At 50.9% G+C, this 138,202-nt stretch overlaps 8 protein-coding genes across 15 annotated transcripts in view; 4 read left to right on the top strand and 4 right to left on the bottom strand.

Moving 5' to 3' along the window:
- DBN1 (drebrin 1) overlaps positions 1-5,789 on the top strand; it is a 14,637-nt gene extending 8,848 nt beyond the window's left edge. Inside the window, exons 9-15 of one of the 2 annotated variants that reach the window (XM_063084967.1) lie at positions 1,620-1,679; positions 1,753-1,876; positions 2,626-2,763; positions 3,101-3,274; positions 3,717-4,411; positions 4,712-4,814; positions 4,983-5,789. In XM_063084967.1, the coding sequence (XP_062941037.1) occupies positions 1,620-1,679; positions 1,753-1,876; positions 2,626-2,763; positions 3,101-3,274; positions 3,717-4,411; positions 4,712-4,814; positions 4,983-5,053 (1,365 nt within the window). In that variant the 3' untranslated portion in view covers positions 5,054-5,789. The remainder of the gene's footprint in view (positions 1-1,619; positions 1,680-1,752; positions 1,877-2,625; positions 2,764-3,100; positions 3,275-3,716; positions 4,412-4,711; positions 4,815-4,982) is intronic. The other variant, XM_063084972.1, reaches the window with a different exon arrangement.
- A 523-nt stretch (positions 5,790-6,312) lies between these two features.
- On the bottom strand, positions 6,313-7,471 carry PRR7 (proline rich 7, synaptic). Its single transcript, XM_063087981.1, has 2 exons — positions 7,002-7,471; positions 6,313-6,777 (listed from the first exon to the last, which is right to left on the bottom strand). The coding sequence occupies exons 1-2, from the start codon at positions 7,411-7,413 to the stop codon at positions 6,380-6,382; spliced, it is 810 nt and encodes a 269-aa protein (XP_062944051.1). The 5' UTR covers positions 7,414-7,471; the 3' UTR covers positions 6,313-6,379.
- Positions 7,472-19,009: 11,538 nt separating this feature from the next.
- On the bottom strand, positions 19,010-34,252 carry GRK6 (G protein-coupled receptor kinase 6). 4 transcript variants are annotated; one of them, XR_010022409.1, is made up of 17 exons: positions 34,170-34,252; positions 30,361-30,456; positions 29,301-29,413; positions 29,101-29,178; positions 28,641-28,741; positions 28,210-28,302; positions 28,041-28,104; positions 27,772-27,912; positions 27,266-27,456; positions 26,417-26,454; positions 26,240-26,329; positions 24,554-24,762; positions 24,319-24,456; positions 21,085-21,222; positions 20,869-21,003; positions 19,944-20,233; positions 19,010-19,841 (listed from the first exon to the last, which is right to left on the bottom strand). XR_010022409.1 is itself a non-coding variant. In XM_063084160.1 (17 exons), the coding sequence occupies exons 1-17, from the start codon at positions 34,219-34,221 to the stop codon at positions 20,107-20,109; spliced, it is 1,806 nt and encodes a 601-aa protein (XP_062940230.1). In that variant the 5' UTR covers positions 34,222-34,252; the 3' UTR covers positions 19,010-20,106. The 4 variants fall into 4 exon arrangements, 3 of the variants coding, with proteins under 3 accessions (XP_062940230.1, XP_062940213.1, XP_062940222.1); XM_063084160.1 differs by adding an exon at positions 20,753-20,754 and having other exon boundaries at positions 19,010-20,233; XM_063084143.1 differs by having other exon boundaries at positions 19,010-20,233.
- Positions 34,253-51,986: 17,734 nt separating this feature from the next.
- Positions 51,987-58,700, top strand: F12 (coagulation factor XII). The gene is made up of 14 exons (XM_063087946.1): positions 51,987-52,043; positions 52,406-52,463; positions 54,937-55,036; positions 55,194-55,264; positions 55,570-55,680; positions 55,820-55,951; positions 56,100-56,204; positions 56,345-56,510; positions 56,605-56,819; positions 56,905-57,136; positions 57,378-57,514; positions 57,609-57,758; positions 58,293-58,441; positions 58,533-58,700. The coding sequence occupies exons 1-14, from the start codon at positions 51,987-51,989 to the stop codon at positions 58,698-58,700; spliced, it is 1,851 nt and encodes a 616-aa protein (XP_062944016.1).
- Positions 58,701-59,842: 1,142 nt separating this feature from the next.
- Positions 59,843-60,256, top strand: PFN3 (profilin 3). The gene has a single exon (XM_063083700.1). The coding sequence runs from the start codon at positions 59,843-59,845 to the stop codon at positions 60,254-60,256; it is 414 nt and encodes a 137-aa protein (XP_062939770.1).
- Positions 60,257-62,220: 1,964 nt separating this feature from the next.
- Positions 62,221-71,109, bottom strand: SLC34A1 (solute carrier family 34 member 1). 2 transcript variants are annotated; one of them, XM_063087209.1, is made up of 12 exons: positions 71,004-71,109; positions 70,712-70,861; positions 70,498-70,626; positions 70,281-70,424; positions 69,182-69,293; positions 68,861-69,056; positions 68,679-68,774; positions 65,397-65,466; positions 64,960-65,127; positions 63,630-63,746; positions 63,402-63,526; positions 62,221-62,724 (listed from the first exon to the last, which is right to left on the bottom strand). In XM_063087209.1, exons 1-12 carry the CDS (start codon positions 71,107-71,109, stop codon positions 62,221-62,223), a joined length of 1,917 nt encoding a protein of 638 aa, XP_062943279.1. The 2 variants fall into 2 exon arrangements, with proteins under 2 accessions (XP_062943279.1, XP_062943280.1); XM_063087210.1 differs by lacking the exons at positions 62,221-62,724; positions 63,402-63,526; positions 63,630-63,746; positions 64,960-65,127; positions 65,397-65,466 and adding an exon at positions 67,421-67,453.
- A 10,733-nt stretch (positions 71,110-81,842) lies between these two features.
- Positions 81,843-95,251, bottom strand: RGS14 (regulator of G protein signaling 14). Of its 3 annotated transcripts, none has more exons than XM_063086277.1 (15): positions 95,207-95,251; positions 88,371-88,392; positions 88,042-88,220; positions 87,585-87,677; positions 87,356-87,499; positions 86,870-87,013; positions 86,609-86,720; positions 86,157-86,269; positions 85,502-85,705; positions 83,715-83,791; positions 83,346-83,472; positions 83,179-83,260; positions 83,033-83,079; positions 82,840-82,951; positions 81,843-82,565 (listed from the first exon to the last, which is right to left on the bottom strand). In XM_063086277.1, exons 1-15 carry the CDS (start codon positions 95,249-95,251, stop codon positions 82,363-82,365), a joined length of 1,704 nt encoding a protein of 567 aa, XP_062942347.1. In that variant the 3' UTR covers positions 81,843-82,362. The 3 variants fall into 3 exon arrangements, with proteins under 3 accessions (XP_062942347.1, XP_062942349.1, XP_062942350.1); XM_063086279.1 differs by having other exon boundaries at positions 83,715-83,788; XM_063086280.1 differs by lacking the exon at positions 82,840-82,951 and having other exon boundaries at positions 82,453-82,565.
- Positions 95,252-99,934: 4,683 nt separating this feature from the next.
- Positions 99,935-117,902, top strand: LMAN2 (lectin, mannose binding 2). The gene is made up of 8 exons (XM_063086588.1): positions 99,935-100,289; positions 100,461-100,579; positions 110,544-110,661; positions 111,390-111,469; positions 111,650-111,811; positions 111,921-112,035; positions 114,947-115,066; positions 117,218-117,902. The coding sequence occupies exons 1-8, from the start codon at positions 100,094-100,096 to the stop codon at positions 117,376-117,378; spliced, it is 1,071 nt and encodes a 356-aa protein (XP_062942658.1). The 5' UTR covers positions 99,935-100,093; the 3' UTR covers positions 117,379-117,902.
- The last annotated feature ends 20,300 nt before the right edge of the window (positions 117,903-138,202 follow it).

The following is a 138,202-nucleotide window of genomic DNA, read 5'->3' as shown; positions in this document are numbered from 1 at the left end:
ACTACACTAGGCAGGGGGCAGAGAACCAGCAAAGGCTGGCAGGATGTATGTTTATGGGAAGGCAAGGAGTCTGGCCTGACTGGAGCCCCGTGGCTGAGGAGCAGGAGAAATTTGATTGGGAAGAGAGCAAGGTTAAAGGAGTTGAGACTTCATTCTGGAAGACATTATCATTGAAGTGACAGTGCTCTTGAGGGGGAATACTATGAAAGGCCGTTCTCCTAATGCACCCTGATAGATAAGTTTAAGTTCTAGATTCTGCTGAAAAACAAAGAAACCCTGTTACTTCACCACCTTACCTGTAGCTTTTTCTCCTCCCCCAACTACATGATTTGCCACTTGAGCAGCAGGGGACGCCAAATAAGAGGCTTTTGTTGTAGTGAGTTCAGTTGAGCCAACATGTACCAACCTTGTGCTAGCCACTGACACACAGACCTGAGTCCTCATCCTGTGTCACTCACGGGGTGAGGGAGTGACACCAGAAACAGGAGATTATGATATAGTGTAATCTATGGTGAATGCCAAGAACAGCGGGGGAGGACTCAGAGAAGGAAATGACCTGAACGGACTAGGGACCTCTTCCCCAGAAGGCAGTGCCCAAGCTGAGGCTGGAAATAGGAGGGGTTGGACCTGGGTGTGGTCAGGCATTTGGGAGAGAGAAGTTGATCTCCATGGAGGCGGGAAAGGTATGCGTGTTCTAGAAACTGTGACTCCTTCGTGCTGAGGACTTTCTGTCTGCATCTCACAGAGTACATGGGCAAGTTGGGGTGGAGACGGGGGTGGTGTTGAGGTGACAGGGGCTGGGGAAGGGTAACGTGGGCTAGGCAGGGGCCCTGCCTACTTGTACTCCTGTGCTGCAACCTTAAAACGTGGAGCCAGGAGGGCAGGTGAAGCGTGGATGGGCACGGCAGGGCTGCGGGGAGCGCACGCCAGAGCGAGGGCAGCTGCAGGGCAGCTCTGGCCAGGGTTGCTTCTCAGGGCGTGCGGGTTAGTGTGGCCAGGGCTTCTGGCATCTCAAGAGGAACTGGGATCCTCATTTCAGTATGAGAATTTCCTGGTTTTTAAGTGGTGGCAACCGATTCCCGTGTTTTAGAAACGTCATACCGGTAAAACAACAGCCGTCTATAGGCCATATTCAGCCAGTGCGTGCTGAAGCCCCTGAGGGAAAAAATCATGGCCTGATCTGAATTTTGGAAAGGTCCTTTCAGGGCCTTTAGAGAGCAAATTAGGGGAGGAGAGTAGGGAGGCAGGGGACTAGCAAGGAAGGCTTGGCTGTGATGCCTAGGTCCAGGCGGCAACAATGGGAGCATGGTGACCTGGGTACTGGGGTGGGAGGTCCGAGAAAAGTTAGCTACAAAACAAGGAGTGCTCCTGGAGGCCCTGAGTGCCTGGTTAGATATGGGGTGAGTGAGCTGGGTGCCCAGGGGCCTGGCCAGGCTGGAGATGAGATGACTGAGGGCCAGGGATGGAGAGAATGGGCAGTGTGAGTGGGTGGTGAGGGTGGCAGAAGTGCCACCTCTGAGACCCTTTTTCCCAGATTGTGGAAGAGACACGAAGGCTGTAAGAAGGCCAAGAGCCTCTGTGGGAGTGGGTGCCCAGGACACTGTCCCTTTGGTTTGCAGGGTGACCAGCAGGATGCAGAGGAAGAGACCCAGATGAAGAAGTCAGAATCGGAGGTAGAGGTGAGAGCTGGGCACAGGGTAGGTGAGGCAGGCAGGCACTAGCCTGGCCCTGACCATTTTCTTGTGCCCTCAGGAGGCAGCGGCCATCATTGCCCAGCGGCCTGACAACCCACGGGAGTTTTTCAAGCAGCAGGAACGAGTTGCATCAGCCTCTGTAGGCAGCTGTGATGTGCCCTCACCCTTCAACCACCGACCAGGTAGTCCCAGGCCCGACCCCCCTCCAACCCTCACTCCTCAAGTTATGGCCCTGCGCCTCCTTGGGACTCTTTCTTGGAAAGGAAGCCTTACCCAAGGACCCCTTGGAGAAAGTGAGACCCTCCATGCAGTATGCTTCCGCCCACCACTTGACAGGTGGCAGGACCCTGAGAAGGGCCAGGAGTGGTGTCGGTGTTGGGTCTTGGCTGAGCAGTGGGTCATGCTAAAGACCAGTTGGGCAGCTCTGGCATGGGCTAAAGCATGCCACTGGCCGCAAGGAGCAGCCCTGCCGGGTTGAACCAGGGCCAGCCTGAAGGGCCGTGGATGCATGTGGGTAGGGCTCCTGTGCTGGCCCTGAGTTTGAGCGGTCTGGAGCTGCACCCGGGGTTCCCTATTTGGCTTCTCCCCATGCAGCTTCTACCTCCTCTGAAGCGTTCTTCCACTCCCTGTGTTCTGGTCTGAATGTGTTTGCACTGGCTGTGTGCTTGGCCCAGGGCTGGGGTCCCTGGTTATGCTGCTGCTCAGAGCAGCTGGCTGTGTGTAGCAGGCTCCTTGCTGTGCGTGTCTGTGCTGGTGGGAGGTGTTCAATGGCTTGAGGCTGTGGCCCAGCTTGGCTGAGTGTGCACCCTGGCTGAAGTCAGTTTGGACATCCAGGGCCAGCCCTGGGGGCGGGTGAGGCCTTGTGGAGGGGGTGGGGGAGACTGACCCTCTCTTGTCCTCTGTCTCTTTCTCTGTCTGTCTCTCTCGGCAGGTCGTCCGTACTGCCCTTTCATTAAGGCATCGGACAGTGGGCCTTCCTCCTCCTCCTCTTCCTCCTCCTCCCCTCCACGGACTCCCTTTCCCTATATCACCTGTCACCGCACCCCAAACCTCTCTTCCTCCCTCCCATGTAGGTAGCAGCCATAGGCCTCGGCGGGGGGGTAAGGAGGGCCCCGCTTCCCAGCAGCCCCCCTGCCCTCACTCCCCCAGCCTAACCACTGATCTCTGGTGTTTGTCCCCAGAGCAGGTACTGCCTGCCTCTTGCCCTTGGCCCTGCAGGGGCACTGGCCCCCAGAGGTCTGGCTTACAGGGTCTGGAGCTGTGGTCTGACCCCTGGGGGACCTGGGGAGCTCCCAGCCCCCACCCAGACTCCAGAGAGGAAGTGCTGGCTAGGCCCCATGGTGGACAATCCTGGTCCCACCTGGCTCCCCCGCCCTCACTAACCAAACTGGGGGTTTGTTTCATAGGCAGCCACCTGGACAGCCACCGGAGAATGGCGCCCACTCCCATCCCTGCCCGGAGCCCATCTGACTACTCCAGCACAGCCTCCACCCCTGTCTCTGAGCAGATCGAGCGGGCCCTGGATGAGGTCACGTCCTCGCAGCCTCCACCACTGCCACCGCCACCCCCACCAGCCCAAGGTGAGAGGGGCCCTGCCTGCACTGGGCCTCCCATAAATGCTTTGGCTGGGAACCCTAGGTTGCCCTGGTAACAACTCCCCAGGGATCTGGGCCATCCACTACCAAGACTGCAGTGCCCTGGAAGTGGCTGTGGCCCGGAGGAGCCCTGGTGTTGCAGTCAGACCTGCCCTCTCTGAACCTCAGTGTCTGTCTCTGATGTGGGAATGGGGTCTTCCTCCTTGGGCTGCTGAGTGGTTTAAAGACACTAGGTAAAGAGATAGTGGGGTGCAGTTAGTGCTGAAAACCCTGCATGGAAGTCTTAGTGGAGGTGTTCTTTCCTGGAAGTGTCCAACTGCCTCACTCCTCAGTGGGTGGGCAGGGTATCAGAGGGTGGCTGCCCAGGGTCTCCATCCTTCCCCGAGGGAGCTGATTGCATCTGTCTCCTCCATCCGTGCTGTGACAGAGACCCAGGAGCCTAGCCCCAGCCTGGACAGTGAAGAGATCGTCAAGGAGGCCAGAGCAGCAACCCCTCAGGCCTGGGCCAGCCCCTTGGAGGAGACCCCTCAGGCTCGGGAGCCCACCCAAGGGCAAGCCAGCCCCACAGAGGACTTGATGTTCATGGAGTCTCCAGAGCAGGCTGTCCTGGCTGCCCCTGTGGAGTCTGCCACAGCTGACACCACTGCAGCCGACACCTCAGTAGCTGATGCTGATGCAGCTGACACCACTGAAACCACCGCTGCCACTGCTGACACCACCATTGCCAACAACATCACCCCTGCTGCTGCCAGCCTTATTGACCTATGGCCTGGCAATGGGGAAGGGGTCTCTGCACCCCAGGCTGAGCCCAGGGCCCCCCCCTCACCCTCAGGTGCTGAAGTCACTCTGGCGGAAGTGCCCCTGCTGGATGAGGTGGCTCAGGAGCCACTGCTGCCAGCGGGCGAAGGCTGTGCCAACCTTCTCAATTTTGATGAGCTGCCTGAGCCTCCAGCCACCTTCTGTGACCCAGAGGAGGAAGTAGTAGGGGAGCCCCTGGCTGTCCCCCAGGCCCCAGTTCTGCCTTCAGCTCTAGAGAACCTGGAGCAGGAGCAGGAGCCAGAACCAGAGCCAGAGCCTCACCTGCTGACCAATGGTGAAACCATCCAGAAGGAGGGGACACAGGTGGGGCAGGGGCAGCCTGGTGGGAGGGGTGGTAGTCAGGGCTTAAGCAGGGAGCTGACCTTGTATTCTTCAGGCTTGCAGTAGTACCCCCCTTTCTCTGTGACCCACATTATTGGGGGGAAGCTCCATTCCACTCCCCTTCCCTAGGCCAGCTCTGCTTTTGTTCCCAAGGCAGGCATCTATGTTTCCCTGGCAACCACTGCTGGAATCACTCGTTGTTATGGCAACAGGCTCACGCCTGATAGGTCAGCCCTAGTCCTGCTGGGTGGAGCCCAGTAACCTGGTACTTTCCCCCTGCAGGCCAGTGAGGGGTACTTCAGTCAATCACAGGAGGAGGAGTTTGCGCAATCGGAAGAGCTGTGTGCAAAGGCTCCACCTCCTGTGTTCTACAACAAGCCTCCAGGTAGTACTGGGATGGATGCTGGGGAGGAGTTCGGGTGGGGGTGCTGGGTTTGAATGTGAGCAGGCAACCCCCCCCCCGACACACAGCTGGCACAGCTCCCAGAGGTTGGGGGACACAATCATGGATCTGCTGGGCCATCTCCTTAACTCTACTCTCCCAACACCACAGAAATCGACATCACCTGCTGGGATGCAGACCCAGCACCAGAAGAGGAGGAGGGCTTTGAGGGTGGCGATTAGTGGTGGTGCCCACCCTCAGGCTGCCCTCGCCAAGGGTGCCCACCCTTGCCAGCCTTTGGTCAGACGGCTCGCGGCCCGCCGCGCCTGCATTTGCAGCAGCTCCGCCTGGCACCCACTTGGATTCGGGCCCTGGCCAGGGACTTGGCCGCTTCCTTACCCACAGGGCCTGACTTTTACAGCTTTTCTCTCTCTTTTTTTTTAAAGTTGATAGGAGACTTGTACAGTTGACTGGTTTTCCTCCCGTTGGTAGTTGAGACGCTGTTGCAAATTCCACTCCCTCCCCACCAGTCCAGATTGTAGCTCTTAGTCCTCTCTGCTCAGCTGGCCGGGGTGGAGGCCTCACCCTGCTTGGGGCCTGGCGTGGGGGGAGCTCTGGTGGGAAAATGTCCCCCACCTTTTTTCCTAGTTTTATGTTTTCTTGGAAAAATATCACTTTGTATTCTCTGTCCAGGGCTTCAGATATTTTGCACGAATTTTAAAACATGGCAATAAATGGCTCGTGGGCTCTGGCTCCCTGGGACCCCCTCCCCGCCCTTCTCTTGGCCCCTCCCTGCCTGGCCCAAAGGAAGTAGCAGGCCCAGCTGGGGCCCCTCGGCTTCCCCGCCCTCTCCTGCCGGGCAGGTCCCAGGCTGGAGGCCCTAGGCGTGATTCAGGTCAGGGCTATGGATGGGGCCCAGGAGCTTGGGTGGCCCTTCCCCAACTCCTTTCTCTTTGCTTGGGTTCCTTTTTCACATTCAGTAACTGGTTTTTTGGAAAGCACAAACTTCTGTAACGGGTCGTGCTCATGTCTGTTAATAAAGAAATCCAGATCCCTTCAGGCCTGCTGTCCTGGGCCTCCAGGGGCTGATCTAGTGTGGGCGGCCTGCCTTGACCCCCCATTCCCAACTCTTCCCACTCAAAGGCTGCAGAGGGAGAGGCACCTTTCTGCTGCCAGGGGGTGCCCTAACCATGATCTCAAAGGCTGGCTAGGTGGCCTGACATGGCGGTGTGTGGGGGGTCGTTATCTAGTTTCTAGTGGCAGAAGAAGGCCGAGCTCAGCTTTAGTTCTGCATCCTCAGGCCAGCTTATAGCAGAAACGTGCATTCAGGTTCCTTCCTGCCAAGGCTTCAGTAGACCTGGTCACCAAAACCTTAGGTGCAAGCAGCAGGTCCCCCCTCCGCTTTTACCAAACCAGATCACACACCTTTATTATCCTCAAAATGTAACAAACGGGGTAAGAAATCCCTCCCTCCCCCCACCCCTCCCCGCAGTCCAAGAGAAGCATTTAAAAAGCCCCGCAGTCAGGCCAGGAGTCCGCCGGTGGGGCCCGGGACGCCGGGCGCCCCTCTATACGGCTGTAGTCCTCCCGAACAAGGGGATGGAGACCGGCAGGCGCCAAGCTCCGTGCTCCAGGGGCTCACGGCTGCTGAGCTCTGAGTCGGTCCAGCTCGGGAAGACTCGGCGGCCGCGGTCGGCCTGCAGACAGAGAGCAGGGCAAGGCGGCGCGGGCCGTGGGGCGCTGGGCAGGTGCAGCGCCGAGGTGTACCCCCGGTCCAGGAAAAGCGGCTTGTAGCTGGGTGGCGGCTGCTCCTGTTTCTCCGCGCTATCGCGGCGGCTCAGAAAGGGCGTCACGATCTTGCGGTAGAGGCCGCGAGTGTCCGTGAGCACCTCGCTGTAGGGCGGTGGCGGCTCGGCCATCAGCACCGCCTCTTCGTAACACGGTGGCTTGGACATGTCCGATTCCGCTGCGGAGTGGGAAGCGGTCCGAGGGGGTGAAGCCACCGTCCCCAGCCTCCCGCAAAAGCCCTGGCCAGCCGCCAACCCCGGCTCCAGCCCGCTCCCTCCTCCTAGGTTCTCGGGAAGGCTGCAGGTGAAAGCCTCGCTCTTAAGCAGTGAGCCCGCCCAATGGTGGGGCGCTGCCCCAGCCCTAGTGGTCCCCGATCGCCTCCTAGCAGAGGCTGGTACTTACCTTGGCGCGGGTAGCTCCAGGGCCGTGGCGGCACCGCGAGGTGAGGCGGCGGGGGGTGCGGAAGCGCGTGGTGGTGCGGGTGTGGGTGCGTGTGCGGCGGCGCGGACCCGTGGTGCAGGAGCGGGTGCACGTGCACGTGCGGATGCGAGTGCGCCGGCGCCTCCAGGCGGCCGCGGTGCGGTGGCGGCGGCGGCGCCAGACCCGGGGGGCTCCCGGCCACGCTACCCTCAAGCTCCAGTGGCTCCAGCTCTAGGGCGCGCAGATTCTGCTCGCGCAGTCGCTCCTCCTGGCGCCGTTTGAGACGGCGGCGCAGGAAGCTGCAGAAGCAGCAGAGCAGGACGATGAGCCCCCAGATGAGCCAGAAGCCGGCGAAGCACGTGAGGAACGTGTAGGTGCCCTGGGACATCACCATGGCGGCGGCGCGGGAGGAGGGTCCTCGGATGCTTCACTGGACACTGCACTCCTCTGCGTAGCCTCGGGCCCGCGCCACGCTCCCAAGTGCCGCCAGTGTCACTAGGTGACCCGCGGCCGGGGGCTGCCCGCGGCGGGGTTGAAGTCGTGCGCGCGCCGGCGGGGGGCAGCAGCGGCGCCCGCTCCTTCCCATGGCGTCGGCGGGCGCGCCTCACCCGGAGCCGCGCGGGACCTGTGGGGCAGACACAGGGCGCAGTGACTGCGCAGTCCCGGGGAAGCCGCCTCTGTGGGAACCCCCGCACTCCCCGGGGGCCCGGTGACGTCACCGAGTATGATGACGTCACGACCCGAGGTTCCCCCGGTAGGGTTTCCCCGGATCTGAGATCCGGCCGCTGCCGCGAAGCCGGGGTACTGAGAGGAGCCAAGCCGAGCCAGCAGAGGGCGCACGAAGTCCGGAGTCGGGCTCTGAGCCCGCTCGGGAGATTCGTCACCCGCAACCTTCCGGCACAAGGTAGTCCGAGTAGGAAAGGGTTTCAGAGGCCTGTGGACACCAGGGTGCTGAAGAGGAGTCTCGACGCGGTTGCTTTGCGGCGGGGAAAGGGTCGTCCAAAGCACCGCAAGAAACCCACCCGGCGCCCAGCTTCAGCCAGCCCAAAGTATGAAACATCCGGCCCTGCATCGCGGCTTCCTGTTCTTAGCCGCTTTTCTAGTGGGGCTCGGTCGGGTGGCACCGGCTGCTACTGAATGCCACCGGCTCTGCCTTATTGTCCGCCTAGCGCGCAGCACCGGGCGTAGGCCAGTCCTCTTTCTTTCCTCCTGGCGCCTCCAACTGCTGGATTTCAGCTCCAATCCTGCTTCCCCCGCTTCCTACCCTTGCACATCCCCACTTGGCTCTGCCACTCTAGCTCCAGGCCGCCGTCTCCCTTCCCTCAATTCCTTTTCCTCTCTGCAGAGGGGAGGAAACTAAATGAGGATGTGCATCAGAAGCTTGTCTTTCGTACCCCCTGGTCCTGCCCTCACTCCAAATGGGCACCTCTAGTTCCACCTCCTCCTCTCCACAGCCAGGGCTAAAGAAGGGGAACTTTGCATCCAAGAGGGATGTAGGAGGAGCCCTGGCTGAGGAGTGAAGGGGGACAGGCGACTGTTCGCCACCCCCACAGAACAGAAACGAGCCCTTCTTGAGTGCCTTATACCCAGGGACATTAAAGTACAATCCTTTGGTGGGTATCTGGAATTATTCCTAGTTTACAGATGAGGAATGGGGGAGCAATTAGCTGTGTAAACAGCAGGTGGCAGAGCCATAATTTGAACCCAGGCCTGGTCACAAAGCCCTAGCCTGAGTGTAATGGGAGAGTGCTACTGCAGCCTGAGCCACTCTGTGGGCCTTTTCTAGGAGCCCCATGGATCCTCCTTTCCTCAGCATACCCAAGGTGCTCACACACTCAGCTTTGGGGTCCACAGTGAGTCTGAGCCCCAAGCTGGGGGGAAGCCAAGCAATGGGCTGGCCCCCACTTCTCCCCAAATGGCTTTCAGCCATGTGCCACTTGGTGCCCATGCCAGTCCTTTTCTCCTGAGCCTGCGTTCCAGAACAGACAATGGCAGAAACAATAGCTCTGCCCACCCCTTCGACAACCCCACCATGAAGCTGCCATGGTGACGCAGCTGATAAAAACACGATGCTGCCAGTCACTGGGAGTTAATTAAACCTGTTGTTCTTTTCCCCAGCCCTCAGGAATGCTCTGAGGAAACTGGCACTAACTAGAGGTCCCCTTGGCCCATGGGGCAGGAATAGCTGTGGGTCAGAAAAGGCACTTCTGGGGCTGGAGGTGATGGGGTTCAGCTGATTAGGAATATCCGCCAAGGCCCATCAGGCCTTGTTCTAGTCCCTTTCCATGCAGAATCTTATTATCAACGCCACCTTGTCTCTGGTGGTTGTGCCCATTTGATAGATGAGGAGACAGGCTCAGAGAGGGGAATAACTTGTCCCAGATAACACATCTCATAAGGGGAGGAGCTAGGATTTAGCCTGACTCTGAATCCAAACTCTGTGTCAAAATACTTTTCCCCTATGTGATGAATTGGATGTAAATGAAAAGCCTGATGCTGGTGAGCACTGGGTACATGAGGACTTGGCAGCCCTGGGGACACTGGGCAGATTGGCCATCTAGTAGACCAAATGTATGTTCCTGTTCCTCCCCACCCAGACCCTGGCATGCCTGACCACTAGCCCTTGGCTGCCGTGGAATAGCTCAAGGGTGGGAAAGGGCTCCAGGATGAAGGAGATGGAATGGCAGCTCCAGGTTAACAGGAAACAAAGGATAGAACCATGCCCTGAGTGTGCCCAGCTTAACAGGCTGGGCATTGGGCCAGACTGGAGCAGGCCACACCCAAGATCTGCTGTGTGCCACTGCCATCCCCCCAGCCACAGGCAGGAATCATTGCTGCATTTTACAGACAAGGCAACTGTGGGTCAGAAAGAAGTCTCTTGCTTAAGGTCTCACAGCTGAGCTGGCCCTCTGACCCTAATCAGGCTCCAATGCCCAGTGTGAGTGGGCGGGGATTTGATGCTAAACACTCCTCCGTAGTGCTACAGCAGGCCCAGAGGGCTGGAATCCTGCCTGAAGCCTCTCTCCTAGGTGCTCAGTTTATTCTCATCTAATCCACAGTAGATACCTAATACATAAACATCAAGACATTCACTCAGACCTTTCAAAATGTTCTACCTGACCAGGCCAAGCTTCTCAAAGCCTCCCCAAAAAGCCATGTCCCTTTCCTGCTCCATGCCTCTGTGCATACTTTTGCCCTTGTCTGGGGAGCCCTTCAGGCACAGACCCTGCCTCCAGCCCCCTGCTCTCAGCCACTCTCACCTTTCCCACACCCCTCCAGACTGTTAAAAGCAAATACCTGCCATGTGTCCATCTCTGCTCCTGTGCTAGGAGCTGTGCCCTGCAGATTCACCCTTTTGACTGCCGTTTTATTACTTGTTTTCTGTTTGTTTCCTCTGTTTCTCTATTCTTTCTTTCTTGCAGGTTATTTGAACATTTTTTAGGAGTCCATCTTGATTTATTTATAGTTTTTTAGTATGGTTTGTATAGTTTGTACAGTCGCTTTGTATGGTTTTCTTATGCCACACACTCATTGAGAGCATAGCAGGGGGACAAAAGTGAGACCCTGGGTGAGTTTCTTAACCTCCATGTTGCCTCAATGTCCTCATCGGTGACCACGGTGAAGATTGAGTTAATCTGTGCAAAGGACTTGGAGATGCCCAACAAATGTTAGTTCTGATGATGGCAGCTTCTGAGCTGGGGATGCAGTGATGTGTATGTCCCCAAGGCACTCCTTGCCTGCTGGCCAGACACCACAGAGAGGTCTCATAATCATCCTATGAAGCAGGTTGGCATTCTTCCCATTTAACAGAGGAGAAAACACTTGGCTCAAAGAGATTAAATGACACCCAAGGGCACACAGCTCTCTTATTCTCAAGCCTGGCTGCATTGCTGCGGGCAGCTACCACATTGCCCCTCTGCACGAATAACCCAGGACCTCACACTTAGGCCCCAAAGATTTGCTACTGGGTCCTTTATTCAGCAAAGGGCCACCATTCACTCCATCCATGAAATCCTGTTGTTTCCACCCTCAGTGCACTGTTCCATCTGCCCACTTCCTTCATTCCTCCTGCCACTACCTTGGCCAAGCTACCGTCGTCTCTCACCTAGGCCCCTGTTACCATGCTTGCCACCACGCTGGGCTCCAGCCCAGCTACCCTCTCTCTATATTGCCCATTTTCTCCAGGCCCTCTCCTGCCTGAACCCTCCAGCACCTCCCCACTGCCTCAGGAACAATCCAGCCCTTTAACGTGGTTTAGGTTGGTGCCTCTCAACTTGAGCATCAGAACCATGTAGAGGGCTTGTTAAAATACATAGTGCTGAGCTCCCCTCTCAGTGTTTGATTCAGTAGGCCTGGGTGGGGCCTAGGACTGCATTTCTAACAAATTCCTGGCAGATGCTGGTGTTGCTGGTCCCGGGAGCATGCTTTGAGAACCAGTGACCTAGACATTGGCCTTCAAGATGAGCTCCTGCCAAAGCCTCTTAGCCCCAACTGTTATGTCCCTGGACAAGTCATCTCTGAGCCACTTCACCTCCCAGGGCTGGATAAGAAGCCCAGTGATGTCAGTATGTTCTGGAGTGACCTGTGTCCAACACTGGAGGCTGCGTCTGTCTTGATCAGCTGGCATCCAGTAGCTCAAGAACCACTTGTTGAGGGAGTGACTGGAGATGTCCAGTTTCCTGTTTGGTCTTTTAGTCATAGGACAGGGAAAACCTCAAGAGCTGGGTCTGTATCCAATTCATTCCTGGGAAATGTTGGCCATTCACCCAAATGGCAGAGAGAAAGGCTATCCTCCAGCTTTGGGCCCTGGCAGGGTGGTTTATAAGCAAGCTGAGAACCCATACATCTATGTGAATGAAAGTAAAAGACTCCATGGAGGCATACACCAGTGGTTCTAGAGTGGAGAGAGGAAATCCCGGGCAGCAGGGGCCCTGAGTCAGGAGGTAAAGCCCTGAGAGTCAGGCTGGAGCTGCTGGTCCTCGAGAGAAAGGACAGGGACTCAGAGCAGGAGACAGAGGGAAGGAGGAGAGTGTGGTGTGTCGAATGAGGGTGGGATGGAGGACGAGGATGACTTTCAACTGGTCCTGCATGCCTTGCACATACCAGGCCCACTGCTGGCCTCTGCATTTGTTAGTAACACCCAGGAGATGGCCGTTTTCATCCCATTCTACAGACAAGGATGTAGGTTCAACAAGGACTGGGTCTAGCTCAGGCCCAAACAGCCAGGTGGTTGTGAAGCCCAGGTGACTGCAAAGCCCACTGCCCTAGCAGGAAGGGCATTTCAGGGAGGCACTGGTGACATCTCTCACCCTGCCCATACCGAGACTGATGAATTGAGGCCAGAGAGAGATGATGGGACTTGTCCCAGGTCCCACATTCAGTCAGGATTGGAGCTGGCCAGAACCTCATTTCTAGTTGGGCCAGGGTACTGGCTTGGCACCCTTGCTTGCAGGTAGCATCTCTGTACCCAAACCTGACACTGGGCCAGGAACCCAGGCCTTGGGAAACTGCAAACAGTACAACAGAGACTGGGGTGCCAGTGGGCTAGCAGGCTGAGCCCCTTACTTAGGTCAGTGTCTATTGTACTCAGTTCTGGCCCTTTTTCGGGGTTTGAGGGGTGCTGACTGGTACAGGGATCTGAACCCTTGACCATGGTGTTACAACAATGCATTCTAACCGACTAAGCTAACTGGCTGCCCAAGCTCTGGCTCTCTTGAGGGGGGCCGTGGGGAAGGAGATTCAGAGACCAGACTCCCCCACTGAAACCTCAGACCTGAGGCTCTCTGTGCCTCCATCACCTCATCCAGCATGGGGATAATTATCTACCCCTCCCTGTCCAAGGGAGACAGCCACATGGGGGAAGATGAAGATACCCTCTTGTGTGGGGCAGCCTGGTGTAATACACAGAGCATCGTGGGGCAGTCCTGGGTTCGAATCCTGCTAGTGCCCTAATTGAACATGTGATTCCCACCCTGGCTATTCCCATACCTGAGCTGAAGTTTCTTCACCTGTAGGACAGGGATGATGAGACCTGCCTGGCATTACCAAGGAGGGAGCAGAACTGATGAAGGATGTGGAAACAGTTGAAGTCCAGTGTACACAGCTGCATGGGACCAACCAAACACCAGCACTTTGCAGCCTGAAGAGGCTCAAATGTGGAAAGCAGCCCAGGGTGCTACACTGCACACCCAGGCAGTGGTCCAGAAAAAACTGCCCTCACTTTACCATGGACCAGAGGTCTCAGACTCTTGACCCTCAGGCTGGGCACATTCATGGATATGTTTTGTTGACCCACAATCTATTCTTTTAAATATTCTGACTAGTTGCCAACATTTAAAAATCAGATATTACACAAAGGTCTGGATTTCTGACTCATCCTGAAAACTGGACAATCTGGTCATGCCAAATCCACACCTCACACAAGTAATACAGATTTGAGCTAAGCAGCTCCCTGGCCCCTGGAGGCATTTGGGCTTCCAACATCTGAGCTAGACTGAGCACCCACAGGGTATAGCATCACACGGACTCATCTTTGCTTAATTCTCTCTCCCAGAGCCAGCATTGCAAACTGATCAGGCCACTGAGCTCATGAACCAAGGACTAAGGGCTTGGGGGAATGCTTCCCAGGGACCCATGGCAGCCCTCACTGCTCAGTCTCACCCAGAGAGAGAAAATGGAGGGAGAAAGAGAGGCAGACAGCTTGGCAGCAGCACAGTCCTATAATGCGTCTCGGGGAGCAAGAACCTGACTGATTTTGCTGGAAGAAGGAAAGGCATACCAGGCAAGACCTGAAAAACATAGGGAATTTCCTCTCTGGAGGAATGTGAAGGAAGGTTAAGAATGCTCTTGTCGTGCTCGCTTCGGCAGCACATATACTAAAAAAGAATGCTCTTGTCAAAGGCTTTACAATTCCTTTCTGCCTGGATCACAAGAGATGTTGTCTAGCAGTCAGAGAAGGGCTTTGCTAGCAGAGAAATGTGCCCTGGAAACCTAGCTCTGCTACTTACTGGTTGTGTGCCCTCGGGCAAGTCATTTGGCCTCCCTGAGCCTCAGTCTCTATCTCTAACGTGGGGATAATAAACTTACCTTGCACAATTTTAAGAATTAAGAGACAATGGATGCAGAGTGCTCAACACAGGTCTCACACAAAGCAGAAACAGAATTAAAGGAGTCTGTGCATAATTCCAAAGGCACCCCTGTCTGTGGGAGACTCAGGCCTGACTTCTCAGGGTACCACCCAACTAAGGGCATTTAATCCAAAGGCCTTAAATGCCCCAGATACTGGTCATCTCTGGTGCCCAGGATACCTCCTTGGATGGGAAAGGAAACCCCAGGGTTGTTGTAGTCTCTGGGATGCCGGGTCTGCAGCTTGTGGTCTGGGCTGGCATCTGCTGAGTCAGGCCTGGGAGAGATGGCAAGAGGGCCATTTCTCTCTCCAGCCTGCTGCCTGCTGAGGGGAGGTTGGGAGGGGAGCCAGAGGTCATTTCCTCTGACTCAGCGGCCATTCTCCTCCCAGAGGAGCTCCCCTGGAGGACTGGGCACCTCCATGTGGTGCTGGCCTCCCTACCAGCCAACCTGCATGCCACCCAACATAGTTGGGGCATTGTGCTCAAACAAGAAAGGAGCACTTGTGATCCAGACAATGGACTGGGTTGCTCCCATCTGGCCTCGACTTCAGCTTCCCTGGGTCAGCAATGTCCTTTCCTCTCCTCCTGCCCACTCTGCTTCCACCCCTCCTGGAGAAAGGTAGCTAGGAACCCCAAGCAGAGATCCAGGCAGAGCCGGCCCATGCCGTGGTTTGGCACGTGCCCTGTCCATGAGGAGGAGGAGAGATGCAAGCTTCTTTTCTCTCCCCTGGTAAGGCACATCGCCCCTAAGGAATTCAACTCGGGTTAGGACATGTTGCCGGCGGGTAGGCGGGAGAAGGCCCTGGGTGGTGGTAGGGGTGGTGGGGTGGTGGGGGTTATGGGGGCAGAGACCCCGGACCCAGCCTCCATACCTCCTACTCCAGCGGCAGGCCCATGGTCTGGTCTGCCCCCACGTTTGCAGCCACCCCAGGAGCCCTGCTGCGACGACTGCAGCCACGTGGGAGTCAGCTCGTGCCCACGGGGCCGCTTGCCCCCTACCCCCGCCCTCGACGGGCTGTGGAGGCAGGCACACCCAGACAGGCCAGAGGGGCGACGCTCCCCCCCACCGCGCAACCCCCCTCCCCCTACGCCCCCGAGCTGTGGCCCGCGTGGAGTGGGGGAGGGGAGAGGGGGCGTCGCCTCCCCGCAGCCGCGTTGCCGAGGAGCGCAACCCCGTTGCTGTGGCAACCGTTTCCAAGCGAACCGGTGGCGGCTCGCGCCCCGCTCTGGCTCCCTCGCTCACTGGCGCTCTCCCTCCCTCCCTCCGTCGGGTGTGGGCTGGGGGAGGGGCTGTCTGCGGCCCGGGCAGGGGTCCGGGGCGGCGACCTGGGGTCAGGGCACAGAGCCGCCCGCGGGGAGGGGCTCAACTCCGGGACCATCTTCCACCCGCGCTCCGTGCCCTCCCGGCCCTCAGCTGCCGCGGTACTCACGGGCCCAGGCATCTTCCTTGAGCTCTTCCTCCCGGCTTGGGGCAAGCGGCGCAGGCCCAGCGGACAGAGCCCCGCGCCTAGGAGAGGCGGCGTCGGCGGCCCCGGGGAACAGACAGTGGCAGCGAAAGCGGCTCCGAGCGCTGGGCTGGAGGCGCGGGGCGCGCGCACGGGCGCGTACACGGCGCGTGCCGACCCGGCGTGCGCGCGCGCGCGCGGCAGCCGGCACAGGGCCCCCCACCCCCAGTCACACGCCTCCGAGGAGGCTGCCCTGGGAGCGTCCTCCAGGAGGGGAGGACGTGGCACCCACCTGACCCGCTGAGACCTGGAACTCAAGGGCACCTGGCTCACACTCCCGAGGGCATCTTGCACAGGGAATACACACGCCACGCAGCTCCTGACAACAAGCTGTCTGGCCCGGGACACGCCGGCAAACCCCGTGCACACATCGGTCGGGCACACTGGATGCTTAGCCAAGCAGCTGAGTTCAGAGAACCCCGACGCGTACTCAGCTCAACCTGGAGACCACGCACACGTCCCGGTTCTGGTCACATCCTGACATGGACTGCACACAGGTAGTAAATGGGCAGGGGCTCGAGCAGGCGGGCACCCCGATGTGGCTCTCTCCCACGGCCCCTCCTACTGTGTCCCCAGCAGACGTACATCACCACATGCTTACTAGGAAGTAGCACAGGGAGGAGGACTGAATGCTGAATCCACAGCCCTGACCCCCATGGACATGCTTCCCCCATCACCCAACAGAGTTGAACCCTAAAGGGGACCCCCACTGTCTACCCTGAGGTCCAGGCTTACAGAGGCCACTCGGAACCTGGCTGTCCATCACCCTCTTAACTAGATTGTTTCTAGTCCAACTTCCCTACCACACTTAGGGTGATTTTCCAAAAGCACTCTCCGCCAGCCTATCAGCTGGGACATTTGGGGTTGCAAGTAACAGAACTCCAAAACAAATAGGTTTGAGCCCAAAGGGGACTGACTCAGGTAACTGGCAAGTCCAGGAGTAGATTCTAGCTTTGGTCACAGTTGGTTCCAGGTGTTCCAGCAACAGCATCAAGTACGTGTCTGCTTCTCCCCTCTGCTTTCTTCTGTGTTTGCATCATTCTCAGGCAAGTTCTCCCCAAGTGGTGGTGAGGATAACCCCCACATTCTAGGCTTATATCCTGCCATCCATCTTCAGAGGAAAAGAACCCCAATTCCTTTTTAATAGTTTTACCAAAAAACAAACCAAAAACCACACAAATGACTCTTTTTGGACTCATTTTGGCTGTGTCCATTGGTGAACCAATCCAGATGGCCATGCCCTGGGGGAGGGGATGTGTGTTCCATAAGGCCAAAGGAAATGGCCCTGATTTCATTGGGGCAATGAGACACCCTGACACAACCAATCAAAACCCTTCAGGGATCCCCTCTGCCTTCCAGACAAGGCCCCACGTCCTTAACAAGGCTCACAGAGTTGGTTGTGACTCACTGACCTCAGCTGCAGCCACTCCCTTCTTCCACCCCTGCCCACATGCTCGGCCATCCTAAACCACTAGAGGCCCTACCTAGACCATTCATCTGTCTCCTCCACCTGGGCAAATCTGTTCCTGTGTCCCGGAGGGCACCAGCTCCGACATCTTCGTGGCCAAGGGGCCTCCCCTACATGGTGCTGCCTCCATCCCAAGCCCCACCAGCTCTAGAATCCTCTCTGCCACGGTGCTGATCAAACTGGTTCCACTGTTCCCATGTCTGCCTCCCTACCAGACTGAGCTCCAAGCTGGCAGGGGCCTCATCTCCATCTGGGTCCCCAGCAACCACCATAGAGCTGGGTGGGAGGAGGTGAGCTTAGGAAAGGCTTGTTGGGAAATGAATTCTAGGAGTATCCTCTGTCAAGGATCCACAGTGGTAAGAGCTTTAAGGTGAGCTTATACCTAGCCAAGAAGTTCTCCAGATGCCTCCCTAGCCCAAGGGGGAGCTTGGCTGGAGGATGTGGATCCACTTGCAGGCAGAGTGCTGCAGGGTCCTCCTGCCTGGCACCCACTCATCCTTGCATACCCTCCTGGGGCTGGGTTTCAGCCTCTGTACTCTAATACCTACCTAAACACCTCCACCTCCCAAACAGAGCCTGGAGCTGAGGGCAAATGTACCTCTGCCCCAGCCTCACACCTCATGGGCAGGGTCTGGCTCTTCCGTCTTCGCCTGGCTTCCGCCACACCCTGCAACAGCCACTCACCAGCTGGAAGTGCTTGAGCAAGTCCCCCTACTTCCCGCCCTGCCTACCATTTCCCTTGAGTTGGTAGAAAAGGCAGCAAGCACTCCAAAAGCTAGGCTGACAAAAAGAGGCCCCTTCCGCCAAGTTGGTGCTAGGCACCTTCTAGCTGCCCTGGAAGTAGCTGGTTAGCTTGGTACCCAGCACCCACTCCCCCAGCAGTTGAAAGTCCTGTCAGTGGCCTAGGGGCTCAAGAGGTCTGTCTCTTTCAGTGGATTTTCATAGCTGCCCTGCAAGGCAATGGCTGTCACACTCATCTTTCCAGACAAGTTAAGGGCCTATGAAAAGCCAGCTTGAAAAGTGACCAGGCTGGGACTTCAACCTGGAACTGTCAACTGCAAAACTGATGTGGCTTCTCTGCCTCATGTACTTCTGCCCAGCCCAGAGGCAAGGAACAAACCCTTATGGTGGTTATAGGGTATTCCTGGGGACCTGCGGATACTGGGATGCTATAGAGCAGAGATGGATTTGGGAAGTTTGGGACAGACCTGTGGCAAAAAGCTCCCACCCCCAAGTGTTTGAATAGGTGGTTCCTCTGCAATGCTCTCCTCAATCCCCGTCCTCCAGGTGAATGTCTGTTTAAAGCCTGGCTCAACCAAGATCTGCAGAGAACCCTCTCTGATGCCCAGGTGGCAGTATCACTACTGTCTAGGTCTTTGCCCATCCACATTTAATGCTTCACGGTCAAAACAGAGGGAGGGGTCTAATGCACTGCACCAGCCCAGGGCCAGACATGTGGCAGGCATCCAGGTAAGACAGACCCGTGGCAGGTGTTCCTAACGGCAGCTCCTACCTCACCCCCCAGGCTGCTCTAAGTCTACATTTGGCAGCCAGGCCACCTGGGTCTTGGAAGGGAAGTTACCAGCCAGGCCTTCCTCTCCAGCAATCACAGACCCACACCCCAGTGGGTCCCCAAGCCTTTTTTCCTCAGGCCCCATTCCATTTAGGAAACTGAGAAACCCACTAGGTGAGCCCCAAAGCCACTGTGGCCTGGCTGCCTGGAGAGGTTACCATCAGGTCAGCCCTGAGGTCTCCTGGGCCTTGGAAGGGCAGCCCCTGACATTGTCACCAGGTCCACCTCCAATCCCTTCCCACATCCAGCTGGGCCAGGGAAGCAGGAAGACCCCTGGAGTACCAGAATCAAGAAAGAGGCAGGCGGGGGCAGCTGGCCAGGTTTGTGCTCGGACTGTATTCACAGAGACACGTGGCAGCTTACACTGGACAAAATGAGTAATAAAAATTGGCTTTAAATATGGAAAAATCAGGACCCTAATCCCACGGTCCCTAACACTGGGACCAGGATGGTCATCACAGTCTGGGAAGGGCCAGGGCTGGGGCCTGGGGCACAGACACAGCCTCACCCTACCCCCTTTGCACGCACACAGATACACACACGCGCACAGACACACACGCGCACAGACACACACACGCCCCACAGACACACACAGGTTGGGGCGAATTATTGCTGGGCACGTGTGTCTATTGTTATGAGGGGAGTCTGGAATGTTTGAGGGTTACCAGGAGTACCCCCACCCCCTCCTATGGCCTGGGCCACGATTTTCTGAAAGAGGTGTCTTCAGGACAAAGCCCAGCATAAGAGACAAGGTGCCCCTGGGGCTGGAAAGCAGAGGCAGACCCATCTGGAATAGCCTGGGCTGTGGACTGATGGGTCCCACAGTCAGCCCAATCTCTGGTCACACTTTGGCACAGGCCTAGGGGACACAGAGGCTCCAGATCCCACTCTGACAAGCACTGAGAAGAGACAGCATTGGGCCCCAGAAGGTGGTAGCCTGATCCCAGGACAGCAGGGGCAGGCACAAGTCTCACTCGGAGGTCGGCAGCAGCCAGCACAGTGCTGGGGGCTCAGGAGTCTGGCCTGGCCCAGCCTTGGCCTTTCTGAGTTGGATCTGAGGAGCCTCGAGTTTGGCAGTGGTTCCTCTGCCAGCTCCCGGCTCTCCCAGCTAGGGCTGCCTGCCTGGGAGCTGAGGCCAGGGTGCCAGGTCTAGGGTGGGAATTAAGAATACTCTGGTTGCTATATACATTCGTACAAATACATAAATACAGAAAGCCCCGAGCTCCACAGAGAAGAGCTGAAGGGACGCACCTTTGTCCCAGGGATGGCCCAGGCCTTGCCAAACTCAGCCAGGCCAGGGGCTGAGGGGCAGAGGACACTGGGGACAGCTCCGGCTGTGTTCCCCAGGCCACGACTTGAGCGGACAATGGGGAAGACCACTGTGCAAAACTGTAAACAGCACTTGGAGTAGCTGCTACCGCCAACCGCAGGAGGGGGCCTCAAGCTCGGGGCTAGAGGCGGGTGGGGAGCTCGAGGTGGGTAGGGAGCTCAAGCCGGGTGGGGAGCTCTTCCTCACTGTCGCTGCAGTTCCCACAGCAATCCTGGAGGGACAGGAAGACACGGAGAGAGAGAGGCAGAGCAAGGGCCATTAGCCACTGGTGATGTCTGTCATCAGGGGCTGGCCCTGCCAGGGCAGATCCAGAGCTGCCCAGGGTCACACTCTGGGGAAGGGGTTCCCCACAAGGGGCCTGGAGCAGCAGCTCAGGCCACACATGGGTGGGCATCAGTGCATAGGTTGCTGGCAACAGACTGCAGTAATGGGGAGTAGGTAGATCCCAGGGTCTGCCAGGGCAGGGGGAGACAACAGCTAAGCAAGGCTAGCAGCTTGAAGGGGACAGGGTGCAGGGAACTGAAGCGGGGGATGGGGGGGAGTGGGCACCAGACTTCTTTCTCCCACATCTCGCCTCTGCCATGGAAGGGCTGCCCGTGGCTCCCCGAGGCCAGGCAGCAAGGCCAACCCACGGATAGCCCACACTGCTCACCTCTGGAAAGAGAAAAGAGGCCATGAGCCCAGCCAGGGATGGGGAACACACGGGAAAGAGGCCAGAGACCCTGGGCACCGCTGGCAGGGCTGTAGGATGCCCACTCCTAGCACATGCGGGCACCAGCTCTGCCTCCTACCCATCATCCCCTGGAGCCAGGCTGGGGGCCCAGGTAGGAGGCTGCTGGGGGTTACCTGGCGACTGAAGAGTCTCTGCAGAAGTCCCTTCTTGGGGGGCGCAGGTGGCTGGCCCTTCCAGTCCAGGTCTGGGGGAACCGAGCCATCCAGCCCGAAGACATTCAGCTCCTGGAAACACTCAGTCTCCACCATCTGCCGAAGAACAGGAGACTGTGAGACCTGCCCCTAGGGCCACCCCCTGGAGCCCACCCCACCAGCAGGGCAGGCCCCCACCTCATTCTGCCAGGGGATGGGTACGCTGCCTGTGGCAAACTTCTGGTAGAAGTCCTGGTCGGCAGGCTCCAGCTCTACACCCTTAACTGTGGAGAACTGCTCAATGTCCAGGACGTCCTTACAATAAATGGCCTGGGGCTGGGGGACAGAGGCAACAGTCAGATAGGAAACACACACATACACACATTCACGAAGGCAGTGCTTTGGCTTGGTTCTGCCCTGACACCTGCAGCTCTCTGGTTTGGAGTCAGAAACTAGGAGGCCCATGCACTCCCTAGGCACAGACAGCAGTCCCCTCTCTCTGAAGCCCAGTTTACCTCTCTGTAAGCTGGGAAGATAATCCCTCACTGCTCAATGACGAAAAGAGGCAGATGCTGGGCCTCCCCATCCACATGCACATGGGTGCGTGCTGGTGAGGGTAGCACAGGCTGTATCCCGTCTGGCCCCCTCAGCTGGGCGCCACCACGCAGGGCCTGGAGCTGGTGGGTCCTAGCCCTGGAATGTCTAGGAGCTTGCTTTATCACCTCACAGCCAGTTGGAGAACTGGGCCTCCCACCCCTCCCATCTCCCCAACCCCTGCTGGGAGCCTACCTCAGCTCCAGAAGGCCACTTGCTTTTTCATCCTTACATAGTTTTCTAAATCCTACTATTAAGGATGTCAAATAAAATACTGTCATCATGTAAAATGGAGCAGCTGCTTTGGAAAACAGACTGGCAGTTCCCCAAAAGGTTACACATAGTTACCCTATGACCTAGTAATTCTACTCCTAGGAATATACCAAGAGAAATGACAACATCTGTCCACCCAAAAACTCATGCATGAATGTCCACAGCAGCATTATTCATAACAACCAAAATGTGGATACAACCCTAAAGTCTATCAACTAACTAATCCATACAATGGATAAAGGAATGGAATGCTGACACCTGCTGCAACATGGATGAACCTTAAAAACATTATGCTAAGTGAGAGAAGCCAGTCACAGATGGTGCAACTCCATGTGTATGAAACGTCCAGAATAGGCAAATTTATAGACACAGAAAGTAGATTAGTGACTGCCAGGGGCCAGGTGAATGACCACTAATGGATATGGGCTTTTTGGGGAGTGGTGGTGATGAAAGTATTCTAAAATTTATTGTGGTGATGGGTGCACAACACTAAGTATACTAAAAGCCAATCAACTGTATACTTTAAATGGGCTAATTGTATGGTATGTGAATTAAATTTCAATAAAGCTGTTAAAAAATATATTATCAAATTTGATTTTTACCTGCTTCTTCTAAAAAGTTAAACTCCAGGGCATTGATTTCATCTTTCTGGGTTTTTTTTTTTTTTTTTGTGGATGGCCAGTACAGGGATCCAAACTCTCAACCTTAGTGTTATAGCACTGTTCTCTAACCAACTGAGTTAACCAGACAGCCCCCTCATCTCTAATGCTGAACAAAAGATCCAGAGGCAGTGTGATGATGCCAGGGTTAAACGAGATGATGTGCACAGGAAGCAGGAGAAACTTGAGCAGAAGTACCAGCCTTGGGGGTGGGCTGCTTAGAAGTCAGGCTCACTCAGTTCAAGTGCTAGCCCATGACAATGCCCACCCTTCAGGGTTTCGGTGAGCCCTATGTGAGACAATCACTCAGTGGAGGCAGCCCCTTAGCTGACCTCCCCACTTCTACTCATCCTGTATGGCCCACTTCCCGCACCTCACATTCCTGCTCAAAATCCACCAAAGGAGCCCTATCTCACTTAGAATGTGACCACACTCCTCTTTCCTACACATGCTCACTCCAGCCACATTGGCCTCCTTGCTGTTCCATCTCACGAGGCTGATCCCTGCCCCAGGACCTCAATGCCTGGCTGTTCCTTCTGCCTGGAATATTCCCACCCCAAATCCTGGCATGGCTCTTTCCTTCACCTATTTTCAGTTTCTGCTTAACCATCAGCTCCTCAGAGACTCCCCTCCACCATCATTCCCTGTCTTCTACTCAGCCTGTGTTAGTTTTGTCACTCTTAATACTACCTGAAATTCTTTCTCACTTGTTGGTTTATTTTGGTGTGTCTCCCCACTACAACATAAGGGCAGGACTGGGTCCCGTGGACCTCATTATCTCCAGGGTCTAGCACATATGGGCACTTAGATATTGTGGAATGAATAAACAAACATGTGTGTGGTGAAAAACTATCAGCCTGGCCCGCCCATCACCTTCCAGCCTTCCCAGAGTTCCTGGTGAACTGTCAGTCACAGGACCTAGTCCTCACAGACATGGGAGGGGGCAAGCAAATGACCTAAACTTGGCAAATCAGAACCTTCCCTGTGATGTTACGCAAAGAGATGCCAGAATTCAGTGGGAGGGATACAGTCAACAGGTTGAAGCAGAGCCAAGTGATGTAGATTCCTGTCAACATGTCATGAGACCCTGATGTTGGCCCTACTCTAGGATTTTCTGGCCAAATGAACCAATAAACTCCACCTTGGGCTTAAGTAAGTTTGCGTTTGGTTTCTGCCACTTGGAATCTGATGACTAGAGGATGATCTTGCCTGCTGGGTGCATGACCCACTGAGATGCTCAGTAAATGGGCGAGGCTCTACAAAGCGGAGTGTCCTGCCCACAGAAGGGCAGTCAGCATTGTCAGGTATGGGGGACAGCCACTGTTCTGCAGTCCAACAGCCCTTCCCCCTGCTGGAAACAGGAACTTGTTTTGCTTTGAGGAATTGATCTCTCCCATTAGCGGTGGTTCAGGTGGGCATATGATCCAGATATGGCCAGTGAGGGTCCTCTGAGCAATCAGAGGCAATAAGCATCAGTCTTAGGACTCCCCCCTACACCTTTAGGATTTCTTTTGAAATTACTGGACAAGAGGCACTCTCTGTCTACTGGGGTGGCTGAGCTGGTAGGATGTGGGTCTGAGCCACTAGAGGCCCCCACCGCCACCTGCCGGGGAGAGCTGCCTGAGAGTGAAGATTATACATTAAACAGGACACTGGGGAGGGACAGGGTGAGGGAGAGAGAATTCCTATAACATTGTTGGACCCCCAATCCAGGTATGCCAAAAACCAGACCTATACTCGGGCTTTCCATTTTTGTGAGCCCAGTGAAATTATTATTTTTTTTGGCTAATCCAATAGGTTGGTTTTCCTGACACTTGCACCAAAGATGACCCTGATCAATACTCCAACAGCCCCCAGCCCCAGCCCTGGCCTGGCCCTGCCTTCAGCAGGAGTGGATGGCACTCACGTCGGGCTTGAAGGGTGGCTCCAGCATGCCAGCTCCCAGCCGCTTGAAGTTCAGCTTCTTGAATAGGGGGTGCTCCTTCACCTCGCGGGCACTGCCCCCACGACACCCCAGGCGTTCAGCAGGGTCCTTACAGAGGAGCTGTGGCAGGGCAGAGGCAGTCAGGGTGTCCCTGGGTGGGGGTAGGGAGTTGGGAGAAGTGCCCCCACCCCTGGCCAGTCAGGCCTCCCACTTGTACCTGGGAGCAGAGGGAGCGGGCCTGTGGGGAAAAGCGCTCGGAATATTCCTCGGGCACCTCCTTCACCAGCCGCTCCACCTCCTCCCGCTTGATCTTCTTTTTCCTCTGCTGGAAGGGTGACTGCCCTGCGATCATCTCGTACAGTAGGCAGCCTAGTGCCCACCAGTCAGGGCTGAACGTGTACCGCTCATTCTTCACCACCTCTGGAGCTGGGCGGGAGACATGAGAGTAAGGGCTGGGCAGGAGGCAGAAAACAGAGCCTGCGGGTCCCGGGGATGCCCAGTACACATTAAGTTGGGGGATCATCTCAAACGCCCACTCTCCAGGCAGGAACCATCAGCAGCTTGGTAGAGACCTCAGCGAGTAGGAGAGCACGTGCCCCATCAAAGAAAGCTGCAGGGCCACATCCAGGGGCCCCAGATCTTCAGAGTTTTCAGGGAAGTCAGAAATCCTTATTTTCTATGTGAAGCTGTCTGGCTTATTAAATTGTCCTAAAATCTATTTGATTTAAACATGAATGTAGGCCAAATTGGGCCCATGTGGCTACCAGTTTGCAATTTCTGGCTTTAATTTGAGCAAGAAGAAAGGAGGAAATTCCTATTTGCTGAAACCCTCCTACCTATGAGGGCAGCTATGTGGGGTGTATTCCCTCTTACTATCCCTTTTCATCTTCAAGGCAACCCTGGGAAGCAGTATGATGACTATTTTATAGTCCAGCAAAGTGAGGCTGGGAGAAGCCCAAGGCCCACAACAAGCAAGAGGTGGATCCTGTAGAGCCAGGACTTTATCTACTGTGTCAAGTGGTCCCCAAGGGGATTATGTGGCCATATTTTGGCCCCTCCACTGGCCCACTCCACACGTGGGCATGCCCATTCCAAGCCTGAGTGGTTCAGGGAAGGGCAGGGCTGGCACCACAGAAAGGGATGTGAGACCCTTCTCCTCTGTTCACCAGTAGTCACCTGCAGGACCAGCCAATAGTAAGTGCTCATTAAGTACAGTCGTCACTTGGCATCAATGGAGAATTGGCCCTAGGACCCAAGCAGATACCAAAATCCATGGATGCTCATGGATATAGAGAATGGCATAGTATTTGCATATAACCTACACACATCCTCCTGTATACTTTGAATCACCTCTAAGATATCTTAAGATACCTAATACAATGTAAATGTTATGTAAATACTTGTTATACTGTACTGCTTTTTTTTTTTTTTTTTTTTCCCAAAATGATGACCGGTAAGGGAATCTTAACCCGTGACTTGGTGTTGTCAGCAGTACACTCTCCCAAGTGAGCCACAGGCCATCCCTATATAGGGATCCGAACCCATGGCCTTGGTGTTATCAGCACCAGACTCTCCCAAGTGAGCCACGGGCCAGCCCCTGTACTGCTTTTTAAACTTGTATTATTTTTAATTGTTGTATTGTTATTTTTTATTCAAATATTTTTGATCTATGGTTGGTGGAACACACGAATGTGGAACCCACAGATGCGGAGGGCCACTGTGTTTAGTGAATGAATGATGTGGATTCACAACTGTGTAGGACCCTGGCTGTGTCATGGTCTCATAATCTGTAAGAGGAACATCAGTATGGGATCTCTGTATTCCCTGAGGCACACAGTAGGTGAGGCTGGGCCTGGAACAGTGAGGGGACATGGGAAGCTGTAGGCCAGGGCAGGAGACTCACCCATGTAGCCCACGGTGCCTACACGGCCTTTGATGGTCTGGCCCTCGGGCACATGCACAGCCAGGCCCAGGTCAGAGATGCGGATGTGGCCTGAATGTGGATGGAGAAGCAGGTGGGCCCGTTACCAGGCCAGGCCTCCCCATCTCACCCTACTCCACCCTGTGTCTCTCCACCCACCGTGGTCATCCAGCAGGATGTTCTCTGGCTTCAGGTCCCTGTGGGAAGACAAAGGACGGGTCAGATGCTGCTCAGGTTGCCAGGGAGCCAGACAGGCCCAGCTGCTCCTAGCTCACTTGCCTCCTGGGATTGGATGTGGAGCAAGGTGCAGGACCCATTTGCTGCCAGGGCAACAGGCACTCCTGCCCTCCCGGGACAGCAGCCCCAACTCAAGGGAGCAGATGAAGTATCTACAAAGCCAGGACTCTCTAGGTGAGTGGAAGGCAAAGTGGGGACTCCTGGAATGTCACCAGTAGCCTTGTTCACCCCTGGTGTGGAGGAAGCTCCTGCCCCTTTGGTGACTGACTACCTTTCCTCTGTCAAATGAGGCTTCTCATTAATCCCCTCATGGGGCTGTGGTGAGGCTCAAATGAAATCACTGTTAATAATCATAAGCAGAGCTCTCCATTCCTGAGCCCTGAGTGCCAGGAACACCCAAACTACTTCTCTCAGCTCCTGCAACAATCTGAAGGTAGGAATTACAGTCTCTGCTTCCCAGAAAAGGAAATAGTCTTGGCAGCAGGGAGCTGACTGGCCCAACCTCACACAAAGAGAAGGGACAAAGTTGGATTCACATGTGGGTCAGCTAGACCCCAAAACCTAGGTCTGAACCACTCATGCCTGCCCAGTGTGGGGTATTGTGGAGCCCTCAACCAGTGCCAGCTTTTCACCTGGTCACAGCTCCAGGACACCAATATCCTTCCGCTGTCTGGCCTGATCGGCAACCTTGACTGCCTCCATCGAGGGCCAGCTGCAGCCCCTGGAGGGGAAGGGCCAAGCCCTGGTGGCAGTCGACAGAGCCCTCCCCACCTGTACACAATACGCTCCCGGTGCAGGTCCTCCAGGCCGCAGCAGATCTCAGCAGCGTAGAAGACGGCACGTGCTTCAGGGAAGCCAGCCTGGCCCATGTGGTAGATGTGGAACTTGAGGTCACCTCCATTCATCAGTGTCAGCACCAGGCACAGTGCATCCTTGGTCTCATAGGCGTAGGCCAGGCTCACCTGTGGCCGAGGGGACCCGATCCCTCAAGCAGGAGCTGCAGGGGCCGACTGGTGGTGGGGCTAACGCCAGCCGCCCAAAAATCCTTCTCGGTGCCACTCCTTGGGGCCCAGCCATCTCCCCAGGCCTGAAGTCAACACTCCAAACCCACCCTTCCTGGGCATAATGCAGGGCAGGGAGGTGGTGGTTGGAAGGGGCGGAGCAGGGCAGAGGGTGGTCCCTTTGAGGGTGGGAATAGACCTTAGGCTAGTGGGTGGGGAGGGTAGGGTGAGCTAGCATGGCCAAGGGGAAGGGACAGGTCTCCATTCTGTACTTACTACAAACCTACTGTTCACTTTCTCCAGGATCTGCTTCTCGTTGAGCGCCATGGCCTCCCCTTTCCGCTTCTTGATCCGCTTCTTCTCCAGCTTTTTGCAGGCGTACATCTTGCCTGTTGCCCGTACCTGGCAGGCGCACACCTGTGGCCCACGTAAACAGGGGCAAATGGGGGCTAGCCACGCCCTTGCTGGGTTATAGTAGGGGCTAGTCTAGGGTCCACCATACTCAGCCCCATACACTCTGCCAGAGCACTGTCCTGGCCACTCACCTCCCCAAAGCCGCCTTTGCCTAGGACTCGGTACTGCCTGAAGGTGTTTTTGGTCACTGGCTGCCTGTGGACAAGGGGAGGGGAGCAAACATTGGCTAAGCAGGAGTCCAAGGCCTATAAGGGGCCTCAGCAACCTAGCCTATCCTGGCCCAGCCTTCAAGGGGCTCACCTTTCTAGCCACTTCCACTGCAGGAAACGGTTGAAGTAGATGCTGTCGAGGTAGTCGGCAAAAGGGGCCACACTCAGGTACTCGTGGGTCAGTCTGTTGAGGGAGGTAAAGCCCAGCCTTCCGGTCAGCCCTGCGACACCCCAGGCTTTCAGCTTGATGGGCCAGGCCCCCATTATGTGCATGCTCAGCCTGCAAGGCATCACTCTTAGCCACGCCTCCGGCTAACCCACCAAGCGGAGACACACATCCCATGCTGAAGCTGAGCATGCTACCAAGAGTGAGGGCAACCTTCCAAGGTCACCCAGCAGGGGCAAGGCCAGGGTTAAAAGCTGAGCTCCCTCACCAACCACTGGGCTGTTCACAGCCTTCCAGGCCTACAGAAGCCCCCTCCTCTGGGCACAGCTCTGGGCTGGTGGGCAGGGAGAGCTTACCGGGTGAGCTCCTGGAAGAGGTCTTTGCAGGGCCCCTGCTCCAGCCGCTGGGCACAGTTAGTCACCAGCTGGCGGGGGACCTCAGGGATGAGGTCAGGACCCTGGGGACAGGCCACAGACAAGTCAGTGCAGTGGACTCCTTCAGATAGTTGCCCACTCCCAGGACAGAGATGCCAGATATCTCACGCTGGTGCCAGGGGTGTCTGCAGGCCAATGGTGCACCAGCCTGCCCGGTGGCTGAACTCCCTTCCTGACGCCCCCGCCCCCCAATCTCCAGGGCAGGGTGAAGCAGAGCTGCTGGCAGGCTGCTGGGCCCTGAGCCCGGCCCACCCACTAGGCTCCATGCCTGTGGTGCTGCATGGAGCAGCTCCAGGGCACTCTCTGCCCAAGCTGTGGTCACTCCTCTCACTGTCACTGAGCTCTACCCACTGCCATCATCTCTCCATCACTGCTCACTCACCGTGTGGCTCAGAAAATTCTGCATTAGCCGCTGCCCACATGCCTTCCGCTTCTCATCAGGGGTCACTTCGTACTCAGCCTACAGGATGGGAGGCAGAGAAGCTTGGGGCCTGGGGGGAGCAACAGGTGTGGGGAGACAGAGCACGTAGGGCCCGGGACCTCTGCCCGCATGCCCTTGGTGTCGGGCTGGGCCGCACTCACCACCCCATCCAGGAAGGCAATACAGCGGGTCAGCTCAGGCCTCGTTGCACAGAACTCGCGGAACAGCAGGCGCCCAATGGGCTGCCGCTCACACAGGCTGTGGTAGTCACGCTCTGCAGGCAGAGATGGGAGCTGCTGGGTTCACAGACACAGAGCTCACTGCAGGGCACCCTGGGCCCCAGCAACAGCTCCCAGCCCTGCAGTGTGGTAGCCATTACGTCCTTTATAACCTTCACCACAGCCCTGAGGTGAGTACGTCTGTTAGTCCTCATAGCTTGGGACTGTTAGGCCCAGAGGTTCACTGACCAGCTCAATGCCATACAGCCAGGAGTCTGGCTCCAGAACCCAGCAGTGTCCAACCCCCTCCCCCCCATCCCCATTGTCTCCTGGTTCACACAACTTGCATATGTCACAGTGCTGGGGTTGGGTGCAGTCTGTGAGGTTCCGGCCAGGCGCAGCCCAGCCCAAGCCAGGCCCGCACCTGCTGCCTGCCTGGCGAAAGTGCGAGAGGAAGCTGTGGCTTCCGGCACACTCTCAGTTCGGCCTCCTTCCCTGGCAGTGGAAGCAGCTACAGTACATTCCTTGCCCACGTGCAGGCCATCAGACAGGGCCTTGGCCAGGATAAGCCGGAACGGGGTCCTGGGCCCTTCTGTCCCCACCCAGAAGCAACCCTGTCACACTGCCCAGGCTGAGGGCTTCTGGTCAAGGCTTTGCTGGGCATTCTCTAGGGCTGCACTTAGTGGGCTCAGCTCCCTCTGTCCTGGGCCCTGCTGACCCCAGGTCTACCTCTCCTTCCCTTGACTTCTCTCAGACTGTCCCCAATCTGCCCTTGCCCTACTCCTCATGCCCACTTCATCCAACCCCAGTCGGTCCTTGTTCACTGTTCATCCTCCACCCACCCAAGCCCAGGAACTGAAACCGGGCTGGGTGGTGCAGTCTCAATCTTCCTGCTCACCGGGCCCCCAGCCATGCCCCTCCGCCCCAGGGCAAGTCTCAGGGGAGGCCCCCTGGCACCAGCAGGTCTCTGGCCTCAGCACCCCAAGTCCTGCCTGGGCCTCACCAAGGCTGCGCCGCAGCTCCTCGCACAGGCTGATGTGGGGGAACTGCAGCATCTGCCGCCATTTCTTGCTTTTGCCTTTGCGATTGCCACCGCCACCTGTGGAAGTAACCAGGCGCTGGTCTCAATTCCTACTGCCACCATGTGCCTCCCCTTGATCCTCAGAGCAGTCCACCTCGGGCCCTTCTTCCACATGCTTCAGTTGCCCTTGTTGGGTTCCAGAATACACATGGTCCACCTGGGCCCTCCTGCTGGGGGCTCCCAGGCTGGGAGAGCCAAGAGGGACAGTGAGGCCATGGGGAGGGGGTTAGCTTTTGTAAGGGGTCCAGCCTCAGCTACTTCCCATCAAGTAGGAGTTCCTCAGGAGAAGAAAGTAGAGAAAGGCATCACACTGGTGGGAACTCCATAAATCAGGGCACAGAGGGGAGAGATCCCAGGACATGTGGGCATACCTGAGAGAGGTCAGAGGCAGAGGGAAGCCTGGGCCACTGGGGAGGCTCCCAGGCCTCTATCACTGGGCCCTGCATCACAGCTCTCACAGGCTCGAGAAAGGTGGAGGCAGGAGGGCTAGCACTCAGGATCCCCCCTTCCCTGCAAACAAGGGCTTCCCAGGCCCTGATGCCTGCCTTGTTTTACCTAGCTGACCCCCCCATCTGTAGCTGCTGAAACCACAGTAGCAGCTCAAATGCCTATGGAGCCCAACAGGTATGGTAAATGTGGGCTAGATGTGAGGCAACAGGAAATGGTGGGGAGTGTGGTGAAGTGGACCGGGGAGTGCCCCTTCTAACAGTGGCAGCTGCAGCACAACTTCGGCTGACGGCTTGCTTGCTGCTAGGTAGGAATGCTTGCTCAGTACGTCCAGCTCTTCTGATTTTTTTCAAAAGCAGCTGGAAATCTGGGCTGTTACATGAAATATTGGTTCCTATATTACTTAAGAATAAAACATAAAAAACCTCACAGCAGCCAAATAAATAAAACTTGTCAGAGAACTAGCTAGCTGTGGCCTGTGGGACACCAGGCTGAGAATGGTAGAAGGGGCCTGAGACTTGGAGTCCCACAGACCTGGATGGGAATCTCCAATTCATGCGTTAGGTCCATCATTTGCCCTCTGTGAGCCTCAATTTCTCCACGTGTCCTTCAGGTCCAAAGCCACCCCCAGAGGTACAGTGAAGGTGAATAGGAGAGTCTGTGTCCAGCACCCAGTAGGGCTATGGCAAGAGCTCCAACCTTAGGCAACCAGTGGCAACCTTAGGCAACCACTTTCCCTTGCCTGGCCTCAGTCTCCCCTTTAGTTTTCCTGGCCCTGTTTCCATCTGGCCTGGGTGAAGGCAGGTGGTGCAGGGGGAGGAGCTGCCTTCTAGGGAGGGGGCAGGGCTGAGTCCCTTGATGGGTTCCCAGACCTAAGCTGCCTGGAAGAGGAAGTGTTGCTGGGGCCCATTGAGAAACCTGCTAGCAGCCCTCCTGCAGTCTGTACCCGGCATACCCCACAATCATTGCTTCACTGTGAGTGAGCAACAGACCCCCACCCCCCAACCCAGGGCAAGGTCTCCCTAGAAGGGGAACTCCTCCCCCACCCCCATAGGTCCCTCACCCAACCCTCCATCTGCCTGCCTCCCCCACCAGTTACTTCCTTCTCCCCCTCCTCCCAGCCACATCAAGGCTGCAGCAAAGAGTCACATGCAAATATCCTGTTCTGGAACTGCCACCAAGTCAGTGGGGTTCCTCCCTACCCTACCCTGGCCCCCTCCCTGTGCCTCTGGGCACTGGGAAAGAAAGGAGGACTGAGCAAGGGCTCACATCCCCAGTGTGTCCTGCTTCATCCTCACAGCAGCTCTGCCAGATTGGTCCCAATTTCATGAGAAAAATGGAAGCCCGAAAGTGACAAATCGATTTGCCAAGGTCACAGAGCCTGGAGATGACAACGGTCAGACTGGAACTCAGCTCCCCATGACCACAGTCCGAGCTCCTTTCCACTCCAAACATGTCTATCATCTATTAGGCACCAACTGTATACACACACCTAGGGTTCCCAAACCACTTACAGCTTCCGATCACTTGGGAGGCTGGCAAGGCCCCCGCCCCAAGCTGTTAGCCAGCTCATGAAATGACTCTGATGTCACCAGTCCATGGGCTCAGGTTCAGTACTCAGTGACAGTTGGGATTTTCTTTAGTCTTCATGTCCTATCCCCAACAACTACACAAAAAGGGATACTGAAGTTCAGAGAGAAGAGACTTGTCGAAAGCCATGTAGGCGGGAGGGGCAGAGCCAGGCTGGGATAAGGGTTCTCTAGTGGAGGCACCAGTCCCCAGTCAGGCCATACCCCCTGTACCTCACCCATGGCCTGACAAAGCTTGTCAGAAGGTGCCCATGTTCTCTGGCCAGGCAAGGCAGTGCTCTCAGCAGGCCTGAGGCCTGAACTGGCTATAGCCCTCAGAAGGGAGGCCTGGCCAGGCTCTCTCCACCCCTCCTCCCTGGCTGGCTGGATGACGAGGCAGAACAGAATCGGCAGATGCCCTCAGAGGCTGGGAGGAAGGCCTAGCCCCTGGGCTTGATAAGGGACAGGAGATAAGACAGACTCCCTGGCACTAAGGTCCCAGGCTGCCAGGCCCATTTCCAGGCAGTACCTCCCTGGGGTGATGCACATTGGGTGGGCAGGGGGCACAAGGTGCTGTGCCTAGCACAAGGTGCTGGGGAATCTTTTGGGCTTCCTACAGACTGTGCTGGGCATCTTGTGCCCTAGGCCTGGGTCAACCACAATCTGCGTTGTGATCTGGGGCTAGTCCTTGGTCTGAGCCTCAGTCTCCCACCTGTAAAATGGGGTAGGAAGGTGAAGCAGATGATGACTCTTTTAGCCTGGAAGCCCAATAAAGAGTGCAAAAACGTCAGGATCTCCCTACCCTACAGTTCCAAAAAGGGTCTTGTTCACTGCTGGTTCCCCAGCACCCTGGACAGGGTGGGGCACAGAGTAGATGTCCGTTTACTGAGGTGGGCTGTGGCAGGTGAGGAGCAGACCGACCACAAGGCAGTGAGGAGCAGGTCAGCTTCCCCTGGGACGCTCACAGAGCAGGTGCATGATAACATCTGGCGTCGGAGCCATGAAGAGCTCCACAAACACTGGGTCCTACAGACTGGCTCTTCATCCAGGCCTTTGCACTTAAACAGTCTTGACAGCCCAGCATGCTCAGCTCCCACTTATTTCTGTGCCCGTTTGCCCCACTAGACCGTGGATACCGAGAGATTTTTTTCCTGAGGGCAAAAAATCGCGGCCCATTCCCCTTTGTCCTCAGTGTTCTAAGGCACCCAGCAAGTGGCAGTCGAGCTGGTAGTATAAATGACCAGGAGTTTCCCCAAGTCGAGGGGGATGTGCTACACAGAGGCTCGCTTCATTCATTCTCCAACCTTTACCGAATACCAACTTTGTGCCAGTCCAGGCTGGGTGCTGGAGTCTGGGCCCGGGGCACGTGGGGCATCTTCTCACCGTTCACCTGGAAGAGGCCTTAGAGAAGCTCTCCTGGGGCTCAGGTACCACCCTTACCTCTTACTTCCCTTCTCCTTCCCTCATTCCTTCAAACTGCCACCCTCACCCCACTCCCGTCGCGAGGGCGGCGCTTGACCCCCGCCCCTTCCTGGGCCCTGGCTCCCAGGGGCAGGTGCGGAGAAGGAAGACTGGGGGCCGGAAGGGCTAGTGTCGGCGCAGGGCGTAGAGTCCGCGGCGCTAAGGGATCGGGCGGTTGGGGAGCCCCGCCGAGCTCAGAGGCCGCGCAACCGCGCTCCCTGAAACCGGGCCCGGCCGTCCGCCCGGCTGCCTCACCTTCCCGGGCCTTGAGTAGCACTGTGTTCGCTACGATGTTCTCGAGCTCCATGGGCTGCGGCGCCGCCGGGCCCGCCGGGCCGCGCCGCCGGCCGGAATCGCGCGCGAGAGCCGGGGCCGGATGGCGATCGGCGCGGCTCGGCTCGCAGTGACCGCGCCGCGGCCTCCCGGGCCTCCCCGGCCGCCGCCGCCCGCCGCGCACTCTCCGCCCCCTCCTGAGGGCCACCCCGGCGCCGTCCCTCCCCGCCCCGCCCTCTGTTTACTTTACTTGACCAGTAACTGGGCGGACGCTCCCCGCGCCGTCTTCCCATTGGTCTGACTCTTCATCATTCCCCGCCTCCGAGCCAGGGATTCGCCGAAAGGGGCACAAGGGCGGGACTAATTTACGTCACCTCTTCCTGGTTGGCCTGAGGGCGGAGTTCAGCCCCTAGGTTCGAATTTCTAGGCCTTCGTAGGACATCGAACTGCCAATTAGGGTCCAGCCCACAGCTGGAACAACGGAGGTGGGTTCTCTGAGTCACGCCCAGGAGAGCAGATGTGTGATTGGATAAGAGAAACGTCGGTCATTCTTAGTCCTGCATTCTGATTGGGCCATTATCTGGGGGTGTGGCCCAGGTGCATTTGGCTCGCAGATGGCTTCTCTAGGGTTTTGTTGGGGACGCATTCGGTATCCTGTGCCTCTACCGGCCGGTCGGAAACCTGTTTGGGCCATGTGTCCGACCGTACTTCATTGGGTGGGCCCACTCTGGAGGGCGCACATCGGAAGCGGGAAGAGGCCCGGAGGAGAGTGGCGGCCTCCTCAGCGGCTCCCCGGCCTCCCGCCCGGCCGCCGCCGGCGCCCCCGCCCCGCCTCCGCAGCCGGATGTTGTGATTTCTCTCCACCCACACGGCCTCGCCCGCCCTCGGCCTCTACTGCCTTAAAAGGCAAGGCTACCACCCCTAGACGTTGGGATGATCTCACACCCATTATACAGGTGGGGATCTGAGACGCTGGACGGCCGTTGAGTGGCTGGCTCCAGGCCGAAGACTAGGGGGAAAACAAGGCCGAAATTTTACAGCTAATCAACACCTTCTGGCTCAACACCCCACTTCCTCCACCCCCACTTCACACAGCAGGAAACGGAGGCTTGCCCAAACTCAGCGAGTAAGGCAGAACTGGATTCAACTAGTCTTCTCTGGTCCCTATTCATTCATTCATTCATCCACAAATACTTACAGAGCACCCGCTTTGTGCCAGGCATCGAGCCAGGTGCTGGGGAATACAGTGGTGTCAGCAAAATAGCCAAGTTCCCTGCTGACATGCTAGAAGTGGGGGGATAAAGGTAATGATCCTGTAAATAAAAACATACATGGTTTCAGAAAGTGATGAGTGCTGTTAAGACACAGACAAAATAGAGGGGGAGGAATGGTCTCAGGGTATGACATTTGAGCAGACCTAGCAGAAGTAATACAAAGTGCAAACAGCCCAGAATAAGTTTAGTGTGTTCAAGGGATAGGAAGAAGGTGTGTGCAGCTTTAGGACCCAGTGGCCCGAGATGAGACAGAAAGAGCAAGGATACTAGCTAGATGATGGGAGTCTTTGTGAACCATGTCCAGGAGTTTGATTTTTCTTTTTTTCCTAAGAGAAATGTGAACCCTCTGCAAGGATGATTTATTCTTTGAAAAGATCACTCTAACTGGTGGATTCTTAGGGGGCCAAGGGTAGAAGCAGAGGGAGCAGTGTGAGACTGTAGAATTATAGTAGAGAGATGATGGTGGCCTGGACTAACAAGGTGGCAGTGGAGATGGAGAAAAGTGGATGGATCTAGGGTACTTTTGGGAGTTAAATAAGTACCTTGAAAGAGGGAAACCCAGTGGCTAGTAGGCAAAGGGCAGGTACCTCACCCAGCGAAGGCTGTTGCGTCCAAGTAAAACCTGAGAATTAGGTGAGAACGTTCAGGTTTCAAGATTACTGGAGTGGAGAGGTAAAGAGCATTCTGGAGAGAGGATTATCACATGTTCAAAGATCTGTAGAGGAAGGGGGAAGGGCTCATGCATTCAACACCTGAGGGCAGGGCATTGGGTTAGAGTTTGGGGGCAAAAAATGAGGCTGAGGCTTTAGGAGAGGCTTGCATCAGGGAGATTCTTGGAAGCAGGTAAGGAATTTGGGCTTCATTTTGAAGGTAGTGGGGAGCCATGTGGCGGAGGTAAGCTGAGGAGTAGTGTGATCAGATTAGCTTTCACAGAAGGCTCTGGGCTGCACTGTGAAGGATGGGCTAGGGCTGCAGGTGGGGAGCTGACTTGTAGACACCTGTTGTTTTGGTGCCCAGCATCTGAACACCCTCCCATTTGGGAGGAATCCTATGAGATGCAGAGGGAGACCCTGCTTTCCACTAGGGAAATCAAAGAGGGTAAGCAGAATTTCCTCTCCCAGGTTCCTGGTAGCTGGAGCCTGTTTCCAGTGTTTCCAACAAGGTCTTTGAATCCAGAGCAAGTGATCAACACAAGACATCAGAGGGACCATTTAGAATTCATTGTGGAGGCAGTGGAAGGAGAGGGGGATTCAGCAAGCACCCCAGGAGCTAGCTGTCAAATCAGTTCCTTGTATGCTTAAATTACCAAGAATTGGCTTCATTGCTTGCAACCAAGTATCCTAAGACAGGTGGGAGACCTTTTAGGAGGAAACATCAGAAGGAAGAATGATGCTCTACTGGGCATCAGTGCCCTATTGGGTGCCCTACTGGGGCAGTGGCCAGGGCGTGCGGACAAGTGGACAGATTGAGAACTATCAGGAGATGAACAGGACTTGGCAATCAATAAAGAATGAAGAGAGGAAGGTGTTACTCATGACCCTCAGGTTCCGGCTCTTCAAGACATTCTCCACCTACAGCCAAAGTGAAGTTTTTTAAAAGGGAAATATGCCACCAAACATCTGAGATATACGCTTCTACGAATTTATCCTACAAATATCATTGCACTCAAGCAAAATAAGAAATGCTCAAAATTATTCATTGCAGCATTGTCCAAAAAAAAATGAATCACACTAATTCTCCTTAATAGAGACTGGTTAAGTAAAATTTGGTCATTTTCTATAAAGAAATATTATGTAGCTGTTAAAAAAAGTGTGGGGGTGCTCATGTACTGATATGAAGTCTCCAAGATATATTGTGAAATGAAAAAATTCAATGTACAGAACAGTGTGTAACGTTTGCTACCATTTGTGTAAGAAGAGTCTGGATAAGCTAAGTTATGCTACAATAACAAATAATCCCCAAATTTCAGTGATTTTAAATAACAAAAGTTTATCTTACCACATATCCAAAACAGGTTGTTGGAGGCTGGAGCAGCGGCTTTACTCATAGTAGTCACTCAGGGCCCCAGGATGATAGGGGCTCATCCCAATTTGGGCTTCTACACAGGCAGGCATTAAAAGGAAATGTGGTAAATCATACAGTAAAGATTGTACGTGAAAGTGACACAAGTCACTTTGGCTCAAAGCAAACCATATGGTCAGTACTAACTTTAAAGGGGTGGGGAGCTACTTCTGGTCAAGATGGCAGAATAAACAGTCCCTAGCATCACTTTCTCCCACAAATCAACCAATTTAAACTATAAAAACATAACAACAAGTGCATACAGAATGGGGAGATGTCCAGCGGGGGAGGCAGAAGCTCCGCAGAGACCACATGCCCTGCGGGGCCACCATTGCACAATCCAGCAGATAGGCTTCACCACTGCCACCCGGCTCCATTCCCAGCCCAGCTCAGTGTGCAGAGAGTGGGGAGACGCCAGGCAGGGGAGGCGGAGGCTCCACAGAAACCACACACCCTGTGGGGCCGCCACTGCGTGATCCAGCAGGTAGGCTTCACCGCAGGCACCCGCTCCATTCCCAGCCTGGCCTAGTGTGCTTGGAGCAGGGAGACGTCCGGCAGGGGAGGCTGGAACTCCACAGGGACCACAGCACCGTGGCGCGATCCAGCAGCCCGGCCCTATGCGTACGGAGCACAGAGACGTCCAGCAGGGGAGGTAGAAGCTCTGTAGAGTCCACACATCCTGTGGGGGGGCCGCCACCACGTGATCCAGCAGCAGGTAGGCTTCACTGCTGCCACCTGGCTCCATCCCAAGCCCGGCCTAGTGTGCACGGAGCAGGGAGACATCCAGCAGGGGAAGGGGAAGCTCCGCAGAGACCACACGCTCTGCAGTGCCTCCGCACATCCCAGCAGCCCGGCCCAGAGCGCACGGAACAGGGAGAAGTCCAGCATGGGAGGTGGAAGCTCAGCAGAGACCACACTCCCTGTGGTACCACCCTGTGACCCAGTAGCCTGGCCGAGTCCAAGCTGACCAGAGAGGTGGCTCCCCAGAGAGGCCCAAGACCTGAGGCAACCACACACGCAAGGCCATACCAAATTGGCAACCGCAGCAACATCTTAGTCAGACAATAGTGTCAAACCTGTGGACTGTGAAACCCCCTGCCACAATGAATAAACATCAAAGAAAAGATAACAGAAATACGAAAAAGCGAGAAAGTACACCTCCAAAGGGTAATAACTCTCAAGCTCTAGATCCTATAGAACAAGAAGCCTTTGAAATGACTGACAAGGAATTTCGAGTGATAATTCTAAGGAAACTGAATGAGATACAAGAAAAGAAAACTCAGCTGGACATCATGATGAAGTGAGGAAAAGTATACAGGACCTGAAAGAAGAAATGTACAAGGAAATGAATGCCCTGAAAAAAAATGTAGCAGAACTTGCAGAACTGAAGAATTTATTCAGCAAAATAAAAAACACAATGGAGAGTTTAACCAGCAGGCTTGTGGAAGTTGAAGAGAGAACCTCTGAACTTGAAGATGGGCTGTTTGAAATAACACAAGCAGACAAAAAAAAAAAAAGAAAGAAAAGAAAAGAAAAAAGAATGAAAGGCATTGAAGAAAATCTGAGAGAGATATCAGACAACCTTAAGTGCTCAAATATCCGAGTCATGGGTATTCCAGAAGGGGAGGAAAAAGGAAATTGCATTGAAAACATATTCAACAAAATAGTGGCAGAAAACTTCCCAGGTATAGGAAAAATCACAGATCTTCAGATCCAGGAAGCTCAACGATCTCCAAACGTATTCAACCCAAAAAGGTCTTCTCCAAGACATGTTATAGTCAAATTGGCAAAACTCAAAGACAAAGAGAGAATCTTAAAAGCTGAAAGAGAGAAGCATCAAATCACCTATAAGGGAGCCCCAATCAGGCTAACATCAGACTTTTCATCACAAACCCTAAAAGCCAGAAAGGAATGGGATGATATATTCAAAATACTAAAAGACAGAGATTGTCAGCCAAGAATACTCTACCCTGCAAGGCTATCCTTCTGAAATGAAGGGCAAATAGTATATTTCTCAGACAAACAAAAACTGCGGGAGTTCACCACCACACGACCACCCTTACAAGAAATTCTCAAGGGAGTACTCGGTTTGGTTACTGAAAAATAACTACCACTGCCATAAAAACCCAAGAAAAATCAAAACCCACTAGTATAATAAAAATGGCATTCATGAAGAGAAAACAAACAAACAAAAAGGCTATCTACAACCTAAGGAACCAACAAACACAGAAAACAAACAGTAAATCAGAAAGCAAGGAACAAAAGACACCTAAGACAACCAAACAACAATCAACAAAATGCTAGGAATAAATCAACACTATTCAATAACAACTCTTAATGTAAAAGCCTTAAATTCCCAAATCAAAAGACACAGACTGGCTGACTGGATTAAAAAGGAGGACCCAACTATATGCTACCTTCAAGAGACCCACTTCACCCATAAAGACTCACATAGACTAAGAGTGAAAGGATGGAAAAAGATTTACCATGCAAACAGAAAAGAAAAACGAGCTGGAGTAGCTATTCTTATATCTGACAAAATAGACTTTAAACTAAAAACCATAAAAAGAGACAATGAGGGACACTACGTAATGATAAAGGGACTGATCCATCAAGAAGACATAACAATCATAAATATGTATGCACCCAATGTTGGAGCAGCCAGATTTATAAAACAAACTCTATTAGACCTAAAGAAGGAAATAGACACTAATACCATAATAGCAGGGGACCTGAACACCTCACTGTCAACATTGGACAGATCATCTAGGCAAAGAATCAGCAGAGAAACACAAGATCTAAACAATACTCTAGACCAATTGGACTTGGCAGATATCTACAGAACATTCCATCCAACAACCTCAGAATATTCATTCTTCTCATCAGCACATGGATCATTCTCCAGGATAGATCACATATTAGGTCACAAATCAAGTCTCAACAAATTCAAAAAAATTGGAATTATCCCATGTATTTTCTCAGACCATAATGGATTAAAACTAGAAATCAATAACAAATGAAATTCTGGAAACTATACAAACACATGGAAATTAAACAGCATTCTACTTAATGACATATGGGTCCAAGAAGAAATCAAGAAGGAAATCAAAAAATTTATTGAAACTAATGAAAATAATGATACATCATACCAAAACCTGTGGGATACTGCAAAAGCAGTACTAAGGGGGAAATTTATTGCATTAAATGCTCACCTCAGAAGAATGGAAAGATGACAAGTGAACAACCTAACACTTCACCTTAAATAACTAGAAAAACAAGAACAATCCAAACCTAAAGTTAGCAGACGGAAAGAAATCATTAAGATCAGAGCAGAACTGAATGAAATTGAAACCCAAAAAACAATACAAAAGATCAATGAATCAAAAAGTTAGTTTTTTGAAAAGATAAATAAAATTGACCAACCATTAGCATGGCTAACAAAAAAAAGAAGAGAGAAGATTCAAATAACAAATATTAGAAATGAAAAAGGCGATATTACAACTGATTCATCTGAAATACAAGGAATCATTCGAGACTACTATAAACAACTATACGCCAACAAGTTTGAAAATCTGGAGGAAATGGATAAATTTCTGGACACACACAAGCTCCCAAAACTGAGCCATGAAGACGTAGAAAATCTGAACAGACCAATAACAATAAAGGAGATTGAAGCTGTTATCAGAAAGCTCCCAACAAAGAAAAGCCCAGGACCAGATGGATTCACAGCAGAATTTTACCAAACATTCAAAGAGGAATTGACACCGATTCTTTACAAACTATTCCAAAAGATTGAAACAGACGCAAATCTCCCGAACTCTTTCCATGAAGCAAACAACATCCTGATACCAAAACCAGGTAAAGATATAACCAAAAAAGAAAACTACAGGCTGATATCCTTGATGAATATAGATGCAAAAATCCTCACTAAATACTAGCAAACAGAATACAGCAACACATACGTAAAATTATTCACCACGATCAAGTGGGATTCATCCCAGGGATGCAAGGTTGGTTCAACATACGCAAATCAATAAATGTGATACACCATTTTAATAAAGTCAAACACAAGGACCATATGATCATCTCTATAGATGCTGAAAAAGCATTTGATAAAATTCAGCACTCATTCATGACAAAGACCCTGTATAAGTTAGGTATAGACGGAAAGTATCTCAATATAATTAAAGCCATATATGCCAAACCCACTGCCAATATCATCCTGAATGGGGAAAAGCTGAAAGCTTTTCCTTTAAGAACAGGAACTAGACAAGGATGCCCACTCTCACCACTCCTATTCAACACAGTGTTGGAAGTACTAGCCAGAGCAATCAGAGAAGAGAAGGAAATAAAGGGCATCCAGATTGGAAAAGATGAAGTCAAACTGTCCCTGTTTGCAGATGACATGATCCTATATATTGAACAGCCTCTACAAAAAAACTCTTGGAGGTGATAAATGATTTCAGCACAGTAGCAGGATACAAAATCAACACACAAAAATCAGTAGCATTTCTATTCTCCAATAGTGAACATGCAGAAAGAGAAATCAAGAAAGCCTGCCCATTTACAATAGCCACCAAAAAAAAAAAAAAACAAAAAACTTAGGAATTGAGTTAACCAAGGAGGTGAAAAATCTCTATAATGAGAACTACAAACCACTGCTGAGAGAAATCAGAGAGGATACAAGAAGATGGAAAGATATCCCATGCTCTTGGATTGGAAGAATCAACATAGTGAAAATGTCCATACTACCCAAAGTGATATACAAATTCAATGCAATCCCCATCAAAATTCCAAAGACATTTTTGTCAGAAATGGAAAGAACTATCCAGACATTTATATGGAATAACAAAAGACCATGCATAGCCAAAGCAATGCTGAGCAAAAAAAATAAAGCTAGAGGCATAACACTACCTGACTTTAAACTATACTACAAAACAGTATGGTACTGGCATAAAAACAGACACACTGATCAATGGAATAGAATAGAGAATCCAGAAATCAACCCACACACCTACAGCCATCTGATCTTTGACAAAGGCACCAAGCCTATACACTGGGGAAGAGACTGCCTCTTTAGCAAATGGTGCTGGGATAACTGGATATCCATATGCAGGAGAATGAAAATAGACCCATACCTTTCACCATACACTAACGTCAACTCAAAATGGATTAAAGAATTAAATATACACCCTGAAACAATAAAACTTCTTAAAGAAAACATAGGAGAAACACTTCAGGAAGTAGGACTGGACACAGACTTCATGAATACGACCCCAAAAGCACGGGCAACCAAAGGAAAAATAAACAAATGGGATTATATCAAACTAAAGAGCTTCTGCACAGCAAAAGAAACAATTAACAGAGTTAAAAGACAACCAACAGAGTGGGAGAAAATATTTGCAAAACATACATCTGACAAAGGATTGATATCCAAAATATACAAGGAACTCAAACAACTTTACAAGAAAAAACAAGCAACCCAATTAAAAAATGGGCAAAAGAGCTAAGTAGGCATTTTTCTAAGGAAGATATGCAAATGGCCAACAGACATATGAAAAAATGCTCAACATCACTCAGCATCCGGGAAATGCAAATCAAAACTACACTGAGATACCATTTCACACCAGTTAGGATGGCTAAAATTCAAAAGACTCTGAACGATAAATGCTGGCAAGGTTGCGGAGAAAAAGGAACTCTCATATATTGTTGGTGGGACTGCAAAATGGTGCAGCCTCTATGGAAAATGGTATGGAGTTTCCTTAAACAATTGCAGATAGATCTACCATATGACCCAGCTATCCCACTGCTGGCAATATACCCAGAGGAATGGAAATCATCAAGTCGAAGGTATATCTGTTCCCCAATGTTCATTGCAGCACTCTTTACAATAGCCAAGAGTTGGAACCAGCCCAAATGTCCATCATCGGATGAGTGGATGTGGAAAATGTGGTATATCTACACAATGGAATACTACTCAGCTATAAAAACGAATGAAATACTGCCATTTGCAACAACATGGATGGACCTTGAGAGAATTATATTAAGTGAAACAAGTCAGGCACAGAAAGAGAAATACCACATGTTCTCACTTATTGGTGGAGATAAAAATTAATAAATAAATTCGTGCACACACACACACACACACACACACACACACACACACACACACACACACACACACACACACACACACACACACACACAAAAACCCCGGGGGGAGAAGAAGACATAACAATTACAATTCCTTGAAGTTGACGCGACAAGCAAACAGAAAGGACATTGGTGGGTGGGAGGGGGGAGAGGGAGGAGGGAGAGAGGTTTCGGTAATGGGCCACAATAATCAACCACGTTGTATAGCGACAAAATAAAATTTAATAAATAAATAAATAAATAAATAAAGATATACAAAGTAATAAAAAAAAGGGGGGTGGGGTGGGGAAGCATGGCACTGCTATGGTAGATTGTATTTTCCAAAGATGAGTGTGGCAATATACTCCTATCCCACAGGCATTTCTGCAATGTGACTGGGCCTCCCTCATTTCAAGAGATGGAATCTAATCTCCCTCCCCTTGAATTTGGTTTGACCTTGGTGACTCTCTTATCATCAGTAGAATATAGTGGAAATAATGCAGAACAAGATCTTAGGCTAGGCCAGTGTTGGGAAAATAGGATAATTTAATCAGGACCCCTTGGCCTTAGGCCCGGTTGGGGGTGGTGCGGCACATTCTTTGTAAATAAGTTGTGGGTGGATGGGGTTAGTGTGCATGGGCGGAGCTGCAATTTGGCTGGAGTTGACTGCCTTGGGCGTCTGCCGCAGATGGCCATGCTCTCAAACCTATGGCTCCAAGGACCTTTTTGCTGGTTACTTAGCTCATAGACCTGCATGTGAGGGGTCTGGTGACCCAGCCTGGTGTGTGAAGAGTTTGTGACCCAGTCTGGACAATGGGCTTGAGGGGTCTGTGAGCTTTAGACCCAGCCATAGCTTGACAATTGGCCCAGTCAGCAGGATTACGAGCAGGTAAAAGTGCTCAGCAGTCAGAAAAGGCTTTGGAGTCTGGTTCTCTTGAAATGTTTGATCTCTAGAAGCTTTCTCTTGGGCTGTTTCCTCAGAATCAGCTGCCACTGGGAGAAGCCCAAGACAAATGGAGAGGTCACATATGGGAGTTCTGCTCTAGTTCACAATTCCAGCTGAGCCCAGCCTCCAGTCATACACCCCAAGCACCAGACTTATGAGTGAAGAAGCATCCAAATGATTCTAGCCCCTGGCCACTTGAGTTACCCCCAGCCATGCAAGTAGCTGAGTCCCCTGCATTGTGGAGCAGAGACCAGCCATCATGCTGAGTCCTGCTGAATTCCCAACCCACAGGATCCATGAGCATAATAAAATATGTGTTTAATGCTGCTAAGCTTGTAAAGATTTGTTACACAGAAGTAGATACCTGGCATAACTACTCTAGGCCTGGAAGGAGAAAAGAAATGGAAATGTTTGGTAGACAACACTAACAACTGCCACTGACAACTTTGCTTCCATACGCATGGGTCACCTTCAGAAGGCCACGTGAAGCACCAGAAATGTTGGTTGCCTCTGGGAAGGGGTAGTTTAGAAGCTGGGAACATGGGTGGGAGGGAGGTTTTTCATCCTATACCCTTTTGAAACTTTATTCTTGTATTATGTGATTGGATTGCCTAGTTTATGAACAACTAACCTGATCCTGTCACTTTCTTGCTTCCTGTGTACTGCAATGATCTCCATTTCCTGGTATTCACACCCTAACATTCTCCCCTCCCTTTGAGCATGGGATGGACTTACTGACTCACTTCTAATGAAAAGAATGCAGCAAAAGTGATGGAATGTAACTTCTAATATTAGGTTACTAAAAGACTGTGGCTACAATTCAGGCACCCTCTCCTGCTCCCTCACTGGCTCAGTCTGAGGGAAGCCAGCTGCCATGTTGTGAACTGCCCTAGGGAAGGGCCTACGTGGCAGAAAATGGATGTCTCCGGCCAGCAGCCAATGAGTAAACTTGGAAGTGGATCCTCCCCCAGCCGAGATGACTGCAGCCCAGCTGACCCTCTGATGCAGCCTTGTGAGAGACTGATCCAGAGGATCTAGAGGCACCCAGTTAAACAGTGCCCAGGTTCTTGACCCATCGAAATTGTGACTCATAAGTGTTTGTTGTTTAGGGGCTAGCCGGTTCGCTCAGTTGGTTAGAGTGCATTGCTATAATACCAAGGTCAAAGGTTCACATCTCTGTACTGCCAGCCACCAAAAAAAAAAAAAAGTTTGTTGTTTTAGCTGCTAAGTTTTGGGACAATTTGTTATGCAGCAATAGATAATTAATATACTTCCCATTACACTTAAAAAATAAAACCCAGGCTGGCCAGTTTGCTTGGTCAGTTAGAGTGTGGCGTTGATAACACCAAGGTCAAGAGTTTGGATCCCCACACCGGCCAGCTGCCAAAAACGAACAAACAAGAAAAAAACCCCAAACTGCTCCCTATGGCCTACAAAGGCCCAACTTGATCTGGGCCCTGTTTTCCTCACCAGCACATCTCATGCTCCTCTCCTTTTTGCTCAGTAGGCACCAGCAGCCACACGCTAACCTTCTTTCTGCATCTGTCTGGAGCTGCATTATCCAGTAAGGTAACCACTGGCCACATGTGGCTATTTAAATGAAAATGAGATAAAATAAAAATTCAGCTTCTCAGTCACACTAGCCACATTTCAAGTGCTCAATAGCCATCTGTGACTAGTGGCTACTGTTTTGGACAACACAGATAGAGAAGACTTCCATCATCACAGAAAGTTCTGTCTGACAGCGCTAATCTGGAGTAAGGGGCAGCTTCTCCTTGTGTAAAGGCTCCATCATAACAGCCTGAGCGACTGGAGCAACAATGGTGCCATCATCTTAGGAATGAAGGATGGTGGGCTGGGTACCATCTAATCCACCAAACTTCTCTTTGAACAGGCAGTTCTGCAACCTCTCGAAATCTATGCCCTAAGTCTCTGCTAAACAGGAATAGGGCTTGTGCGTGTGTGTGTGTGTGTGTGTGTGTGTGTGTGTGTGTCCAGGCACTTGTGAGCAGGACCTTGGTGGTATCTCATTTCATGTACCCACAAGCCCAGCTGTTGAAAGACAGAAGCCAGGAAAAGGAGATGTTGCCTATCTGCTGTAGTCCAAAGCTTTTGGCAGAAGAGACCCAGATGTGGAGGGGGAATGCGGGGCAGGTGTGCAGGAATTGCTGGATTGAGCTCCAACCATATGCCATGCTCTGTCTTTTCACATGCATTCCCATTCAAACATCGCAAGTAGGCTGCCAGACAGTGTGAGTGTCCATCCTTCCCTAAGGTTCAGAGAGACTGGGCTTCTTACCCACCATCACGCTGGGGCAATGGACAAAATGGGATTTGAAGGCTTCCTGACTCAAGTCCGATGCTTCCCTATCCTACTACTAAGATTATCATTTTCCTGTTCTTTAAGCTGCGTACTTACACAGCTGATCAGAGGGGGTTTGTTTTGTTTTGTTTTAGTAACTTCCTGGTAACAATGTGTGAACTCTTGCATCAGTTAGAACTTTCGATTGTAACTAAAATTGGCTTAGGCCAAAAAAAGAAATTTATTGGTTGAAGTAAGCGTAAAGTGTAGGTGATGGTTCTGATTTCAAGTATCTCTGGATCCTGGGTCTCAAATGGTGTCATTCAAAATCTGTCTGTCCTGTATTCTGGCTGTGCTTTTAGTCTGTGTTATCTTTATTCTCAGTCAGGCTCTCCCTCTGAAATGTTAAAGAGGGCTGCCAGCAGCTCCAGACTCACTTGCTATGAATGTGGCAACCTCAGTGGCAAGAGAAAGCCTCTAGCTTGATAATTCCAGCAAAAATCCTGGGGCTGCCTCTCATTGGTTTGATTTGGGTCAGCCATTCATTTTGAACTAATCACTGAGGACAGAGAGAGGCGGTGTTCTGACTGGCCAGGTCTGAATTACATGCTCGCTTCACTCAGCCAGAGGATGGGGTAAGATTTACTTTATCCCTATAGATGGAGGAAGGAGGTGGGTGATTCTTCAAAGGAACACTGAGGAGGTCCATTTCTAGAAGAAGGGAGAATGAATGCTAAACAGGGGAAATGATAAATGTCTATCACAGGCGTGGAAATTGTGTTCCACAGCTGTAGCCACCTTGAATTTTCTGGAAGTCAAAGAAAAAGTAAGAATTGAGAAAGGTGGAGAGATTTGAGAAATTTTTAGGTAGTGGAATGAACAGAACTGGGTGACTTGAAGCTTGAGGAAGAGAGAGTTCTTGGCTGCAAGCAACAGAAAATGGCTAGATACTTAACAGCAATCCCCAAAAATAACTAAAAAGGGAATCCTCCGGGGTTCTCAGCATCAACTAGAAGGAATAGGCTTGAAAACAGACAAGAATTAGGGCCCCTGGAGGACTAGGAAACAGCAAGTATGGTGATATCCCCAGAGCAAGCACTACAGTTGTTAACCTAATATCCATGCCACTCCATTTCCTTGTTTGCAGAGTCCCAATTCTGTTTCAGTGGCCACTTTACCTCACATGCCTATGACCTAGCTCTAGGGTTAATTGGTCTAAGCCAGTTATGGGGATCCCCTTACCCTTGCCAGAGATATTTTAGGAGTGTCATGTGACCGAGTTCTGGCCAATGAACCATAAGGGGTGGTCTGCCTGGGATTTTTTTTTTTTAGAAAGATTTTCTCATTCCTAAGAAGGAACTAGTGCAAAGGAAGGTCCCTGTTCTTCATTTGAACTTTTTAAAAAAAATCATGTTATTTGAGTTGTAAACTTGAACATTATTGAATTTAGATGTGATTCCTGGAGCTGTGGCAGCCATTATGTGACCACGAGGGGAGTTGGCCTAAAGGTTTGTGTACTGAGAACACAGAAAAGAGAAAGAAGTTGGGCTTTTTTAAAATTAACTTTATTTTTTTCAATTGTACCTATTTATGGGGTACATAAATACATGTATATAATGTGGAACGATCAAATCAGGTTAATTAACATATCCATCAACTCAAACATTTATCATTTCTTTGTGCTGGGAACATTCAAGTCCTCTCTTCTAGCTAATTGAGAGTATACAGTAAGTTATTTTTTTTTTGTTTGGCAGCTGGCCGGTATGGGGATCCAAAACCATGACCTTGGTTTTGGATAAGGTTGTGCTCTAACCAACTAACTGGCCAGCCCCAGTAAGTTATTAATTATAGTCACCATACAGTACTATAGAACACAAAGGTCTTATTCCTCCTGTCTAGCTGTAATTTTGTATCCGTTAACCAACCCCTCTCACCACCACCCCCTCCCTTCCCAGGTTGCCCTTCTCGTAACCACTATTATACTCCCTACTTCTATGTGATTAACTTTAGAACTTGGATTCTTGGTGGCATTGTTAAATCACTGAAAGCACTTGTTCCTGGAGCTTCTCTGTTTTTGACCTCTTATGATGTGAAATGATGAATTTGAATTTCCTTACTGCTTAAGCTTGGCTTTTGGAAGGCATTCTGACTTATGCCATGTAGCAGGGACAATCTGGTCAGGGCCCAAGTGGGGCAATTCCGGACCTCCAACTGTTCTTGCTATCCTTGTGTGGTTTGATCAGGATTCAGTCATTGGAGAGAGCACCCCTTGGCTGAGTTTGGGTCCCTGTGGCTATGCTATAGTCAGGAGACGTTGACCTGGTCCATTAGGCTTTCATAGTGGGAGATGATCTTTAGAAGTTACCCTTTCACCACACGTTGGGGAGGAATGACCCACAAACAGCAACTGGGAGACTAGAGGAAGAGGAAGACGGAACAGACATTGATTACCCCTCTTGCCGTGTTTCTGTCCCAAGAAGTCTTCCACAGCATGCCTCTCTTCTAGCATAATTAATAAATCGCTACGTTCTGTCTTCTTTTCCCATAAATTCCTTTGAATCAGTCAGGACTCCTTTGGTTGAAAGTGACAGAAGTCCACTTGAATTGATTTTCTTGGCTCATATAATAGAGAAGTATTAAGGATATTCTAGTTTTAGGATCCAGGCTCTCAAAGTCATCAGGAATCAATCCATCAGTATTAGTTATCAAATGTTATGTAACAAATCACCCTAAAACTTATGGCTTAAAACAGCAACAATCAATGATCATTTCTCAGTTTCTAACAGTCAGGAATTCAGGAGCAGCTTAGCTGGATGGTTCTAGCCTGAGGTCTCTCATGAGGTTGCAAGCCAGATGTTGGTCAAGGCTGTAGTATACACTTCCAAGTGGCTCATTCACAAGGCTGTCAAATTGGTGCTAGTTGCTGACAGGAGGTGTGTTAGTTCGTTTTTGTATTGCTATAACAGAATACCTAAGACTGGGTAATTTATAAAGAGGTTTATTTGGCTCATGACTCCAGGACAGCTGCATCTGGTGCAGGCCTCAGGCTGCTTTTGCTCATGGTGGAAGGCAGCAGGGCAGTTGGTGGGTGCAAGGAGATTACAAAGCTAGGGGAAGCAAGAGAGAGGGAGGGGAGTTGCCAGGCTCCTTTTAACAATTAGCACTCATGGGAACTAATAGATGGAGACCTCACCCAGGTAGGGCATTAATCTATTCATGAGGGATCTGCCCCCATGATCCAAACACCTACCAACATTGCCACACTGGGGATCAGATTTCAACATAAGCTTTGGGGAGACAAACACTTCTAAACTCTGTTAGGAGACTTTACTTTCTCCCCACACAGTCCTCTCTGCAGGGCTGATTGAGTGTACTCACATCATGACAGCTGACTTCCCCCAGAGTGAGCAATACAAGAGACCAAGGCAGAAACTGCAATGCCTTTTGTAAATAACTTGGCCTTGGAAATCAAACACCATCACTTCTACCATATTCTGTCGGACACACAGAACAGCTCTGACTCGATGTGGGACGAGGCTATACAAGGGCACTGATCCCAGGAGGTGAGAATCGGTGGGGACTATCTTGGAAGCTGCCCATAGTATCCCTCCGTCCTTCCTTCCCTGTTGGCTCTGCTTTTCCTATGTGAAGCCTTCACTTTCACAAAGGCCCTCCCCAAACAGTGAATATGATGACCATCAACATCTCCAGGTTCACATTCTACGTGCTTAGTGAGAAAGTGCCTCTTTCTCAAAAGTTCTGGCAAGAGTCCCCAGACAGATTTGGATTGGCATAATTTGTGTATTTTATCTCTGAACCAATCACTGTGGTCTAGAGAGGCCATGCTCGGATTAGCCAGACCTAAGCCACACCCCCAGCCCTAGAACTGAGGGTAGAGTTGGCAGCACTTAGAGGCCCATGGAGGGAATGGGGAAGGGGAGGTTTCTAAAAGAAAAAATCAAGGGTGCCGTTACTGAACTATGACAGATGCTGGGCAGGAAAAACAACATATGTCCACCTCATCTCCCTCCCTCCTGCTCCCACTACACATTTTAGTGTCCCTTGGTAGCACTTTTCTTGTGGGATCGTTTGCTTTCTTAGCTTGCTTCTAATGGTTGGTAGAATTCTAAGGTGGCCCCCAAGATCTCCACCCCCAGTGTAAGTGCACCTTCTCCCAGTTATTCAACCAAAGATTAATCTAGATGAAAGAATTTTTCAAATGTAATTAAGGTCCCAGAATCGGTTGACCTTAAGATAGAGAGATTATCCTGGGTGGGCCTAACCTAATCAGGTGAGCCCTTAAAGGGGATGGGGTTCTTCCTGGCAAGGAAGATTCAAATTGTGAGAGATTCAACACAAGAGAGATTCTCTGTTGCTGGCTTTGAAGTTGGAAGTGGGTACATAATCAGAAATGCCAGCAGCCTCTAGAAGTTGAGGGTGGCCCTGCACTGACAGCCAACCAGGAAGCAGGAACCTCAGTCCCACAACCACAGGAACTGAATTCTTCCAACAACCCAAGTGACCTTTGAAGTGAATCTTCCCCCATAGCCTCCAGAGAACTCAACCTTGATCTCAACTTCGTGATATCCCAAGCAGTAAACTCAGGAATACAGTACCAAATTTCTGACCGACAGATTTTTGAACTAATATGTGGGTATTGTTTTAAGTTGCCAAGTTTCTGATAATTTGTTATGCAGCAACAGAAAACTACTACACTTCCCTATGGACTCTAAGATCCCTAAAGTAGGGAGCTTCTCTTTCATTTTCTTAACCCCCTCATCCCTAGTAGGATCTGGAACACAAGAATGTCCCTATTCCTGCCTCCAGTTCCACTATCCAAGAAAGAGAGGGAGAACTCAGCTCTTTATCATCCTATCCCCACCCACCAACTCCCAACTCCCCCTCCTTCAGGAGCCTGCCAAGGAAGCTGCCCTGCTTGGCTTTCCACAAACAGCCTGTGCCCCACCAGGCCCAGGAGGGCAGCTTGACCGATCTCCACTTCCTGCTCTCTTCCCTCAGAGACCTTTGACCAGCCCTATTGATCTGGACTCCTGGGCAGGCAGTTGGACCAACAGACAGACGCCATGAGGGCTCTACTGCTCCTGGGGTCCCTGCTGGTGAGCCTGGAGCCTGCATTTTCGGTGAGGGCCATGGGAACCAGGATTATGCCAGGATGGCCCTGAGGGTCCCTATCACGGCATTGGCCTCTGCTCATGACCTGTGGGTCCAGGTGACTTGGAGGCCTGTACGGAAAAGTGAGGACAGCCCAGAAGGCCCAGGATGAGGAGATAGACAACCGAAGCTGGTGGATTTGAGGGCAAAGCCTGCATTTCTAGGGGAGAGGGGACCTTGAGGAGACAATCGGAGGAGGATGGAGGGGTCCAGGTCTTGTGAGGAGATCTCTGCATTTCTGGGCTGTGAGAGGAAGCTGAGGACTAGCCTGGGATCAGGGGCAGGCTATGACTTTCTAGGCAAATTCCCTGCCTTCTTTCCTCCCCTTCAGCCTCCACCTTGGAAAGCCCCCATTGAGCATAAGCACAGAGCGGGGGAGCCCACAGTGGGTAAGTAGCCCGGCTCCTCCTCCTAAGACACCCATGGGTGGGGATGAGTATGGTGGGGAGTGTGCAGTCTCGGGGCAGTCTCTGGCCCTTGGAGTGAGGGAGAGGATCCTGGATACTCTTCACTCTCATCCTCAGAGTTGTTCTGGCTGGCATTCAGACCTGAGTGCCTACTAGGTGCCAGGTCTTGTGCCCATGGGCACCAGTGAACAACAGTGGTAGTGAGCTGTGTGCTCCTTGAGGGCAGGGCTTGGGCTATCTCTGAGTGACCAGTCCAGAGTCTGGCTCAAGCAGGTGCTTAGGGTGTGTGCTGCTGATGCCCTCACACCTAGGCTCCTACCAGTCTTCCTCAGTTTCCCCAGCCTCCTACCTTCTTTTCCTTTCCTCAATATATCTCACAGGCATAAGTCATGTTAGACAGAGGCCAGGGTCCTTGATAGGCAAAGAGGGATCAACAGCAAAGCTCTGGAGCCCAAATGCCTCTAAATTCCAGCTTCATCACTTATGAGCTAGGTGACTCTGGGCAGTGACCTCTGGGCAGTGACTTGACCTCTCCAAGCTTCAATTTCCCCATCTGTAAATCCAGGCTGGTAATAGTAAATCTCTCAGGGTTGTTGAGACGGAGAAATGAATTGTTAATCCATGCAAGGCACTCAGCCCAGAGCCTGGTGCATGGTAAATGCTTTAAAAATGTTAGCTTTTATTATCAAACTCCCTCTTAGATGAGAGGTGCCTGTCATCTCCCCCTTCCTCAAACCCTGCCATAGCTCTCCATTGCCTTCTTATTTCCGGCACTAAATATATATATAGTTAATATTATATTATGTTATATATATTATTTTATATATATTATATACATATTATTTGACACATATTGATTATACATATTTATGGGGTACAGAGTTATATTTCAGTACCTGCATACAATTTGTAATGGTCAAATCAGGGTAATTAGCATATTCATAATTGCAAAAACTTACCATTTCTTTGTGATGAGAGCATTTGAACTCCTCTCTTCTGGCTAATGGAGCACATACATAAATTTTCTTTAAACGGGCACTAAATATTTACCTAGAGTGTGCAATGTACCAGGGCTTGTGAGCTAGATGGACTCTGCTCTGGTGAGCCTGGCCTGGTAAGGTCAAACCCAGGCCCTTTAGGATGACATTGAGGCCTAGCACAATCCAACCCTGGACTCCCTCAGCCTCCTCTCTTCACTCCACTCCAGCCAAAAGGCTCTCCTCCCGCCTGTCTGACCCACCCTTGGTGCCCTATTCTTGCTAATCACCTACCCAAGGGTCCCCTTCCTCTCTGTTCATCCCATTTGCATGTTATAGGTCCATCTCAGGTCCCTCTATCTTCCTTTACTGTCCTGGCCCTGGTTTGGCCTTCAGCAAGTGCCATTATGCCTTTAACAACAAAATAGCAACAAATACTTATTGAGCACATACTATGTGCCAGACACTGTGCTAAGTGTTTTACGGGTGTTATCTCATTAAGCTTCACAACATTCTCCTGAAGTATAGACAGGCAATTCTCTTTATTCACCATAGTTCTGTTCTATAAAGTCACTGTGAAAACATTGAATTAGCAAATATTTCTAGGTTCCTGTGAACTTCTGGTCATGGTATCTTCATCAACCATCAGTATAAAACCTTGTTTTATGTGTGATTCTGTTTATAAACATCTTATTTAATATACATATATGCTGTTGATTCCTTAACACTGTACTCACACCAGCAGCACTGTAACTTATGCCTGAAGGAAGCTTATCTAACACATGTTTTCTCAGAAAGGCACATCACAGCCTTCTTGTGCTTAGAAGCACCAGACGGTGCTTCAGCAATAGGCTCGTGGGCCATTTCCAACAGCAAAATCACCATCAAAAAGCACAAAATGTGGAAACACTACACTCCATAGACTGTGAAGAGGACACTGGTTTACAGTATGAGAGCTAAAACAGGAAGCAGAGAGTCACCCATTTGACCTCAGCTGGGAATGTGCAAATTGTTAACCAGTCTGTACATGCCCACAGATGGCCGTGAAAACATCGCAAGTATTGATCTGGGGGTTACAAATAAATTTTAGCAAGTAGGCAGACTGGCAAATATGGAATTGGTGAATAATGAGGATCAATTGTAATATTATTATTGCCATCTTACAGATGAGGAAACCAAGGCTCAGAGTGGTTAAGTGACTTAAATGTTCAACAAGTATTTATTAAGACCCTCCTGTGTGGCAAGCACTCTTCTGGGCCTTGGGGTTGCAGACTTGCCCAAAGTCACACAGGTAGCGGGTGGCGGAGCCAGGAGTCTACTCCAGCTGTCTGACTCCAGAACCCAACTTAAGCAGGATGCTGTCTTGAACGAGCAATGATCTGTTCAAGGTTATGTCCTTTTTCCAATCAGACCCTGAGGGGCAGTGCGTGGGCAGTTGGACACAGGGAAAGTTCTCAGGGAGTGTGTTATCCCTGCAGTTCTCACTGTCACTGGGGAGCCCTGCCACTTCCCCTTCCAGTACCACCGGCAGCTGTACCACACATGCATCCACAAGGACCGGCCAGGCCCCCGGCCCTGGTAAGACTACCCAGTACAGGTGGGAGCAGGGGGCTGGGAGAGATGAACTCTGCCCATCCTTCTGCCCAAGGAACCCTGCTTGGAGAGAGGGGGCTGTGATAGGGGAGGGCAGGCCAGTCTGCTGGGCAGAACGGGGAAGCCTTATCTCTTTCTACAGGTGTGCTACCACGCCCAACTTTGATCGGGACCAGCAATGGGGGTACTGCCTGGAGCCCAAGAAAGTGAAAGGTGCTGCACATAGCCTCTGTGGTGGCCCAGGGCTCTACCCTCCGCCCCCTCTTACTCTCCTGGGTACCATCGGACCCCACACAACTGGGATTCTAGGCCCAGCCCCTTCCCTCCCTCCACAATACCCTTCAGAAGCTCAGAGGGAGAGTTCTGGGATGGGGTAGCCCCATTTTGCAGGTGGGTAAACTAAGGCTTGGAAACGTGGAGTATCAACATCATAAGACAAGGAGGTTCAGGTAGGGACTTGGCCTCCATCTGTCTGACTCAGGTTCTCCACTCTTCCTCTCATGGTGTCCATCTCTCAGACCACTGCAGCAAACACAGCCCCTGCCAAAAGGGAGGGACCTGTGTGAACATGCTGAGCGGCCCACACTGCCTCTGCCCAGAACACCTCACTGGGAAGCACTGCCAGAGAGGTAAGGAGATGCTAAGGGCCAGGGGAGGGGGCGCTGGGGAACAGGAGCAGCCCTGGGCCCACTGAAGAGGTCCCTGGATCTGCAGAGATTTAGCATGGTCCCAGCCTCTCCTGAGATCACTGCCCCCTTTTGTCCCCAGAGAAGTGCCATGAGCCTCAGCTTCTCCAGTTCTTCCACGAGAATGAGATATGGCATAGAACTGGGCCAACAGATGTGATGCAATGCCAGTGCAAAAGTCCTGGTGTCCTCTGCAAGCTGCTGGCCAGCCAGGGTGAGTAAATTGGTTGAGAGCAGGCCAGGGAGGAGGGCTGAAGGTCAGGAGGAGAAGCTGACAGGAGGTCAGGTGGTGTGCCCAAGGAAAGGGAGCTCTCTGAGGGGTCTTCAGGCTCAGGGGTGTCTCATTGCTTTTCTTCTCCCAGCCTGCAGCACCAACCTGTGCCTCAATGGTGGCCGCTGCCTAGAAGCAGAGGGCCACCGCCAGTGTCATTGCCCCAAGGGCTACATCGGACCCTTCTGCGAAGTGGGTGAGTGAGGGTCTCAGGAGAAACAGGTCACCCCCACGTGGGAAGAACTTGCTGAGAGGGATGAGGGACAGTAAGCAAAGTGGATAAGAGGGCGATGGTAGAGTCATCCCCTGGCTTCAGAGAACCCCCTCTTTCGCCAGACATCGAGGCGAGCTGCTATGATGGCCGCGGGCTCAGCTACCGCGGCATGGCCAGAACCACTCTCTCGGGTGCACCATGTCAGCCGTGGGTCTCGGAAACCTCCTACAGGAATCTGACTGCGCAGCAGGCGCTAAGCCAGGGACTGGGCAACCATGCCTTCTGCCGGTGCTCTGCATGGGGCGGGGTAGGGCATCCCCCTCTGCTCTAGGGCCTTCTGGGGCTCCCTAGGCTCTAAGAGCGCCCCCTCTTGTGCTTATAGGAATCCGGATAATGACACCCGCCCGTGGTGTTACGTGTTGAGGGGCGACCGGCTCAGCTGGGAGTATTGCGACCTGGCACGGTGCCAGATCCCCGCCCGGGCGGCACCTTCGACCCGGCTCCTCCCTGGGCGTCAGGACCTGCCCATGCCCACGCCTTCCGCACTGCAGAAGCCTCAGCCCACAACCGAGGCTCTGCCTCAGTCCCAGACCCCAGGTAGGTAGACCGGCGAGAAGTTCGAACAGAGAGGGCGCAGAGTGAGCTAGATTCCGGCCAGCCTCAGCTTGGGCTCCTCCCACAGCCCTGCCTGCGGCACCCGAGCAGCGGACTCCCCTGCCCACGACCAGCCCGGTCCACTGCGGACATCGGCTCCGAAAGGGGCTGTCCTCGCGGAGCCGCATCGTCGGCGGACTAGTGGCGCTGCCCGGGGCGCACCCCTACCTCGCCGCGCTGTACTGGGGCCACAGTTTCTGCGCCGGCAGCCTCATCGCCCCCTGCTGGGTGCTGACAGCGGCTCACTGCCTGCAGGACCGGCGAGTAGCCGCCCCCCCAGCGCACCTTCCTCGACACTCGCTCCTTTATCCTCCGAGTCAGCTTCCACCCACACCCGAACCCGCGGTCTATCTTTCCCCGCTCCATCCTTCTCTCCACCCTCCCCTCGCTCCTCCGGAGCTCCGCTGGAAGACGGTGAAACCCGCGAAGGGGTTCGGGAGCAGGGTGCCGAACGCTGTGGCCGACTCCGAGCGCGCTGCCTCTTCCTCTCCCCTCCCGCAGGCCGGCGCCCGAGGAGCTGACGGTGGTGCTGGGCCAGGACCGCCATAACCAGAGCTGTGAGCAGTGCCAGACGCTGACCGTGCGCTCCTACAGCCTGCACGAGGCCTTCTCTTCCATCAGCTACCAGCATGACCTGGGTGCGTGGGGCGCCCCCGCGACGATGGAGAGAAAGGGTGGGGAGGGCTCGGGGCCCCAGCGTCCCCGCCTCACGCTCCTCTCCACCCGGGTTAGCTCTGCTGCGCCTGCAGGAGAGCGCGGACGGCAGCTGTGCGCTCCTGACGCCTTACGTTGAGCCGGTGTGTCTGCCGAGCGGCGCCGCCCTACCCGCCGAACCCGAGGACAAGCTCTGCGAGGTGGCCGGCTGGGGCCACCAGTTCGAGGGTAGGCACAGCAGCTGGGGGCCGGAGGGAGACCTTTGGCCACCAGGGTAGGCCAGAGAAGCCCCCAACTTTGATATGGTCCAGAATGCCTATTGGACAGGCGGCGCTGCTCTGATGAGTTGTGAGAACGTGCAGGTCCCTTGTCTCTGCAGTCCACTTCTCCCAAGGCCTGGGATTCACTGTTGGTGTCCCCAAATCTCCTAGGGATACAGGGAGAATCTCACTTACTCTTGGTTCCCTCTGGCCTCTGGCTCAGCGCTCGAGCAGCGGGTGGACTACTTTGGGAGCCAGATTCTGAGACCCTCGCTGGGGCTTGGGGGCGGGCCTTCTGCTTCCTCTCGGCGCGTTCAAGTCCCGGGCTCGGGCCTCGGCTTCCTTGCCGATGAAATGGAGTTAACGGCAACTTCCTCCCTCTCGGGCTTGCTGCGGGGGAGGAAGGACCTGAATGTTTGGAAGCGCCTGGTGCAGCTTCATCCATCGTCCGGGCGGCGAGCATTGTCTAGAGGGGTGTGAGAAAGGCACTCTGGATTCGCAGGAGCAGAGGAATATTCCAGCTTCCTGCAGGAGGCGCAGGTGCCCTTCATCTCCCCGGAGCGCTGCTCGGCCCCGGACGTGCACGGAGCCGCCATCCTCCCTGGTATGCTCTGCGCTGGCTTCCTCGAGGGAGGCACTGACGCGTGCCAGGTGAGCCCTTGGGCCTAGTTGGCGCTCTCTCGCCAGCCCGTCGGGTGCAGAGCCCAGGCCGAGGGCGCTGAGCTGCGTGTCCCCCATCCAGGGTGACTCTGGGGGTCCTCTCGTGTGCGAAGAGGAGGCCGAAGAGCGCCGACTAATCCTGCGAGGCGTTATCAGCTGGGGCTCAGGCTGTGGCGACCGCTACAAACCGGGCGTCTACACCGACGTGGCCAACTACCTGGCTTGGATCCGGGAGCACACCGTTTCCTGACCGCCCAGGGACTCATCTTTCCTCCTGGGAGGGTGGCTGAGGCGTGATCAGGGACAGCAAGGATTGTGTCTCTTTCCCCCCAGAGCTGCCAGCCGGGCGCCAGGCATGGCGCAGGGACTCAATAAAGTGCTTTGAAAGTGCTGAGAGGGACAGCTCTTCAGGGGTTGGAAGTGCCAAGACAAAAAACCAGTGAGCAGCTTCTCCATGGCCCTCAGAGAACAGGGTCTATGAGATTTTAACACGCAAGGTCTAGCCTCCTGTCCAGCTAGCATTTACTGAGCGTTACCGTGTGTCAAGCCTTTGTAAGATCATTCCGCATATTTTTCCTCATAGCAAACTCATTCACGTTTTAAGTTCACAGAGCAGCGGTTTTCAGACTTAACTATACAGCGTAATCACCTGGGGAGCCTTTTGTGCCTGTCTATGCCCAAGATCCTCCTCAGGCCAATTACATCGGTATCACTAGGAATCGGGCGTGGGTAGTGGTATGTTTTTTAAACGCCCCAGGTAATTGCACGTGCAGCCACGTTTGAGAACCATGACTAGAAATGCTTACCATTAGTATGGACCCCGAAGGGAGCTTGAAATATTCTCATCCCCACCCCAACTCGCACTAGGGAAGTGGGTCTCTAAGACCCTGGACCAGCAGTAGCGTATCCAGGGAACTTGTTAGACATGCAGATTCTTGGGCTACATCTCACACCGAAACAGAAATTCTGGGGTGGGGCCCAGCAACCTGTAACAGACTTCCAGGGGATTCTGATGCTCTCTAACGTTTGAGAACCACAGTCTGGGACTTGAATGATTCCCTTGCAGGCGGAGAGGTCCTGCTGTCCAGACAAGACATGTTTCTTTTTGCTCTTAAACCCATCGTTTTGATGGGCCGTTATAAGTTGGGTTTCGAGGGTCATTTTGAGTCCTACGCGATTCTCTCACGCAAGCTAACTTTACAGCTTCCCTAGGCATAAAACGTGAACGTCCCCCATTCTCCAGCCTAGGTAGCCGCTCTGTGACGCCGCCGTGTCTCACATCACAGACCCGCCCCTCTCATACGTCATAGCGCCGCAGGCGTTCCTAGTGCTCATCTCTGAGGGACATCCCTCCCGAGCGAGCGCAAGGCGGAGCGGCGAGCACTGAGCGTGATGGGCGACTGGAAGGGCTACATCAGTGCGGTGCTGCGGGACCAGCGCATCGACGACGTGGCCATCGTCGGCCACTCGGACAATCGCTGCGTGTGGGCATCGCGGCCCGGGGGCCTGCTGGCGGCTATCTCACCGCAGGAGGTGGGCGTGCTTATCGGGCACGACCGGCGCACCTTTCTGCAGGAGGGCTTGAGCGTGGCGGGTCGCCGCTGCTGCGTCATCCGCGACTACCTGTTGGCGGAGGGGGACGGCGTGCTGGATACACGCACGAAAGGGCTGGACGGGCGCGCCATCTGCGTGGGCCACACGCCTCGCGCGCTCCTTGTGCTCATGGGCCGACGCGGCGTGCACGGGGGCATTCTCAATAAGACGGTGCACGAGCTGATCCGCGGGCTGCGCACGCAGGGAGCCTAGCAGGGCAGGCATGCCGCCCGGAGCCGCGGCAGTACGTACGGCTGGAATAAACTGTGACCCTGGGCGCCCAATGCGCTTGGGAGGTTGCAAGTAAGGAAACTGGTTTATGGGAAGATCGTTGCAGAAGGGTTACCTGGTGGGGCTGGGATTGAGTCTAGAGGCTGCCCAGCCTCCCGTGTCCTACGCCCCGCCCTCCCATCCGTGGATGCTTTGTGGAAGCCTCTGGCCTGACTGCTGCTCCTTGGCGCCTTCCCAGGGTCCTAAGGACCCTGCAGCTGAGGAAGAATAGTCCAAGGGCAGGGGGCTTCTCAAATTCTCTACCTCAGGCCTTAGCATCCGTTCTCAGAGAAATTTCCACACATCTAGGCAGGATAAACAGTAAAGGGAGTCTCCTCCCATCCTGCCAGCATCTCTCCCCAGGCACTCACCAGCTAGGGCCGTGGGATGAGGGAGTCATGCAGGAGGCCGGGTACTTCTCACCCCCTCCACTTGGCGGGCGGAAACACTAGCAAGGGCTGTGAGTGGGTGACAGAATGGGGCTGGTAGCTTAGAGAGCAGTTCTGGGGTGTTCAGGCTCCTGCATCTCCCCCAAGTCCTTCAAGGATGGCCCACTGAAGGGCACATATCCGACACCATCACAACTTGTCTGGGGCCCTGCAACCTTCCTTCCCCCTTCCTACCCCTGGTGGCTCAAAGGCCCCAGAGGAGTCCTTGGACTCGAGGGGGGAATTTTGACATCCCCCACTCCTTGACCCTCACTCTGCAGGCCTCAGCTTCAGGGTGCCCTATGGAGGAGGAAGAATGGAAGAGCTTGGGTGGGTTTAAGTGAGGCCTGGTTTATTGCCCAGTGATAGAGGACAAAGGTGGAAGGGAGGGTGTGTGGTCCCTGCCCCCTATGCGCTGGGGCCCAGAGCACGGTCTCGTCCATCTTCACCCACCCTGTCCCCTTTCCTAGTGGCTTTGACAATCCCCACCTATCACTCATTCTGGAGCACTGGTCTTATCCCAGCAAGAGAGAGTGAGTGTGTGACTGAGGTGGGGGAGTTCAGAGGGCAGGGGTAGACCAGTGGAGGTCAAGCCTGGTGGGGTCAGCAGAGGAGGTGCAGAGAATCCTCCTTGTTCTTGTCTTTGGGGTAGCCCCCAGGCCCTAGGAGGGGCTTGCAGGGAGTTTGAATTGTGGATTGGACTCATTAAGGTGGAGCCAGGTGTATTGGTGAGGTGAGCTTGCAGGGATGACTTTTCCAGAACTGCATCTGGCCAGGGCAGAGCGGGCTGCTGTTGCAGGAGCCTTTGCAGGGAGATAGTGCTGCTGAACCTCAAGACTTGGTCTTGCCTTTTCCGTAGAGGAAGAGCAAAAAGACTTCCAAATGTATAATGAGCATTTAATTCCCTTTTTTTTTTTTCCTTCAGGCAGTGTTGGGATGGGGATCGTAGTGGTGGTGCTAAAGACCTGGGTGAGGATAGGAAAATGGTATCATGGAGGCAGGAAGGTGGCAGGGAGGGGTTGAAGATTCAGTCAGTGACTCAGGCACCCACATCTGTGCACAAGCAAACAGCTGCTCAGTCACAAACTCAGATCCACCCTTACTCCTGCCCATTGTAGTCATGTGTACACGAGGACACAAGTGCAGGCTTCGTACACATGCGCCAAAGACCCAGAATTATACCCAGATATCCTGCAACCTGCACACAGCCTCCCACACATGCACTGGCTGACACACACATGTGCACAAATACAAGCTTCTACATGTATACAGGTGGACACAGAGTACACCTGTACAAGCCCATGTGTGCACACACACTGACTCCATCACACAAGCCCAGATCTCTGGGGATCTAAGTAAGGACAGGCCAGCACCTAGGGTGGTATACACACATACACTCACACACACACACACACATACCCGTCTCCCCTTCCACCCTGGGCTCTGTGCATGGGCCCTTCCCTGCTCCAGGCCCGCAGCCTAGAGGTGGGTGGCATTGTGGTGAGCAGGCAATGTGAGGTGGGGGGAGGGCATGGCGGGGGGCAACTCCTCTAGGAAGACCCTGGCAGGCAGCGGGGGTGAGCGGGGCTCGGGCCGGGTGTAGCACAAGGTGGCGCGGGTGATGAGGCGGTCTAGGGGCTGCAGGGAGTGCATCCAGCGGGGCAGGAACTCCCATGTCTGCAGCCACTTGGGCAGGCGCCTGGGGCTGCGACTCTGCAGGATGCTGATGAGCACAATGAAGGCCAGCAGAGCTCCAAAAGGTGTGCCAACACCTACCATGGCCTGCCAGCCTGCCATGGAGATGCCGAACACCAGCGAGGGCAGCAGCAGGAAGCACACGAGGAGGTAGAGGACAGCGAACCAGCGGTACTTGGCCGTGCGTTTGCCCAGTGCCTTGGCCATGCGGATAGGCAGGCGCGTGCAGGGCACCGGATACCACAGCAGGATGCCCGAGATGTTGAAGAAGAAGTGGCAGAGGGCAATCTACAAGGGGGATGGAGGGGCGGAGGGGCTGCAGTGGGCACAGGCCCCCCACTCCTGTATCAGGCCAGCAGGGATAGATAACGGGGCCTGACCTGGTCTGGGCAGCAGGAAATTCGTCCCTTAGGGCTGATGTGCCCCCAGATCCCTCAGTGGGGGGGCTGTGCGGGTTATTAAAATATTGAAATACTTTTGGAGCAGTTGGTAAATAACTACTGCCCTGAACTCTCCACATTTCTGCATTGACCCCTTTCTCAGGAATTCCCCCACAGATACTGCCAAAATCCAGCAGCTAAAAGATTAATATTAGTTCCTGGCTAATACTAATACAATTAATATTAGCTCTGCATTCTTCGTTGGTCAGCGCCCTGGCTTGTAAGATACCTCCACTGTCTACCTCCTTCCCCTGAGTCTACTCATCCTTGATCCCCCAGGCTAGGCCAGGCCCCCTCTTACAGCACTTTTTCCTCATTGAGTGAATCCGACTTGCTATTTGTTGTTTATTGGTGTGATTATTGAGCAATGTCTTCCTAACAGACACTAAGGCCTTGAGGATGGAATCAGGTCTACTTGGCCCATAATGGTTTCCACCGAGGATAGTGGGTGGATGCCCTTGGTCAGGTCCCACGCCCCAGTCCCAGCCCCATCCTGCTCAGGCAGGCCTACTCTCCCAGACGCACCTGGAAAGCACTGTTCAGCTTCGCCCTGGGGCTGGCCAGTGCAGCTAGAATGGCTGTGGTGGTGGTGCCGATGTTGGAGCCCAGGGTGAGGGGGTAGGCCCGCTCAATGCTGATCACACCCAGGCCTGTGGGGCAGGAGGAGGGTACAGGAGCTCCCCAGCTCTCTCCGTCAGCCCTTTCCCTGCCCCCACCCCACCCCACCCTGCCTCTGCTGACATGGGCACTCACCAATGAGTGGGGTGATGGCCGAAGTGAACACAGAGCTGCTCTGAACCACGAAGGTCATGCCGGCACCCACCACCATGGCAAAGTAGCCTGTGACCCAGGTGAAGGGTGCTGGGAAGTCTGCAAGGAAACCCCCGTCCCAGCAGGCCTGGGTCAGCAGGAGGACATTGGAAAAAGAGCAGGCACCTTCCTTGGGGAGGAGGAATTTAGATGCCAGTTTCCCACAAGGACCTAGTCAGTCCCCTGCTCAATTGCAGCAGCCTCTGCTGCCTCTTTGATCTTGGATCAAAGGCCCTTCTCAGCCTGATTCCATCAGTCTACCATGCCTTTGCTTTGATGGTTCCCTCTTCCTGGAGTACCCTAGTCAGCGTCTAAACATCCATCCTCAGGTTCAGCAGGGATATCACTTCCGCGGGAAAGCCCTCCCTGACCCCGGCCCTCAGGCAGATGTTGTTTCTCTTTTCTCTGAGCTCCCACAGCCCCATGTTCCAAAAGCCCAAAATGAAGTTTAAAATTAAAATCAGATGGTGTCTCTGCCCTGACCCAAGCCCTCCAAGTGCTCCCATTACCCTTGATAAAGTCCAGGCTCTGGGTACAGCCTAGAGTCCCCATGATCTGGCTCCATCCCTGTCACCTTCGTGACCTTGCCCCACCTCTCTCTCCTTGCTCACTCTGCTCCTGCCAGGCCACACTGCTGGCCACCTTTCGGTGTCACAAACCTGCCAAGCCGGCTCCTGCCTCTGAGCCTTTGTGCTTGCTGTTCCCCTCACCCGTGATGCCCTTCGTCCACTGCTCATTTAGGTCTCTGCTCAAAACGTCCTCAGAGAAGCCTCTGACCACCCATCTAAAGCAGCCTCTTTCATGCTCTATTGCTTTGCCATTTTTGCTGTCTCCTTGGCAGTTTTCAATTTTTTTTTTTTTTTTTTTTTTTTGGTGGCTGGTGATACAGAGATTTGAACCCTTGACCTTGTCTTTCTCCAAATTTATCCCCCTCATTATTTTTCACTGCCCATCTCCTCCTGCTGGGCTGTGAGCCTCCTGAGAGCAGGATCCATCACTGTTTGCCTCGCCACTGTATCCTTGGCACACAGTAGAGGCTTAATGACTGTTTGTCAATTAAATTGAACAATGGCTTCTGAGAACCTCCACCTGGTAGAATGGAACCATGGCAAGAGGCAGACATAAGTTCCCAGCTGTCAGCAGCTTAGGAATGCCTGAAATTACCTGGCCTAATCTCTTCCCTGTGTACATGGGGAAACTGAGGCTCGGAGATGGTAGAGGTTTACCTAGATCAAGTCAGTGGCAGGACTTAGCAGGATCTGGAAAGGCTCACCAGTGTTGATGACCTTCTGGACAACCTTGGCCACCTGGCCCTTGAGCAGGGAGTTGAGCATCTTGACAAGGAGGATGAGGCAGGTGCACAGGATCAGCAGGGAGCCAGCCAGCAGTATAAGCCCCACAGCCAGGTCAGGCAGCCCCGTGTCCACAAAGATGTGGTTGCCTGCAGATGGTGGTGCCAAGCTACTGAGAGCTGATGCCACACCCGGCTCCCAGCCCCACACCTTTGCTACCCCTGTGGGCTCTGAGCTTGAGGCCCCTCCTCAGACTCCTTAAGCCTCAACACCAGGTCCTGACCCAAGCCCAGGAGTTGGGCTAGTTGACGGCTGTCTTTGCTGGGACTGGATGCAGCAATGGTGGGCAGGTGATGGCCCTGCCACTGTGGTCTCTGTCCCTGCCATGTGGGACACCTCCCACGTTGCAGGCACTTACATTTCTCCACAGTGACATTGCTAAGGGTCTGGCTGGTGTTGGCCTCTGTCCTGGACATGAAAGTGGAAGCCTAGATTAAGAAGAAGGTGACTTGGTGAATTTAGGAAAATGCAGCCTGGTGTTAGGGCTAAGATGGGGTAAGGGAAAGATGAGGGTATAGAGATGGGCCTCTGTGACTGTGGATGGGTCACTCACCCTCTCTGAGCCTGTCTCTTCCGCTGAAGAAAGTGGATGAAAATACTTGCCACTTAGTGATCTGGCCTTGGTAGACCCTCTGCATATTCCAGCCCTCACTCCACTGACCTGGTCTCACTGGGGCCAGCAGGGGCCTCCTGATGACCAAGTCAGTTGCTTCTTGTCATTGTTTTCCTCTTTCTCTCAGTGGCACTGTGTGCTGCTGACCATTGCCCTCTTTTTCTGAACCCAATTCCCCATCTTTTATTACCTATCCTCTTCTTGGTACCCCTCCCTCTTCCCCAGGGTCCTGGCCCCATCCCCTAAGGCACTGTTAGCCCAAGCTCCATTCTCCTCTTGCTCAGAGCCTTACCCTGAGGAGTGGGAGGGAGGACAGTGGGTAGGGCAGAGAATCCAGCCCCACATCTCTTCAGTGAAGTGAGGGGACTCCCTGGGGAGGCTAGGCAGGTAACACAAATGAGGCACTCAGGCTGTGTGTGGAGGTCATGGGGGGTCTAGTTGGAAGCATCTTAGAAGAGGGAGTTGGGATTTAAGTGACTGCAGGGACACCCCAAATTAAGGTGACACCTCTGGGAACTGAAGGAGGTGATTCAATTCACAGAGGACCTTCAGGCTCCAAGAAACCTTCCCCCGGGGGAGAAACCACAGGATGTGGGCCTGCGCAATAGTTTCCCCTGCAGAGGAGGGGAGCTCTAAGGCCTTTGTTCTTCTGGAAGCAGAGGGAGAGTGCCGTGCTAGCAGCGCCATCTGGTGGTAAAGATAACTCCTTAGAGCAGCAGCCCCTGTGAGCAGTCTCCTGGTAGCCATGGTCACCTGGTGGCATTAAGGCCTGACGGTCAGAATAGAAAATGGACACACATGGTGGGACGCCAGAGTGGCATTTGGGAGAGGGCTAGATGGAGAGTCAGGATTCCACCAGGATTTGCGTCCTACCTCAATTACGTGGACAAGCCAGTGCATGTCTCTGAGGCTGTTTCCCCATCTGTAAAATGGGGATGTGATAATCCCTGCTTCCCAGGTTGCAAGTCTTCAGAAGACACTTGTTTAAGCCAAGCAGGTATGGATGACAATCCACGGCATGACCACACAAGACGATAATTCTCAGGACAGTGTCAGGCCCCCAGAGTGTCAAGAAATGTTTGAACACTAAAACTGCCTCTGTCTTTTTTCCCTCATCTGGGAAGCATCAGACTCTCATCCTCTCCTTGGTAGCATAGGTTCCCTGGAAACTGGTTTGGGCGAGGTTGAGTGCAAAGTGGTGAAAGCTGTGGGCAATGAGAACGGTGAAGTGAAGGTTGGAATGGAGTGCGGGGAGACTCCACAGCCAAAGGAAAAACTCTTGAGTCTTCAGTGTGGGAGGAGCCACCAACGCACATAGCAAGAGCAAACACATCGCTGCATGAGTCACATTCCTTCAGGGGACAGTCCCAGAGAGAGAGTGACAGCAGAGAGCTCGGATCCCACTCCCCAGCTACTCTCTAAGCCAAGGAAATTTAACCTCAACACTGCTATTAAGGAAAGGGTTTCATAGTAGAGTGAGGACAAGAACCCAGTGCTTAGGCAAGTGGCAGCTGGAGCAGGAGAAAAACCTGAAGGCAGCGCTAGCCGAGGGACCTGGGGCAGGTTGCTTCGCATCGTGGAGCTTCAGTTTCCTCTTGTGTGAAGTGAGAAGCTCACATCCGCCTCACCAGCATTGTACGAGGATGACGTTAGGTGAGGCGGTACGTGGTGCAAGTTGAGACCTGCTCAGCGCCACGGCAGGTGAACAGCAGGGATCTCAGAGGATGCAAGAAACTCAGCTCTCTTCCGTGGCTTGTTTTCTGTGAAGATCAACCTGTGTGATTTCTCTCTTCCAGATTTTGCTGTGAAGTAGAGAGGCTTGTGGTGATTCAGAGAGCTCGGAGAAGGTGGCCGATGTGTTAGAGAGGTCACAAATCCAGCATAAAAGCTTCCAGCATAAAAGCTTCCCGCATGGGCTTTTTGATCTCAAGCTGCCTTGAACACTCACACAGAAGGGGTGAGCTGGAGCTGTGTGCCCCTTCAGATGCAAAGGAACAGCGTAGGGCGAGTTGAATGAGGGTTTTCTGTTCACGCCAGGACAAAGGTCCAGCAACATCGAGTAGAAAGTGGAGAGAATGAGGCCAAACGGTTTGTGCTTATATTGTGGACTATATGTTGTTCTAAATGGAATCCCTTCTTGTATGTAGTAATTAAGGAGATGCAAATATGGTGGATTTTGGTTTTGATGAAGCAGTTTCCTTTGTATGGCTGAGTAAGAAAGTGTGCTAACTGCCTGTTTCCTCGTTAGCCTGGCAAAACAGCCAGTCCTCGATTGTCCAACCAATCCAAACAGATCTTCCAGGCACTAGAAGCCCCAGAAACAGTGCAAAAAGGATAAAGGACTCCCACTTGTGGCAGTCTCTAGGAGGAATCCGGTGACCACAGAGGTGGCTGTTGTGTATCTGAGGAAGTCTCCGTGTAGCTGCCTGTCCTGCCCCTGAGCCAGTTCATCCTACTTTCTTGAGTATCCTTACAGCACTCTCTTCCCGCCCACCCTGCATTGCCTGGACCCCAAAACATGGCAGAGCTGAGTCACTAACCCCCTGGTGTGCTTGGGCCCTGATAGGTAGGACAAGCTATGACAAATTGCCTCTCTGAGCCTCTGTGAAATCAGGGTTGAGCTAGATCAGTGAACATAGAGCAGACCTAGAGGGCTTGTTGAAGCATAGGCTGCTGGGCCCCACCCGAGTTTTTTGTGACTCAGTAGGTCTAGGGAAGGGCAGGATAATTTGCATCTCTAAAAGGTTACCAGGTGGTACTGAGGCTGCTGTTTTGGGGACCACACTTTGAGAACCACGTGCCAATTCTGTTTGATGGGTGATGTCTGTCTAAAGCAGTGTATGAGGCTGGGAAAGATTAGCAATGTCTGCCCTAAGCACAGCATCATAGAAAAAGTGTCACATATTTGCTCTCTCCTGGCTAAATAATCTCCAAGGTCTATCTGGAACATTTTGAATAAACAATGAAACCAATGGTTAGCTGTCTAAAGAGGAAGTTCTCTTACCTGGGGCCAGGCATGGGACTCACCTCCCTGGAGTCTGGATGGCACCAGATCCGGATGAGACTGTGGTTCCTCAGGGACTCATCGCCGGTGGCAATGCTGGTGATCACAGACTTGTCCAGCTGTGGGCAAGATGTGGGTGGCGGGAGTGAGGGTGGGAGCCCTCACTATCCCTCACCTACCACCCCATGCCAGGCCATGCCACCACCTGGATGATGAGCTTCGTGAAGGGCTCTGTGATGATCTTGAGCAGGTCTGGGGCATCGCGGCCACTATGGATGTTGAAGGAGGCAACGACGAGTCCAGTGATGTGGTGCAGGTAGCCAGTGGCAGCCTCCAGGGGCAGCAGGATGAGAACCGACAGCCAGTTAAAGCAGTCGTGTACCGTGGCCCCCGCAAAGGCCCTGGGTGGGAAGGCCACATAGCAGGGCAGGCTAAGAGCCAGGATGTGCACACGCTGGGTCTCCTGGCATCTGGGGCTGTCCTCCCCTGACAAGCGTGAGCCACCACACCCACCATGCCCCCTCACCTCCGAAAGTCAGTCCTGTCCCCCGCCTGCATCAGGGCCACAATAGTGTTGGTGACAGAGGTGCCAATGTTGGAACCCATGATGATGGGGATGGCAGAGCTCACTTCCAGCACTGGTAGGAGAGGGGACCTTTTAACTAACTGGGTGGGGGCCACCCAGCTCCTGCCTCCACCGTGGCTCCCGCCAGACCCACTATACCCACGTTCCAGCTTCAGGCGGCCGTTCCTGCCATGCTTCAGACTCTGCCCAGCCTTGGCATCAAAGATCCATGAGGGCACGTGCTCTATGTTTACATTTGTGCACGCACGCATTTGATTAGACACGTACTGCACATGGTGTACATATGTGAACGTTTGCAGGCGTGCATTATGAGGGCTCATGAATATGTATGCAAATACATATTTGTGCTCATGTGTGCATGCAAGTGTGATGGTTAGTTTCATGTGTCTACTCGGGTAGTCTACAGTGCCCAGTTATTCAATCCAACACTAATCTACGTGTTTCTGTGAAATTATTTTGTAAATGTGACTCACATCTACAATCAGTTGTCTTTAAGTCAGGGAGATTATCCTTGATAATCTGGGTGGGCCACAGCCAGTGGGATGAAAGACCTTAAAAGAATTGAGGCTTCCCTGAGGAAGGAGAAATTCTCCCTGTGGACTGCAGTGTCAGCTCCTGCCCAAGGTTCTAGCCTGCTCTTCCTGATGGCCCATCGTACGGATTCCAGACTTGCCCAGCCAGCCCCACAATCGTGTAAGCCAATTCCCTGCAATAAATCATATATATATCCTACAGGTTTGGTTGCTCTGGCTTCCCTGACTGATACAAGGAGTGACTGTGTGGCTATGTGGAGGCCAGCCTTCCTGGGGGCTGTACTCTCATCTGCCACCCTTACCAGTTCCTGGGGCACCCCTCCTGGCTCAGACTCGTGGCCATGCTTTAGAGGACAAAGTGGAGATGCTGGAGCCCTGCCCTTTGCCCTCAACCCATGTCCCCACTCCTGCTTCTGATCCTACAGCCCTGACATGCTACCTTAGCCCTCTATCCAGTACCACCCAGCCCCCCAGGCTTTTGCCCTGGCCCTGGTAGGCCAACTCACAGCCTGAGGAGACCATGCTGACAATGATGGACGTGGAAGTGCTGGAGCTCTGCACCAGTACGGTCACCAGAATCCCCACCACCAGTCCCGCCACTGGGTTGGACAGGATGACGTTGTCCTTGAAGATGTCGCCAGCCACCTTCCCTGGGGAGCATGAGCCAGCATTGTCCAAGGTCCTTCAGGAGCCCTTCCCTGGTCCCATCCACTTGGACCCTACCTCCAGCCAGCTGGAAGGCCGAGCTGAGCACGTCCAGGGAGCAGACAAAGAGGTAGAGGAAGGAGAGCATCAGCGGCACCTTGAGCAGTGTCACACCAGCCTGGTGCAGCTTCTGGGCCAGCCTGGGCACTGGAAGCGGGCCAGCCATGAGCACAGTGGGAAGGGGCCAGGGCAGTGACTGCTGACGCCCCTACCGCCCCCTTCCCAGGCCCACCTGGCTTCTGCTCCTCCTCCAGAACCAGCTTGGCAGGCAGTGGGTCATGATGCTCCAGGACCTCCCCACAGGGGCAGCTGTGCTCGGCGAGGGCCACAGGACCCAAGCTGGGGAAGGCATAGGCAGAGGTCCCTGGGATCCTGTGCAGGACTGGGGAGAGAGGCTGGTCAGGAGTTCCCAGAGGCCCCATTGCCCTGGGGATGGGGGAAGAGCAGGGGGAAGGGCAGAGGCCTCACCCAGGGTGTGGGCAGCAGTGGGCAGGCAGGGTCCAGGGCGTGGGAACAGCACTCACCCTGTGGGCTGGGCACGTAGGCAAAGGCTGCCCCCATCACGTGCCCCCTGCAGACTGGGAGTGGGGAGACAGGAAAGCCCCCTAACCCCTCTCCATAGGACATCATCCTGGGTACCTGCAGTGGGGCCTGCGTGTCAGGGAGTCTCAGAATGCTGAATGACAACTGCTGTGTCCTGGACACTCGATCCCATTCCCACCCACACATGCTCACGTGCACAAACACCCATGGTGTGCAATCTCGCATACACATCCAGTAAAGCGCACCTTCCAAGCCCCCACCACACCCCCCACAGACGCACGCTCAGGTGCTCAGCACAGATTTGGGCATCCTTTCATCACTCAGTGAGCGAGCATCTGTTGAGCTTCTCCCCTATCCCAGGCTCTGAGCTCGAAGCTGGGTACAGTGTGATTATGGACAGAAGCAGCTCCTGCCCTCAGGAAGCTCAAAGTACAGTGGGGAGACAGGTGTAAATGAAATAATCGCCCAAGTAGATGGAAAATGGCAAGGGGGTTAAGTGTTGTCATGACAGATGTAGGGGCCACTGGAGTGTCCTGTGGCAGGGTGTGGGCTCTTAGGGGAGGGAAGGTCTCAGTCTTATCAAGCTGAGATGCACAGTGCAGAGGAGATAACTGGTGGAGGGAAGGAAAGACGTGTGTGCAAAAGCCCCCTGGGGGGAGGAGCACGGCTGCCCAGGGACAGAGAAGGCCCACGCATGTGGCTGGAGGGACCAGGGGACAAGTGGCATTAGCAGAGGTTGCAGGTGGGGGCCAGGGCTGGGCTGTGTGGGAGAAGTTTTGTCCACGCAGAGAGCAGGAAAGGGCCATGGACACCCACTGGCACACACTCGGAGAGGGTCCCCTGATCTGGATCCCAAGTTTCTGGGTTCTCCTCGAAATGAAGTTCTTTCCCCATGCACCTCCTTGAGGGGCAATAAACAAATACCGAGGGCCTTTCTCCCATGCATGGGGCTGGTCTTGCTTTAGTGCCCCCCTGCACTGCCCTAGGAGTTCCTGGCTGTTGGGGTGGGGGTGCTCCAGTCTGCCTCAACCCCTCACATTCTCCCAGGGCTCTTTGGCTGCTGGGGTGGGGGATTGTACAGAGCTCAATTCTAAGTCCTGGGAGAACATGTGTTCTTTTTAGTCTGGGAGAGTGAGCCAGGCTGGTCTAAGACCAACATGTTATAGGAAGTGGGGACGGGGGGTACCCAGATAGGATAGACACCAAGAGGCTAGGGTGATGGGCTGTTCCTGCTAAGACCTGGGGGTGGGGTGAGGGAGTGGGGGCCCCGAAGCTCACCTTGGGATTCTGTGTTTCAGTGCCTCCTCAGTGGCTCAGAGAAGCCTCCACCAGCCTGAGGAGGAGCTGGGACCCTCCTCTTTATACCCTCGGGTTAGGGGTTCAAAGTCCCTAGCACCCTAGCTGCCCTCCCTCTGTTCCCTGATTAACCTCACCCCTTGAGATTCCTCCCAGTTAATTGCTAATCATCAGCTCTGCAGGGGGAGTTGTGGTCAGGCTCTCCCCTCCTCTGCATAGACACAGCCAGAACCACAAGCCAGGATTTGCACAGACAGATCCCCTGCCCCACTGCTCCACGGCAGAGACCCTGATGTCACTCAGGCACCTTGTTCCCAGGGTTCCAAAAGAGATTCTGTGGCTCTGGCCCCTTCCCCTGATTCCTGGTCTGACAGGACTCCCCAGGGAATGACCCAAATGTCCTGTGGCCTTGCCATGCATGTAGGTGTCTGTGGGTCTGTCTGTGCATCTTGGAGAGGGGGTGACTCAGAGGAGAGGGAGTGTGTGACAGAGGAAGCACCAGGAGATAAAACCAGAGAGGCAGCGTAGTGTTGAATTGCGGAGGGTCTCCAGTCCCCAACCACAGATGCAGAGTGTGACCACAGATCCAGAGTGCTAGTCTGAGAGAATGTGGAGCCACAGGCCAGACTGGGAAGGGCCTGGTCTGCATTTTAGAATGGCCCCTGGGATGGGGTGGGATGTGTCAAAAGGAGAGTCTGGAAGCAGAGAGACCAGTTAAGAGGCTGATGAGATCATCCAGAGCAGAGATAATGAGATCTGAACGAAGATGGGGACAGAAGGGATGGAGAGCAGAGGATGTTCCAGGGACACCTGGGCAGTAGAACTGGTGATGGGCAGGGAGAGAGAGGAAACACATGACAGTCGGGTCTCTGGATCGGGAGGGCAATGAGGGTACAAGGTCTATGAAGAATTCTTGAAACCCAGAGAAGAGCCTTTGAGAAGTTTGTTTCCCCCTCATGGAACTGTGAAGCCTGAATTGGGGCCCAGATTCATAGAGTGATGAGAAGACAGCTTTTGGAAGGGATTAAAGATTTGATCAGATCCAGCAATGGTGGGTTCCATTCAAGATTTAGCTTGGGCAACTGCCTGAATGACCTGCCTGACATTATTAACCCACCCTTCCATCTGGTTCATCCATCCATTCACCCACCCACCACCCTAGCCAGCCAGCCAGCCAGCCATGTTTCTGTCTGTCCATTCCTAAGCACACTTGTTGAGTTTAGATCATGCCGGGCCATGATCTGCAAGGCCAGCTTCTCTCCTGGTCCAAACAATTGTCCAGGCAATTCCCAAGTCAGCCTGGGATTCTGAGGCAAGTCACCTCCCCTCCCTGAGCCCTAGCCCCTTCACTTAGAAAATGGCAGTGGATTAGCAATGCATGTGAGTTGTAGAATTCAGTGAGAGAAATGACCCATCTCAGGGCCTAGAACAGAGTCCCCCAGCGTGTTGTTCTCTTCCTGCCCTCCTGCCCTGTTCACTGAGTTGCCAGGATGGCTGAAGTGCCCTGGACAAGGGAGCATCCCCAACTCCTCTAGACTGGCCCTGTTTCAGGTCAACAACTCCTCTTGGCTTACCAGCTGCCCTTTGATTGCTCAGGGTCCCCTGAGCTGCAGTCTCATTCAAAATCTTACCTATTTTAGGGTGACACAGACCCAGCAATTTTCTATCAAGGAAGATGGACATTTCTGCACAGTTGCTCCTGAATTTGACAAAGATTAACTAATCAACACTTAATTCACAGTCTGGGCACAGCAGCGGTCCACTGCCTGGTGTTCACAGTTGACTTTTTGTGGAAGTGGCTAGCAGCCCCACCGCAAAACAGCTGGGTCAGTTTAGGCCGCAGAACCCACAGCAGGGAGGGGTGGGGAGGCGGAGTGCTGCTGGGACTGGCTTTGGGGAGAGTGACCATAAGTCCTGGTTTGCTTGGCCAAGTCTTGGCTTATGACTGTTGGCTCAGAGTCTCACTTCACTCTGAAGTGTCCTGGTTTGGACAGTAAACCACACAGGCAGCCTGTTTGGTGGTGATTCTGGGGAACTGAAGCAGCAAATTAGCCACCACAGAGTGCTTACTAGAAAGGTCTCTAATTTACAGAATTGCAAAACAGAAAATAAAAACAATTCTATGTCTCAAAAACATCACTGTAACATTTTGGAAAGTCACTTTTCATATTTTTCCCCCCTGTGCCTTTTAACCTACCTAGGATCAAGATTTTGTTGTCCATAAACAACCGCATCTTCCTCCTTTTTCATCCGCCTTTACATCACAAGCCTTTCTCTGTGGCCTCACACTCAGCCCAGGTGTTTTTAGCGGTCTCATCACATTCTGTCATGAACCCTAATTTACTTGGTGAGCCTTAGGTGTCCTAGAACCTCTTCAACCTGGAGGGAGTGATTTGGGTAAGGTCTGGGTTCCTGCACAGGTGGGCGGGGTGTCACTGAGTTCTTATGTCAGAATCTCTCCGTCCTTGGGCTCAGAGGCCCTGTTGAAGTCACATCAGGCATGGGCTCAGAGGCTGTCTGGGTCTGAGAACCCCACACACCCACCAGTACCCTGACCCCCACCCCACAGTGGGACCGGGGACCCCAGCCTGCATGACCCTTCCCTCTCCCCTGCCCTGCTTGAGTCAGATGCTGGGCAGGAGCAGCTATATCCAAGGTTCTCCTGATGAACGTGGGGTGCTTCTCCTTTTTAATAAGGTTACAATTTTTGACATTTTTGAAGTCTACCTTCCCTGCTGTTATGGAGCTCGGGATTTAGGGCGGGAGGCAGTTAGTAATTGATCAAATTCATTGTAAGAGATATAATTCCAAAATGCTGTGGACTTATACACCCACCACTTTCAAAAATATTTGGGGGTGGGGGTGTGGCTGCCATAGCCCTAGTGAAAGCAAGGAAACTTTGGAGCTGGCCAGAGCTGCTTTCGGGACTCCTGAGAGCAGCAGAAAGGTAGCTTCATTCCAGCTCCAAAGTGTCCCATCTCAGCCCCTCTGCTCATTTCTGCCCCTCCCTGCTCACTGCCTGCCTCCTCCCCAGTCAGTAACAGAGTCTGTGTGTCTCCCTGGATGGTGACTCCTGCCCCATCTGTGCACCTGGGCTCTGGCCCTGGTCTCCCTCAGGCCATCTCTGGGCCCCGAGCCTGGCTGGTTGGGGGTGTCTCTCATTGGGAAAAGGCATCCAGGAGGAGGAGCCATTTTGGAGGGAAGATACGTCTGCACAGGTTGTGTCTGAGGGGGCTCTGGCAGGAGCAGTTGGTTCTGCTGGCCTGCAGCACACCACGTGTTCCTCACCCCAAACCTGAGCCCCTGCCATGTTCCTGATTTTGATGAGCAACACACCACCCATTGATCCCAGCCAGACACTGAGCAGGGATCCTTGACGCTTCCTTCTCCTCCACCTCCTCATCCGCAACCCATTCCCCAGCTCTCCCAATTTTACTTCTCCAGGAGCTCCCTGATCCTTTCCCTGCCTGACATTTCCATGACCACCTCCCTGGACTGGGCCGCTGTCATCTCCCCTGCCTGCCAAAATGCTCTGCCTGCTTCTGCTATTGCTGCCACCATCCATGCTCCAAAAGAACAGCCAGCGGTCCTTTCAAAATGCAAAGCTAATCACGTCACCCCCTCTCCCTTTTAAAACCTGCCCTGCTATCTGCTTAACATAAAGACCAGCATGCTGTCATAGCCTGGAAGGACCAGTGTGACTTGGCTCCCTGCCCACCTTGCTGGTCTCAGGCCATGCCTGGAAAGTTGTACCCCTGGGAGGGTATGTACATTGAGGAGAGAAGAGGCCCAGGGCTGAACCCAGAGGAGCACCCACATTGAAGGGAGGGCAGAGGAAGAGGGGCCAGCCAAAGAGACCGAGAGGAGCAGTCAGGGATCAGGAGGAAGAGCAGAAAAGCAGATGCCCTGGAGCCAGGGTTGACCACGTTTTCAGAGACACCCTGGTCCGCTGGGTGAAATGCTGCTGAGATGTCAAGTAATCTGAGAACAGAGTGGATTTAGCACCCAGCGGCCATCAGTGAGGTGGGGGAGCTATTCTGGGGAGGAGTCGGCTTGCCACGGGCTGGAAAGGAGCAGGAGGCGATACAGTGGAGACAGCCTGGCTGACGTGAAAGGGAGAGGCTGAAATATTGAATTTCGTCACACCAGCAAAAATGATCTCCCCATGGGCAGCGTGACAGCTGAACGGAGGGAGAGAACGATCCCAAGTACCAGTGTGTGCATCCAGGAGCTGAACAAGCTGTGCAAGTTGGCACAACCAGCTGTTTCTGCAATTCTTGGTGAAGATCCATTTGCTCCTAAATACAGTTTGCTGCATGTGAGTTTTCTTCAAGACCTAAAGTCTGAGGACAATCAAGGGAAGAAAAACCAATATTCAAGACCATTCTGTCCATGAACTGGATTTTCAGGGCAAGGAGGACTGGCTAATGACCAGCGTCATACCAGACAGGATTTCCATCAGCATGGTTTGAGAACTCCTGCCTCTTCTCACACGTGTTATTAACGCACAAGCCCCACCATGAGTCAGCACGGTGCTGTATGCTGGGAATGTGGCAGTGAACATTTTGTCCCAGCATTCAGACCAGTGCGATTGCACAGGGACAGTCATGTGTGCATGCGCACACCAGGGACGCATCCCCTCCGCACCTGCAGTCAAGGCAGGAGTTCCCACCATTGAGCTGGCCGATGTAGTAGGGGCACCTTCCACCTCCCTCCAGAAAACAGAGCAATCCCTCTCCTGGCCCTCTTGACTTTGTCCTCTCTTGGAGAGCCTAGACTCCAGTCTGAGCTGCCCAACCCCAGCACGGGGCAGGCAGAACTCTGAGACATTTTCTCATCCAAGTCCCATTTTCCACATGGGGAGCCCAATGCTAAAATAGATCCTGTGGGCCCAGGCAATTCTGAGGATGTCATGTCCCTGTTTGGGGATAAGTGCCTTGTGTAATTATTAATCCCAATGGCCCACGCACTGGTCACTAATTTACTGACAAGGACAAAGTCTGGCCAAAAGAGCTGAGGCTGCTTCGGGCTTTTCTCAGAAATCACCTCTTTCCCTGCAGCTCCTTTTCTCATGTGGCTGCAGCCCTGTGCCCTCCATGCTGGCCTCAGGGACCCGGCCTGAAAGTGAGACTGTGAACACCATGCTACAGATGGCAGTGCCAGCCTCTGGTGTGTAGTTCCAGATCCGAAGCTCTGAGGTCTAGCTTTAGATCTCACGTCCTGGGTTCTAGGTTTTAGTTCTGCCTCCCGCAGGGAGTGCTAGGCATGTATTTTAAATTCTCTGGTCCGAGCTCTGGGTGCTGGGCTCCAGGTTCTGGGTTCCAGTCTCCAATTCCAGATTCCGGACCCAAGGTTCTGGACTTCAGGTTCTTGGCTCCAGGTTCTGGGTTCTGGGCTCCAGGCTCTGAGTTTTGGTCTGGGCTCCAAGTTCCTTCAGCCCCTCAGCAGTGGAATAAGAACATGCTGGCCTCCTGCCTCATAGGGTTACTCCCACCCACCCCACTTAGCTAACCTGTCAGGCTTCATCCTGGTAGCCAGCGCCCTAGGCTGGCCTGGGGGTAGGATGCTGGTTCTATGGTGGTTCTCCCTTTGCTTTCTGTCTCTGGTCTACCCCCAAGCCCGTTCTCTGCAGACAGGTGCTAAGATGGTCACAGAGCACCCATTGCCTGGACCCTGCAGTTTTCACAGGCCACATATACACATTTGTGTTCCCAGCTCTTCCTGGGTCCTACCAGGACCATTAAGGATGTGAATGGTGCCCCTTGGAGTTGTGCAGCTCATAGCTCTGTGGCCAGCCTGGGCTGCACCTGATTCAATGTATCCAACCATGTGTGTTCCTCCTTATCAGGGTCTTTGATTCCCTGTGGAAGCTGAATTCCAGCTCCTACACACCCTCAGGAGCCAGAGTCATCTGACTACCAGACCAGACCCCCCGCGGGGTGCACCTTGTGCTCATCCTTGGAGGTGGGGTGACTGACCCAGGGAGCAACGACCCACTGCTGTGTCAGCACTTCCAGCGGGGACTCCAGGTGAACAGCCACTGTCAGAGCTGCTTGCTCCCACCCTGCCTCCACCCTAGCCCAGAACCCAGGGAGGTCACTGTCTGTCCTGTGCTCGTCCTGTGCCCATCTCACACCATCCCTTCCCTAGCCCCAAGACTGTTGGAGGAGGAGACAAGAGACAGGAAGCAAGATTGTCTCTCAGGGGCTTGGAGCCACATGGGCTTGGGTCCTCTGAGTGTCCTTGAGGAAGTCACCTTTGCTCTCTGGGTTTGTGTTCTCTGTAAAATGGGGTGTTGGGAGGATGCCAAGCTGTCAACTAATAAATGTGTGTTCTCTCCCTTCCTTCATGCTGTGCACTGGGTGGACAGGGCCAAATCCCCTCCCTGCTTCCTGCCTGGTGGGGTGAGGGGCAGCAGCTCTGTCACCTCTCCCAACTACCCAGGAGTCAGCTCAGGGCACTGGCTGTGAAACACAGCCATGGGTTGACCAACTGGGGTCCCTTGCCCCTGCCCCAGGTCTGGAGGAGGAGGCCCTGGGCCTGGGTCCCTCTCCCCACAGATGGGGCCTGGCAGGGCTGGGATGGTGAGGGACCAGGGAGTCGAGGGATTCTGGGAGCACAGAAACTGTGGGGAGGGAACCAGGTCTCCTTCAACCCAGGGCTGCCTTGGGGAATGCGCTGGGGAGGGGGTCAAGAGGGGATTATGGCAGAGGGGCACAGTCAGTCAACCAAAATGGGCCCCCTGAGAGGGGGGTCATGGACTCAAGCCCTCAAAAGAAGGATTGGGTTCTACCAAGGAATGGCGGCCCAGCAGTGACAGAAAGGTCCTTGGGGGGTTCTTTATATTATTATAATTATTTAAAATTGCGTCCTTAAAAAAAAATTAAAGCTATAGTAAAAGTCTCCTTTGACCACTGTCCCAAATCCTGGTCCCCTCTCTGTCTGTCAGTTTGGCATGTATTCTTCTAGAACATTCTTTGTCCTTTTTGTCCAGTTGTAAGTGCCTGTATGTTTGTGGTTTATTTAAAGGTATCATGCTATATGCATTGCTCTGCTTTATTTCACTGAACAATAACACATCTTGGAGAACTTTCGACATTAGGACATGCTGTACCCAATTCTTTATCTGCTATACGGTATTGCAGAGGATAGACACGCCACAGCTTGTTTTATTATCCCCACCCCCATCCACATTTGGTTGCTTGCCACTTTTCAGGTCACACGCTGCCCAGCAGGGATGGGCCTCCATGTGCCTGGGAGTGAGTGATTCTCTAGTGGCATTGCTGGGGTCACATGCTGTTTTTAATTTTTAGCAGAAGCTCCTAAACTGCTCCCCAGAGTAGCCATATTGAAGTACTCTTCCCTGAAAAGACCCTGCTCCCCATCAGGAGTTTCTACAGCATCCAGGCCCTCTCTGGTGTGTGTTCCTGTGTCAGACAGCCTGGGTGCTGGTGAAGTTCCAGTGACAATTCCTTGCAGGATCCTGGGCTAGTCACTTCCCCTCCTGTAGCCTTGCTTTCATCCCCACCTGGTAGTTTTGTTTTGAAAACGAAAATAAGATAAAAGATGGAGTGGATCTGACTTGGGTACCTCAGTAAATGTGAATTACCCCCCTGCAAAGGCTGGCCTCTATGGGGGCTCTCCACCTGGCCCACTACATCCTTTCTCCTGGCGGATTCTTGTTGGTGACTGACAGTAACAGGCATCATTGCTGGGTCTGCAGAGGTGCAGGGTTGGGTGAAGGGTGGCCTTGGCCTGCAGGATCTGCCAACTTTGGGGAGATAGCCCATCTCTCACCTGGTGCTTCCACCTCTGTATTCTGAAGAACATGGAGGAGTGTCTCCTCCCACAAGGGAGAAGCCCCAGGTCCCTGGAAGTATGAAGGAAGTTCTGTGGCTGGTTGGGGAAAGGACATAGGTTGTCTCCCTGGCCCCACAGCGTGACCCGGGTGCTATGCAGTCCCTGCCAGGACCCCCAATGACCCTCTGACCCTTCATCCTTTGCTGAGACTATCTGAGACTGTGGCATCATTTCTCAGCTCACCAGGCCAAGGAGATAAAGTGGTATATAAGATGGACGAGGTCCCAACCATCAGGGCACTGACATCATATTGTCAATACACGAGTATAAATAAGTAAACAAGATAACTGCAGAGTGTGATAAGTGCTGTGAAGGAAGAAAACTAAATGGAATGATAGAGAACAAAGTTGGGGCGTCCTTCCTATAAGGTGATTAAGGAAGGATCCTCTGAAGTGTTTAAGCCGAGATCGTCAATGAAGCAGGACTTTTGTGGCTGCAGGTCTCAGAAGCCCAACTCACAGTAAGCACACACACCCAGAAAGAGTTCATTCACTTGCATAAGGAGAAAGTCTAGGGTGCTTGACTACAGGCATGGCTGAGTTTCGTTGGAAATCTCCTTCTTTGTCAGTCCTGCTCTACTGGGTTGGCTTCATTCGAATGCAGGTTCTCTCCCTGAAAGTCCTTTCTACAAATCCCCAGGAAATGGAAAAAAACGGCCAGGACTGAGATTCTGATTGGAACAACTGGGGATAGAGGACCATCCCTGAACCAGACTCTGACAGGCCAGGGGAGTGGAGAATTCTGACTGGCCAGAACTGGGTCATCTGCCCACCCAGCAGCTGGGGGCCTGGTTAAGCCAGCAGAGCAAAATGGGCTGAGGGGGCAGAGGCCTGAAGTCCACTCAGGGAAGAAAGGCAGGGTGGCCAGCAAACCCCACTGATGTCTCTCACAGATCTCAAGGATGAGGAAGAGCCAGTTAGATGGGAAGGAGGCAGGTAGGGGGAGTTCCTGGCAGAGGGGGCAGCAAGTGCAAGACCCATAGGGGGGAAGAGAACTTGACCTGTTTGAGGCAGTCAGGAGATCCCCTCACCTCCTCAGGGGCCTTCTGGATGCTCCCACATCCCCTTGCTTCCTCTGTCTGTCGCAGCACTTACCTCTCTTGGCTGGGACTGATTCTGGCTTCTCTTCCCGAAGGCTGGGGCCCTCCTTCTGGGAGATACTCCCTGTTTCCCCTCCTTGTGTGGGGTCTGGGCTTCCCTGGCTGTCTGGAGACAGGGAAGACCACCCAGCCAAAGCAGGAAAGGGTGAGAATCTGTCCCTGCCACAACATCCAGTGTCTCTCACATAGGCCTTAGATGCATCTGAGGGAGCCCCAGTTATGTGTGCCGAGATACAATCAGTGCCCAACAGAAGCAGAGAACAGCATCTGGAATAATGTGCTCAGATCCACAGAGACGGAGGAATAGCAGGATGATAGCAGAGGCACAGGTCCCCGGAGAGTTCTTCCTCTCTCTCTGTCCTTCTCTGTCACTTTCTCTCTCTCATGCACTCCCCACCCCCGGTATTCTGTGCAGTCAGGAAGAAAGGTTCTGAAAACAGGAAGTTAGGAGGCACATCCTGAGGTCCCCAAGAGCTTCCTGGCACTGACCTTGGTGACAAAGGCAGTGTGGTTTATTGTGGGGATGACACAGGGCAGACTGGCACACAAGGAACACACCTCATGGCAGAATAATATTAATTATTATTATAACAATATAAACATCCAGGACAAACCCAGCTGCCCTAAGCCAACTGCAAAGTCCATATGTACAGTAGAGTCTATGTGGATGGAGAGAGGAGCAGCCAGCCTGCACCCCCAGGCCTTACTCACACCAGCTCCCTGAGGAGGGGCCAGCCCCTTCTCCTGCCCCTTGCTGAAGCTTGGCACAGGCTGCAGAGGCTGGCACTGCCAGGGCCACCCCTCCGTGTTGGGCACGCCTGCACCAAGTGGCTAGGCCTATCTCCCCCACACCTCATGGCCTAGCTGCAAGGGATGGGTGGGTGAGCATGTGATGAACCAGGTGGTGACAGCTGTGGAATGTGGCCCCTCTGAGTCCCCTTGTGAATAAGTCTCCTCGCGGCTCTTCCTGCGGGCCTGCCCATGGCAGAAAGAGGCCAGGGACACAGACAGGGCATGCAGAGCGGACCCATGGCATGCTTGGCCCGCCAGGCACCATGCAGCTGGCCCAGACTGTTAGCCAGCTGTCAGAGGGCCAGGTGGGCACTGGTGTTTGAGGGCCCCCCTCTGGGAGGGGCTGTAGATTCAGTCTGTGGTGGGGCCTCCTGGGAGCTCGGCCCTTGGGCAGGCAGCTGCAGAAATTCTGGAAGCACCAGGTCCTCTTTTCGCAGAAGGCCTCTCTGGTCATGGGCCCCACTGCTCTGCACCCGGTTCAGCAGCTCCACCAGGCCTGGGGACAGCCACAGAGTCAGAGGGCCCACCACAGTCCTGCTGCCTTACTAGGGCCACAACCTCCCTGATCCTGGCTCCAATGGTCCCTGGCCCCCATGCCAGCCCCTCTGTTCCCCCAGCTCTAATGGCCCCCAGTCCTCCTGTTCCAGCCGCAGTGGCACTCAGACCCCTGCCTCAGCTCAAGCCTCTCTGATACCACCCTCAATGGTCCCCATCCCCACTGCCCTAGTCCCTCTGGTCCCCAGCCCCTACCCACCCACCCGTCAATGTACCTTCAATGTCACAGGTCTGCCGCTTCCCAGTGGCACTACTGGGCACCTCCACCAGCGAATTGGGGGGTGGTGAAGGGGGATGGGCGACCTTGTACTGGGTTCTAGGGCAGCCCTGAAAGAATGTGAGGTCAGAGCCACAATCAAAAGGTGAGAAGCAGAGGGTGGACGAGGGCGCGCAGGAGCTCTCGCTCACCTGGCTGCAGCAGGGGGATTTGTCGCTGGCTTCGGGGATCTTCGCACCTGAGGCAGAAAGCCCCACCGTTCGTGTTAGCATACGACCCCCTTCCTCCGGTGCCAGAGCCTTCCCAAAGATCAAGCCCTGGGGCCAACATCCCCTACCTGGAAGAGTGTGCAAAACCAGTCTCTGGGCCGCTACCGAGCTCACTAGCTTCTCCAGATCCAGTGGCTGCTTCTCGCCTGCCTGCGGGGAGAGGTCAGCAGCCCGTGGGACAAGCAGCCGGCTCCCCGCGCTCCACGCCCTCCTGCCCCTCTGCCCTGCAGCTCACCCGGTGCAGAGCCACCTGTTGAGAGGTCAGGCCATGCTTGGCCAGGATAGGCTGCAGCGCCTCCTGCAGTCGCTTGGTGGGCTTGGCCGAGATCCGCACCACGCGCTCCAGCGCCGCCAACTCGAGCCTGCGCGGGACCCTCGGGCTGCGGAAGGGCGGAGAGCCCGCCCCTCTTTCCCCCAGCTCACCCCAGGACAGGCCCGAGAGGCGATGGAGCTTGAACGGGGGAGGGCGGGATTGGTTTGGGATGGGGCTTTAGTCTGGGGACGGGGTTAACATGAGGGTCAGGGTCTGGGGAAAACTAGTAGCCAGAACAGTGCCGGAAGTTAGTATTGAGACCCGGAACCCAGCCTGGCGGGGGACACTCACTCAAAGGTGATCCTGTTCTCCAGCCGCACTTCCTGATCCGCCAGCACGGTGCAGTCCTGATCTAGGACCAAGGCCTTCTGTGGACACCAGGAAGGGTCTAAGAGTTCTTCCCCCACTCCAAGCCATCCCCCAGGGTCCGAGAGAACCACCCTCACTTCCTCCAGTGGCTGCGGTTGGGGCGCCCTGTAGGAAGGGCGGATGGGTGGGAGAGCCGTAGGGGAGCAATGAGGTAAGGGACCAGGCTGGAGTTGGAGCCCGGTAAAGCCAATGCCGGAGAGAAGAGTGGCAAGAATGCTGGACACAGGCTGGGAAAGGACCAGGGTTACAGAAACGTGCGGTGTACATGAAACGGTAATGGGACTACTTTGGTAAGGGGCAGGCTTAGGTCCCAGATCATTGACCCACTCTTCCTGGGGCAGGTCAGGATCTGCCTCCCGGACAGCTGCCCCCTTGTCCTTCAGGCATGTGAAACACAACCAGACCAGCCGGATGCATTTCCACCCTCACCACCCACCTTTGATCAGCCACCCAGGCTTTGTCCTCCTTTTGACATTTGTCCACTTCTCTCCAGCTCCTCCTACTAAGGACACTTGTCTCCTCATTGTAAAAAGCCCCCCTCCCCCACACAAGGCTACTGTGAAGCCAGAGGATGTGAAGCATCTGGCACAGTGCCCGGCACACAGTATGTACATAAACAGTAACTGTAGTGATTACCACCCCAGAGGTCCCACTGCCTGTGCCAGCCCAGGAGTGGGGGCGAAGCAAGCCTCTCCCAGGCAGTAGGCGTGTGCTGTGCTGCAGGGACAGGTGGAGTGTGGGTGGTGAAGTTATATTTAGCAGGCATGAGAGCCCATCTGAGCTGTTGGCTGCGCTCTGGAGGCCTGAGGGAACGGGCAGACTGCGTCCCACTGCTGCCCCGGCACCCCCAAGCTCCTGGCCCCTGAATATGCCCTGCATGTACCCACCTTCCAGACCTTTGCTTAAGCTGTTCCCTCTGCCTGGAATGTCTTCCCCCACAGCTCTGCCAGGCTAACTCCTCCACATCCTCATCAACTGCTGCCTCTTCCATGCAGCCTTCCAGGCACCAGCCAGAAATGCCTACCTTCCCCCAAGAGACTCTGAAGTTTGACTCTTCCCTGATCACATCCCGCCTGGCTCAATTCCAGCTTATGGGCCTGGAGGACAGAGCCCAGGTGGAGGTCCCTTTACCCAGCCACCTAGACTTGTCTACTAAGTGAATGAAATCCTGACAGTCCCTCCAGAATGTAGCATTCTTCCTTTAGATCTCCATTATTGGTGGTTTAGTTTAAAGTGAGTTTTCCCTAGACTCTTTAAAGCTGAATGCTAGTTGGCACCTTAAGAAAAGCTGTTGATTGGTTAGGAGCAGTTGGGTGCTCCTAGTGGCAGAGGAGGTGAGGGCTCCCCCAAAATGGCCATTTCAGGATGGGTCTGCAGGGATGGCAATCGGAATTCTGGGAGTGATGGAGGGGAAAAATATCCAGCTCCAGCAGCGGTTCTCCCCACTATACCTCCCAGAGAACATCACAGTAGGATGATGGATGAAGCTGGAAACCAGGATGGATATGGGGTGAGGGATGGGTGGATGTCTAAATTTGAGTGAGGAGTAGGTGCTGGGGTTGGTTTGGAGTTGGGAATGGGGATGGGGTAGGTTTGTGGTAAGAGTTGGAGTTAGGAAGGAGGTGATGATAGGGGATGGGGTTGGAATTAGGAATAGAGTTGGGTTCAAGATCAGGAAGGTTAAAGTTGGGGTCAGGCCAGGTTCACACCTGTTCATTGCCCATCAGGTAGACCTTGATGTCAGGTAGAGAGAGGCCTCGTTTCTCACAGATGCCTGCCAGCATGTCGCGGATGGTGAGGCCGGATCGGACCAGGGCCAAGGAGGCTGTGCCATCTGGCAGGTACACGCAGCAGTACTTCCCGGGCCGGTTTTCGCTCTCACTCTCCGTGCTCCCAAGACTCTTCCGGTGGCTCTGGGGGGAGGTTATGCGTACACATGCAAGGACGTGCAGACAGGTACACAGACAGGTAAGCTCAGGGCTCAGACATGCACACCTATGTCCAAGGGCACACCTGCAGGCAGGCAAAGATACATCCTCCTACAGGAACACCTGTAGGCACACCCAGGCGTATGGGCACCTACAGACAGGTCCACCCACTGACCCCCACACTCAGATTGTGTACATCTGGGCACCCACACATGTGCACATATCTGCTGACCAAGGATATGAACCTGTCACATGCGTGGGGACCCAATGTAGTGAGGACAGGAAGAAAAGCAAGGAGGCTGAGGGGTTGGCCGTGCAGAGCAAGCTGGGAGATGGAAGTGGGGATGGAGACTGGGAATGACGGAGACAGTGTAAAGGGGCCTGAGTAGTGGCCCTAGCCCATAACGCATCTCCTCTCCCTCTGCAGTCGGCTCACCTCAGATTTGCTGCTGACGAAGGCGAGGAAGCCGAGGTCCAGACTAGCGGAGGAGTTGAGAGAGCCCTGAGACTCTCGGCGCAAGGCGGAGTTTGTGGCTGCCCCGGCCAGCTCTAGGGCAGAGGGAGCAGTGAACGCCAACAGCCCCTCCTCCCCTCACCCATCCCTCTGCCGAGGCCTCTTCTCCACCTGGTGGACCTTGTTTGAGACCATCCTTCAGGGCTCCAATGTGGCTTGGGTCCCCGATAGCGTCGCTACCGGGAAGGCTTCCCAAACTTCTAGGGTCTAGCCTGGGAACCGAAGTACCCAGGGGAATGTGGTGGCCACAGGGACCTGCATTTCGGTTTTCACAGGCTTACAGACTGTGGGCCCAGAAGGAGGAAGGGGGCGTTCCCAAAGCTTACCTCAGCTCCCAGCCCTCCCTCAACTCTATGGCCCGCTCCTGCCCTCACCCCTGCGGAAGGACTTGCGGAGCAGGCGGCCCCCAGGACCCTCAGCAGGCGGCAGCTGCCCCAACTCCTCCACGCCCAGCGGCAGCGACTTCCCAGGCTTCAGCTTCGGCTTCTGTGGGTATAGGGAAAGCGCTGGCACCGGGCTGGGCCCTAGCCCGCATGCAGACCTCGGGCACACCCCAGTAGATCTGCATCCGGGAGCGTCCCCTCCTGCATACGGTCCTGCAGGGCCCCCTGCCTACTACGGCCCCTCCTCCGCACCTTCCTTGTGGCGTCAGGGCTGCCGAGGCGCGAGGAGCCAGGTTCGCGCAGGGGGCGCCCCTCGGCCTCGGCCAGGAGGCACTCGCGGTACAGCGGGGACTTGACGAAGCGCGCATAGCTGTCGAACTTCATCAGGTTGAAGATCTGAGGGGCAAGCGCGGGCGCGGTGAGCCGGGAGGTGCGCGGGGGACGCGGGCCCCGCCCCCAACCGAGGGAGCCCCCAGCCCCCTCCACCCCTGTTTCTGATGGTCACCTCCAGGGTCCGGACCCCGCCCCCACCCCTGGCCCTGCCCCCTAGCTCAGCCTCGGTACCGCCCTCTGGCCCCCGCCCTGCCCCTGCGTTGGGCTCTGTCCGCGCACCCAAATTTACGCCAGCACTTGGCGGCTCAGACTTGGCGCCGGGATCTGACCCCGCCCCTGCTCTAGTTCTCTCCCTCCCAAGGTCACTCCCTCTCATCCCAGGCCGCGCCCCCTGAGGCGGCTCACCTGAAGCTGCTGGGCGCGAAACATATCTGGCCGGGGCTCGGCCAGAACCTCCTCGCCGAGCCAGGCCTGCCGGTCGATGTTCACGGGGCTCAGCGCCTGGCTGGACAGGAACTCCTGATAGATACTGCGGGCCTCCTGAGCTAGCTGAGGAGGGAGGGGAGGAGAGGGTCAGGGGGCAGGGCCCAAACCCTCGTCCTCACCCCTCTGCCCCAAGTCCCCCTACCCCCACCTGCTGGGTGTCGCTGGCCGGGATCTGCTGAAAGCGCTCGCAGGCCTTCCAGAAAGTCACGTTCTCCGCGCTGAACTCCATCTTCAGGAACTCCTGAGAGGGGAAAAAGGGGGAGGCAGTCAGAGACACCGGGAGCGAATCAGGAGATATCGTCCAAGAGACAGACACAGGGCCGAGAGACAAAGCCAGACAGATAGGGCCAGACAGACAGATGGAACCAGATCCGGAGGCACAGAGAGAAAATGAGAGGCAGAGACGAGGACAGAGAGAAGGAAGAAGAGTTCCCAGCTGGGAGAAGAGGAAGCGGGTGCCAAAGAAGGGCTGGAAGAGGGAGCTGCCGGAGGAGCCCCACTCTGGCCAGCCTGAAGCTCCATCCACGCCCTCTCCCGTGCCCCCTGCTCCTCCCCGCTGTGGTGGCCTCTGCCATCTGCCCTCCCCACCCCACCCCAGGGCTTACAGTGAAGTAAGCCAGGCCCAGCGGGTCCTGCAGCAGCCGCTCGAAGGACAGGGCCCAGCTGGCCACAGGCTGCTCCTCGGTGGGAAAGGGGCTGCTGGGGCCACTGGGGAGACTGTGGATGCTGAGGGAGCTGCCGCGGCCCTCGCCCTGGCCCTGGGGCCCCGCCGTGCTGCTCAGCTCTGCAGGGGGATGGACAGGTAGGGGTGAGCCTTGCTGCCTTCCCAGACCCTGGCCCACCCCCATGTAGGCATCCACTCTGTGGGTACGCTCATTTCCACCCCCTCCTCCTTTCTTCTCCGCCAGGCCTCCTCACACATTTTGTCACTTACCTCCATCTGAGACAGCCAGAACCTACAAGAGACCCGAGGTAGAAAGTCAGAGCAGAGTGTAGTAAAGATTCCCAAGGGACAGTTTCTGAGCCCAGCCCCCAGGAGCTGGAACTGTGTTCTCCTCCACCTGGAGAGCCACGCTGGGCTTCCCCAGTCAGTCACTGCTTGGCTGGGGTTTAGCTCAGGCTGCCCCTGGTTCTCTTTCCACCATGTGCCATCCACTGTTTGCTCGGACTTATGCCAGGTACCTTCTGGTCAACCCTGTTTCCTTCCTTCTCCAGCCCCTTCTGGGTGAGTCCAGGTGAGCATTGCATAGTGGGTAAGAGCAGACTTTAATCCTGTCTCTGCCCTTACTAGCTGGGTGACTTTGGCCAAGTTAGTTAATTTGTTTCTCTCCATCTGTAAATAGGGGATGATGCTAATAATAGTAATGCCCTTCCTGGGGCTGTGAAGATCAAATCACTGTAATAGATTTACAGCATATAGAAGAATGGCCAGTGTGTGGTAAGGGCTGTATGTCTGCTGTGCCTTTGAAGGAGAGGGGTCTCTGTAGCCAGTGATCTCCTTATTGCAACTGTTTCCCCTGGGGGCCCAGGTCTCCCCTAGGTCCCAGCCAACCTTGGGTGAGGCATCGGATGCTATTTTATAGTATAGAGCAGTGCTTCTCAAACTTCAGTGTACATTGGAGTGACCAGGAGGACCCCACCTCCAGAGATTCAGGCTCAGAAGATACAGGCTGGGGCCCAAGGCTCTCAATTTCTAACAAGCTTCCAGGCAATGCTGATGCTGCTGGTCCAGGGACCACACTGTAGAGGCCAACTCCTTTCTACCTACCCCCTCCACCCAATGCACAACCCTGACTTGTGTGAGAATCTCAATCAATCACTAGTGAGAACAGAAAAACCCTCCTCTCAAAACGACTCTCGCAGTGGCTTCCCTGGGTTCTCCTCCTACCTTCTCCGCAGCTCCTCCAGCTTCCTCATGATCTTCTCATGCAAAGTGGCCTCTACCCCTCCCTGGTTCTGTCCTGGGCCCTTTGCCCCACCCACATATCCCCAGTTCCAAAAGCACATGGTCAACTTCCTGCTAACATCTTCCCTCAAATGTCCCACAAGCCCCTCAAATTCAGCCAGTCCCAAATGGAAGCCTCTGCCCCCACCAAAACAGAGAACCAAACCAGCTTCCCTGCATCCCATCTTTCTTCCTATCACCTGGGCTCCCAACACCAGGGCTTGAGTCATCCCCAATTCCTCCCTCTCACCTCCTACATTTTCACTAGGCCCTGTCCAGGAGCTTCTACCACCTGTCCCTCTTTTCCATCCTCACTGGAAACAGGCCTGCAAACTATCTCCCTCCCCAGAAAGTCTCCTCTGCCCTCCTGGCTGGAATCTCCTCTCCTCCCTACTCCCACCCTGGAAGCACCCAGGTCACAGAGCAGCCATCCGTGGGCCAGACCTGGACTGCAGATGCGTCAAATATTATTATTATCTTGGCCCTCATGATTTTTTTAAGTTTTAAAATCAAGAGATTTTCCATAAAACCTATTTTCTACTTCCTCTTTAAGAGTGCGAGGCTTCAGCTACACAGAGCTTCTTCCTGGCATGGCAACCTTGGCTGGCATTGAGCAGCCACTGCCTGCCCTAGAAGGGGCTCACGCTCAAATCAGAGGCCACTGGGGCTAGTTTGATGCATTACTTGCTGAGGCAGTAGGAGGAAGCCTCAAATCTGGGAGGTCAAATTTGTGCTGTGTGACCTCAGACAAGGGAGTTTAACCTCTCTGTGCCTCAGGTTCTTCTTCTCTAAAAATGGGGCAAGTAACAGTCCTGACTTCAAAAGGTTGCTGTGATTAAATGAGTTAAATATCTATAAAGAACTCAGAACACTATCTGGCATGTAACATGAGGGTGCTTCAAAAAGTTCGTGGAAAGATTTGTATTGTCTTTCACTTCTATTTTTCCATGAACTTTTTGAAGTACCCTCATAAATATCCAAGAAATGTTACAATTATTATTGTTGTCGTATTAATCTTGGTGCCTGACCCTGTGGGCATTGAGTTTGCAACCCCTGCCATAGAGGAAAGAGCACAGGTGTTGGGGGTCTGTCACACCCAGATGCAAATCCCAGCCCCTCCTTCTCGTAGTTTTACAACCTTGGGCTTCCTCCCTGAGCTTGGTCTACCATGTGGAGCGTGGGGATAAGAAGTTGCTGAGGAGGGGAGAAAGTTTGTGCAGAGCACGGCTGGGTATGGAACTGGCTCCAGACACACCCTCCCTCTGCACTCCCCCAGCTGACCTGCATCATCAGTCACCTCCCCCAATGAATGTCAGCGCTTCCCACAGCTACAGGAGAAAATCCCAGCTCCTGGGGGTGGCAAGGAGGTGCAAGGAGGGAGAGCTGAAACCCTTCACGACCCGACCACAAGGTCCCTTTGCAACCTGGCAGTTTCGCCATTGTGCACCTTCCAGCGCCCTGCTCTGTGGTCTTCCTCCTCTGGCCTGCTCTGCAGCTGTGTCTCCAGACTTTCAGAGACACTGTCACCGCCCTACCTGCAGTTCTCCGGGAGTCATCCTGATTCACCCTGTCCCTCCGCTGAGGTTGCCCAGCCCTGCCCTCCTCTGTCCTTCCCTGAAGCTGCAACTCAGCTTCTCCCTTGCTCAGAGCCCTCCCTGCCCCTTGAGGCACTTGCAGTTGCCAGGTGACAGCTAAAACCCTACCTGGGCCTGAATAATGAACTCCTCCAGCCTCACCTGTTTCCCTCCCCTTACCTCCACCCTACACTTTATCAAACTTTTCTATTTTCCCCACACCCCTACACACTCCTGTTTCCCACTTGGCCATTTTCTCTGCTTGGGTATCCCCTCAAACTGCTCCCCAACCTCTGCCCTTTGACACTAGTAATCTCCAAACATCAGATCCTCTGAATCCCTCCCTCCTTTCCTCCACAGATATGCTCACTGCTGTCTGGGCCTCTCTCCCCTGCCACTCTGCTAGCTCCTGGAGGGCAGGCCTGGTTGGTGGGAGTCAACCAATCTGGATCACTCCCGAGAAGCACCCTCCTTGCCCTAGTGATCCCACGCAGCCATCAGGGCCCTGGCCCTTGTGCCCCTCCACCAGGGATGCTCAGCCTGTGAGCACCACATTGTCAGCTACCTGTAGTTCTCCATCCCAAACCTCTCTTGCCCCACGAGTTGTTGATCTGATAGCTGGGGCTGAGGTGGTATAGGGACAAAAATCTAGAGATGGGAGGGAGTGAGGATGGAGCCCAATTCCAGCTCTGCCATTTGGGGGAAAGTGACTTCTTTTCCCTGAGCCTGAGTTTCCCCCCTGAATAGCACGGGGCTCAGCATTCCAAATCTCCTGGGGCTGCTGGGAAGGGTGAATGAGGTCCCATGAGTGAAAGCCCAGGCACGGCACAAGCAGAGCAGCACCCGCGGCAGAGGGGGTGCAGGTGCCGCTGGCTGGGCTCTGACCCTCCCACCTGCCAGGCCTGGGGGAGTTGTGCTGAGCGGGGCTGGCCTTGTCCTGCTTCAGCCTGCTTGAGGAGAAGTGGTGAGTGAATGGGGGAAAACGGGAAGAAAAGGGGAGGAAGGGTGTGGCGGCTGGTGACACCCTGACCGAGGTTGGGCCTCGGTTTGCTGTACTTTTTTCTTAGGAGCTGCTGTGCCTGAGAATACCAAGGTGAGGGTGAGCTCCAACTGGGTGACAGCCACTCTCAGGCAGCACTCACACATGTTCTCACTCCATCCTCGCATCTTTATCCTGTGCGGCATTACCGCTGTTTTATAGACGAGCAAACCGAGGCCCAAAGAAGTCCTACAGCTGAGATTAGAACCCAAGTTCGCCTGAATCTGGAGCCTGAGGTCTCCCCACCCTCCACCCAAGCTGCCTGCCTGCGTGGACAGGAGAGCTCAGCCTCAGCTCTTGGGCACAGGTGTGCAAGGCCGATCGGGGATGAGAGTCTGGAGGCTCCTCTTGAACTGTGCCCTCTGGAGGGGTTAGGCCTTGAAGGCAGGGCTGATCTAAAGAGCCTCTTCTGTGTTGGGGATTCTATGCCATTATTTAGTTTCATCCCAGCTTGCGAGAACTGAGGCTGTGAGACTCTCTCTGGGGATGTCCATATGGAACCATGTTAGCTGGTTCAATGTGATCTAGCCCTGTGGAGCTGACCCATAGCCATGGCCCCACAGTAAGGCCACCCTGAACTTGAGCACAGGCCTTGAGCTGGACACCAAGAAAAGAGAGAGGTATGTGGGATTTGCCTCGCAGGTCTCCTTGCCAGGAGGGGAAGACTAACCGGGTCCCCTTGACAGTGACAATGTGATAACTGCCCCTCTCCCGGCTTAACTGCCAGCCTCGCCTTGGGCCACATACCTGCTCATAAACCCAGTTTTCCCACATTCAGGCCTGTGCCTGTACCGTTCTATGCCATGATGCACAAAGTTAGTTGAGAAGTTGGTTCTCCCTTGCCAGGTCCCCCTCAAGCTTTCTCTCTCCCTGACCTATGACTCTTACCCAAACCTGAACTCTGGTATTTTTGCCCATGTCTTTTATGCCTTGCTAGACCGGGAGCTGCTTGAGGGCTGGGGATAGGGAAGATTGGGCTGGGTCTTAAGTGCGTAGGATGGGGGCAGCACAGAGCAGGCCCTAAGGAGGGGTCATTGAATGAATGAGTGAGTGAACACATGAAGTGGCAGTGGGGGCTGTGTGAAGACATCTCTGGGAGGGGCTGGGAGCTATCTCTAAGTGATGGGTTTCACTGCTGCTGCCTGACAAGCGGAGTGGCAGAAAGGCGAGGCTAGCAGCTAATGCTGCCTCAGCAGGGAATGACAGACAGGGGAAAGTGGGAGAGAACCAGAGCCAGGCTGTGTGGGGTGCAATGCTGACCCCTCTCCTCGCTGCTGACCTTGGCACGGCATTTACTCCTCTGAGCCTCCTCTGGGAGGTAACTCATGGAAGGAACCAGACTTGGCTCGCAGGTGCCTCTCCATCCACATCCCTGCCACAGACGCCAATGCTGGCTCATGCCTCCTTGTCCCAGCCAAACATGGCCTCAGAAAGCTGCCCAGTGACCAGCGAGCAGCCAATCTGTGACCCTTGAGATTCCAAGAGGTGGCACAGAGAGTTCAGAACTGGCCCAGGAAGGGCAAAGATTAACCCGTGTGTGACAGTTGCTGAGTGGAGCCAGGGCATCCTTGGGCTCAATGGGACTAGAGGCAGAGCTGGGGGCCCCTCCCTACTCTGAATGCCTTTTGGGTAGAGAAGCCACAAGCTGACCCAGGAGGGCTAGAGACTGGGTCTGTCTCCAGGACCCCTCAGCTGCCCTGAAGTTCTGGGCACTGTTCCAGAAGCATTGATTCAGCTGCCTTTCCAGGGTGGGTGTGGGGCTGCTCCTCCTTGGCTTCGTGGCCTAGACACCCAGGGGGTGCGAGCCAAGCGTCATGCCTCTGGGGTGGTGCAAGGCAGGTGGGTTCTTCCTAAACTTTCAAAGCTGGGTTGGTGGTAGAGACAGTGAGATGGGGGGCTGAGCCAGCTTTGGAGGATTTTCTTCTCTCCCACCCAGCTACCCTGGAGCTGGAAAGAGATGCTGGGAGAAGGACAGATAGAAATTAGGAAGCAGGAGTGGGGATAGGGGGTGGCTTGGCTTATTCATGAGGCAGGAGATCCTTGAAGAGGGGACATTGGGCTGACATTTATGCAGCCCCCACAATGGGTCAAAGGCTCATATTCATCATTCCATTTGATCATCTGAACAAGCTCTTGAGATCTATTCTAATCTCCTCATTGTATGGATGAGGAAACTGGGGTTCAGAGAGGGCCTTCCTCCTGGCCCCCCAGTAAGGGACAACAGAGCTGGGACTGGAATCCAGGTCTCTCTGAACCTGCTTTGCTCTGGTCTCATCCCCAGGGTTACACTAGGCTCTGAGCAGGGCCATCTGGAAGGATCTTGGAGTGAAGATACCAGGTCCCACCGCCTACCGCAGTCTGTCCCACAGTACTAGGCTGAAGCCCAGTGGGGGGCCAGGACACTGTCTGGCCTTCCTAGGGTGTTAGGAGGGGCTCTGTCAAGTGGGCTGGGACCCTAGGGGGAGAGGGAGACCCAGCAAGGCCTGCCCCATCTGCTGAATGGACAAGAAGAGCCAGACCCTCCAAGGGCAGCTCTGGCCAAGGTCTAAGCAGCCAAGGGAGAGTGTAGGGGGTGGGGCAGCTGCAGCCAGGGACCTCCTAGTGCTCAGCTACCCCCGCCCTTCCTGGAAGCCCAGGGATAGAATAGGCAGAAGCTGCATCAACCTGGCCTGACCCTGCTGACCAATCCCAGGCTACCCAAAGAATGCTAGTTCTGGCAGGAAGCCTCCGGAGCAGATCTGACTAGAGGGCAGTGACCCAGCGAGGGCTGCCCCTAGCCTGACCTTGGGCACCTAGGGCATGGGGTGAGGAGGGGAGAGCTGAGGCAGAGTGAGGTGTCAGGGCTTGGGCCACCGTGGGGGTGGGTCAGGGCAGGGGGCGCGCCAGGCCTCCCTGTTCCCCTAGATGCAGGCAGCCCGAGATGAGGCTAGCTGCAGTAGCAAGTGAGAGAGCAGTGGGGGCTGGACCATAATCCCATGTCTGCTCTGCTCTGGTCTCATCCCTAGGGTTGCACCAGGCTCTGAGTAGAGACATCTGGAAGGGTCCTGGGGTGAGGACACCAGGTCCCACTGCCTCCTACTTTCTGTACCCAACTTCTCTTGACCGCTGGCAGCCTGTGGGCTCTTGCCTGGCCCTGCTGGGTGCGCCTCCTGCACTCCACCCTGGGTGCACCCACCCCCTCCTGGTGGCCCTGGCCAGGAGCCCACACTCACCATGCGCCCGTTGGGGACACCCAGGTGCTTGGGTTTCCCTGGCATGCTGCCGCCGATCACGGGTCCCTGCTGCGGGGGCCGCCCACCATGGGGACTGTGAGCAGTGCCGGCCAGAGCTTGCACGGTGGCGGGCAGGCAGCAGAGAGAGCGGCTTGCTCCTGCGGGCCCTCACATCCTGAAACACCAGCTCACTACCTCTTTTCTCTGCCACAGGAAGTGTCTCTATAGAAACCAAACCACAGAAAGAAGCAAGGTCTAAGAGAGCGAATGCCTCTTCCTACACACGTACACACACGTTCACGCACACACACGCCGCCAACGCACCCTTGGCAGCACCCCACGCAGGAACCAGTATTCAGCAGAGGCCTCCATGTGCCCAGCGAGGAGCCCAGCCTGGTTTGGCCCAGCCCAGGGAGCTCCAAGGTCATGTCTGGGCACACAGAAGTGAATGCAAACATACCTAGGCACCTTTGTACACCCTGACAGGTTGTCCACAGGCATGGACATGCAGACCTGTGCAGTGGGACCTGTGTAGCCACACACGTATGTATTTGACTCAGCACACACTTATCTCATACCTACTGCATGCCAGGCATGTGCACACTCAGCACCCCTCCCCCAGACAGGTGTGCATGTGCAGAGTTACTGCCCCTATCCCTAGACACCTACAGGCTGTCCTCCCATGCATGTGCCAGGTGTGTATACAGATGGACAACTTGTAGGCATGGCTATGGACACACAGATCATTCAGGTGTCCATGTCATAAACACATAGGCTCTCCCTCATAAGGGGCACCTAGGCGTTCAGTAATATGCATGCACAGACCCTTGGATAGGTGCATGTGACAGGCACACTTACACATAGGCACGTGTGTACTCAGACACCCCAGTGACATGTGCAACCAGGTAAGCACATGCTTACCTACCTGCGTAGGGGAATGGATCAGGGACATCTATGCCCACAGACATGTATGCATTCATAATTACTCACATAGAAATCCCGCCTTGGTGTAGGACTGTCTTGGCTCAGGCTGCTATGACAGAAATACCATAGACTGGGTGGCTTAAATAACAAAAATTTATTTCTCATAGTTCTGGAGGCTGGAATGTCCAAGATCATGGCATCAGCAGATCTGGTGAGTTCCCTCTTCCTGGTTTGCAGACGACTGTCTTCTTGCTGTGTCCTTGCACAGAGCAGAGAGAAAGGAAGAGAGCAGAGAGAAAGGAAGCGAACTCTCTCCTATCTCTTCTTATAAGGGCACTAATCCCATCATAAGCCACCACCCCCATGACCTAATTACCCATCTCCAAATACCATCACATCAGGGTTTAGTGTTTCAACATATGAATTTGGGGGGGACACAAACATTCAGTTCATACTAAGTAATGCCAGCTGAAAGGTGGCACCCTGCCCTCTCAGCTCCGACCCAGCCCCAGATGAACTCATATTCTTTACTTCTTTTCTTTCTTTCTTTTTTTTTTTGGCATCTGGTTGGTATGGCGATCCAAAGTCATGACCTTGGTGTTATAAGGCTGTGCTCTAATCAATTGAGCTAACCGGCCAGCCCAGTTTATCTCTTCCTTGCATGTGCACGTCCCTACAACAAGAACTTATATTTTACTCAAAGTGTGGGTTTATTTAGAGTCCTCAAGTCACCCACTATTCTGGTGTGGGCTACTCTTCCTATAGGGACAAGGCAATATCCCCTTCTCCATAGTCTACACTCTGTCCCACTGCCCCCTTCTAGGGCTGTGATCTGAACCCTTCAGTGGCAAAAATCGGGTGCTTCTTCTTCACCACAAATTCATGCCCTCTTCCTCCTGGCACATGGCTGAAATGAATTTCCCAGGCTCCCCTGCAGAAAGGTGTGGCCATGTGACTAGTTCCCACTGATTGCCTATGAGTGAGATGATGTGCACTGTTTCTGGGCCAAGGCTTTGAAGAAGTAGGTGTGTGCACTAAACACTCTTTCTTCTTTAGCTGGCTGGGTACAGAAGACAATGAGGCCCTAGGGGATTGTGGAGCCACAAGAAAGAGGGAGCCAGGGTTCCATGTAGGCAAGCCACCCATCAACCCACTCATCAATCTGGTATGCCAGCATCAGTTATGTGAGCAAGAAATAAACTTCTTCAAGTCATTATACACATTAAGGTCTATTTGTCATAGCAGCTAGCATTACTCTAGCTAATATACCTCTTCTCTCAACCCTGACTCAACTCTCTCCAGACACCTTGCTTCAGGCTCCCCAGACAGAGGGATTCAGTCAGACTAGATGTGTGTAAAGGGTGGGGGTGGGGGGGTACTTTTACACCTGGAGCATTGCCAGTGGCAGTCTTAATAAGGAGTGTGACTGTGTCAGCATGCCTATATGGGGGCTACTGTAGGGTATATGATGTGAGCAGAGACTGCCTGTCACCTGTGCCATGGATCCAGACCTCGGCTTCACAGGATGTTTTACAGTTTACAGGGTGCTCTCCCAACATGACTTCATTTGATTCTTACAACCACTTTGTGAGTGGTGCTCATTATTCCCATTTTACAGATCAGGAAACAGGCTCAGAGAGATGGGAGTTGCCTAAGAATATATGTCGTGTTAGAGATCTGCTAACCTGTGAATGTGCTTGGGGTGCAGGAGCTGGACCTGAGCCACCATCAGCCCAGGTGCCAACAGCTAATCTTCCTCCTGAATGCCCAGTCACAAGCTCTGCCTAGGACCCCCTGCTAAGTTCATTCTTTCCTGCTGCTGCAGAAATCCCTTTCCCCACTTCTCCACCATGGATGACCATTCCAGCTCTGATCACATCTTTACCACAGGGACACTAGCCGACCCTCGGACTTCCCATCTCTTTGCCCTTATCTAGTTATCTCTACTCCGTGAGAGTAGTGAAGTACCTCCACCCCACGGGACACTGTTCTCAACTTCTCTTTCCCTGGCTTCCCGTAGGGGATCAGTGATTGATGTCATTTCCAGCTGGGACTTCTGATCGTCCTCCCTGTGGAGACCTCCTTGCCCTCTCTCATCTGTTCATAATGAATTCAGCCACCCTGTTACCCTCTCCAATCTCTTCTCACTGTAGCCAAAGAAATCCACATTAGTTATTCCTATGCTTAAAATCGTCAAACTGAGTTCTGGGAAAGGCCATGTTCCTTAGCTGAGAATTGAAGGCCTTTCAAGTTTTGGCTTCAGCCAAACTGCACGTGCTCCCACCCCCACCCCTTTCTCAGCCATTCCAAACTGCTTGTACTCCTTATACTTTCAGGTATCCCTCCATAGCTTCCCATCTCTTATTCCCTCTGCTGAGGATGCTTTTCCTCTTCGTGGTAAACTCCTACTCATTCTTCATGATCTCATCCTAGGTTCTAGAAAAAATATTCATTCTTTCTCCAGTTACTTATTAATCACCTCCTATGTGCTAAGCATTTTTCTAGGTGCTGGGGATTCAGTAGTGACCATAGCTGACAAAAATCCCAGCCTTCATGGAGGTCCAGTGGAATGTACATGTTCTTGTTTGCATAGGTATAGATAAATCTCTGGAAGGGTACACCCCTTGGGAGGGGAGAGGCAGAGGACTTTTGGTGTACATGTCTGTTCTCTTTATAGATATATATATTTATACATACACACAGAACATATTACTTTAATAATAAAATAACTAATTAAAAATATATGACTCAGAAAAGATGTCTCAGCACTCAATCCTGAATAAATTCATTCATTTAAGAGGGCAGCTTCTTAAAATAAAATACAGAAGCAACCAACCAACATTCCACCTTGTGTATGTATAGGCTGTATGTATGTAACAGGAGTCATTAATTCAGATGTATAGAGGGGACAGGCAAGTGCTGTAAATTAGTGGCCAGACTAGCCTAGAAGAGGAAGGCGTTTGTAGAGGCGGTCCCATTCCCATTCAGCTCCAGCGCATTGTTGTCTTATGATAACATAGGCCTAGATCTTCCAATTTTTCGTGAAAAACCGGAAATCTGGATTTCTAATGTGAATTTAAGTATTCTGATTTTTAAAATATTGATAGCTAAATTATTTATTGAAATAGCATTAACAGGTATAATGGAGCTCTATTTGGCTACAGCCACCAGTTTTCAACTTTTGATCCATAGCCAGCTTTCCTGGACCTTTCACAGACGCTTCTTGCTGCACGGGCACTGCGATCGTTTGGATCCGGGTGGATTCCAACCATCACTGGGGTCCCAGACCAGGATGCGACTTCAACCCGACTGGGTCGGAGGAGTTGGGGGTAGTGGAGGCCCTCAAATAACTAGGAATTCTCAGTCTCCAAAGTAGAAGAGCTGGGGCGGATGAAGCCAGAGGCGGCTTAAAGACTCGTCCGGAGATACCCGGTGAGTTCAAGGTGACGCGGAGGTTCGAAGCCAGGCCTCCGCCTTCAATTTAGAGCTCCTTTCTCCCGGACTGGTAAAGGTTATTCCAGAGACGTGATCAGTGGCGAGAGCCCGAGGGTATTGCAGTCTTCGCGCGTCCATTTCACGCGAACGGCCCACAAAACTACAATTTCCAGCAGGCCCCGCTGCGCAGACTACCCTCGCCCCGCCCGCCGGCTCAAACCACCCCTCTGCGCCTCATGGGCCCACACGCCTAACGTGCTGTTCCTTGATTGGTTGCATCTCTTGTCGCTCGTAAGAACCCACTGCTGAGGGTGGCCGACAGGTGCTTTGGAGCCGCCAAGGAGATAGAGCGGCACTCGCCCAGGATGGGGGGCTGCCCAGCTGATAAAGCCGCTGACTCCTTGACTTCGAGACTTTGCTTCCTAACCCCAGTGACACTAGATTTGGAGTGCTTCCGGCCGGAGGCCATTAGATGGGACACCCGGAAGGCGGAAGTCCTAGGGCGGAAGTGGCCGAGAGGAGAGAAGAATGGCGACGGAAGGCTGGATTTGGCGCTGGGGCTGGGGCCGGCGGTTCCCGGGGAGGTCTGGGCTTCCCGGTCCCGGCCCTGGCCCCACTATTGCTCTATTTCTTTTTCTGTTGCTGGGGTCAGTGGTGGCAGATATAACTGACGGCAACAGTGAACACCTCAAGCGGGAGCATTCGCTCATCAAGCCCTATCAAGGTGAGGCCCGGGGCGGGAATGAGTGAAGGGTGAGGGCGAGGCTGGACAGTATTGGGGAAGGGCGTGCCCTTTCTTCTGAGCAGAGCAATTTTGTGGGTTTCCTGCCTCTGGCAAGGCCAGTCCTGGCATGGCCTCTTATGCTCCTGTCTATGGCTGTCTTTCTGCTGACAGGGGTCGGTTCCAGCTTCATGCCCCTCTGGGACTTCCAAGGCAGCACTATGCTCACGAGCCAGTACGTGCGTCTGACCCCCGACGAGCGCAGCAAAGAGGGCTCTATCTGGAACCACCAGGTAAGTGGTTCCCAAGAGGCTAGGCATACCGTTCAGTAAGCCACTACTCCCTGCCTCCCCAGCAGACGAGACCTGAGCTTGGTTTATAGGCTTGCCCTCCCTCCCCGGTGCCTTCCCTTCTTGGTCACACCCGTGAGTAATAAGAGGTAGTGGATATTGAGTAGTTGCTATGTATCAGGAGCTCTACACTTGACACTTTACACCCTTCTCACTTAATTCCTTCAAAAGCCATGCGAGGTAAGTGATAACTCCATTTCACTGAGAAGCTAAGGCTGAGTTGAAATGGCGTTACCCAAAATCACATAGCCAGAAAGCAGTGGAGCTGTCAGGCTGTCTGAATTGCAGTCCTGCAATAGTGGGAAGAATGGAATGAACTGGAACTTTATTGGGTATTTTGCTGTGTGTTAGACACTGACCTTGCCATACCTATTGCTTTTAATTCTCAAATAAGCTGTTTAAAAATAGATGGCTTTCATGACTTTATGCAGAGATAACACAGCAAGTGAATGACATCAACAGTATTTAAACTCTACTTGATCTGTCTGATCTCCAAGCCCAGCAATTCACTTGATACACTTGACACCCTTCCCCAGTGCTTGTTTGAGGGTCTTGTCATCTGGGGTATCAAGGGACTGGACTTGTGGGTAGTTTTCGTTTCTGTGACCTTTGTTCCAGAGGTCAGGGAGCCTGAGGTGTCACTGGCATGTAGTACATGAGCAGTGGCCAAGATCAGCTGCTACACAAACAGCACATTGAGGAAGTCTAGGTTGGGAAAGGGGTGAAATGGGAATAATTTTTGGCTGGGTCACAGCTTGGAGTGGAACCTGCTCCTTCCCCAGCCTGCCTGATCCCAACCCTTCCCACGGCCTAAGCTGTTGGCCAGTCTCCTAGTTTTCTCCATCACCCTACTCTCTGCTCTCTGGTCCCTTCTGCTTGACTTTCTCACTTAGTTCTGGGATCCCACACCGTCCTTGTGTTGCCTCATCTGCCTCTCCCCTCAGCTCCTCCATTCCTTCCTGTCTTGTGCCTCCACACTGCTGTTAGTGGCATCTAGAGTTACTTTTTTCAGCTTTCACTCTGATCATCAGAGCCTGGGGTCTCCTGTGAAGGAATGAACGTGCATTATGTCTACACAATCTGGCCCCTGGTACCTGGCATCTCCAGTCATTTTCTTCATTAATTTTGTTCCAGCCTCTCTGGCTGCCTTCTTGCCTCAGGACCTTTGCACTTGTTGTTCCCTCTGTCTGGGACATTGCCTCCTGGTTCTTCGTGCCTGCTTGGTTCCTTCTCATCTGTTAAGTCTCAGTTCAAATACCACCCACTCAGAGAGTACTTTATTAACCAGCTTATCTCCCCCGAATCACATTCTGTCACATTATTCTATCTCATGGCTTCCAGATATTTCTTTGAAATGATGATGTAGCCTTATATTTTCATGGAAATAAGTTCTATATAGCATTAGATTAAAAAAACAAACAAACAAACAAGCAAGGTACAAATAATGCTGGAGCTGTTAGAAATCGGGTTTAGCCACAAGTGACAGACACATGTAAGACAGTGGCTTACATTATGGTTGTAGGTAGCTGGTGGCTGGCATTGTCAGTGGCTTGGAGATTTCACAGAACTGAAGGGATTCTTTGCTTCCCTTTATAGAATTTTCACAGTCAGAAATATAATTGTCTCGGGGCCGGCCTGTGGCTCACTCGGGAGAGGGCGGTGCCGATAACACCAAGGCCACGGGTTCAGATCCCTATATAGGGATGGCTGGTTTGCTCACTGGGTGAGCGTGGTGCTGACAACACCAAGTCAAGGGTTAAGATCCCCTTACCAGTCATCTTTAAAAAAAAAATATATATATATATATATATATATGTGTGTGTGTGTGTGTGTATATATATATATATATATATATATATATATATATATATATATATAATTGTCTTGCCTTCCTTCCCCCACCTCCTCGTTCAGCTCCAGGGACTTTGCCTGTGTGGCCGGGCTGATACTCTAAAGGTTTAGAGTGCTTCCTGTAACTCCTGAAAAAAAATTGCTGAGAACTCTTAGGATTTTCTGTCCAGTGTTTCTGAAGATCTGCCTTTTCCTTTGCTGAGCTGGAGAGATGCTTTCTGAACTTTTGTCTCTTTTGTCTCCTTCACTCAGTCTGTCTATAATACAGCTCCTGCTGTGGCGGGGGGGTGGTGTGGTCCAGATGAAGTGGCCCAGAGGTGTCTAGAACTCCAAGTGCCTGATGGCTGGAGCACAAGACACAGGGAAAGGCCAAAGAGGCTTCTCAGGCCCCATCCTGAGGGGGTCTTGTGTGGAGGTGGAAGCAGTGGTCTTTAAGTTTGTTTTGCTGAAGTACTAATCTGCAATTATTTATCTCATTGCTCATTTTAACAGTTGATATCAAGAATTGTTTGCTATAAATTTAAATATTTGCAAAGTAGGTAGTTTCCAGCATATTTTATTTTTGATTTTTTTGGTGGCTGGCCAGATATTTTAAATATTGACATTTTAAAATTGTTCAGTACTCTTAAATGTGTTCAGTGGAATTTAAATATTGCAATTTGATACTTTCTTTTAAACAATATGAATAAACCCAGATTGTACACTGATCTTTTTTTAATTGAACTTGTATTTAAATTTCATTTCCCACACACAATTTTATTCTTTTTTTTGACTGGTAAGGGGATGCAACCCTTGGTACTGTGCGGTCCGCACCACGCTCAGCCAGTGAGCGCACCGGCCAGCCCCATATAGGATCCGAACCCGCGGCCTTGGCGCTCCCAGCTCTGCACTCTCCCGAGTGAGCCAGAGGGCAGGCCCTCACACAATTTTATTCTAATGCAGTATATTTAATGCTTGAAAGTCTCATGTTTAGCCTATCATATTCCTCTGCAATTAAAATAAGTGTAATGATTTAAACCTTTTAACTCTGATAAGGCCTTAAAACTAAGTTTAATATTTTCTTTGTGATTATTATAATTATTGGTGCACAATTGATCAAAATAAATGGGTTACACAATTTCTTAATACAAAAGGAAAAACATTGAAATGCATCTCAGTGCACCCCCATCTGATGGCTGCTACAGTCAGAATGAGAAGGCCTCGGTACCACTTGTACTTTTTTGTTTTATATATGTGAATGCTGAGAAACTGTCTTCATTTAAATTGTAGACAGAGGTGGAGGGAGTTTTGGTATAGCAGGGTCACTCAATATGTTCAACTTCTTTTGGCTTATAAACCCCAAATCATGTAGTGATCTTCTGTCAAAATTTTTAATGATGCGTCAGCTGAGTGTCAGATTATACCTGCCTTTCATTTTGTTGCACACAGAGACATGGAAACTGCCTAACCCTAAAATAGTCTATTACTGCCAGGTGATCAGATGATTCTGATTTAGTGAGCCTGGCATAGGGTCAAGGCATTAAGATGTCTGAGCTCCCCAGGTGGGTCTGCTGGGCACAGCCAGAGTTGAGAACTATGACCACATCGTGTTGTGTCCCAAAAAGCAGCTTCTAAGTCAGTCCCAACCCATACCTCACCTGCTTAAAATCCTTCGAAGACTTTATATCATCTGTATCATAGTATTTCTATCTGCTAATATGCAGTCTTCAACCCAGGGTATGTGGAGACTTTCTAAGGATATACCTGGGGTATGTGGAGAGTCTGAAAGGAGTCAGTTTCTAGAGCCTCCACTTCCATGTGTGCTCTTTCCTGAAACTGATTTCCCTGGGAACATATCTGGGGTGGGAGTGTAGGTTTTCGTTCCCACCTCCCTTTCTTGATTACCCTTCTGCTCGAAGGCACACCTCCCACTGGCCTGGGTCTTACCTCAGTGTGTTGTCCCTAGGTGCAGAAAACTCCTGGGCACCAAAGAAACCATTTGAAATCTGGTTGCTGAGCTGACTTTTGTATATGTGAGATATATTTTTTAAGTTTTTTTCAGATATATGAGGGCTATTCTGGTTACCTTTTTAATTTTTTGTATTATCGATAGCTAGTTTAATTGCACTGTACTCAAGGAACATACTCTATGATTTCAGTCCTTGAAGGTCTATTTAGACTTGGGAATAGTCCCTCACATGGCCAGTTTTTTTGGAAGTGTTCTGTGTGTGCTTACAAGGAAGGTGGATCCTCTTTTTGTTGACTGCAGTGAGCCATTTAGTTCGTTCAGGTCATGTTTGCCAATTGAGTTCAAATCTTCTATATCCTTCCTAACATTTTTGTCTGCTCATTTTATCAGTTACTAAGAGAGGTATATTAAAATTTATGTGTGTGGATTCTTCTGTATCTTTGCAGTTCTGTCAGTTTCTGTTTTATATATTTTGAGGCCAAATTAGGTACATACAAAAACTTAGATTTGTTATATCATCTGGGTAAACACAATCTTTTGTCATTAAGAAGAGTCCCCTTTTAAACTTTATTAGTGGTATAGCTACACAAGCTTGCTTTTGGTTAGAGTTTGCATAATGTATCTTTTTCTTTCCTTTTATTTTCTTTTTTCCCATTTCTGTTCTAAAGTTGTCTCTTTTAAAGAGAATGTTATTAAGCTTTTGGGGGGCTATTTATTTATTTATGTTATGTGGTAAAATGCACATAACATAAAATTTATCATTTTAACCTTTTCTTGACCTTTAAATCAATTAATTTATGAAACTTTCTCTTTAGTAGGATACACATTGGCATTCAAATATTGTCATTTAAAAAACGTAATACCTATTTACAAAAAATTAGATTTGACTTGTATTTATGTGAAAGAAAATTAAATTTCTCACACATTTATTATGGTAAAAGGTACATAACATAAAATTTACTATTTTAATTATTGTTAAGTGTACAGCTGAGTGGCACTAAGTACATTCACATTGTTGTGCAACCATCACTACCATCCACCTCCAGAACTTTTTCATCTTCCTAAACTGACGCCCTGAACCCCTGAAACCTTAACTCCCCATTCCCTTGTCTCCCCGGTACTGGGTAACCTCCATTCTCTATTTTCTGTGTGTATGAATTTTGACCATTTTAAGTACCTCATATAAACAGAATCATATAATATTTGTCTTTCTGTGTCTGGCTTATTATCATACATATCATAATATTATCATATTTAAGATATTAGCATAATATCTTCAAGATACCTCCACGTTGTAGCTTGTATTTTTATGGCTGAATAATATTCGAGTGTGTGTATGTGTATGTATATAGACCACGTTTTGTTATCCATTCATCTGGTTTTTTGTTTGTTTGTTTGTTTCTTTTTTTTTTTTTAAAGATGACTGGTAAGGGGATCTTAACCCTTGACTTGGTGTTGGCAGCACCACGCTCTCCCAAGTGAGCAACCGGCCATCCCTATATAGGGATCCGAACCTGTGGCCTTGGTGTTATCGGCACCACACTCTCCCTAGTGAGCCATGGGCCAGCCCTATCCATTCATCTGTTCATGATGGATACTTGGGTTGTTTCCACCTTTTAACTATTGTGAATAATGCGGTGAACATTGGTGTACAAGTATCTATTTCTTGAGACCCTGCTTTCAGTTCTTTGGGAGGAAGAACTTCCTATGCCTAGGAAGTAGAATTGCTGGGTCATATAGTAATTCTATTTTTAATTTTTTTGAGGACCACCGAACTGTTTCCCACAGCAACTGTACCATTTTTCATTCCCACCAGCAATGCACAAGGGTTCCAATTTCGCCACATCCTCTCCAATACTTGTTATTTTCTGCTTTTTTGTTTTTTTAGTAATAGCCATCCTAATGGGCATGAAGTGGTACCTCATTGTGGTTTTGATTTGCATTTCCTTAATGACTAATGAAGTTAAGCATGTTTTCATGTGCCTATTTGACCATTGGTATATCTTTGGAGAAATGTGTATTCAAGTTCTTTGCCCATTTATGAGTTGGGTTTTTTGTTGTTGAGTTTTAGTTGTTCTTTATATATCCTTGATCCGTTATCAGATACATGATTTTCAAATATTTTCTTCTATTCTGTGGGTTGTCTTTTTTTTTTTTGGCTGCTGGCTGGTATGGGATTCTGAACTCTTGACTAACAGAGTGTGTGTTGTCTTTTCACTTTCTAGATATTGTTCTTGGATACACAAAGGTTTTTAATTTTGATATAGTCCAATTTTTCTTTTTTTAATTTTGGTCCGTGCATTTGGTTTCATATCCAAGAAATTATTGCTAAATCCAGTGTCATGAAGATTTTTCTGTTTTTTCTAAGAGTTTCATAGTTTTAGCTCTTAAGTTTAGGTCTTTTATCCTTTACTTAATTTTTACGTAAAACTTTTTATTAGATAATTTTAGATTCACATGCGCTTGTAAGAAATAATACAGATAGATCCTAGGTGCCCTTAGATTTTGTTTTTTATCCAATGTATTTAATCCATTTACATTTAATAAAATCACTGAACATTTGGGTTTAATCTATCATCTTTTACATTCTAATTTGTATTACTTTCTCTTGTTCATTTTACTCTATAGCTTTGACTTCTTTGGGGTTGACTAATTTTTATTATCCTATTTTCTTCTAATAGTTTGAAAGTTACGTACTCTTCTCAATTTTTAGTTGTTACCCTAGAGTTTAAAACATGAATCCATGTTTTATCAAAGTATAATGATATTGTGTACTTTTTTTTTTTTTTTTTTTTTGTCTTTTTTCGTGACCGGCACTCAGCCAGTGAGTGCACCGGCCATTCCTATATAGGATCCGAACCCGCGGCAGGAGTGTCGCCACGCTCCCAGCGCCGCACTCTCCCGAGTGCGCCACGGGCTCGGCCCAATATTGTGTACTTTTACCTCCTTCCTGGACAATGCAAGGATCTTAGTACACTTTAACTCCATTTACCCCATTGCTGTCATTTGTTTTAATCTTTTCTGTTTTAAATCACACAGCACATTATTGTTTTATGCAGTAAAATATTATTTAGATTTTTACCCTCATATTTACTATATTCATTGTTCTTCCTTCCTTCCTGAATTCTGACTTTACATCTGGATCTGGATCATTTTCCTTCTCCATGAAGAATGAAAAACAGTGTGAGTCTGCTGGTAATGAATTCTTTCAATTTTTTCTGTTGTTTGTCTGAAAACGTCAATTTCACCTTTATTCTGGAAGGATACATTTGCTAAGTTAGAATCCCATGTTAGCTGTTACCTTTTTTCATCTCCACTTATATCAGTCTACTGTCTTCTTGATCCTAGTATTTCTGTTGTGAAGTCAGGTATCAGGCTAATGGTTGCTCCTTTGAAGGTAATCTGTCTTTTTTTTCTACCATTGCTTTTATCTGTTTTTCTTTGTTCCCTTTATTCCTCCCTTCGTTTTTTTGTGCCTAGGTATGGTTTTCTATTTTATTCATTTCCTTTGGTTTGTTGGACTTTTTTTTTTTTTTTTTTTGTCGTTTTTTTTTTTTTTTCGTGACCGGCACTCAGCCAGTGAGTGCACCGGTCAGTCCTATATAGGATCCGAACCCGCGGCGGGAGTGTCGCCGCGCTCCCAGCGCAGCACTCTACCAAGTGCGCCACGGGCTCGGCCCATGGTTTGTTGGACTTTTAAAGCTGTGGCATGATGTCTTTGAATCAGTTTTAGTAAGTGCTCAGACATCTCTTCAAATATTCCTTTGCCCTATTCTCCTGTATCTCATTCTGGAACTCCAGTTATACACATCTTAGACTCTCACTCTTTCCTCTGTTTCTTACCCACAATTCTATATCTACCAATCTTTTGTTCTCTCTGCTTCATTCTGGATATTTTTATCTGACTGGCCTTGAGTTCACTAATTTTCTCTTCAACTGTTTTTAATCTGTTGTTAAACCTATCCATTGTGTTGTTAATTTCAGGTATTGTGTTTTTTAGTTCTGGAATTTTTTTAGTGTGATATTTAAAAATTTCAGTTATCTGCCAATATTCTCAATCTCACCTTAAACATAGTAAAGTAGTTATTTGAAATTCCAACATCTAGAGTTCTTGTTGGCTTATTCTCTCTCTCTCTCTTTTTTGTTCATATTTTGTCTCTTTCTGTACCTGGTTATTTATGATTGTGTGCCAGACATTGCATTTGTATGATCATTTGTAGAAAAATTTGAGGCCTGGGTGATCCACCTTTGTCTTCTTCAGGGATTGAGAGGACTCGAAGCTGAGCTGCAAGTCCTTGGGAGGGCCTTTTAGTTTACTCTTACTTTTGGATTGCAGTCTTTTTGCAAACCCAGCCCAAAGCAAAGCCTTCTGTTGCCCTCAGCAGGCCTTGGACTCAGATTCCTTGTCCTTCTGTCCTTGAGAGCTTGTTCTCATCACCTCTCAGTCAGCTCCACCAGAATCTGCAACTGTTCCCAGAACCTGTGAACAGTCAAGAAGTGGGAGGGCTCTGGGATTTTATACTACTTGCCAGCTGTCATGCAGGTCTTTGCTAGTTCTGTGTTTTCAAGGGCCAGGACTGGGTCTCATCATGTGAGTTTCTGGTGCCCAGAGCCAGAACAGTGATTCTGATGAATTAGTGAATGCATGAACCGTGTTGCCCATGTTGGCACATAGTGTTTTTATTTTCAACTTGAGCTTTATCTCATTACAGAAGTAGTAAGCTCATTATGCAGTGTTTAAACATAGAAAGCAAACATTCCCTATAGTTACCCCTCCAGAGTATACCCATCATTAATATCGTTTCATGTTTCTTTACTTTTTTTCTTTCTCTGCACATGTACTAATTACTTTTTCTTCCCCCCAAAGTGGGAACATAGCACTGATACTGTTTTGCAACTTACTTTTCCCCTCTTAGTATCTTTGATATCTTTACGTGTAGTTATTTACAGGATCTGCCTTGTTCTGTTAAAAAGCTGAAACAACCAAATTGCCCCAAGGAAAATGGGGCCATTTGCAGTCCCTTGGGTTAAGAGTGCTCATTTTTCTCCATCCTCATATGCCAATGTAATAGGTCAACAATACCTTGCTTTATTTGCCTTTCTGGTGGGTTTTTGTTTAGTCGCTTGCTCACATACCCATCTGTAGACTTCCCCAAAGTAGATTCTTGTGTAAGTATGTATTGACACCTTAGTTTTCATGAGCAGCTTCCTGGTGGATAAGGCCAGGCTGTTTCCCATGCTGTAGGCAGTGCCAATCTCTGTACCTGGTGTCCATGGCTGCAGGGAGGATCTGCTTCTCTCAATCACGGTGGCCCAGAAAGCTCAGCACACAACCCTGCCCAGCCCCCAGCTCTGGCTCTGGCACCACACTTAGGCTGGGCTGGATTTGCAGGAGGCAGGAGGTGTACTGGCAAAGAGTTGGATTTTAGAGTCAGCCAGACCAGGTTTGAGTCCTGGGTACTGACTCAGCCCATTTTCCTCACTTTGGAAGATGGGTTAGCAGGGAAGGTGATGGGGATAGGAGACCAGAAAGTAGTTGGTGCAATTTATGTTAAAGTCCTGAAGTCCTGGGAAGTATAGAAGATGGAGCGGAAGTTTCAGGGCCAGATGACCTAGGTATGAATCAAGACAGTCCACTTACCTGCTGTAAAAAAGTTATTTTGCCTCTGAATTTATTTTCTTTTCTGTAAAATATGTGGCTCAAATAGAGGTAGCAACCCCTCCATAAGATCTCAGGGAAGAGCAGTAGGGATGGAGAGGAAACAGGGCTAATGGGTTTGGCTGGCATTGAAGAAAGTGAGTCAAAGTATGAGGACCACAGCTCAGGAGGAGACTGGGGCCTGAGTGATGGAGTCTGGGCCTCAGTCAGCCTTGGGACACTATATGGCTTCCCTCTCCTTTCTTGGGGGCCCAGTAGCCCCTTCCCTTCCTGCTGAGAACACTTGGGGGTCCATAGTCTGTGGCACTTGTGTTTCTGTGCCAAGGAGTACCCAGTCATAGTAGGGGAGGGGAGATAGGCCTGCTGGGGCAAGGTCTGGGCCAGGGTCACCTCCAGCTTGCTCAAAGGCCCTGGGAAGCCCTGAGCAGCCCTATCCTCTCTCCCTCCAGCCTTGCTTCCTCAAGGACTGGGAAATGCATGTCCACTTCAAAGTCCACGGCACGGGGAAGAAGAATCTCCATGGAGATGGCATCGCCTTGTGGTATACCCGGGACCGCCTTGTGCCAGGTGGGGCATTGCTCCCTCAGGTGGGCCCTACTGGGCCCCAGGGGCAGGGAGCTGGGGGCACGCAGGGAAAGGGGTTGCCCTTGGCTTATGTGGCCAAGGGCTTTCCAGTCTGCGCCCTCCTGTCAGGAGGCTGCCGCTTCTCATGAAGAAACCCCCATACCCCAGGAAGAAGCTTGCCTCTGGAAGGAGGGCCTCGTAGGGAAGAGGAGCAGCTGGATCCTGCAGCTCATTGCTTGTATCCTCTTGTGGCCTGGTTTTGACCATTCTGCCATTAAAAAGTTATTTAAAAAAAAAAAAAAAAATGAAGACTACAACAGAGACCATATGTTTCCTGCAAAGAGAGTTTTCTCTCAAGTGTTTCCTCTATGGCCCTTTGTGGAAAGTTTGCTGCCTCTGGTTTAGAGGATAGAGCCTCCTATGTAGGGGGTGCATCCTGCAACTCCAGCCATTTTTTATAGATGGGGTACCCCCTTGACACCTGACCCTTGCCTCAGAGCACACAGCCAGGTGGCTGTCCCCTCACAGTGCAGGCTTCACACTTGAGTCCTCTCTGCTGTGCCCCTGAGATCTCTGCCCTAGCTTTCTTCTTCAGAGACCTGCTTTCTCCTGGGAGGATGACTGGTGGTTGGGCTGTCTTGTCCCTACCCATGTTGGCATTATTTGCCTTTCAGGCACCCAGGGAGGACTCCCATTTCTCCCATGGTGAGAGCATCTCCTTGTAATTCCAGGGCCTGTGTTTGGAAGCAAAGACAACTTCCATGGCTTAGCCATCTTCCTGGACACGTATCCCAATGATGACACCACTGAGGTAGGCCCCTGCTTTCCTGTGGAGCAGCAAAGGAAGGATTGGGCAGTTGGCTAGAGGGTGGGGACTGGGCCTTCTTCCTGGTGGTGGCACAAAAGGAGCCTCCAGGGATTGGGGTGGTGGGTGCCCCACTCCCTCCCACAGGCTTGGCTCGTTGTGGAGTAACCTGTGTCTTGGTCCCAGCGCGTGTTCCCGTACATCTCGGTGATGGTGAACAATGGCTCCCTGTCCTACGACCATAGCAAGGATGGGCGTTGGACTGAACTGGCGGGCTGCACAGCTGACTTCCGCAACCGGGATCATGATACCTTCCTGGCTGTGCGCTACTCCCGGGGCCGGCTGACGGTGAGCAGGTGGGGGTGGTGGCAGCTGGACCTGTGCTGGTCCTGCAGAGGCCCGGGGAGGCGGGCCGGCCTGGGCCTCTGGGTGTGCTTGATGTGCTGACCGGCCACAGGTGATGACGGACTTGGAGGACAAGAATGAGTGGAAGAATTGCATTGACATCACGGGAGTGCGCCTGCCCACCGGCTACTACTTTGGAGCTTCAGCTGGCACCGGGGACCTGTCGGGTGAGTGAGTGGGCTGAGCGAGGACTCCGTTCTCAGCCTGAACCTTCCCTGGTCTGTCGGGAGCTTTCAACAGTTGATCACCTCCCTTCGTTTGGTTTCCACACTTGCCTGGTTTTTTTCCTCTTCTTCTCATTATCTGTAAATGTTGGTGTGTCTGGGCCTTGGTCCTTGAGTGACCTCCTGGTGATCTTCCTCTGTCTTTAGGAGATAGAACACTTCAACTTTAGATGATGCAGGTGCCCGGATTTCTTTCTCCAGCCCAGAGCTCTCCAGACTTGTGTGAGCAGCTGCCTGCTCAGCATCTCCACACAGTGTCCGTCTCAGCCCTAACATGTGCACAGCTGAAGACCTCATCTTGCCCATCAAGATGTAGATGGCACCTCTGTCCTTCTGGTTGCTTAGGCCAAAAAGCCTCGTTGTCATTCTGGACTCCTCTTTTTCTCTCACATGCCACCTCTAATTCGTCAACACGTCCTGCTGGCTCTATCTTTACAGTACCTCTCACCACTTGTCACCCCTTGTTTACTATCTGGCAGGTCCAAGCCACCATTGTCTCTCACTTGGACAGCGATAGGAGCCTCCTTTGTGGTCCCCTCCTTCCATGCCAGCTCCCGCCAGTCTCTCCCTGTCATAGTGCCAGCATGATCCCATTAAGTTCCTGTGAGGCCTCACCTCTGCTCTGCTCAGGACCCTACAGTGGCTGCTGACTCACTTGGCATCAAGCCACCATCCTGATAGTGGGCTGCTGGATGCTGTGTGCTGGCCCCTCCACATACCTGTCACCTCTGACTCACCACACCCTGCTCTCCTGCTTACGGCGACCTCCAGCTGTTCCTCAGACACACTGTGCTTTCCCACTTCTCACCTTTGTACTTGCCGTGTCACATTCATCTCCTTAGAGTCTTGCTCAAATGTCACCTCCTCAGTGGAGCCTTCCCCGAGACCATCATTTAAAACTGCACCCCCTCCTCCAAACCCCAGCACACTGCCTGTCACCTTTCCCGTCTTTATTTTCCTTTCCCTCCTTCCCCCACTAAATTGTAAGCTCATTAAAGTCAAGGACCTGTCTTATTTGGTGCACAGTGGGTGCTCAGTAAGCACTGGGTGACTCTAGCCTACACAGGCCTCTCTAGATCACCAGGCCTGGGTGGCACTTGTTGGTGGCCCTTGGCTGTCGTTCTCAGTCCTTTACTCAGGGCCCTGAGAAGGCACCAAGCCCAGGGCCAGCACTTGCTGACCAGAACTGGAACATGACATGGAGGACCTGACAAAAAAGGGTAAACCTTTTCAGGCCTGTAATCTGCCCACTGGCCAGGGGCCTCCCTTCACCACAGAAGTGTTTGGGTCCACTTAGTCCCTGAGTGTTCACTGTTTTGGGGTTTTGTTTTAAAGTTCTTAATAATGGAAATTTCAATTATAAAAAAAAAGGAGCAAGAGGAGTGAATGGTCTAATAAGCCCCCTGTTCTCAATGCCCAGCTTCAGTAATTACCACCTCGTGGCCAGTCTTGTTTCATCTCTGGATCCTCCATAACCCAAACCATCCCATCCCCTGGCCGCCTTGAATTTCACCTCACAGTATTTTGGCATATGTCTTCAGAAGGTTCTTGATAGGAACAGAACCAGATTTGTTCACATGGATGCTCTCAAAGTCTATTTGGAGAAGCCCAGCAAAGTGTGCTAGAGATGATCATGAGAGTGTATAGTGTCTGACCATAATAGAGGGCTGTCAACGTTGGGCACTGTGCCAGGCATCTCACAGGTAGAGTTACGTGGTTTATTCTTAGGTAGGTAGTGGTCTCTTTCCCCTTTTACACAGCTGAGACAAGTGTGAGTTCAAGAGTTGAAGGGATTTTCCCAGATGACAAGCAGGAAAGAGCAGAGTGCAGTTGATAACTGAGGTCTGACTCCCAAGCTGGTCTTTGTCCCGCTGGGCTGCTCACCACAGCCAGGGCTTGCACACTTGGCCGTTGGATACCACTTGGCCCTGTGTGAACTGGCTGCCTACGTCTTGCTCTTTAGGTTCTCTGTTTTCCTAGCTCCAGAGGTTCCCCTTCTTTAAACAAAGACTTCCTTCAGATTCTGGTGGGTTAGCTGAGCTTGCAGCTGGAGTCAGGCTGACTTGGACCCACGTCTTGGCTCTGAGCCTCAGGCTCCTCATCTCTAAAATGGGGTGAGCGATCAGTGTTAAGCAGAGGTTCTTTCTTGTCTATGCTGGTTGGACAGGGTCTTTTCCAAGTCTCCCCTTTTCCTAGTCACCAGTCAGCGACTGTCCCTTAGCCAGTTGCTCAGTTTATCTGCATACTGAATGTGAGTCTCTATGTCTGGTGGCTGCCTACCCTTGGAAAGACCAGGCTTCTTAACCAACTATAGAACAATTGTACTGTTCCTTATCTGGTCTCTGTTTTTAAGTACACACTATGCCAGGCAATATGTCTTCTGTGTTATACAAGGTACTTCAAAAAGTCTGTGGAAAGATTTGTATTATCTTTTAATTCTATTTTTCCGTGTACTTTTTGAAGTACCTTCTCATTTACTTGCTGCAATAACCGTGCAGCATGGAGATTATCACTCCTATCTTACAAATGAGGAAACTGAGCCTCAAAGAGGGCAGCAGTCCCAGGACTTATACCCGGATAATTCTGCATGTAAAGCCCTTGCTCTTTTCTCTCCACTCTGCTTCGTCCCAGGTTTCTTATTGAGTGCTGGAGGCATTTCTGACCCTGGAATACTGCCTGCTGGGGGACTGGTGGGGGCAGGCAAGAAAACAGGCCTTGATGGGCAGGAGCAGCGCTCTCCTCAGGCACCTGGCCAGTTTCCATGGTTGGACAGCAGCTTTCCCTTGGGGAGGGGCATGGGCCACGTGCCCCGAGGCTGGCTGCAGTCTGTTACAGGCTAATTCTGGTCCTACAGACAATCATGACATCATCTCCATAAAGCTGTTCCAGCTGATGGTAGAGCACACGCCTGACGAGGAGAACATTGACTGGACCAAGATTGAGCCCAGCGTCAATTTCCTCAAGTCCCCCAAAGGTATGTGTGTGCACAGTCCCCTTCTTCTCTGGGCCTGGGGTCAGACACCTTCCTGCATGGCTGGGTGAGGTTAGCTTGGGCGAGGCCTTGCCTGGTCCCGTTGTGGTTGTGGTGTGGGCTCTTGGGTCAGTCCTGCCCCTAGCGAGCACTGCTGGCCTTGTCTGAACTCCTAGTGACTGGGACCTTGGGTCAGATCAGCGCTGGTGAAGTTTTGAGTAAATGAGACGGAAAATAAGTCTTCAGAGAATCTGTCCACAAGGACATCCTTGCACACAACAGCTACCAGGAAATGTGGGAGCATTGGTGTCTGCCTCCTGTGCTAGGTGCTGGGGATAGTGGCCAGTAAAGCCACAGGGCCAGTTTGTTATGAGTAGATGGTGTGCTAGGCACTCTGTACCACCCTCGCAGTCCCCTGTGAATGACCTGAAGTGGGTCCTGCTGCTGGTCGAGGGAACTGTTTCCTCAGCTAGAGAGAGGAAGGGACAGAATTTGAACTTGGGTTTCTGCAAAGCCCCAAAGCTATACCATTAATTAGCCACCACTTTGTCCTCAGAGTGAGTGTTTAGGTTAGAGGAATGAGGCACCTGTGTGTGGAAAATCCACCCAAGAACCACAGACTCGTGCCCATGGCCCGGCGGGTGATAGGAATGCAAGGAGCAGGCCTGGGAGCAGGGGCAGTCTGGGGCACTGGAGGCCTCAGGCCAGCCCAGGTCCCTATGCCCAGCGTGGGCCAGTATGGCTGGGTCTTTCTGCTTTTTAGAAGTTGGAATCCATCCTTTTATGTGACATCTCACTTTTTTAAGATTCAAATTGCTATTAAATGTTTTGGGGGCCAAACAAATCCTGTTGTAGACCACCATTGTGTGACTCTGGTCAGAGGACTTCTGGCTGCTGGTTGCTTTCAGAGACATCATCTGCTTTGCCCCTCCCAGTGTACCCACGTAGCTGGCAAAGCAGGGATTAACTCATTTTCACACTTGATCTGTTCATCCTTCAGATGTCTCCAAAGCTTCCGTTCCATGTCTAGCCACAGGCTGGACATTGGTGACACAAGGATCAGGCAAGTCCTGCCCCTGGGCTCAGTCTAGTGACTGAGGCAGAAAAGAGGAGCGAGGGGGCTATGGGAGCCCCGAGGCTGAGTGGCTTGCTGGGGAAGCGCCCTCCCTAGGGACCTCCTGGTTCAGTCAGTAGCCGTTGCTGTGCTGTACAGAGGCAGAGAGGCCTTGCTGAGAGGACAGCAGGCCGGCTGAGGTCAGGTTGCTCAGGAAGGGAGGGTGTCAGTTGGCTATGGCTGGCATTCTGACAAGTGGGTGGCATGGACACAGCTGAAAGGCAGGACTGGAACCTGAGGCCTGAGCAGACCCCACAGTGCGGTGTGGAGGGCAGTAGTTGGGGAGAGGCAGAGTGACAGAAACAGGGCTTACACCGGTTCCCAGCTACTCCATCCACAGCCTGGTGAGCTTGGGAATCAGTCTTTTCTCTCAGCCTCTGGAAGGGGGCTCATGAGAGAGCCACCTCCCAGGGTTGTTAGGATCCATGAGAGACCACTTGTGGTGGGGCCTGGCACCAGGGAGGATCCATTGACAGTGTTAGCAGGCAGAGGAGTGGTGTGGCTGGAGCAGAAGGAGAAGGTGTGTGGAGCAGGGGTTGGGGGCTCAGGGCCTGGGAACCCCCTAGGAGGCTGCCAAGGCACCCATCTTTGGATAGAAGCAACCTTTGGCCAGGGCCGTGTTTCTCCAGATGGGGACCTTGTAAAAGCAGATTCCTGGGCCTCCCCTTGTACAGAATCAGACTGTCAAAGGGAGCTCCAGAATCTGTAGTTTGTACCAGTTCCTTGCAGTGCAAGGTACCTCAGGCCTCGATTTCTGGGAACCTTGGCCCCGGTGGGTCTGTCCCTCTCCATCCCTGCCTTATCACCTGTGAACTTTAAAGCTCGGCTGAGATGGGTTTGACCAGATCTCTGCCCCTCCCCAGTGTGGCTATAATCAGGACACAGACCTGTCCATGGTGCACTTCAGGTCCCACCTGAGGCTATGGCCCTGTGACAAGACCATTGCCGTGCATGATCTGGTTAGACCCGTGTCCTGGGAGCCCCGCCTGGGCAGGCCTTTCCTGCTTTGCTATATCAACTCCCCGTCTCTTCTCCCTCAGACAACGTGGATGACCCCACAGGGAACTTCCGCAGCGGGCCCCTGACGGGGTGGAGGGTGTTCCTGCTGCTGCTGTGTGCACTCCTGGGCATCATCGTCTGTGCCGTGGTGGGGGCTGTGGTGTTTCAGAAGCGGCAGGAGCGGAACAAGCGTTTCTACTGAGCAGAAGGCACCTGGCTGGGGAAGGGCCTAACCTGGGCCCAGGCACTAATGTGAACTTTTTTTTACAAGATTGTAAAAGAAAAACAAGATGACCTTATTTCTTAACCGTTTCAAAGAAATGATTAAAGTATTTTCGTACATTTTGCTTCTTGCCCAGCAGGGACAGGTGCTAGGGCTTGGGGGAGAGGGTTTGGCCTCCCGACAGCTGAAGATGGAGGCTTTCGGCCCCAGGCTGGCATCGCAGGAGCAGGGGTGTCTGTATTGAGAGCTGGGCCAAGCCCCCGTGGCTGGCTTTAGTACACTGGAGGACCCCCCAGACCGCACTGGGGTGGGCTCCTGCGGACATGGAGCAGTGATTTTGTTCTGCAGTGTGTGGTGTGTGTGGCGGCAGACAGTTGGGGACCTGGGCCTCCCTGTTCACCCCAGAACTTCTTCCCAAGGCAGACCCTGAAGTGAGGCTGGAGGAGCACTTCACTGGGGCCCAGAGTATGACTGTTTGCTAAATAAAGTGACAACCAACTTCAGCCGTGTGACTCTCTAAGGGGCTTGCTTTCCTTTTCCTTCTCATAACTTCCAGCAGGTCAGTGCTTTATAGCCTCATCCCCTCTGGCCTGCAGCGGAGCCCTGGGCAGGGAGAGGGGAGACTGTGGTTGCCCCATTTCCCAGGTGGGGAAATGTGGCTCTTAGAGGTCAAGCAAAATTTGCCCTCTGTCATCCAGCAAATGGTATATTGGGAGGGGCCCTGTGCTTTTTCCCACAAGCTTCCGGCCTCAGCCCAAGACTCAAGGGTAGGCCATGGTGGGTGTGGGGTGGGGGGTGTGATGGCAGGGAACTCTAGGGGGCTCCAGGATGATGGGCAAGGGACTGGCGGGGTCAAGAGGGCATGTTGTGGTCAGTAGTGGTATTCCCTTTGGGGTTCCTTGGGGAGACAAAGAGGGCAACAGGAAGTGGAGGAGGCCGGCAGCTGAAAGGAGAGCCTTGCCAACCGGCAGCTTCCATGGTCAGCTCCACCCAGGCCATGGCCCACTGCTGCCATCCAGTCCCCCCACTGTGACAGTGTCCCCATCCAGTTCAGAGCCACCCCTCCGGCACTGATCCAGGCTCTGGCCTTTGTTGGGGACCTTGCTGAGCAACAGTCTCTTGTCTATTGTCTCCTTCCCGCTCGCAGTAACGTTGGAGCCTCCTATCTTAAAAGCAAAAGTAAGCCCTACCTTCCTGTTGCAACCAGGCTTTTTGTAATTAGCATTATCAGATAGATTATCACTGCAGAAAATACAGGTAGTAAAGAAGTGCATGAAGTGAGGGCGAGAATTTATTTCTCTCCTCAGTCTTCCAGTCTTGCTCTCCAGAGGTCTTCATTGATTTCCTACAGGTTGAGCGTCCCAAGTCCAAAAATCTGAAATTCGAAATGCTCCAGAATCCAAAACTTGTTGAGTGCTGACATGATGCTCAAAGGGAATGCTCACTGGGGCATTTCGGATTTCAGATTTTTGCTTTGGGATGCTCAACTGGTAAGCATAATGCAAATATTCCAAAGTCCAAAAAATCCAAAATCCGAAACACCTCTGGTCCCCAGCATTTCGGATAAGGGATGCTCGACCTGTGTTAATGCTTTTTATGTCCTCCTTGACGTTTCCTATGCATGTACAGAAACTGCTCTCTCAGGGCTGGCTGTTTAGCTCAGTTGGTTAGAACACGGTCAAGTGTTCAGATCCCTGTACTGGCCGGTCACCAAAAAAAAAACTCAACAGGTTAGATGTCAATAGACTTCTCACAGTGACTGAGAGGTTCCTGTTTCCTTCACAGGTTTGGGAGTCTATTCATGCAGTAATCATCACTTTCCTTATTTAAAAATGTTATTGAACGCTTTTGCCAAGATAGTATTTTTACTTGAAAAAGTAGCAAACATTGTGTGCTTACTGCATGCCATTCTTCCAAATAGTTGACATGTATTAACTCATTTCACTCCATAACACTGACCCACGTGGATGCTGGCAGTCCTTTAGGTCAGGTGGGGGACATGTTCACACTGACACGTCCAGGTGGATGTGTCTGTGTTGATGTTAAGAGCTGAGGCTTGGAGTCTGGAACTCTCTAGGGCTGCTACATCCTCATCATTAGCACCACACTCACCGTACTTCACCTTCAATTTTTGGCTCTGTCTTGGCCTTCCCCAAATTCTTGAATTATCAGGCAGATTTGTATCCCGTAATGGATGATATTAGAGTCACCTGCAGAACTAAAAAGAGCCTTTGGTGAGTCAGGTGAAGTGAGGCAAGTGCAATTTTAAAGCTTCTTGAGGGCCGGCTGGTTGGTTCTGCTGGTGAGAGCATGGGCTGATAACACCGAGGTCCAGGGTTTGGATGCTGTTACTGGCCAGCTGTCAAAAAAAAAAAAAAAAAAAGCTCCATGGTGGTTCTGAGAGTATCTCGGCTTGAGTGCCAGAAGGTGTTAGACTCATGATTTGACAGCAACTGTTAAAGCGATCACAGCTGTTGGTCAGAGCATAGTCTTGTTTGCATGTGTGAAAAGTCGATTGTGAAAAGTTGATTGTTTCCTAGAGCACTTCCCTAGAAGGTTTGATGTGTGTTCTTGTATCTGCATTTTCACATGTGTGTTCTTACATTTGTGTTCTGCATTTTTACATACATAGGAGCACAATGCCATAATCTATGTTTTTGCCAGGTGCATTTAAAAATTGAGGTGTTTCATCATACAGACTTAAACATAAATGTGTACCCACTGCTGTGCAATGTGAGAAAGGAAAGATTGCTGACATGCTTGGGTCCCTCTTTGTCCCCTCTCCCAGAAGTGATCGCTGCTAAATCTGACCTTTTATGTGTTTCTTAAAAATTTTACCATGGGTTGAGCTGGCTGGTTAGCTCAGTTGGTCAAAATATGCTGTTATAACACCAAGGTAGGGGGCCGGCCTGTGGCTCACTCGGGAGAGTGCGGTGCTAATAACACCAAGGCCACGGGTTCGGATCCCATATAGCGATGGCCGGCTTGCTCACTGGGTGAGCGTGGTGCTGACAACACCAAGTCAAGGGTTAAGATCCCCTTACCGGTCATCTTTAAAAAATAAAATAAAATAAAGTAACACCAAGGTAAAGGGTTCAGATCTCTGTGCCATCCAGCTGCCAAAAACCAAAACCAAAATTAAAAAAAATTTACTATATCTCCAAGTAGATGATACTGCTTTGCATTTTTAAAAACTATAAGTGGTATATGAATAAGTTCATTGGCTTTTAGAATTTAACATTGTTGGCAAGTCGTTGGGTCACATGTGGCTCAAGACGCATGTTTCTCATTGTCATGCTGTGTGATAGGAATGGACTCCGGTTTCTCCATTCTGCTACTCATGGACATTTAGGTGGTTTCCAGGGTTTGCTCTTCGACACAATGCTGCTCTACACATTCTTGAACACGTATGTCTTCATGCACACAGGTGTGAGAATTGCTGGGTTGTAACTTAGTACATTTTCAGTTTTCCTAGATGGTGTCACATTGCTCTGCAGAGTAGGTTGTGTCTATTCTGCTCCCCCTGCTGTGGGTGGCAGCTGAGCTCCCCTCTGCCCCATTTCCTAGCACCTGATATTGTCACAGTTTTCTGTTTTGACAATCTGATGGTGCAGAAGTTTTAGTTTTAGTATTTCTCTGCTAGTCGGGTTGTTGAGGATCTTTGTTTACTGATAATTTGTGTTTCTTCTGTGGTGGTTTAATTTTTGCTCCCTTTTCTTTTTCTTACTGATGTATATTCTTGTGTATTTTTCTTCTTTTTGTTGTTTTTTCTTGTGTATTGATTCTCTGTTTATATGCTTTGCAGATACTTCCCAGTATGCTTGGCTGTTTGCTTTTCTAATGATGTCATTTGATATAAATCTATACTTTAATGTAATTTACTAATCTTTTCCAAAGATTTTTTTCCCCCCAAAAATTTTTTTTAATTTGTTTTTCAAATTCAGCGTGTATGTATAGTTAATTTTGTGTGGGGTGTGATGTAGGGATTCCATACTGTCTCCAGCCAGTGTCCCAGCACCATCGACTGACCCATTCATTCATCCTTCCACACCACCTGAGGCAAATGCTCAGTTGGCCCATGCAGCACCCACTCAAAGCACCGTCCCTCACAGTCCTCCTGTTTGGTGGCTGGAAGGCTAAATACTCAGCTGCACTCCATGGCTGCTTTCCAGCTGAGGCAGCCACATGGAGCTGTGGCTGATGAGATGCTAGAGGCAGTCTTCTGAGAAGGCTCTCAGACTGCTCTTGACTTCCCAGCGTAAAGCTGTCAGACAGCAGCCCAGCTTCCTGCCTGGAATGTGGAGGGGCATGGGACCCCTGAGGGTGCAGAAGAGACTACACGGAGCTCTGTGGAGTGTGGTCCTTGACATGGCCAAGGTGCTGCCCCAGCCCTGCACTGCCCACCATCAGGTTTTTATGTGAAAAAAGATAAATCTGTGCTTCTTCAAACTACTGTAGATCATGTTTTCTGTTATTTGTGGCTAAAAACAGCCCAGCTTCTCTCCCCCTGTGTATATGTCGAGTTTTCTGCTCTGGACTGCACATTGTGTGCCAAATGCTGTTTTAGGCACTAGGGATACAACAGAGAACAAAAGGGACAAAATCTTTGTCCCCATGGAGCATACATACAGTTTAGTAGGGAAATCAGATGAAATCAGGTGAGATAAGTATATAGTACGTTAGATAGTGCTTGTATTTATTTGTTAGGGCCGCTGTAACAAAGTACCACAGACTGGGTGGTAAACAACAGGAAATTGTCTCAGTTCTGGAGGCTGGAAGTCTGAAATCAAAGTGTCAGTAGGGCTCTAGCATGGGACCCTCAGCATCATGGACAGCTGTTGCTGTCCAGCCCTTAACAGATACCATGTGGTATGAAAATGGCACAGGGCAAAGCAGTCAATGGGCAGAATTGAGAGCTGTTTGGATGGTGATAAAAAATGAGCCTGGGCCATTAACCATCTGTACTGACAGCTGGGCTGTGTACAAAGGTTTAACCCTTTGGATTTCTACTTGGAAATATGGCAAGAAAATGGTAGGCCACTGACCCCTGTGGCAACAAGCCATGTGGCAAGAGTTATGGGAATTGGGGCATGAGAAGTAACCCTTTTTCATGTCACAGGACACTTCTCCTTAGCCAGTCCAGGAAATGATGAAGCTGATGCCTTGGCTAAAGTAAGATGGCTGGAGAGAGCCCCAGCTACTGATGTAGCCCAGTGGTTACACTGACGAATGCAGCATGCTGGCAGCAAAACCATGTGGGTGGCAGCTCAAAGATGGGTCTTGCCTGTAAAATGGGAAGATGTAGTAAATGCCTGTCATGCTTGCCCAGAATGTGCTCAAGAGAGTCCACACCCCCGGCGGGTACCCCATATAGATGGGCAAATAACTTGAGGAAGGGTGCCCCTGACTCAATGGCAAGTGGACTTTGTCAGAACACTGCCAAGGTCAGAGAATTTCATACATCTTCACAGCTGTTGATACGGCTACTGGTCTTCTGTTTGGCCTTGTAAGGCCCCAGACCAGGTAAACACTGTGAAGGCATTGAATAGCCTTACGGCCATGTATGGCTGTCCTGTAGTCATAGAGAGTGACAATGGAACCCACTTTACTGGACATGGGGTTCAGAGGTGGGCCTCCCAGTTGTCTACTCAGTGGAAGTTACATGTGCCATATCATCCCCTGGCAGCGGGAATGATTGAATGGTACAATGGTCTTTTAAAAAAGGGACTAAGGCTATCTGCCCAACCCCCCTCCCTGAAGGGGTGGACATGGCACCCCTTGACAGAATCCATGACAGGATTCTAAATGAGAGACCCCGCAAGGGCGAGCCCTCTCCAGTGGAAGCTCTGTTGCATAGGGCTGCAGCACCTACGCAGCTGCAAGTCACTATTAAAGATAAGCTTTTGAAGCCAGGATATGGCAAGAATAGAAATATTCTTTTACCAGCCCTGACCTGTTTACAACAGGGACAGACAGTACAATGGGATTGGTGTTGGAAAATAGAAGCCCTCCATATACACTGGGTAGGCCTAATAGGGCCTTGAGGGAAAGGATTAGAAGAAGACTTGCAAATTTCACCTTGGGTGACAAGTACTTGGCCTCCTCGAATAAAGGTAACATGGCCTGGAACAGATAAGCACTCCATTCCAAAGCGCACATTTGTATTATCATTATGGCCAATTATTAGTTCCCTTATACTGTTATATATAGAACCTACAGATCCAACAGTATTAGCAGATAATGTATGGTGTCATAAACCAGGGAGGGTAGCTATTCCTGCAACCATCCTTTCCCAGGATGGCAAACTGGCATGTATCTTACCAGAGGGGCAAGAACTTCCCCTGTTGGTACCAATAACTCTTCTGTCTTTTCGCCCATAGTGTTTTGGCTGCGGGCACCAGAGTCAACTGGATACAGACATACGTTCATGTGACCAATGTGTTGGCTTATTGAATATACACTGAACTTCTTATCAATGATGACTACTAACTGGACGTGTGTGGCTAATAATTGAAAGAACAAAACTACAGGACAAACCTTAAGGACAAGCCTTAAGGCATATTGGACAGACGATAGGTTGTATGAATGTAAGGGTCACTTATCCTTGCTAAGGGAACATCGTGGAAGATTCTGAATGCGTAGATTGTACGGTGAGGGACCCTGAAGGGGTGGATTGTTGGGAAAAATAGGAAAATGTCAGGGCCCCTCAGATGTTCAGAATCTTGCCGAGCATTTGCTGTAAATGTCCTCAGGTGTTCCTTGTTACTGCTTAATGTAAGCTGTGTACGGGCACCCAGGTGTCCAGGGTTGTGGACTTAAGTATAAAAGACTAACAGCTCTGATCCACAGTGATTCTCAGAACTCTCAGAGAAGCCGCTAGGACAGTTGCTCCTAGATCTGAATAAAACCCATTCATTTTCCTATGCCTGCAGCTCCCAGAACCTTTTTTTCCTATTACCTAGCTCATAGACCTGCGTGTGGAGGTTTTATAACCCAATCTGTGGAACAGATTTGAGGGGTCTGTAAGCCCTAGCTTTACAGCAGGTAAGTTCTTTTTCTTTCTAGAGGTTGTTAGGAATAGTTATCTTTGATGACCTGAAATATCATCAGGATATGTCCAGGTTTGAATCTTTTCTTTTTTTTCCTCCTCCCTTGCACTTGGAAGTCCTCTTTCAATGTGAAACTCATGTCTTTCTTCATCTCTGAGAAATTTCCTTCAGTTATTATTTATTATCTATAATTGACCTGCTGTGATGGTTTTACAACACTGCCCCAAATTCTTTGACGCTTCTCCATTGAGAGCTAGGGTCGATATTCTCGTTCCCGCTCCTTGAGTCCGGGGAGGTTTGCACAAAGATTGCTTCGATTAGTGGAGTGTGGCAGAAGTGACGTTCTGTGACTTCCCAGGCTGGGTCACAAAGGCCAGGCAGCTTCCACTGAGCTGCCACATAAGATGTCCCATCACCAGCAGCCAGCCCCCAGGGTGGAGAGCCCCCATGGAGGGCTCCGGTTGAGAGTCCGAGTTGATCCTGTCTTCAGCCCCCCGGCCCGGGTGCCAGGTGTGTGAGTGACGAAACCATCCAGTCTCCCATCTCAGCTATTCAGGTCAACCCAGCAGAAGCCCCAGATGTCATGGAGTGGAAAGAGCCCACCCTTCTCTAATTCTTAAACTCCTTTCAAATTCCCAACCCACATAATCCATGAGTCTAAAAAAATGATGTTGTTTTCTATCATCAAGCTTTGGGTGGCTTTTTGTGCAGCAATAGATAACTGGACCACACACACACGTTCCTCCCCATCACTTGGTTCTCCCCTGAGCTCCTGTTGAAGGTGGAGGAGGGAAAAGGACACTAAAATGGCCTTGGCCTTGGTTGTCTGATGTTTGGAAAACAGACCTTTCACATTACACACATGAGTCTTTTGCCAACATCTCATATTGACTCTGCAGTCAGGATTCATGACATTTGGACTAGTGTGTGCGTCCTCTTCAGACCTTGTGGACATTTATAAGCCCTTTTTATTAACTGACCCTTGGCAACATCACCCCAATCACCTCTTCCCATGCCAGCAGGCAGGGCAAGGGCAGTCCTTTCACACACCAGCCACAAGGTTTGCTGTAGTCAGGATAAGTGGATACTTACCTATTTTGTCTACTTGGATATACAATAAACTTAATGTGCAATTAATAACCAGAGGAGCTGGAGCCTGGGTTTCCGAAAATTACTCTAATTGCTTAGATTTCTGTTCACACGTACGTTATCATTTAAGAACAAATTTAATATTACCCAGAGCATGCAAAGCAATAAAAAGTTTCCTTAAATAAACCAGTTCACCACTTCAGTGAGATGGTATTCTCCCCCATGACAGACCTGAGAGAACTATGCCGTGCGAACATTTATGACTCTGAAAAAGGATGAGATTTTCTCAAAGTAGAAATTTATCATCATATTAAGAACTTAATTTTTCACCAAAGAAAGAAAAAAACCTTGTGAAAAACAAATAATTGTGTAGGTTAATTGGAAATAATTTACAGCTATTATCAATTCTGCTTTATTCTTATTTAAAAGTGCATCAAATAATATATGCAGTAATATAAAAAATCAAATATGCCAAAGGCCCATAGCAACAACAACAAAAATTACCATTTCTCCATATCCCCTAATTCTCTCCAGGAACAATGATTTTCAACTCTTTTAGCTATTTTGTTTAGTAGTTACTTTCAATTTCTAAATTGCATGGTTTTGCCACTTTTTTCTTAATTTATAAATTTTCAACATTACATATTTGCTTCCTTGTTTGGTACTTGAGGTTTAGCTTTTTTACACTTTGCCATCTTTCTCTCCAACCTCCTGACATGATTATATCCATGTTTTTAGTGTCAATCTAAAAGAAGAAACCAAGGCAAAAATATAAGACAAAGAGTTTATTTGGGCCAAATTTGAGGACTGCAGCTTGGGAAAACATAAATTCAAACTGCTTTGAAAATGTTCTCCATCTGGCAGCAGTTACAAAATGATTTTTAAAGGGAGAAAGGGAAAAGTTAAGGGGTGGTTCCAAGAAATTACATTGGTTCACTAAAAGAACATGAGCTACCAATTGGTTATATATTGCTCTTTGCATCATAAATTCCAAGAACATTGCAACAAAGAAGTGAGGATCACATTGAACAATTAGTGATAACATTTGGGGTAATCTATTACATGCAGGTGGTGCCAGCTAGTCTGGAAACTGCCACTAGAATGTTCTTTTTAGCAATGATCCCAGACAAGAGTGAGGAGGATGTGACTGAAGCCTCACGCCCATATATCTCTGAGCTTGTCGAATTTAGCAGAACTTGCATTCCTTAGATTGCTTTAAGCCACTTTTATTTCTCATTAGCTAAATAAATTATCATTATCATTATGCAAATGGTTTCCACTCTTGAGCCAGGTCGAGCAGCACACACAATTCAGTGCCCTCACTGTGCAGCTTTGAACTTTCCCTTGAGTTAACACTTGCATCATTTTAAACTGAGCTTCAAATCCTCAGTTCTATCTAGAATTCAGCTGTGAAGACATTTGGTCCTGATGGGTCTTCTTTGATGGGAGACTTTTAATTATTCATTCAATCTCCTTACTTGTTATTGGTCAGTCCAGATTTTTCTATTTCTTCATGATTCAGTCTTGGTAGACTGTATGTTTGTAAAGAATTTATCCATTTCTTATAGGTTGTCCAATTTGTTAGTGTATAATTGTTCATAGTAGTCTGTTATGATTCTTCATATTTCAGTGATATCTGTTGTAATGTTTCCTCTCTAATTTCTTGTTCTATTTATTTGAGTCTTCTCTCTTTTTTTCTTAGTCTAGCTAAAGGTTTGTCAATTTTGTTCATTTCAAAAAACCAACTCTTAGTTTTGTTGACCTTTTCTATTGTTTTTCTAATCTCTATTCTATTTATTTTTGTTCTGATCCTTGTTCCTTCCTTCCTTCTGCTAGCTTTCGGTTTAGTTTGTTCTTATTTGTCTAGTTCCTTGATGTATACTGTTAGGTTGTTTGAGATTTTTCTTTTTTTCATGTTGACATTTATTGCTATAAGCTTCCCTCTTAGAACTAACTGCTTTTGCTGTATCCCATAAGTTTTGGTATATTGTGTTTCTGTGTGTCTGTCTGTCTCTGTCTTCCTCCCCACCCCCTTATATATACACACACACACATATTTTTTTTTTTGACAGCTGACTGTTAAGGGGATCTAAACCCTTAACCTTGGTGTTACAACACTGCATTCTAACTAGCTAACTGGCCAGCCCTGTCTCAATATATTTTTTAATATTTAAAAAATTTCTTCTTTGACTCATTGGTTGTTCAGGAGCATGTTGTTTAATTTTCACTTTGTGAAATTTTCATGATCCCTCCTGTTACTTGTTTCTACTTTTGGAAAAGATCATTGTTGGAAAAGATATTTGATACAATTTTAAACTTACTAGATTTGCTAAGACTTGTTTTGTGGCCCAACATATGATCTGTCCTGGAGAATGTTCTGTGAGAAGAATGTGTATTCTGATGCTGTTGGATGGAATGTTCTGTTAAGTCCATTTGGTCTGAAATGTAGTTAAGTCAATGTTTTCTTATCAATACTCTGGATAATCTGTCCATTGTCGAAGTGGGGTATTGAAGTCCTCTACTATTATTGTATTGCACTCTATCTCTACCTTCAGATCTCTTAATATTTGCTTTAATACGAGGTGGTGCAATGTTGGGTGCATATTTATTTACAATCATTATATCCTTTTGATGAACTGACCCCTTATCATTATTTAATGACCTTCTTTTTCTGTTTTTTAAAAAAATATCAACACATGTGGAACCCATGTTTTAAATGCTGAAGTATTTAGAGGAAAGTATGGTTTTGTCTACAACTTATTTTGAAATACATTGAAAAATTAAGATGATAAATGTACACATAGGTGGATGTATGGTAAAACAAGAATGATAAAATGTTAATGGCAGATTCTAAGTAGTGCTTATATGAATGTTTAGTATAACATTCTTTCAATTTTTCTATGTTTTAAATTTTCCATAATACAGTTTTGGAAAAAACTCACTAGAATTAATGTGTGAATTTATCAGAGTTACAGAGTACAAGGTCAACATACAATAGTTAATTGTATTTCTAACAACAAATAATTAAAAAATAAAAAATTAACAAACATACCACTTTTTAATGACATCCATAAAATATGACATATTTAAGTAAAAATATAATAAAATATGTGCAAGAGCTATATGATAATACTATAAAGCACTAATGAAACAAATAAAAGAAGACCTAAATAAATGGAGAGAGATGTTGTGTTCAGGAACTGGAAGATTCAATATTGTTAAGATGTCATTTCTTCCCAATTTGACATATAGATTCAATGCATTCCTAATCGAAATCCCAACAGGCTGATTTTTGTTTGATTTTGTATGAAAAGCCAAAAATTTATATGGAAAGCCAAAACAGTTTCCCAAAAAAAAAAAAAAAAAAACTTGTGGTACTTACACTTCCTGATTTTAAGATTTGCTGTAAAGCTACATTATTTAAGAAAGGGTGAGGGTTTGGATCCCCATACCAGCCAGTCACCTAAAAAAACAAGAATCAATCAACCCCATACTGGCCCGCTGTGAAAAAAATTTTTAAAAAGGGACAAAACCAATCAAGAAAGTGTGATATCAGTGTGAAGATAGACATAAATATATGTTGATGAAGGAAATAAAGTCCAGGATTAGACCCACACATGTATGGTCAATTGATTTTTTTTTTTTTATTGTTTTTATTTTATTTATTTATTTTTTTAAAGATGACCAGTAAGGGGATCTTAACACTTGAGACTTGGTGTTGTCAGCACCACGCTCTCCCAAGTGAGCCACGGGCCGGCCCTGGCCAATTGATTTTTGATAAAGGTACCAGGGAATTTCAAAGGGGGAAAGATTACCTTTTCCACAAATGATACTGGAGCTACTGGATTAAAAATAAAAAAAGAGGGCCAGCCTGTGGCTCACTCGGGAGAGTGTGGTGCTGATAACACCAAGGCCCCGGGTTCGGATCCCATATAGGGATGGCCGGTTCGCTCACTGGCTGAGTGTGGTGCTGACAACACCAAGTCAAGGGTTAAGATCCCCTTACCGGTCATCTTTTTTAAGAAAATAAATAAATAAATAAAAGAAAGAAAGAAAGAAAGAAAGTGAACCTCTATTCATACTTCATATCAAACACAAAAGTAACTCAACATGCATCACTGATCTCAATATCAAAGCTAAAACTATAAAAATTCTCAAAAAGAATATAAGAGAAAATATTTGTGACTTTGGGAAAGGCTATGATTTCTTGGGGCACATAAAGTATAAGCTATTGAAAAAATTTGTAAGTTACATATCATCAGAATGAAGTGTTTTTCAGGGGCCCGCCTGTGGCTCACTTGGGAGAGTGTGGTGCTGACAACACCAAGTTAAGGGTTAAGATCCCTTTACCAGTCATCTTTAAAAAAAAAAAAAAAATGAAGTGTTTTTCTCTTCCAAATATACCATTAAGAAAATGAAAAGACAAGCCACGTATTGGGAGATGAAATTTACAATAAATATCTGACAAGGAGCTTGACCTAGAATATGTAAAGAGTTCTTAAAACTCAATATTTAGTGGATTTTTTTACATACATGGGATTAATCTATATGCATTTCTTTCTTTCTTTTTTTTTTTTTGTAAAAAGATGACTGTTAAGGGGATCTTAACCCTTGACTTGGTGTTGTCAGCACCATGCTCTCCCAAGTGTGCTAACCAGCCATCCCTATATAGGGATCCAAACCTGTGGCTTTGGTGTTATCAGCACCACACTCTCCCAAGTGAGCCATGGGCTGGCCCAATCTATATGCATTTCTAATTGCTAGCTTTTTCCACTCAATAATAAACTGTGGATGTTGCCAGCTAAATAATGGCTCCCCCCAAAATGTCCATGTCCTAATCCCCAAAACCTGTGAATATGTTATTTTAGATGGCAAAAGGACTTTGCAAATGTGATTAAGTTAAGGATCTTGAGATGGGAAGGTTATCCAGGGTTATCTCAGTGTGCTCAATGTAAACATAAGGGTCCATACAAGAGGGAGGCAGGAAGTCGAGAGTCATAGATTTGAAGGTGCCACAGAGTTGTCTTTGAAGATGGAGGAGTCATAAGCCAAGGGATGCAGGCAGCTTCTAGAAGCAAGAAAAGGCAAGCATGTGGATTCTCCCCTCGAGCTTCCAGAATGAATGCAGCCCTGCTTATCTCTTGATACTAGTCCAGTGAGACTTCTGACCTACAGAACTATAAGGTAATGAATTTCTGTTATTTTAAGCCAACCCCCCCCCAAAGAAACCACACAAAACTCAGTAATAAGATAATCAATCCAATAATACAAGTGTATGAAAGCTTTGAACATATACCTCACAAAAGAAACATACAAATGGCTGATAAGTCCCTGAAAAACACTCAGCATTGTTTACTCTGCCTGCTTTCCTGTGCCATTCTCTCCTGAGTAAAATATTTAATCTTCTAGGATGTTTTTTCACTTTATTTATGGCATTCTTTGAAGCACAAAAATTTTTAACTTTTTTAAAAATAAATTTTTTATTTTGTAAGTCTTAGATTTACAGAGAAATTGTGAAGATAAAGATAGTACAGAGATTTGCCATATACCGCACACCTGGGTTCTCCTACTGTTGTTTAAATTTCATGTTATATGTTTTTTAAAAAACCGTCCTAACCATTTTTAAGTATACAGTTCAGGGGCATTAAATACATTCATAATGTGCAGCCATCACCACCATCCCTCTCCATACCCCTTTTCATCTTGTCAAACTGAAACTCTTTACCCTTTAAACAGTAACTCCCCATGCCCCCAGCCCCTGCAACCACCATTCTACTTTCTGTCTCCGTGACTTTGACTGCTCCAGCTACCTCATGTAAGAGGAATTATGCAGTGTCAGGGCAGACACCTCAACAATCCATGAACGTGGGATGTGTTTCCATTTACTTATGTCTTCTGTCATTTCTTTCTGCAATCTTTTGTACCTTTCTTTTCACTGTCTATGTCATTCACCTCCTTGGTTTCTAAGTATTTTTACTTTTGATGCTATTATAAATGGAATTGTATTTGTAATTTTTTTCAGATTGTTCACTGTTAGTGTATAGAAATGCAGCTATTCTCTGTGTGTCGACTTTGTATCCTGCTACCTTGCTAAATTCACTTATTAGTTTTAATAGTTTTTTTGTGGAATCCTTAGGGTTTTCTTCATACACTATCATATCATCTGTGAACAGAGATAATTTTACTTCTTCCTTTCCAGTTTTGATGCCTTTTATTTCTTTTTCTTGCCTAATTGCTCTGGCAATGTGCAGTGTTGAATAGAGGAGGTGAAAGTAAGCATTCTTACCTTATTCCTGATCTTAGAGGAAAAGCTTTCAGTCTTTCTCCATTAAGTATACTGTTTGCTGTGGGTTTTTAATATATGGCTTTTATTACATTGAAGCAGTTTCCTTCTATTCCTAGTTTGTTGAGTGTTTTCATCATGAAAGGGTGTTGAATTTTGTCAAAAGCTTTTTTTGCATCGTTGAGATGATCGTGTGGTTTTTTGCCTTCATTCTGTTAATGTTGTATTTTACATTGATCAATTTTCATATGTTGAACCATCTTTGCATTCCAGGAATAAATCCTACTTGGTTGTGGTGTGTAATCCTGTTAATATGCTGCTGAATTTTTGTTTGCTAGTGCATTATTGACATTTGCATCACTGTTCATAAGGGATATTGGCCTGTAGTTCTCTTTTCCAGTAGTGCCTTTGTTTGGCTTTGTTCTCAGGGTAATGCTGGCCTCATAGAATGAATTAGGAAGTTTTTCCTCCTTTTCAGTTTTTTGGAAAAGTTTGAGAAGGACTGGTGTTAGTCATTTTTTAAATGTTTGGTAGAATTTACTGTGAAGCCATCAGGTCCAGGGCTTTTCTTTGTTGGGAGATATTTGATTACTGATTTAATCTCCTCACTAGTTATAGGTCTATTTAGAATTTCTATTTCTTTGTGATTTAGTCTTGGTAGGTTTTGTGTTTTTAGGAATTTGTCCATTTCATCTACGTTATCCAATTTTTTAGTGTACACTTGTTCATAGTACTTTCTTTTAATCCTTTTTATTTCTGTAGATTCGGTAGTTAATATCCCCACTTTCGTTTCTGTTTTTAGTAATTTGAGTCTTCTCTCTTTTTTTCTTAGTCTGCCTAGCTTAAGGTTTGTCAATTTTGTTGATCTTTTCAAAGAATTACCTTTTGGTTTCAGTGATTTTTCTGTTATTTTTCTATTTTCTATTTTGTTGATCTGTTCTCTAATATTTATTATTTCCTTGCTTCTGCTAGCTTTGGGTTTAGTTTGTTCTTCTTTTTCTAGTTTTTTAAGGTATAAAATTAGGTTGTTGATTTGAGATTTTTCTTGTGTTTTTTTTTTTTCTTGCATTTTAATGTAAGCATTTATAGTGGTTCCCTATTACTAACATCTTACATTAGAGTGGTTCATTTGTTACAGTTAATGAGCCAATATTGATACGTTATTATTAACTGAAGTTTATATTTTATTTAGATTTTCTTAGTTTTTAGCTAATGTCCTTTTTCCATTCCAGGATCCCAGCCAGGACACCACCTTATATTTAGTCATCATGTCTCCTTAGTCTCCTTTGGCTGTGACAGTTTCTCAGACTTTCCTTGCTCTTGATGACCTCGACAGTTTTGAGGAGTACTGGTCAGGTGAATACCTACAAAATCTTATAGAGAATACCCACCTACTGGGATTCATCTGATGTGTTTATCATAATTAGACTGGAGTTATGTGCTTTTCTGGAGGAAGAGCACAGAGTGCCATTTTTATCACGTCACATTAAGGGTACAAACTGTCAATATGACCTGTCACTATTGATGTTGACTTTGATCACCTGGCTGAGGCAGTGTTTGTCAGATTTCTCCACTGTAAATGGAGAAATTTCACTTCTTTCTATACTATACTCTTTGGGAAAAACGTCACTATGTGCTGCCTACACTTAGAGTTTTGCCAAATTTTTGAGAGCAGGATATTTACATAAATTATTCAGAATTCTTCTGCATGGGAGATTTGTCTCTTCTTCCCCATTTATTATTTGTTTAATCACTTATTTATATCGATATGGACTCATAAATATTTATTTTTATGCTTTGGGTTATAAGCCAATACAACTTTATTTATTTTATTGCTCAAATTGTTCCAGCGTTGGCCACTGGGAGCTCTTTCAGTTGGTCCTGGGTCCTTTTGACACACTGCCATCATTGTTTTGTTTTGCTTGCTTTTTGTCCCTTCCTTACTTTCTGGTACTACCAGATGCTTCAGGCTCATCTTGTTATAATTCCTACCTGATCCTAGAATCAGCCATTTCTCCAAGGATCTCTGGTTCCTTTTATTGGAGAATGGTATTGGGAAACAAGATCTGGGTACTAGGTGTGCTGAAAGTTTTTAATTTGTTGAAGTCCGTTTAACGACTTTGTCTTTTGTGCTTTTGGTGTCATATCTGAGAAGGCTTTTCCTAATACAAGGTCACAATGGCTTACTCCTATATTTTCTTCTAAGAGTTTTATAGTGTTAGCTCTTTCATTTAGGCCTGTGATTCATTTAATTCCCTGTTTGGACTGTGCGGGAGTCAGACGGAACTCGGAGAAAGACCTTGGCCTATCATAAACCTAATCAAGTGGGGACTCAACTTGCAGCTGTTTTTCCAGATGTAGTCTCTTACTGAAGCAAATCAGCACAGCTCCTGGCACTTGGTATGTCACTATTGATGTGGTTAATGCCTTTTTCTCTATACCAATTTGTAAGAACCACTTGAGCCTGTTTTTGTTTTGTTTTGTTTTGTTTTTGACCTGGTAGAACCAAGGGCACACCTTCACAGTCTTGCCTCAGAGCTATGTCAGCCCTCCTGCCCTCTGCCATTGTAATCTGTAGAGATCTTGAGGACCTTGACATCCAATGAAACATCACACTGATTTTCTACATTGACATTATGCTAAGTGATCTCATGAGCAGTTAGCAGCAAATACTTTGGATGTCTTAATAAGATATATGCAAACCATATGGTGTGCGATAAACCCCATAAACTTTTAGGGGACCACTACCTCTTGTTTATGGGGATTCAACAGTGTGGAATATGTCAAGATGTCCCCTCCTAGATAAAAGACAACTGTACCTCACACAACCTATGACAAAAAAAGGTATAATGCTTAGTGGCCCTTTTTGGATTTGGATGGCAACATATACCAGGTTTGAGTGTGATTCTTTGACCATCTAAGAGTCACCTGTAAAGTGACCAGCTTGGAGTAGAAACCAGTGCAAGAGAAGACTGTGTAAGCTGCTCTACCACTTGGGCCCGATGATCCAGCAGATCCAATGACATTTGGAATGTCTGTAGCAAATAGGGATGCTGTATGGAGCTTCTGGAAAGCACCAGTAGGAGAATTACAACACAAACCACCAGGATTTTGGAAAGAAATCTATCTCCTCTTTGAAATATAACCATTCTCTTTTTGAGAAACAGGTTCTGACCTGATACTGGGCCTTGGGAGAATCACAAGGCCTAACCATGGACACCAGGTGACCTGATGAACTGAATATTGTTTTCTTATCCATAAAGTTGGGCCCACACAGCAGCAATAAATTGCCAAGTGGAAGCGATACATTAGAGATCAAGTGGGGGCATGTCTAAAAGAAACAAATGGATTGCATGAGCAGGCGGCCCAGACTCCTGATGCACTCTGCCTGTTCTCCCTCAGTCCATGCTCACGGCCTATGTAACAAGAGGAATGACAAAATCTAAGACCTGGCTCAACTCCTGTCTGGCTGGATTTAAACCACTGGTTAGCAGCCTGACAGAAGAAGTGGTGTGCTCATTTTCAGGCATAAATACTATTTACCTCAGTCTCTTCTGTTCTACACTTGATGTCTTGATATTCAATAAGAGAAACTATGAGTAAACAAGAAAAGGAAGGAAAAAACCCCAGCCCATCAAGAGATAAAGCTGTAAACAGACCAGACTTAGAGATGGCAGGGACTTAAAGATATAGTGGCACATCTGTTGCTATGGGAGTGGGGATTGGTTGCTTAAGGAGAGGGAGTTTTGCTCTCTGGGTAGGCAAGTTCCCTAGGCTCTCTGTCCCTTCCTCCTGTGCCCTCTCCTTGTGTGCCCCAGCGGGATCAGGGATTCTCACCCTCCCGAGGCCAGCTGGGAAAACGAACATGGCAGCTTCAAAGTTAGTTGAAGCTGTTGTTTGCCCAGTCTCTTCCACTCCAATCGTGTCTGTGAGCCCAGGTCTGGTGTGACTTGCAGGATGCCTATAGCAGGGAACTCTGGAAGTATACTGGGCTGGATTGGGATTTTCCCTTCCCACGGCGCACTGAGCAACAGAGGTAGTGAGGGGTGAGGGAGTCGTGCTGCTGAATGCTGGTGGGCATCCCCCCTTATATACAATGGGGTGCCTGGGGGTGCAGCAGCCTCTGCTTGAGTTTGGTTGTAAGATAAACCTGGAGGAGAAACACAGTTGTCCTGTTGAATTATTTGAGCCAAAAACTACTGTAAATCACTTTTGTTTTTTGTCTTTTTTCAAATAAAGATGTTTTTGGTTTTTAAAAGCAAAAAAAAAAAAAAGAAGAAGAAGAAGAAGATGACTGTAGATTGGATGACCCCTCAACCTCATTGAAGCTTAAGTCCCCATTGTAACTGTTGAGGGTGGGAAATCCCATTATGGTAATTGAAGGGTGGAGCCTTGAAGAGGGGATTGGATTCTGAGGACCATGCCTAGTGAATGGATTGATAATGGTGATCAGTGGTGTGGTTCTGAGGGCTTTAAAAAGAGAGTACATGAGAGTTTCTTCTCTCTCTGCTCTGTCATTTTTTGCCATGTGAGATCCCTGGACTTTGGACTTACCAGCCTCTGAAAGTATAAGCAATAAATTTTGTTTTCTTTATAACTCACCCAGTTCTAGGTGATTTTGTTATAAACAGAAACAGGCTAATACAGAAAATTGGTACCAGAGAAGTGGGGTGTTGCCTATAACAAGTACTTGAAAATGTGGAAATGGCTTTGGAACTAGGTATTGAGGAGAAGCTGGAGGAATTTGGAGAAACTGGCTAGAAAAAGCCTAGATGCTGGTCAAAGTTTAGAAGACAAGAAAACCAGGGAAAGTTTGGAACTTCTTAGAAACTGGTTAAATGGTGGTGAGCAGAATGCTGATAGAAATATGAATAGTAAAGGCCATTCTAAGAAGATCTCGGATGTAAATGAGAAGGGACTTATTAGAAACTGGGGCAAAGATCACTCTTGCTATGAACCAGCAAGGAACTTGGCTGCATTCTGTTCATGCCCAAAAGCTTTGTGGAGTGTGGAACTTCAAGGTGCAGACCCAGGGTATTTGGAAAAATTAATTTCTCAGCAGAAAAGCATTAAGGAAGCTGCATGGCTACTTGTGACAGCATATGCAAAATTATAATGGCAAAGGCATGATGTAAAGCCAGAATTTAAAAGGGAAGCAGAGTGTAAAGATTTGGAAGATTCACAGCTTGGCCATCTGGTAGAGAAGCAGAGAGCATTTTCAGAAGAAAAATGCAATGGTACTAGAAGATTAGTACAAAAGAAAAGGATTATCAAGAGAAGATGGGAAAGGCCTTGACGATATAGCAGATGCTTCTGGGGCCAACCCTTCATTTCAGGTCCAGAGGCCTAGGGAGACAGAATTGTCTTGGGGAACAGGCCTGAAGCACCCTCCTGGGCTCGCTGCTCAGGGCCACCTCAGGAAGCTGCTCCCCACACCAGCACCCCGGCTGCTTTGGCTGCTCCAGCTGTGGCTAAATTGGCTCCCAAGTGTGGCTGGACCTGCAGCTTTGGAAAATGCAAGCCAGAAGCCTTGGAGGCATCCATGTGGTGCTAGGTTTGCAGGTATGCAGAATGCCAGAGTTGTGAAGGCTTGGGAGCCTCCATCCTGATTTCAACAGATGTATGGAAAAGCCTGGTAGCCCAGAAAGAGATCTGCCAAAGGACAGATTCACTGCATAGAGCCTTCACTAGAACAATGCCGAGCGGAAATATAGGGTCAGAAGTTGCAGCAGAAAAACCTCAACAGCACCGTGCCTAGTGCAGCCGTGGGAGTGGAAACTGCCATGGAGACCCCAGAATTGTGGAGTTATCAATGTGCAATGCCAGCCTTTGAGAGCTGAAGCATCGCCTCAGACCAGGAAATGCATAGAAGCAGAGCTGCCTGAGGACTTGGGGACCCAACTCCTACACCAGCGTGCAGAGGACGTTGAACATGGAATCAAGGTACATGATTCACCAGCTGTAAGATTTGATGCCTGCCCTGCTGGATTTCGGACTTGCTTAGGACCTATTCCCCTTTCTTTTGGCCTTATTTCTCCCTTTTTGAATGGGAATGTGTACCCTATGCTTGTCTCACCATTGTATCTTGGAAGTAGATAACTTGTTTTGATTTCACAGATGGGACTTTGAATTTTGGGCTTTTGAGTTAAAACAAGTTAAGACTTTGGGGACAAAATGAACGTATTTGTATGTGAAAAGGACATGAGTTTTGAGGGGTCAGAGGTGGAATGCTGTAGATTGGATGCCCCTACCCCCCATGTCATTGAAGCTTAAATCCCCACTGTAACTGTTCAGGGTGGGAAATCCTATTATGGTAATTGAAAGGTGAGGCCTTGGAGAGGTGATTAGATTCTGAGAACCATGCCATAGTGAATGGATTAAT

Source organism: Cynocephalus volans, chromosome 2 (genome assembly GCF_027409185.1).
Source record: "Cynocephalus volans isolate mCynVol1 chromosome 2, mCynVol1.pri, whole genome shotgun sequence".
In the NCBI taxonomy this organism is placed as follows: Eukaryota; Metazoa; Chordata; class Mammalia; order Dermoptera; family Cynocephalidae; genus Cynocephalus; species Cynocephalus volans.
The sequence above is the reverse complement of the archived record's forward strand: the minus strand, read 5'-3'. Positions and strand labels throughout refer to the sequence as shown.

Bases quoted from the DNA above. Each gene is read 5' to 3' on its own strand.
- PFN3 (XM_063083700.1), top strand. From the start codon at position 59,843: ATGGGCGACTGGAAGGGCTACATCAGTGCGGTGCTGCGGGACCAGCGC.
- SLC34A1 (XM_063087209.1), bottom strand. From the start codon at position 71,109: ATGATGTCCTATGGAGAGGGGTTAGGGGGCTTTCCTGTCTCCCCACTC. The intron at 70,425-70,497 runs GTAGGGTCCAAG...CATGCTCCCCAG, and splicing joins GGCCTTCCAGCTGGCTGGAG to GGAAGGTGGCTGGCGACATC. The intron at 63,747-64,959 runs GTGAGCCTTTCC...GTTTCCTTGCAG, and splicing joins CCAGAAGGTCATCAACACTG to ACTTCCCAGCACCCTTCACC.
- PRR7 (XM_063087981.1), bottom strand. From the start codon at position 7,413: ATGGTGATGTCCCAGGGCACCTACACGTTCCTCACGTGCTTCGCCGGC. The intron at 6,778-7,001 runs GTAAGTACCAGC...CCCACTCCGCAG, and splicing joins CTGGAGCTACCCGCGCCAAG to CGGAATCGGACATGTCCAAG.
- F12 (XM_063087946.1), top strand. From the start codon at position 51,987: ATGAGGGCTCTACTGCTCCTGGGGTCCCTGCTGGTGAGCCTGGAGCCT. The intron at 55,681-55,819 runs GTAAGGAGATGC...TTTTGTCCCCAG, and splicing joins TGGGAAGCACTGCCAGAGAG to AGAAGTGCCATGAGCCTCAG. The intron at 57,515-57,608 runs GTGCGTGGGGCG...CACCCGGGTTAG, and splicing joins CAGCTACCAGCATGACCTGG to CTCTGCTGCGCCTGCAGGAG.
- GRK6 (XM_063084160.1), bottom strand. From the start codon at position 34,221: ATGGAGCTCGAGAACATCGTAGCGAACACAGTGCTACTCAAGGCCCGG. The intron at 29,414-30,360 runs GTGAGGCCCAGG...CTCTGCCTGCAG, and splicing joins GGAGCTGCGGCGCAGCCTTG to AGCGTGACTACCACAGCCTG. The intron at 26,455-27,265 runs GTGGGGAGGGCT...GTCTTCCCACAG, and splicing joins CGGGAGCGTATTGTGTACAG to GGACCTGAAGCCAGAGAACA.
- RGS14 (XM_063086277.1), bottom strand. From the start codon at position 95,251: ATGCCAGGGAAACCCAAGCACCTGGGTGTCCCCAACGGGCGCATG. The intron at 83,473-83,714 runs GTGAGTGTCCCC...GGTCCCGCGCAG, and splicing joins GAGAACAGGATCACCTTTGA to GCTCGAGTTGGCGGCGCTGG. The intron at 82,566-82,839 runs GTACATTGACGG...GGCTGTCCCCAG, and splicing joins GCAGACCTGTGACATTGAAG to GCCTGGTGGAGCTGCTGAAC.
- LMAN2 (XM_063086588.1), top strand. From the start codon at position 100,094: ATGGCGACGGAAGGCTGGATTTGGCGCTGGGGCTGGGGCCGGCGGTTC. The intron at 111,470-111,649 runs GTAGGCCCCTGC...TCTTGGTCCCAG, and splicing joins CCAATGATGACACCACTGAG to CGCGTGTTCCCGTACATCTC. The intron at 112,036-114,946 runs GTGAGTGAGTGG...CTGGTCCTACAG, and splicing joins TGGCACCGGGGACCTGTCGG to ACAATCATGACATCATCTCC.